This window comes from Delphinapterus leucas, chromosome 19, assembly GCF_059928025.1.
Source record: "Delphinapterus leucas isolate spDelLeu-1000000601 "Yukka" chromosome 19, BTC_Dleu_Yukka2, whole genome shotgun sequence".
Lineage (NCBI taxonomy): Eukaryota > Metazoa > Chordata > Mammalia > Artiodactyla > Monodontidae > Delphinapterus > Delphinapterus leucas.
In genome coordinates this window covers 52,131,300-52,269,852 of record NC_143147.1, presented here as the reverse complement: position 1 = coordinate 52,269,852, position 138,553 = coordinate 52,131,300, and the positions used below count along the sequence as shown (strand labels likewise).

At 50.9% G+C, this 138,553-nt stretch overlaps 7 protein-coding genes across 15 annotated transcripts in view; 5 read left to right on the top strand and 2 right to left on the bottom strand.

The window, feature by feature from the left end:
- Positions 1-1,501, top strand: part of PYY (peptide YY) — a 1,593-nt gene extending 92 nt beyond the window's left edge. The window contains exons 1-3 of the mRNA XM_022565215.2: positions 1-111; positions 201-281; positions 432-1,501. The exon at positions 1-111 is cut by the window's left edge and continues 92 nt beyond it. Of these exons, the coding sequence (XP_022420923.1) occupies positions 1-111; positions 201-281; positions 432-456 (217 nt within the window). The 3' untranslated portion in view covers positions 457-1,501. The remainder of the gene's footprint in view (positions 112-200; positions 282-431) is intronic.
- Positions 1,502-8,384: 6,883 nt separating this feature from the next.
- On the top strand, positions 8,385-9,476 carry PPY (pancreatic polypeptide). Its single transcript, XM_022565211.2, has 3 exons — positions 8,385-8,575; positions 8,762-8,833; positions 8,993-9,476. The coding sequence occupies exons 1-3, from the start codon at positions 8,385-8,387 to the stop codon at positions 9,015-9,017; spliced, it is 288 nt and encodes a 95-aa protein (XP_022420919.1). The 3' UTR covers positions 9,018-9,476.
- A 16,818-nt stretch (positions 9,477-26,294) lies between these two features.
- On the top strand, positions 26,295-64,423 carry MPP2 (MAGUK p55 scaffold protein 2). Of its 7 annotated transcripts, none has more exons than XM_022565188.3 (13): positions 26,295-27,062; positions 29,327-29,390; positions 34,154-34,272; positions 44,530-44,682; positions 44,799-44,948; positions 45,298-45,525; positions 46,308-46,439; positions 46,534-46,639; positions 46,721-46,789; positions 47,011-47,172; positions 47,792-47,994; positions 48,323-48,451; positions 49,716-52,238. In XM_022565188.3, the coding sequence occupies exons 2-13, from the start codon at positions 29,360-29,362 to the stop codon at positions 49,890-49,892; spliced, it is 1,659 nt and encodes a 552-aa protein (XP_022420896.1). In that variant the 5' UTR covers positions 26,295-27,062; positions 29,327-29,359; the 3' UTR covers positions 49,893-52,238. The 7 variants fall into 7 exon arrangements, with proteins under 7 accessions (XP_022420896.1, XP_089756127.1, XP_089756128.1 ...); XM_089900003.1 differs by lacking the exons at positions 26,295-27,062; positions 29,327-29,390 and adding exons at positions 32,503-32,606; positions 43,909-43,956; XM_089900001.1 differs by lacking the exons at positions 26,295-27,062; positions 49,716-52,238 and adding an exon at positions 56,015-64,423 and having other exon boundaries at positions 28,997-29,390.
- Positions 62,067-72,967, bottom strand: CD300LG (CD300 molecule like family member g). Of its 2 annotated transcripts, none has more exons than XM_089900019.1 (7): positions 72,925-72,967; positions 71,643-71,969; positions 71,047-71,320; positions 70,257-70,369; positions 67,698-67,750; positions 64,753-64,854; positions 62,067-64,263 (listed from the first exon to the last, which is right to left on the bottom strand). In XM_089900019.1, exons 1-7 carry the CDS (start codon positions 72,965-72,967, stop codon positions 64,150-64,152), a joined length of 1,026 nt encoding a protein of 341 aa, XP_089756145.1. In that variant the 3' UTR covers positions 62,067-64,149. The 2 variants fall into 2 exon arrangements, with proteins under 2 accessions (XP_089756145.1, XP_089756146.1); XM_089900020.1 differs by having other exon boundaries at positions 71,047-71,296.
- A 14,409-nt stretch (positions 72,968-87,376) lies between these two features.
- Positions 87,377-113,040, top strand: MPP3 (MAGUK p55 scaffold protein 3). 2 transcript variants are annotated; one of them, XM_022565193.2, is made up of 18 exons: positions 87,377-87,401; positions 87,645-87,763; positions 87,901-87,978; positions 89,245-89,325; positions 89,564-89,701; positions 92,776-92,857; positions 94,183-94,268; positions 95,626-95,700; positions 98,955-99,151; positions 100,962-101,026; positions 102,448-102,468; positions 103,029-103,070; positions 104,219-104,383; positions 104,478-104,558; positions 107,911-108,004; positions 108,221-108,329; positions 109,698-109,820; positions 112,070-113,040. In XM_022565193.2, exons 1-18 carry the CDS (start codon positions 87,377-87,379, stop codon positions 112,244-112,246), a joined length of 1,758 nt encoding a protein of 585 aa, XP_022420901.1. In that variant the 3' UTR covers positions 112,247-113,040. The 2 variants fall into 2 exon arrangements, with proteins under 2 accessions (XP_022420901.1, XP_089756134.1); XM_089900008.1 differs by having other exon boundaries at positions 89,212-89,325.
- A 6,944-nt stretch (positions 113,041-119,984) lies between these two features.
- Positions 119,985-124,744, bottom strand: CFAP97D1 (CFAP97 domain containing 1). The gene is given in 6 exon segments (XM_089900041.1): positions 119,985-121,491; positions 121,493-121,510; positions 122,017-122,073; positions 123,643-123,761; positions 124,033-124,103; positions 124,602-124,744. Coding segments are annotated over 6 exon segments (492 nt in total). The 5' UTR covers positions 124,726-124,744; the 3' UTR covers positions 119,985-121,388.
- A 1,483-nt stretch (positions 124,745-126,227) lies between these two features.
- The window catches only part of DUSP3 (dual specificity phosphatase 3), a 13,064-nt gene continuing 738 nt past the window's right edge, over positions 126,228-138,553 (top strand). The window contains exons 1-3 of the mRNA XM_022565192.2: positions 126,228-126,424; positions 129,353-129,579; positions 135,341-138,553. The exon at positions 135,341-138,553 is cut by the window's right edge and continues 738 nt beyond it. Coding sequence (XP_022420900.1) covers positions 126,300-126,424; positions 129,353-129,579; positions 135,341-135,546 — 558 coding nt within the window. The 5' untranslated portion in view covers positions 126,228-126,299 and the 3' untranslated portion in view covers positions 135,547-138,553. The remainder of the gene's footprint in view (positions 126,425-129,352; positions 129,580-135,340) is intronic.

The following is a 138,553-nucleotide window of genomic DNA, read 5'->3' as shown; positions in this document are numbered from 1 at the left end:
CGACGCCTACCCCGCCAAACCCGAGGCTCCCGGCGCACTCGCCTCGCCGGAGGAGCTGAAGCGCTACTACCTCTCTCTGCGCCACTTCCTCAACCTGGTCACTCGGCAGCGGTGAGCTCGTGCGCGGGGTGGGCGGGGCGGGGTCGCCACTAGGGGCGCGGCCGGGCCTGACCCCGCCCACCTCTGGCCCCGCCCCGCAGGTACGGGAAACGTGACATCTCGGAAGCTCTCTTCTCCAAACTGCTCTTCCCCGATCCCGAGGACCGGCCCGTCAAGTCGCGGTAAAAGCGCCCCACCACACGCCCTGTCTCCTGGAGCGTGGCCTGGTCCTACTGCCACCCTGGCACCGCCACCTAGTACTTTCCCCAAGTCTCGCCTCCCCAGATCCGACGCCGGGCTCCGTGTGATTCTTTTTCCTTTCCCTCCTACAGGCCAGAAGGCGCCTACCTGTGGTGAAGACCCCCAAGGCCTCCTGAGAGACACGCTGATTCACCAACCTCATTTGCATGTTTGCTCCTGACCCCGGAACCTGGATTCCTCTCCCGCTTGCTGCGTCTGGGGAGGGTTCGGGGTGGGGTCCTCATTCCACTTCTCGGTACCCCCGCCCCTGGGCTGGAGGGCTGTGTGTGGTCCTTCCTTGGTCCCTAAATAAAGAGCAAATTTCACTGACGTGCAAAGCGTGCGTTTCTATTTCCTTTCCCTTCTCCTTCGTGGAGGTGGCATCCAGGTGGGAGTGGAGGGTGGAGACGAGAGAACTGCGAGGATAGAAGACGGCACGTGAGACAAAAGGCGCCCCAGGCCAGGGCTGGGGTGGAGTGGTGGGGGGGCTCTCTCTGATCCGAGCTTAGAGAAAACGCTGCCACTCGGCGAGGGGCGTGGATAGCATCCAGACTAGGGTCCTCTGGAACTCTCTAGTCCGGTGGGGTGGAGATAGGTTGGAAGTTCTTCAAAAGGGGTAGAGAGGAGCAGCGAGAATTGTTGCTGAAGGGTGAAAAGTGTGGAAAGGAGCATGCTAGGCAGCCCAGCAGAGCAGGTGGAGACAGGGTTGCCCCCATCCCCCAAAGATGAAGGTGGTTGGGAGCGTGGGCTTGACACCAACACCCCGGTTACCCTGAGGAGGTGTATTACTAACCCCCCCGGCTGTAGTGGCTGGGAGTGGAGATGGGACCCACGATGGGGCTGTGGAGGGAGAGTTATTTGGGGGGTGAGGTGGGTGTGTGTGCTGGGGAAGGGGTCATTTCTAACACCTCTGTTCCCTGGGCAGGAGGAGCGATGGGAGTGTGGAGGCTGCCCTTTCTCTCAGCAGCCGCCCTGCCCTTTCTGAATTTACACCCAGTAGATAAGTCACTAACCATGCCCTCCTTGTGACAAGGCCATGGCAAGGATACCCTCATTAGGTGGCTCTGGGAGGGGACCCTCAAGCTGGCTCTGCCATAGTTGCAGAAGAGGCCCCTGCTCAGACACAACCTGCCTTGGAGTCCCTGGGGCTTTAACACCTACCCTCCCCTGAGCTGCCCTCCGGCCTCCCTGAAGGTAGGGCAGAAGGGGGAGATGAAAGCAGGTCCAGGGCCTGGTCAGGTCACAGGCTGTGTGGACTCTAATGCTCTAAGCCCTTGCCCAGGCCACTCCCCCTGCCTGTAGATCCCTTTCCCTCTCTTCAGTCTGGAGATCAGCTTCAGGGTAGTGGCTACCTCATCCCAGAAGCCTTTCTTGATTGCTTGGGGGGTTGAGTTAGTTCATTTCTCTGGTTTCCTCTCCCTACAGTATTGCCATTATCTGAGACCCACTTCCCATCACAATTCCCCCTGTCTTCTCTCCTCTACTCTATCCCGTTCCCCTCCCACCCCGCGCCCCAGGAGAGGTGGGATGGGAGCACGCAACGGCTGCCACAAGCTTTGGTTCATTTTGTGGCTGGAGAAGTGGGAGGATGTGAATCTGTGTTGGTGTCCATGGTCCCCTGTGTGTTGGTCTGCTTGGGAGAGCCGTGGTCAGTTTGAGGCTAATAGAAGAGAACCCTGGTATAAATTATATGACCACGGACAATTTTTGCCCAGTTTGACGTGTCTGGTTCAACATCAGTGACGTGGTTTGCCTCACGTCCACTGGGGGGAGTGTTGAGAGGTGGTTAATCCACTGTTGATCAAACCCAACCAGTGTCGGAGCTGGAGGGAACCTTAGATGTAACATTAATGACGACAATATAAATAGCTACTTTTTTTTTTTTTAAGTGCTTACTGGGAATTCCCTGGTGGTCCAGTGGTTAGGACTCGGTGCTTTCACTGCAGGGGCCCAGGTTCGATCCCTAGTCATGGAACTAAGATCCCGCAAGCTGCGCAGGTGGACAAAAAAAAAGCACCTACTTATGTGCTAGACACTGAGCTATTTGTTTTACATACATTATATTGCCAGGGTATTGATGTGGCTTTTAAAATAGAGACAGAATTAAAAATGGCTTAAACAAGAAAGAAGTTTAGTTTTCTCCTACATAAAATAAGAGTGGCATCTGGGGAGTTGGCATCTCTGCTCCACGGGGGCATCCAACATCCCAGGTTTCTATTCTGAGGCTTCCCCACGCCCTCATCTACACGACTGAAGATGGCCCACCACCACCGCATCCGTGTTCTAGCCACTGGGAAGGGAGGGAAGGAGAAAGAGGAGGTGCGCTCGTTACTACGCTGTATAACAAGTTATCCTATAACTTAGTGGCTTAAATAACCGCTGTCTTTCACTCATGATTTTGTGTGTCAGGACTGGGAAGGGCTTGACTAGGCAGTTGTCCCTTGGAGCCTCTCATACAGTGGCTGTCAGAGGTTGGCTGGGTCCGGCAGGTGCTGCTGGCTGTCGTCTGGGATCCCAGCCCGGCACCTACATGTGGCCTCTCCAGCATCATGCCTTGGGGTAGTTGGACTTACACAGTAGCTGGTTTCCCCCAGAATGAATGCTCCAAGAGAACCAGAAGGCGGCTACATTGCTGTATTAGTTTGCTAAGGCTGCTGTAACAAAGTACCACAAGCTGGGTGGTTTAACAACAGTTCTGGAGGCCAGATCAAGGTGTTTGGCAGGGTTGGTTCCTTCTGAGGGCTGTGAGGGAAGGATCTGTTCCAGGCCTCTCTCTTTGGTTTCTAGATGGGTGTCTTCTCTCTGTGCCTCTTCACATCATTTTCCCTCTATGCGTGTCCGCTTCTGTGTCCAAATTTCCCTTTTTTTTTTTTTTTTTTTTTTTTTTTGCTGTACGCGGGCCTCTCACTGCCGTGGCCTCTCCCGTTGCGGAGCACAGGCTCCGGACGCGCAGGCTCAGTGGCCATGGCTCACGGGCCCAGCCGCTCCGCGGCATGTGGGATCCTCCCGGACCGGGGCACGAACCCATGTCCCCTTTCCCTTTTTATAATAACAATAGTCATGTTGGATTAGGGGCCTGCCCTACTCCAGTATGACCTCATCTTAATTAATTACATCTGCAATGACGCTATTTCCAAATAAGCTCACATTCTGAGGTAGTGGGAGTTATGATTTCAACATATGCATTGGAAGGGGGGTAGCAGAACACAATTTAACTCGTAACAATTGCCTTTTATGACCTGGCCTCAGAAGTCACATAGCATTTTCCACTATACTCTACTGGTCCAAGCGGTCACAGGTTCACCTGCATTCAAAAAGAGGGGACTTAGACCTCATCGTAGAACTACTTGTGGGATAGGAAGTATTTTTGTGGTCACTGTTGGTGCCATTTGTCACAGGGGGGTACATCCACTTGTAAAAACAGAACGGCACAAATCACGCAAATTCTCATCTCATTGCTTAAAACTTAGTCATATGGCCCTACCTCGCTGCAAGAACAGCCCAGGAGATGTCTTCAGCTGAATGGCCATGTACTCGCTTTACACTTTTTTATGATGGAGGGAGGAGAGAGTGGATATTGGGGCAGCTAGCCTAATCCGCGACAAACACCATCTCCTTTGAACATCATCTAGAAATCACTTGGTCTTACCTCTTTATTGAGCAGATGGAAATTTCAAGGCCCAGAGAAGGGGAAAGACTTACAGGAGGCCATAGAGTTAGGGACAGAGGTAAGAGAACCCACCCTGTGCCTGTTCTGATTCCATTAACTGTTAAATCTAAATGCTTCTGCCAGAAATGCAAGACTCCCGATACACACCCTTTCTCCTCTGGTGGCATCTCCCACGATTCCTTGATGTGCACCCCTGAGCCGCTCAGTCCTGCTGCCACCTCCCTGCTTCTGTGAAATAGCATCCCCTCACCCCTCACCATTCCTCACATCCACCTCAAGCCTCATTTCCTTCAGAACCTTCCTGGTCTGCCCTGAGTATATCTGTAGCCCGAATCTGAGCTCTCACACCAGGAGTTCTTCAAGGGCAGGGACCCTACGGTTGGTGCAATAGCCTCAGGGACAAAAGATCTGGATGTGAAAAAAAAAAAAAAAGATCTGGATTTGAGTCCCATCTCTGCCATTCATTGGCTGTGTGACTGCCTAGTCACTTAATTTCACTGCATTTATTCCTTCACTGGTTAAACAGGGATCCTTAAATTATAATACACCTTACGCCTTAAATAATAATAATAGTTCGCTGCTTTAAGGCTCAGAGAGATGATGTAAGTTGCTAAAGGTCACACAGCTAATGAATGGCAGAACTGGTGAGTAGGAGAGCTGAATCTACAGGTCAGCTTGGCATAGCCTGGCACATGCTTATGAGTATCCCCCTTCTTTTCCTTTCTTCTCCTACTCATTCCTAACCCATCTCAAAACTGCTCTGGCATCGCTCCCTTCCACCCCAAAGGAAAAACTCCCCTCCTTCCACAGCCAGCCCCTACGTTTTTCTTTCCTCCCCATTCATCCATCCCTCTCCCCCAAAACTTTATTATATGGATTGGTTTAGCCTTTCTCTTAGCCAGAAAGAAGCCTTCCTCTTCAGGAAAAATTCGAGCTGACAATGATAGGATTTGCTTTTGCAGGCACTCGGGGCAGGGAGAGCTATTGAGCACTCCTGAGCCTGCAGGGGACCCTGGAGGCAGATGGAGTCCCCAGGGCGGAGGGAAGTGGGGACAGAGCCCGGGTTCCAAATCAGTGACCTGAGCCCTTAGTTGGGCCTGAGTTGGTCCTAAGGGGGTGGGATAGGGGCCCAAGGTGTGTGTGAGAATCCTCAGCCCAAGGGGTTTCCCCAGGGAATGGGGGACCCCCTGGGTTCCTGGTATCTGGGGGTGGCCACAGCTTAGCTTTCCCCACCTCTCCTGCTGCCATCCAGTGTGGGAATAAGACATTGGCCTAAGAGTTGGCCCAGGCTGCTTTGGAGGAGCTCTTGTTGTAGGGGGTGGGTATGGAGGGTGCAATGCTGGTCCAGTTCCTGCTCTTGCAGTCTCATATGTGGGGACCCCCGTGCCCCTTGCTACTGTCCACTCATCTTCACCTAGTGACCCCAGGTGTTTCTGGGGTCTTCCTTTCCTCGTCTCATTGAGCCCTTACTCCATCCCCAACGCTGCCCAATGGCCATCGTCCCCGTCCCAGAGGCATGAGGTTTGGCAGGGGGAGAGAGATCACTTCCGCCTTCACTTACTCTGTCTGCAGGTAAGTCCTTGGTGCTTCTCTAAGCAGGGCTCCATGGCAAGCCCTGGGAATATACGAAGGTGAGTGTGAAGCATCGCCAGTCTGGACACGGCCATACGGCTTACAAAGCACATCCACTACCCCTTCCTCCTCAGTTGTCACAACATCCCTGAGAGGACCCAGAAGAGGAATCACTTGTTTGCAAAGGCGAAAAACGAAAGCTGTAGGTTCAGCTGACATTGTAGAGTAACTGTCATTTCTTAGGCACTGACAAAGCTATGACAAAGCTATGTCCCCTCTGTGACAGGCCAAAACTATAGATGGCCCCAGCACTTGAGTCAATCCCCAGGTCTACCATCTGTCTGCAGGGGTTGGGAGCTGACCGGGGTGGTGGCCAGAACCGTCCCACAGCACTACAGTCCTGTGGGAGACCAGACCTGTTGAACTAGGGGTGGAGCCTGGCGCCCCCTGGTGGCAGCCTGCAGCCTCTGCTGGCTTCACCAGAGGCCCTCCTGGGACCAGCCACTAATTCACCCTTGTTTTACCAAGTGGGATCCCGAGGCCAGAGAAGGGCCAGGGCTAGCGGAGACCGAACGACCTCCATATTTGCTTTGCAGAATGTAAGTTGTTGTTGGGTGAAGCATTATTGTTCTTCTTGTTGCCAGAAGTCAGAGCTGAGAGGAACAAGACAGAACACTGGTGTTTCCTGAGGCTTCTTTAATCCTCATTATCTTGAGGAAAAGCAAAGCTCAGATCCCTGCAGCATCACCTCCAGTCCTTACCTACCCCCTGCCCCCCCGCCCCACAACCAAATCCTCTCCTGACACACTCTTTTGGTGTCCTGATCTGGGACAGCAGAACCTCAGGGGTGAGAAGTCCTTTGCTCCCTACTCAGGCTTCATTGAGTTATTCAGTCACTTGTGCTCCTTGGCCTGAGCTGGGGAGGGGGCAGGGGGCTGGGGAAGGGATGCTGAGTAGGGGAGACTCAGAGGTTCCTGGGGGCGGGGTGGGGGTGGGGCTGCTGGTACTGGTGGGGTTGGGAATCTAAGCCAGAACTTGAGTCCTGGACAACTGTGTGATCTTGGGCTAGTGTCTTCGCCTCTGTGAGCCTCATGTTTCTCAGCCAAAAATCAGGAAATTATAGCAATATTTTAACAGCCCTACTTAGAAGAGTCCAGATTTTGGAGTTAGACTTTGTTTCAAACCCTGTATCTCCCACTGACTAGTTATGTGGCCTGAGGCTAGTTACTTAATGTCTCTGAGACTTAGTTTCTGAATCTGTAAAATGGGTTGTTGAAGGAACTCACTGAGGTGACTGAGCTGGGAACACTTTGGAAAATTCAAGGCTTTCCAAATGATGCTGGTTTTTATCACTTCCCTGGAATGGGGGTGCTGGGAAACGGCTACTAGATATTGGCACCCCGCTCTCCCCGGGGCACATCAGTTCTCATTCTGCATCCTATACACCAGCCAGGGAGAGGGTTTCTCCCTGCCTGGGTCCCCACTCCTTTCCACACTCCCTGGTTACCTGAAGCATCTCCCCCGTTCCCATCTTGTTCTAATCACAAACTGGAAAGGAAGTCCTGAGTCTCCAGTCTTCATCCCTGGAGTCTCTGAGCCACAGCCTCAATCTTCTGCCCTGAGGGAATCTGTTTGAGGATTTGGGTTAATCCTTGGGAGGCAGGTGGAGCTGTTCCCAGGCCTGTAATCAGAACCTTCCAGTTATCCTGATGTTCCAGAACCCTGTCCTTCTTGAACTAAGCCTGCTCTGGTGCCCAAAGGCAGAGGGGGGCCTACAGGAGACTGATTGTGGTCCATAACTTTTACCCGTTATGCGCTAGTGTGGCACCCATAACACTTCCCTGTTCCCCTCCTGTACCTGGCCCTAGCGCGCTGGCGTTGTGGGCACCCGGGAGACGGTGGGAGGAGGGGCTGAGGGCTGGGGAGTGAGAGAGGCTGACAGGAGGCGGGGACTCTGGGGGGCTGAGGACTATAAAAGGGCTATGGCCAAGGGCAGGGGGATCCATCCGGCCTGAGGCAGGCACCCGCTTGGTCCAGCACCCGCTCCCTCAGGATTCAGGGTAAGTGGGCTCAGCCTGTCCTGAGCTCGGGGTCGGGGTCTCCGAGGGGCTCGGGCTGGGATGTGGGGAAGGAGCCGGTGCCTTGCAGGGCTGGGGGCCTCCGGAGGCCTGAGGTCCTACGTGGGTCCGGCTCTACATCTGGACAAATCCAGCACCCTGGAAGAGCAGCCTGCCGCTGACTAGAAGACTGCAAATGTGCACGGGGCAGGGGATGGTGGCTGTGAACACAAATCCATGCGTGTGGTCGGCCTCTTGCTCACAGCGACAGGGGCTGTGGTGTCCTCTCCAGGGCCCGCATCAGCATGTCTACCCCTGGCGGGGAGGCTGGGGAGGGTGGGAGGGCAGCCCACCAACAGGCAATGGATTCCTGCCCTTTGGTTCACAAGTTCATTCTGTGTGCCCCCAACCTGCAGGGGAGCGGGCGTGCCCCTACTTCCCAGCAGCCCCTCTGCTCCAACTCCCACCCTGCACCTGCCTCTTCAGAGCCATCAGGCCCTGGATGTCATGAGTCCTGTGTCTCTTGCCCCACGGCCCCACCTTCTCTGCTACACTTTTCTGCTCTGCCCGGGCCCTGGCTCAGCTCCGCCTGCTGCGCTGCTCCTGAGAGGGGCCGTCGTGCTCTCCAGGGCAGGCTCTAGGAGGAGGGGTGGTCAGGTCTGAGTAGCCCTTTGCTCTTCGTCCCAGGCTTGGGGACGGGTGACGGGCTCCGTGCTGCCTCTGTCTCCCTGCTCCTTGCCCCTCAGATGGCCGCCTCTCGCCGCTGCCTCTTCCTGCTGCTTCTGTCCACGGGCGTGGCTCTGTTGCTGCAGCCGCCACTGGGTGCCCGGGGGACCCCGCTGGAGCCAGTATACCCGGGGGACAATGCCACGCTGGAGCAGATGGCCCAGTACGCAGCGGAGCTCCGCAGATACATCAACATGCTGACCAGGCCCAGGTGTGTGCGAGAGAGGGCGAGAGACCCCAGCCCTAGACCCTTTCACGCTCTTGGGAAAGCAGAGCATCTCTACTGATCTGGCCTGGGCCCCTGTGCCCCGGGCGGGATGGTGCCGAGGGGTAGGCACAGGGCAGGTGAGCTGGCACCTCGGCACAGCGTTGGCCCCAGCTACCTCTCCCCTCCCAGGTATGGGAAAAGAGACAAAGAAGGAGTGCTGGACTTCTCGGAATGTGGCTCCCCCCACGCAGCTGCCCCCAGGTGGGCTTGGTTCCCTGCCCTGTGTGTCCAGATGCCTGGGGCAGAAATGGGTGTGTGTGTCGGGGGTGGGGGAGAACAGGGGCCTAGGGCTGGCCTGAGGTCTTCCGAGGGCACGAGGACTACCCACTCATGCTGCCACGCTCTGCCCTCTCCGCACAGGCAGCTCAGCCCGAGGGACTCGTAAAGTCACCTCCTGCCTCTCTGACTCCAGGGCAGTGCCGGCCCAGCTCGCCCTTCCGCACCCTTTGCTCTGGCCGCAGCTTGCTCCCTGCTCCCACGCAGGCTAAATAAAGCACATCAAAGTCATAGCCTCATTCTCTCTGTGTCTCTGGGGACCCCAGGTCGGGGCAGGAGCAGGCCAAATGCACAGGAAGAAAGGGGGAGGCAAGGGGGAGAAGAAGGGAAACAAGGGTGTTATGAATGATCCAGAACGTCTGTAGGGTCATCAGAGCCATCCAGCTCAACCTCTCCACTTCACAGAGGGGCAAATTGCAGCCCAAGAGGAGGCAGGGACTCCCCCAAATTCATTCAGCAAGTCAGTGAAGCTTGAATCATCCCATTTCAGCAACCCTAGACCCTCCTGATCATAGGCTTGATGGCAGCCCTGCCCCCAAATGCACACCCTTGAATGCTTTGCTATAGCCTAGGCAGTAGGTGAAGTGCTCATTTATACTAAAGTGTCCTTGGCATGGGGGTGGGCGCGACAGCCCAGCCCAGAGGAATGACTGGGGTTAAGACAGTCACCGGCTAAACCTGTGGCATTGGAGCTGCCCTCCTCTGGGCAGTCAGAGGTGTGTCACTGTGCGTGCTCGGTCGAAGGGCGCCTCCTCACGGCACGGTGCCCAGCAGAAGCACGGCCGGAGGAGGGGGACATGGTGGGGAGGGGTCTGGAGATGGTGTCACGTGAGGTTGTTGGGAAAAGGAGCCTCTGTGTGCCAGGGACATTTAACCCTCTCTGTGAGGGGGGAGAAACTGTTATCCTCGCTCTACAGAGGAGGAAACCGAGGCTCAGAGAGGTCCAGCAGCTTGTCCAAGGTCCGGCAGCAGATGGCAATCTAATACAGGGATACAGCATTGGCTTTAGAGTCAGATGAACCTGGGTTAGAATCCAGGATGTGCCATGTTCCCTGTGTGCTTTTGGGCCAGGACATAACCTGAATGATAGGGTTGTAGTGAGCAGGACATGAAATAATGCATGTAAAACATTTAGCATGGCCCTTAACCCAGAAAAGTGCTAGCAGACGGGAGCTTCTGCAGGGCAGACTTGCAGCCAACCAGATGCTTCCATAAAGCATGGTGGACAGACGAGCAGAGGGATGGGCTCCGGAAGGCAGGCTTTCCTTGACTATAAGTTTCATCTTTGAAGAACCAGAAAACTGGAAAGGACTTGCCCTGAGAGGTAGTGAACTCCTGGATGTAAGAGCTATTCAAGCAGTCGCAGGAGGGGAGGCCGCGGGAGGAATTCGGCCTTCCAGGGAGGAGGCTGCATTGGCTGAGCTCTCTGGCCACCTCCAGGAGTCCAATCAGTGGATTGCACACTCCAGCTCTGGGAGGGTGAGGACCCTGATTCTGCCCGGGGAGGCCTGCACTGACGAGGGGTCCCAGTGGCCCTTGCCAACCCTCGCCCTTCTCAGGCATCATGAATAGGTGGGGATGGGCTGATGTGTCTGCGACTGGGAGGGAGTGACCTTGTCTCCTCTTTTCCTGGCCTGGGAGCACCTGTGGATAGGGGTCATGGCAGGGGTGGGGGGAGAAGTGGGAGAATTCAAACCTTCTTGGTTCCTGGAATGGCTCCTTCTGCCTCCCCTACATGTCCTGCCTGACGAGATGGGGCTTGTGGGTTCGGTGGATGAGGGGGTCCACTTTTCTGGGCTCAGCACCTCACACTGACCCCATGGCAACGACACCACACTGTGGTTCCCCTCAAGTCTTGGCTGTCTGGTGTGTGCAAACGACTTGAAAGTGGAACTAGGCCCTGAAAGGCAAAGGGCTGGAGAGGATGCCGCCACTGGGCAAGCGCATGGCTCAGGCTGATTCTTACATCCAAGGGGGTGTCCGGGAGGGGGGCTGGTTTCAGCAGGAGAATAGAGCTTGAGTTTGGATGATGGAGCCTTAAGTCTCAGAATTTTCCCTGGCAGCTAAGGGGATGGGTTCTAGGTTGGGAGAGGTGTAGTTACTTCCCAGGAGCAGGAATTGGGACTCTGCTCAGGACATACCTGAATGTGACACTTGGATCAGGAAGGGGCCTCTGCCCCTGCCCCCAGGGGAGACAGCTTCTCGGGGACAGGCCTGGCTGAGCTCCTGCCCTCTCCCTGCTCTGCTCACAGCCAGAGGGGCTGAGAGGGTCCCCGGGGGTGGGGCAAAGCCAGGACCTTAACGCTCTGCACACTGGGGGGCTGCTTGTTCCTGTGCCAACCCTGACCTCCCAGGCTGGCATCAAAGCTGCCCTGCTCAGGGCAGAAACTTGGGGGGTGGGGTCTGGCTGAAGCTCCTCCCCCGAGGTTGCTGGGACCCACTTCTCTCACCTCTGCTCTCCCTCTTGTTTAGGGCCCCCCGCCCCTCCCCCGTAGTGATGTAAGTGTCTGAGGTGGGGGAAGGTGGCTGGGTCGCAGGGAGGAAGCAGGGAAGACCCCACAGCTGAGGTCTTTTTCCTTCTACTGTAGCAGCTCCAGGAACCCCTCTCCCCCCTCCAAGGACCGGTCCCTTCTTGCCCAGGGCCCACAGAAGTCAAGGAAGCAACAGAGACTCCGTTTCTCTTTATTGTTCTCACCGGGGCCGGGCTGGGCAGGAGTTGGGCCCCTCTCAGAATATAAAGAGGGTCGGTGGGCAGGGAGACTTGAGTTGGGCTTCTGGAAGTCAAAGCCCAGCCTGGAGAAGGAAGTCCCCGGAGCCCTGGATTCCCCCCAGCCCTCAGGGCTTCCTTTCGCTCCCGCCCAGCCTGCCCCCAGTTCCGAGGCCCCTGACTGGTGCCAGCCGAGCCCAGGCTCTCCTACCTGGGGCCCCGGGAGGAGGCTGCTGGTCGGGGTTTCGCGGCGCTCCGCGGTGGCGGGTTCGTGGTGCTCTGTCGGGGGAGTTTCGTGGCGTTCGCTGATAGGGGTTTCATAGCGTTTGCCGGTGGAGTATTCTTAGGGTTGTTCGCGTCATTAGAGTTCCTAGCGTTCTTGGACTTCATGCTGGGGAACACGTCTTTGCAGAGGCCATGCGGCTGCTCTCCGAGCCCGGTTCCGGGCTGCGATGCGCAGGGAGTGGGGTGGGGTAGGGTTGGGTAGCGGGGGCAGGTGGTGTCTGTTTCCTCCCCTCCCCCTCCCTTCCTCCCTGCCCACCTGCTGTTGAAGAGCTTCTCTATGTACTGGTTGAACTGGCCGAAGTTGGGCAGCCAACGGGCAGCCCTGGGCCTGAGACGCTGCGGCACTTGCACTTCCCCACGGCCCCGTCAGGTCTCAGCAGCAGCAGCGCAGGCACAGCAGGGCGAATGCGCAGGCGCAGCGCACAGCCGATGTCTGGAGCGGGCGGGGCAGAAAGAGGCGGGGCGGTCACGTGACGCCCAGCCCTCCGACGCGTGGCGGGGTGGGCAAGCTGGGGTGCCCGGGCGCTCAGACCCAGGGACCCTCAGACTCTGGGACGTAGACAGGTACACTACTGCCACAAAGGACTTCCAGGTGCCCAGGCCGAATGGTGCACACCTGGCCGTGCACAGTGATGAGCACAAAGCACCAGGTAAACGGGGACCGTGGCGATGGACTGGGAGGCACACCCTGAGATGAACACACCAGGACGCCATAGAGCCATTGGTCAGCTCCCTAATCTCACTGACTTCCGTGACTCCTTCCTCACCCCACTCTGGCCTCTCCTGCCTCTTTGCTGTTCCTCAACAATGCCAGACATGCCGTTCACTCTGCCTGGAAGCCTCCTTCCAGATATCCGTATGACCAGCTTCCTCGCCTCGCCTTCAGGAGTCAGCTCAAAATTCACCTTCTAAATGGACCCTACTCTGACGCCCTTATTTAACACTGCAACTCATCCCTTCATCTTGTTCTACTCCCCCCGCCCCCTCACCGCACCTTCTAACTTACTATATTCTATGCTTATTTTTTCTTGTCTTCATCCCCAGCAGTAACCCCTCCACCGCTCCACCAATGCAAGCACCATGACAGCTGGGCTCTTTGCCTGTTTTGTTCACTGAGGTATCACAAGCACCTAGAACAGTGCCTGACATTTAGTAGGTGCTCAATACTGCGTGTTAAATGAAAGACTAACACAGTTGCGTACAGGAATGCTAGCCCAAGGATCCCCACGCACACCCAGCCGTGCACAGAGAATTTCGTGCTGGCAACACACAGGCACGCCCAGTGATTCACATACTTTGATGCCCATACACATGCTACATACCACCGGAGCCCCTGAGACCCTCAACCCTCTCTTGACCAGGAACGCCTCTCCTCCCCACCACCCAAAGCAGGGACAGGAAGCGCTGGCAGCTGTCCTGGCCATCAGACAGGCAGAGGGGGTCTTCCCTGGCCTCATTCATGACCTTAATGGCCTGAGGAGGGGCGCTTGGTGCCAGCCTCCATCCCAAGCTCCTGGAGAGCACAGTTGACAGGGACCACCAGACATTACCATGGTGCTGGGCAGGTGCAGAGCGGCACGGCAAAAGCGTCTCTGGTCAGGACCTCCCAGCCCCTTTATATTCCTCGGCATCCATGTCCCCTTTCCCTCTAAGTCTCCACCTCCTCCTTCTCCTGCCCCTGTGTCATAACCTGGGAGTTGGTAACAGGGAGAGGGTGGGGGTGGAAGCACATGGGCTGCCAGCTGTCCTGACCAGGGCACAGTCCCTGCCAGAGGCCCAGAGGTGTGGGTGGCAGAGGCAGAGGCACTGAGGAGTCGGGTAACTTTTCGCTCCAAGCCTACAAATCCTAGAGAGGAACTGTCTCGGGGGTTGAGAGGGAGCTGTGCTTTTCCCAGAGGCTATTTTCAGGGTTGGGAGGGGAGCTATGTTGAGAGACCAGGTGTTCCTTCCCATCCAGCTGGCTCCAGGGGGCCTCCTTTCCCTTCAGGGCTGCTGTGAGGCCTCAGAGCCCCTGCTCCTGGCTTCTAGGCCTGTGGCGTGGGGAGGGTGGGGGGGTGGTGAAGGTGAGATTTCTGTCTTCAGGACTGCAGACCTCACTGCTCGTCCTGGGTATTTTCCCGGCCTGCCCTGCCACTCTGGAGCCCCTGATGGATGACCTGCAGAGCCTTCTGAAGGGTGGTGGGTGTTGGCTGCCTGCTTGAGGGATGAACTCAGGCCTTGGGCTGCCTCAGGTCAGAGAGTTTTGGCTGTGTGGACTGTCAGGGCCCCTGTAACTGCACAACATTACTGCTTTTCTGGGGTAAGGTTGAGAAATGTAGGCTGATGCTTTTTCATGCCCATCCCACTCCCAGAAGGGGCACAGTAGGAAGAGCAGGGGCTTCTGGGTAGGAATCCTGACTTCACTACTTCCTGGCTGTGTGACCTTGATTAAGGGACATTATCTCCCCTGAGTCTCCGCAGCCTTGTCTGTGCAATGGAGCTGGTTACACCTAGAGCACAGAGCTGTTGTGAGGATTGAGTCAGATGTTGTAGCTGAAGCCCTTGGACAGCTCCTGGCACTAAATAAGTGATTAGCGTGTGTGAGCCCCTCTACTCCCCGATGTGCTCTTTCCCCCCACCCCCATTCACACTTCTCCCTCAGGGGAAGGGGTGAGAAACTCAATGTCAATGTCACAGAAGTTTATAGGATGGCTCAGTAGCCAAGTGAGACCAGGACTACATTTCCATGGAGCCGAGAATCTCCAGAAAAACAATGAGATTCCTATGATAAAATTCCATAGTACAAGGCGGGAGGAGAGATCTAGGGGCCAGTTTACCTCAAATCCCAACAAATAGGCTATTATTTATCCTACTTAGGCACAAGCCCAGCGCTGATGCCCCCATCCCCGAAAGAGCTCGAATATGTGTCCTCTTGCAGCTTTGGCTGTGAGAACCCAGGCTGCCCTTACAAACCCCTGGGCTCCTCCTCCGGCGCCAAGGGCCCTCAGTCCCTCACTCTTCCGGGCTCAGTTCATTCCAGGAACCATCAAGTTCTGAGGGATGGTGCTCGGCTCCCCTCCTTCCTGGCCTAGAATAAGAGAAAATGCTCGATAGGGTGAGCAGGTTGCAGGAGGAGGCATAAAGGACTCAATATTATTATCAATAACAGTAGCTCTATGAATATAGAGTTATATATTGTTGATAACTGATAATCATCGCAGTTGCTCAGTGCTGGGTACCAGGAGAAGCTTTCTGTTGCAGCATCTGTAATATTGATGACCCATGCAGGCATTGTTAACTCCTCATTTGAGGAAACAGGCTCAGAGAAGTTCTGAGACCTACCCTCTTGGATCTGGAGAAACAGGCCCATCCTCTTGGAAAGCTACCCCCAGCCAGTTACATACCTCTCTGTCCTTCAGGCCTCGGGCCATCTGCAGTCCTGAGTCCCCCTCCATCACCTCCCAGTCCTTTGGTCCATCAACTGCTCCTAACTCAAGCAAGACTGCTGGCCGTGCTCTGCGCCCCTCCCCCACTCCCAGTCTCCTTCCATCTGCTTGGCTCTGTTTCTCCCAGGGACCTTTTCGAGTGAACTCTTCTCTGCTGCTCCAGTCAAGACACAGGCATCAGCATCAGACTGACCTGGGCTCCAAGCTCACCATGCTGCCTGCTGGCTGTGCATCCCTGGATAAGCCACTTTGCTTCTCTGAGCACGGTGTCCTCAGCTATGGCAGCCACAGGGTTATTGGGAGGCAAAGCTGAGAGAAGGCTCCTTAGGCTTTCAGCCCCAAATCTGCCTTGAATTCTGTGAGTTGCCCCTGGACCCTTCAGAGAAATTCCCTCTTTTGCTTAAGCTGTCTTGAGTTGGACTTTTACTTGCTACCAAACCAAAGCAAACTGAAAAACCTTTGATTAATAAGCCTCCCATTACTTCCTGGATAAAGCCCAATCTTCTTAGCATGACATCTAAAGTCCTTCGCAATTTGACCTCAGCCTACTTAAAAAAAATAACTTTAAAAACAACTTTATAGAAATGTTTAAACACAAAACTCCGCCCATTTTAAGTGTACAATTGGATGCTTTTTGACAAATAAGTAATCAACCCCACAGTCGAGATACAGAACATTTTCATCACCCCAGCAAGTTCCCTCCTGCTGCTTTCCAGCTCATCTGGCCAGAACCAGGCATCCCCTCAGGCTGAGAATGTGGCCCAGGATGGAAGGTTCTGGAGGAAACAGTTGTCTGTGGTGACTTAGGAGAAAATGTAGCTATTGTGTTAAGAAATTAAGTAGGTTATACATTGAGCCCTCATTAGTAGAATAAATATTAAAATGACAAGAATGCAAATAATATCATCTTAAATTGAGGTTGGTAAAAGAAATGCTGGTCTGGAAATTACTGGTATTTTGCCTTACAGGAAAAATGACAGTCAGCTTACTAATTCCCACTCTGGTCTGGCCCAGGGGAGGCCTCCCTCAATAAGAGTGCATAGAACAGATGGTGCAGCCCCTGTGGGAAACAGTCTGGCTGTTCCTCAAAACGCTAAACATAGAATTACCATATGAACCAGCAATTCCATTCCTAGGTGTGGACTCAAAAGAAATGAAAAACTATGTCCACACATAGCAGTATTATCCATTATAACCAAAGAGTGGAAACAACCCAAGTATATATCAACTGATGGATGGATAAACAAAATGTGGTACAGCCATGAAATGGAATGTTATTCAGCTATGACGGAATTATGTAGTAGAGAACTGAACCTTGCAAAGTCGATTGCTGGTTGTCTAGGGCCGGGCGGTGTCGGGGATGGAAGGTGAGTGCTAAAGGGCATGAAGTTTCTTTTGGGGGGGTGATAAAAAATACTCTAAAATTGATCATGGTTGTCAATTGCACAGCTCTGTGAATGTACCAGAAACTACTGAATTGTACAGAGTAAATGGGTGAATTTTATGGTATATGAATTATATCTCAATAAAAATTTTACCCCCCAAAAAAGAGTGTGAGTGGAATTGAAGCTCCTAGAAAAGGGAATTTGCTGTGTTCACTGGTGTGTCCCAGTGGCTGCAACCCCTCCAGGAGGACAGGTGCTCAATAAATATTGTGCAATAAATATGCCAAGTGACCCCTGGCACTGAAGCAGGGCCCTGAGGACTCCCAGTCTGGAATTTTCCAGACCACTCCCCTTTGCAAAAACAAGAGCTGTTCTTAGAGCATCTGTACCTCCACTCTGCTTTGGGACCCAGCCAAAAGGCTTAGCCAGATTGCGTTGAGGCCTGTGGCCTAAGAGTGAAGGCAAGACAAAGAGGATGGGAGGGACATCAAGAAGATTGACATACTGTGTCCCAGGCATGGGATCAGCCCCTCCAGCCTCCCATGGGTTAACCCAAATACCCACATCATCGAAGAGATTCCTTGGGACGAAAGATTTGAGTCTGAGGCTCTCAGATCCATGGGCTGTGAGGAGAGAGCCAGGCCTGTCTCCTTTGGAAGGAGTCTCAGGCTTGGAGGAAAGGGTATTGAAGGCTCCAACCAAGCTCAGACAGGAAGAGCCAGGTTCAAGAATTGACTCCCACCATTTCTCTCTGAGACTCTCTGATCCCTCCCCAGATGCTTTGGCCCCATCTGGGGGGTGGCCTGGCCTGCCCTCCCTCGTCCCCCTGGGAATGTGTAAGGAAGTGAAATTCACATCCTGATTCTTCATATTCTGTTACTCAGGCAAGACAGTTATCAAGTGTTCACTCAACTAACGTCAGGCATCTGTTCTCCTCCACGCATTGGGCAGTGTCCATGGGACAGGGAGTGAGTAAGGCACTGTTCCCTCTGCTGGATTTCAGTCTAGCATAAGAGCCAGACGTGGGCATCACCTGCCAGAAGACCCCTAAACGCCATCACAGCCGCTTGAGCAGAACAAGAGCCCCAGGAGTCCAGGGCAGGGCAGGGATGGGACCAGAGAGGCCTCACAGAAGAGGAATTGCCAGAATTGGACCCCAGGGGGGATTTTGCTGGGCAGAGGAGCAGAAAACAGCTCATTCCAGACAGAAGGAACAGCACAAGCAAAGGCAAGGTGTGTGTGTGGTGGGGGGGGATGTGAGGGTGCAAGACTATCCAGGAGGCCACTGGAGTCAAACAGGTAGAGGGTTGGACAGGTACAATGAGGCAGGAACAGCAGGAAATGTGGCTGAAAAAAGTGGATTGAAATGCAAATGGCCAGAACAGGGGAAAGATAAACAAACTGTGATACATCTCACAAAGGAAGAGTACCACTCAGCAAGAAAAGAGAACAAACGGCTGAGATGCTTAACAATATGGAGAAATGTCAAAAACGTGATGCTGAGTGAAAGAAGTCAGACACAGAAAGAACACACTGTTTGATGCCATTTATATGAATGGCAAAACTAAAATAAAATAGGCAAAACTAATCAGTGGAGATCAGATCAGAGAGTAGCATCAAACTGCCACTGGCATTTTTCACAGAATTAGAACAAAAAATTTCACAATTTGTATGGAAACACAGGGTACCCCAAATGGCCAGAGCAATCTCGAGAAAGAGAAATGGAGCTGGAGGAGTCGGACTCCTGGACTTCAGACTATACTGCAAAGCTACAGTGGTCAAGACAGTATGGTAATGGCACAGAAACAGAGGTATGGATCAATGGAACAGGATGGAGAGCCCAGAGATAAACCCACACACATATGGTCACCTTATCTTTTTTTTTTTTTTTTTTTGGTACGCGGGCCTCGCACTGTTGTGGCCTCTCCCGTTGAGGATCACAGGCTCCAGACGCGCAGGCTCAGCAGCCATGGCTCACGGGCCCTGCCGCTCTGCGGCATGTGGGATCTTCCCGGACCGGGGCACGAACCCGTGTCCCCTGCATCGGCAGGCGTGGACTCTCAACCACTGCACCACCAGGGAAGCCCTGGCCACCTTATCTTTGATAAAGGAGGCAAGAATGTACAATGGAGAAAAGACGGCCTCTTCAATGGGTGGTGCTGGGAAAACAGGACAGCTACATGTAGAAGAATGAAATTGGATCACTCCCTAACACCATACACAAAGGTGAACTCAGAATGGATTAAAGACCTAAATGTAAGGCCAGACACTGTCAAACTCTTGGAGGAAAACACAGGCAGAACACTCTATGACATAAATCACAGCAAGATCCTTTTTGACCCACCTCCTGGAGAAATGGAAATAAAAACAAAAATAAACAAATGGGACCTAATGAAACTTAGAAGATTTTGCACAGCAAAGGAAACCATGGACAAGATGAAAAGACAACCCTCAGAGTGGGAGAAAATATTTGCAGATGAAGCAAGTGACAAGGGGTTGATCTCCAGAATTTACAGGCAGCTCATGCAGCTCAATGTCAAGGAAACAAACAACCCAATCCAGGAATGGGCAGAGGACCTAGAGAGACATTTCTCCAAGGAGGATATGCAGATTGCCAACAAGCATATGGGGGAATGCTCAACATCATTAATCGTTAGAGAGGTGCGAATCAAAACTACAGTGCGATGTCATCTCGCACCGGTTGGAATGGCCATCGTCGAGGAAGCTGCAGGTGGTGAGTGCTGGAGAGGGTGTGGAGAAAAGGGAATCCTCATACACTGTTGGTGGGAATTTAAAAAATAATAATAAATTGTTTTTTTAAGTTTATTTTTTCACGTTTAATGTGAAAATGAAGATCTCATGAAGTTTACATATCACAGTATTAGGCGTTACTTAATATCAATTTTGATAGCTATAGTTACATCATCTAAAAATTACATGACGATTGGTGGCACGTTATATGCTTTTCAAAACTGCAGTAAAACAGAAATAACGTGAATGCAAATACATATTACCAAGGACCTAGGGATCACACTTAAATGACTGGATGGCAAACTTTACATGTTAGCAAGGTAAAAAGAAATTGCTAAATCTTTTTTTCCCCCTGTATTGAAATAATGAGTCTTAGATGACCAAATAACAAGATCCAAGATACCTTAAATCAAAATATTTACCAAAAGTTCAATAATGTTTTAGAGCAAACAAAAAACAAAAAGGTGAAATTAAGGAGATCATTCGTATTCTAAATTTAATTTTTTCTGTTGGTTCTTAGTTACAAGCATTTCAAAGACTCTTTAAATAATACTTTTAAACTCCTAGTTAAAATAAAATGAGGTGAGGTAATATTTAATGAAAGCACCAAGTTATACCAGTTACGTAAAAATATCTTCTGTTAATTTCAGAGATATTTTGTACCATTCAACAAGGAAGAATCTTGAACAATTATCTCAAGATAATGCTGTGTCATCAGCGGAGCAGTGGCGAGATGCGGTCGTGGGAGACTCCTGAGGCCCGTGCAGGGAGAGGGGAACGAGAAGGAGGTGGTTTTTTTTTTTTTTTTTTGCAGTACACGGGCCTCTCACTGTTGTGGCCTCTCCCATTGTGGAGCACAGGCTCCGGATGCGCAGGCTCAGCGGCCATGGCTCACGGGCCCAGCCGCTCCGCGGCATGTGGGATCCTCCCGGACCGGGGCACGAACCCGTGTCCCCTGCATCGGCAGGCGGACTTTCAACCACTGCGCCACCAGGGAAGCCCGAAGGAGGTGTTTTGATTGAAGTTTTGCTGGCAGGGAACTCGCTCCTGTCCTGTGATCCCCAGACCCATGAGGAGAAGGAGGACAGCTCCCTTATCGTGGTATCACAAACTAACAAATGCCTAATGTGTCCCTTTCCCAGCTACCCCCTCCAAATGGGGGTGCCTCTAAGAGGGATGTTAGCCTCACATCAGACCCAGGAGAAGCAGGAAGGAATTTGGCGTTGACTTAATAAAAGTGTCTGATGAATAGATAAATGACAAGGACCGACTCTATAGGGAACTATGTTCAATATCTTGTAATAACCTATAATGGAAAAGAATATGTATATAGGGCTTCCCTGGTGGCACAATGGTTGAGAGTCCGCCTGCCGATGCAGGGGACACGGGTTCGTGCCCCGGTCCGGGAAGATCCCACATGCCGCGGAGCAGCTGGGCCCGTGAGCCATGGCCGCTGAGCCTGCGCGTCCGGAGCCTGTGCTCCGCAACGGGAGAGGCCACAACAGTGAGAGGCCCGCGTACCGCCAAAAAAAAAAAAGAATATATATATAACTGAATCACTTTGCTGTACACCAGAAACTAACAGAACATTGTACATCAACTGTACCTCGATTAAAGAAAAGAAAGAAAAAAAATGTCTGATGAAACATTATATATCTAACTTAAAATTCATAAAAAGAAACATCTTTCATCATGCGGATCAGCTGTTTTTCCATGTCCCTGTGTAAGGAGAGGACCGTCTCTCCCCTGAGTGAGGGGACGGAGCTGACTCCTCTTGAGGGCATCAGCTCTGCCCCTGCTCTCAGAGGCTGTGCCAGGGACAGCGAGGACCAGAGACCCTGTAGCCCCCAGCTGGGTGTGGCCAGGGGCCAGTCATGGACCTCTCTGGGCCTCCTCGTCCTGAGACACCAAAAGGAAGCCCCCTTTGCAGGGTGGGCACTAGAGAGCTCAGATGGGGCCATCAGTTCTTGGCGGCCTCTTCTCTTCCCTTCGGTCTGGGGGCACATTTATCTGCTCTCCTCTGGGTTCCTTCAGCTCTTCCTGCTGCCCTGAGTCCATAGCTACCTTCTCAGGCAAGAGGCCTTGGGGGTCGTCTCTGCATCCAGCTGCCCGGCAGTCCTCACCTGTCCACGCCCCAGCCCCAGTCTAATGACCAAGGGCCTCAGGCCACATCTCCTGCTGACGATCCCTTACATGCACCTATTGCCAGCCTTGGCTGTACGTTGGAATCCCCTGGGGAGCTTTTCAAACTTCTTTTGTGTGGCCCCCGCACCCAGAGCCTGCACCCGTGTTAACCAGTACCCACTTGATGGCAAGCGCTGCGCTAGGTGCTGGAGTTACAGCGGTTAATAAGATACATTCACCATCTTCAAAGAACTTCACAGGTGTGGAAATAGGTATTTATTTAGTGGAATAATGAACATTTCAAGAAATATCTATCAAAAGGTTACCTCTTGGATATCCCTGTTGGCAAGAAGGTTTTTATCTCCTTTATGAGCAGAGCGGAAAGTGGTCTCCTGAGATACACAGGTTGATGGAGTTGGAAGGGAATTTAGTTAACTAGTCCCTGTGCCCCAACCTCCCATTTTACAGATGAGGAAACCAAGGCCAAGAGGCTGAGTTTTCTGTGTGGGAGGAGGAAAGCAGTCTCCGAAAGCCAGAAGGCTCTTGCATTGTGGCATCCCCCGCCAGGTGCTCTTGAGAGCTGCTAAGCTGTTCTCAATCCAGTATCTGATGCCAAGTGAATAAAAGATTTAGGGTGCATTAGTAAAAGTATTTTAATCAAGTCTAGATAAATTCAAGATTAGATTAAGCTGTGATGGATAACAGCTAAAGATTAGCAAGAAAGGTTACAAATTGTTTCTAGGTATTTATTTCTTTTAAGGCTGAGGATTATAGGCATAAACTTAATCTAAGTCAAATTTACATGTTATTTAAGTTCAGCTGTTTTTGTGAGTTATCATATTTTTGTAAGTTGAAGAATAATTGATGGAAAACTAAGCAAATCTCTTTACTAACCAAACCTACTAAGCCTGGCTCTGCCACTAGCTTGCTGGGTGATCCTGGGCAAGTCATTGAACTTCTCTGGCTTTCAGTTTCTTCATTTATAAAATGAAGCTAATAATAGTAGCTATGAAGTGAGGTGCAGCATGTGTAGCAGAGCCCGAGGCCAGATGACCTTGGGTCAAATCCCAACTCTACCACTTAGTGTAATGCCTTTGGGTAAATTGCTTAACCTCTCTGCACTCAGTTTCTTTACCTGTAAAATGAGGTGATAGTATTCCCCGCCTCAACATGCAATTATGAGGCTCAAAGAAATTAATACATGTGAAGAGACTGGAACTGTGCCTGGCAGTGTGCTTACAAATGGTGGCTCTGGTGGGGATGATGTTTAGAGCTCAGAGCATCAGCCCACAATTGTAGGATAAAAATTTAAACTATGAGCAAGGTCTCTGAAAATCGAAGAATGCAAATCTAACCAGTGGGGTGAACTGTGACTAAGCAGATGCTCTAGACTCAGGGGAAAGAAAAGATGTCCTGCATTTATCCTAACCCCAGCCTCCTTTCACTCCTTCATCTTTGACCCTCCCCCATTCCTGCCCTGTCCAGGGTCTATAGGGGCACTCAAAGGCACTGTTGGCTTGTGGGAGTCTCCAGCAATGGATACTGGGTTTTTGGGTTCGCTAGCAGGACTTCCTCCCACTCCCAGGGTCTGCACTGCCTTTTGCGAGCTCGTTCCCACTCTAGTGATAAGCTACTTATTCCTGGGCCCCTTACATGGTCCCCACAGCAAAGCCCTTGGCACCTTGGTTGGGCACTGGAGGAAGAGGATAAGAGAGGTGGGTGGCACAGATAGGGCTCGGCAAGATGCCACTAATGGGTGTGTGGGCAGCAGGAAGAGGACATGCTTTCTGTACCAGATACCTGGGGCTTCAGAAGCCCTGGGGTGGACCACCGCCTTCCCCAGGAGGACCTGAGGCCAGTTATGGGTACATCAGACAGCCAGAGACAAACCACCCACTGCCCAGCTGGCACCTAGTGAGAGCCTACTCAGACCTACTCCCAGCAAGGAACCACATTTATGGGGCACTTTCTGTGTGCTCGGCGCTGTGGCAGCCACTCTGTGTCCTCTCCCAAGGCGGAGGCTGTTATCTCTATTGTGCAGATGAGGAAATTGAGGCTCAGAGATGTTATGTAACTGGCCTAGGACACGTACACCACGTGGCAGAGCCAGGATGTCAGCACAGAACTGTCTAGTTCCAGAACATCCCACCCCATGGGGTTGTGGCAGAGTAAAGCAAGGAGGCAGAGCAAAGTGTGAGTGTTGGGCCAGGGGTGGGGAGTGGAGAGGAGGGCCAGGAGGCTGCTTTCGGGAGAGGTTTTGCACCTCCAGGCCAGCAGTCTAACGTGGGTGCAGGGCAGGTTGGTGTGTGTCTGGTGGTGGTGGTGGTGATGGTGGAGGACGTTTCAGGCTGTCTTGAGGTTGCGACGGGAGCAAGTGGTCAGGACACTTGGTCCTCCAGGGAGGGTTTGGTTTGGTCCTGGAGAGGAGGCAAAGCTACCTGTCTAGATGCCCTGTTGAGACTGGGATTGAAGAGAGGGTAGGGGCGCAGCTTTTTCTGTAGAAATTTGGTTTCCAAAGTGGGGAATGCACCTAGGGGTGAATCAGATGATCCTTTAGGGTGTGGTAAGAAAATATTGGAACTTCTATTCATAGTTTAAAAAATAATCATGAAAAATTTTTGGTGCGTGAATGATTTTTAATATACATATTAGTTCAATAGCATAAATATAATACATAAACATAAATATACATACAGTGACGGTTCCAAACTTTATTTATTTATTTTTTTACTGAGAGCTACAGCCAATAGAAAAGGCTTCCAGAACAAGACTGGCGATTTGCAGGGGTCGGGGAAAGAGATCGGAGTGGGTGGGAGTAGAAACAGAGACTGGGGATAGCTGTTGGCGGCCCCTGCTGGTCATCACCGGAAGTGCAACATCACTCAATACAGTACCCTTCAGAACACCCACTCCGAGTTTTCTTTCTTTCTGTGCCTTGAATCCCAAAGCCTTGGAATGAATATCCACCAGAGGAAAACCTTGATTTCAGGGGAAGCAGAGACACTGCCTGCACCATTGTGACCTCTGGGGCGGGGGCAGGGAGGAAGACAGAGCTAAATACAGACCCCAGAGGGAGAGGACTCTTTCCCCTCACTCCCCCCATGCCCCCCACCCACCTCCCCCACTCCCCCTTACTCCCCCCACTCCCCCATCCCTCGGCCAGAGGGATGCATTGTGGACCCCTCAAACCTGCTTCCCGCCCCAGCAATTCTGTTTCCCACTAGTAGCCCCTCATTCCTTTGGGGCCCTGCTTAGAAAGCTTATGGCACCCCTGTTATGACACTCAGTTATACAGCCAGAAAGTGGTTTTTGTGTCTGACACCACCCCTCCCCGATCTCCACCTTCAGGAATCACTGATGCTGGCGCTGAAGCTGGTATCTGACTCACTATCACTGAAGCTGGCACCCTATCTAGAACAGAATAAGAGCGTCCTACTCTGTATCAGGAAGTGTTTCTCCCTTCTCTGTAACCTCATGGGGCTGTTGTGAGAATCGAACAATATATCAATTGTAAGATTCTGAACAGATGTGAGGAGCTGGCATTCTATAAGGCCCTTATAAGAGAGATGCTTGTTGACTGACTAATGGGGGGAGGCAGCTTGTAAGGGTAACGAACTGGGCTCCACCTTCCTAGAGGGCCAAAATCTGGGATCCCACCTTGTCCTGGTGACCTTGAGTGAAACTGAAAGTTTGCTGTGTGTTGCTATGGGGTAATAGTCACGTGACTGAGAAGAAGTAATTAATATTTTGGAGAGATTCAAGATCCTTCCACTTCCCAACCAAACGCAAATAGCCAAGTGATTCACTGCCCAGAGGTGGACAGGTGAGAGTGGACAGTAGCCTTCATAATGGGAAAGGGACTTCTTCCTGAATTGAATTAGGAGGATCTCCTGGCTTGAAGGCAGAAGAGAGGGCTGGAAGCATCGTGCTCCAGCAAGCTCTTTGGTTGGAGACAGAAGCCTGCAATTCCAGTCCCCGCCATCTGGGGTCGCTAACCAACGTTCTTCTCCTTCCTCAGTAACAAGGGCAGAGAGCACCAAAAAACATCAGGGTTTTCAGTCGAGTTTGGCCTGGTTCTGTGCCTCTTCCTTTTACCGATACTCAAACCTATGCTCTCCGGAGCTCAGGGGCGAGTTGAGTCTCCTGGACCCGGGGATCAGTCCCATTCTTCCAGGATGGATTTCCAAGTCAAACCCACTTCTGAGATTTCCAAGCAAGTTTCCAGGATGAAGTTCATTTCTGATCTTAGGAGCCCTGCATGTTCTAGAGGGCAGCTGGAGGGGTTGGGGGATACTACGGCCAGAGTAGTACCGCGGCTGGCCCCGAATGCTCCGCGCACTTAGCGAAGGGTGGTCTTGGGGCTGAGCCTCCTGTATTCCAAGGCCAGAACTAAGTGCAGGTCTAGGGTGGAGCCAGAAGCCGGGCGAAGGCGAGCAACTGGATTTAAGTCTTTCTTTATTTCTTGAGATGGCACTCTGAGCAAGGGTTACCTCGTTCTGTACTCCGTAGACAGAGGTGTGGACCAGCTCTCCGGTCCAGGCTTGAAATAGGGTCTCGTCGTTTTCCCCTTTTTTTTGCAAATTCGCCGAGAGGATCTGGGATCCAGGTAGCCACCACTGAATCCTTAAAAGTTGCCCCTGAGCCCGAGGCCCTACGGGGGTGCGTCTCTTGCTCTTTGGGGGTTTCCCTAAACTCCTCCTGCTCCCTTATCCAGTTGGGAAGCAGGATAATGAGGAAAGGTGAGGCACGCTTGGAACTGGAACGCGGGTCTAAGCTGAGAGAAGGGGGCGGGTAATCTTTCACCATCGCCCTTTTAAGGGATCGCTGGGCGCCGAGAGTAGGTACAGGTCCCAGTCCTTGCTTCCCCGAGTAGAAGGCAAGTTGGGGAGGAGGGTGGATCCTGGACTGTGCAGTGTCTCCCAGGCCACCACCTCCCGGCCTACCCACTAGCTGCTCGGAAAGGCTACTTTCCTCGGAGTAGTCCCGCGGCATCCATATCCCCCTCCCCTCCTCTCTCGGTCTCCGCCCCTTCGCGCAGAGAAGGCCTCGCCGCTTTAAGACCGGGGGTTGCGATTGACAGGCAATAAACGCGGAGCGCCGGGCTGCGCTGGAGCAACCCCGAGCTAGGGGCCTCTCGGGGCGCAGGTAGGCGCCCCCCAGCCCCCGAGCCAGCACCCACCCGAGGGCCCTCTTCGTCCTGGCACGGCACTTGGGACCCTTTCTCTGCGTCCCACCTCCCCTGGCCTCTTCCCTCAGGCCAGTCCCCTCCCTCTCACCCTCCCGCCCCCACCCCCCTTTCTCGGGTGCTCCTAGAGAGAGACCAAACCCCGCTGCCCATTTTCGCTGGCCCCCGCCCCCGCGGCGAGGGCTCCTAAGTGACGTCAGGCACAGAGCTGGTGAGCTGTGAGGGGCCCGGGCGTCTGGGCGGCTTCTCTGGAGGCCGTGCGGATTCTGGGGACTTCGGAGCCAGGCATTACGTAAGAACCGCGCTGTTAGCTCTTCCGGGGTTGGGGGCGCAAGACAGAGGTTGCGTTGGTTCCCTTGGCTCCCCCGCCACCTTGGGAGGCCAACACCTTAATCTTTCCTGGGAGGGGGTCCTGGGAAGGGGGTGTGATGCTTCTTCGCTTCCCAGGTTGTAGAGGGGGCGGGTCTGGGTCGGGGGCCAAGGCTAGGATCTGGAGACCTGGGAAGGGATCGGTGCCAGGAGCGAGGAGCCAGGGCCAGAAAGTTAGGTCAACTAAGGTCGGGGGGCGGGGGGAGAGTGAGGACGGGGTGGGGGTGGGGGCGCAGCCATTCAGTGACCTCATCCCCTAGTCTCCGGCGGGCGTGCAAGCAAAGAGCCTACTTTGATGGCTCGCAACACACCCCCCTCCTCCCAGGTCCTAGCGCCCAGCGTTTTCGGGCTGGGCTCTTGGAGCGGGGTGGGGCGGGGGGCGGGGGGCGGGGGCGCTCTGATAGTCGGTGCTTGCAGACCCGCCCGGCCACCGAGACCCAGTCTGTCTACCCCTCCCCACGACCTGTCGGTCTTAAAAGTGCCTTTGTCAGACCTTTCTCCTCTCCATCTCTTTGTACGGGAGCTTGGAGGAAACCTCCCCCTTTCTCGGTGGGCCCACCTCATCTACCGACCCTGGGTAGTGTGGATAGCCTGGACGTAGGGGTGAGAGGGCTCCTGGGCCCAAGGTTTTGGAAGCTGAGGTGCGGGTTCCCAGATGCCTGGGCTCCGGACCTTGGCTCAGAGCCAGGCTGGCTTGCCTGGCACTGCTGTTCTCCTGTAGGCACAGCCGGGCCCCGCCCGCTCGGAGGCTTGGGTGGGGGGAGGGCAGAGCTAGCCGATGCCGTGGGAACCGACTCCCCAGAGGGAAAACCCAGGCAGGCTAGGCAAGACTTCTGGGGACAGGATCCTCCCTGCCTCTTCCCACCTTCCACCCTCGGGGGAAGGAGGACATCGGGAGTTCTCTTTGCCAGCAACCGTCAGGGAGATTAGCTCCAGCCAGGAGAGGGCTGCAGGTTCCAGGTCCTTGGGACCTGGGAGGGGGCAGGAAGGGAGCCCTCCTCGATACTGTGTAGGAATAGGACAGCAGGGTTTGGCGCCCGGCGCACTAGCTGGTACAGTGGATCCTGGGCATTGCTCCCAGCCTGGGTGCTAGCCTGACAGGGGGTGCCCTTCCTCTCCCCGAAAGCTCCTTTCTTCCTTGTTCTCAGGGGCAGATGCAGGAGGAAGGGGAGCCATCCTTCCACTTTTGTAATTTCTGCTACTTGAGCTCAGATGACCAGCTCAGGCCTGGGAAGGTGATAGGAGGAGAGAAGATTTTATTAAAATCAGGTAGTGGTCCCTCTAGGGACCTTTTGGTGGGGGAGGTGAAGTTGTGGCTCCCCCACCCCCAGGGCCCAGTAGCATTCAGTCCTAAAGTGGGCACTGCCAGCTGCTTCCCTGCACTCCCCCACCCCTGCTGTGAGCCACCGCCTCCTGTTGTCAAGGCAACCAGGAATTAGGGTTTTCTCCAGCAGCACAGGCCCAGGAAGGCAAAGTGAGGAAGAATGGTGGGTTACCCACCTGCACCCTCCCCTGGAGAATGAGGGATCCAACCCCAGCTTGGGGAGGACCTGGGATGGGAACTGGGTCTGTAAACTCCATGGCTGGTTCTGCCCAGAGCCCCTGCTCTCCTTGTCCCAGCTCCAGCTAAGAAGGGGCAGGGGGAGAAAGAGGAAGCAAGAGAGGCCTTGGGGATGAATGACATCATTTCTGTCAGACAGATGGACAAACGTTTGTGGAGCATTTACACCGCCCTAGGTCTGGGATCCAGAGGCAAAATAAAACTGATGCGGTTCTTGACCCATGGAGCTTCAAGTCAGGGAACACCCATCTTTCCTGCTTTTGACTCAAACTGGACTTTTTCCCACCCTTTCTCTCTCTCAAAAAAAAAAAAAAAAAAACCAGACAGATGGTAGGCAGAAAAAAATTTTTTGAGTCATAAAACCTGGGTTTTCATTGTAGCTCTCTTTATTAGCTTTGTGACCTTGGGCAAATCAACTAACCTCTCTGATCCTCTGTCTCCTCCTCCTTGGAGAAATGGGCATGTAATATCTGCTCTTCCTGCCTCCCAGGACTGTGGGATCATTTAGTGTCAGGGCAATGCCCTCTCCCCTACCTCGCTGGGTGATCCTGAGGGCGAGGCCCTTCCTAATAACTTCCCTTGCTTTGCCCTCATGCCTTCTCAACCTCCTGTCTCCCCTCCTCCAGGAGAGCCATTTCAGAGCCCTTGCTGATTTCACCATGCCAGTTGCCGCCACCAACTCTGAGTCTGGTAAGAAGGGAGTGGGGATGTCAGTTCATATCAGTGGTTCAGAGGGTGGGGAGCAGCAATCAGGCACTCCCACAGCTCCCCTGGAAGAACAAACTACCCCTGCCGCAGCGCTTGGCCATTTCTTTGGCAACTTCTATCACCCTGCTGCACCCGCCCCAGGGTGGGGCTGGAGACACAGCACAACTCACCTCCAGGGAGGCCAGGGGAATGCATGCTCTGGAGAAGTCCACGGTTCTGTGCCCACCAGATGGGTAGAGTGGACTGTCACGTGCTAAGATGGGAGTGTGTGTGTGCTGGGGCACAGGAAGCTGTGCGTGGAGAATGCCAGGTCAGGAAGCCTTGACTTAGTTCTATAGGAGGTTTTAGGGCAAGGGTGTGGGTCACCCAGAGACAAGCTAGGAAGCCTCAGGAACAAGCTGCTTAAATTCTTGGAGCCTGCGTCTCTTCTTCTGTAAAGAGGTGTAAAGGCTATGACAGAGAAAGCACATTAAGAATATTCACAGTTATTATGCTGTGCTGCTGAGTTGTTAACCTGTGGCCCTGAGCCAGTCACCTCCCTTTTAGGACCTAGGTTTCCCCATCTGGAAGATGAAGTGATGGGACAAGATCAGTGTTTTTAACTTGTATGGGTCCTGAATCCCATTGAGAATCTGATGAAAGCCGAGGGTCCTCATCACAGACAAAGTCTTCTATGCACAAAATCTGTGTTCTACTCCAGGGCTTCAGGGATGCCCCCTTAAGTGCATTCAGAGACCCACCAGGTGAAGTGCCCTGTGCTAGAGGCTTTCTAAGGGCCCTAACAATTGTAAACTGCTCTTGTATTGCTCTGATTTCTCTGAATTTTCCCCTGCCTGCATGCCTCCTACCCATGTAGCCCCTTCCCTCTCTCTAGGCTCTGCTGCTGCCTCTGCAAGATGTTTCAGCCCCCCCAGTTTGGTTAGATTGAGTCGCCTGTTCCTCTCCTCTGACAAACTGAACTAGGAAAGTGAAGGGTGCTGTGAGTGGGCCAGAGCCTAATCTGTGACACCCTTGTCCCCCAGGAAGGGCCTGTTCTCCATGCAGTGGCGGGACTGTACCAATGTCCCCCAGCTTCTGCAGTCTTGGAGGGCTCAGTGCCTCCCCCTGCTGCTCCAGCCTCCCTGGGCCCCTGTGTAAGCTGCTTAGGGGTTAATTAAGCCCATCCCTGAGCCTGTGATTAAAGGCCTCTCAATCTGGGACTGTCCAGTAAACCCATTAATAGTGCCTGGGGGGGGTGTAGAGGGAGGGGAAGGCCCAGCAATTTAGTTTCCCTGCTGCAGGCCTCTTGATAAGCCCTGGTGGGGTGGGGGACAGGGCAGGGAGTTGAGCCCGGTGGAGGGGGTGAGGGCCTGCTTCCTCTGAGGACTCCTGGGGCACCTGCTGCCTTGGGTGTTGTGCCATGGGCTGCTTTGCCTTTCCATATTCAAAGGAAGAAGGATAGGAGCAAGCTGCTTAACCTCTTGGAGCCTGTGTCTGTAAAGAGGTGATGGGAGACTCAAAGCATAGGAGTCTTGTCTTTCCCTCAGGTGGCCCTCTGTGCCTGTCCTGGGGCTGGACTTGGCTCCTGGCCTCGAAAATCTAATGGTGGGTTCTGCCCCTCCTCATTTGGTGGTCATTACACTTCCCATGGGCCTGACAGACAGCTGCGCCCATGCCTCTAAGGTCAGGTTCACCCTCCCCGTCCCCTCTGCCTTCCCCCAGAGGTCCTTGCCTTGGGCTCTGCAGACAGTGAAGCTAGCAGGGTCTTTCTACCCTTACCTACGTGTCAATATGGCCACTATCATTGTGGAGAGAGGGAGATGGTGTGGGTGTATTCCTCCAGCAGAGAGACCCCAACTCTATTTCTAGTAAGGTGGAGGAGTCCTTTTCCTGAGGGTTGGAGATACACGGGTGTTGGCATGGGCTAAGAGTTTAGACAGCTTACCGCTGGGCTCCAGTCCATCAGCTCTGCCCTCTCTTCCCCCTTCAGCTGGTTCCCTCCTTTCTTTGAATCAAGGCTAGGATGTGGGGCTTTCAGTTGGAGCTGTCCCTTTAAATCTCTGGGTTAGTGTCCTAGTGTGTAATCCTGCTTGCTGCCATGGCAACCATGGGTGCGCTGTGACCTGGTGTCACTCCTCAGGGAATGGCAGTCTGGTGGCAGCGGCAGCGCCTAGTGGTGGCCTCATGGGTACAGGGTCTCAGAGGAATGAATGGTGGCTCTGGGCTGGGGTAACCTTCAAATCCCCATCCACCCCCTCCCCCCCGGACCCCCTGGTCTCTGCAGCGTGAATGCTCCCTCACCTTTTCCCTTCCCCAACCCCAAGATGCCTGACTTGCCCACGGGCATCACCCCCTTAAGCAAGGGGGAGCGCAACTGGGAGATGGGGAGGGAGAAGCTGCTGCTGAGATGTGGGGTCTGAGGGCTTGGGGCGCCCTTCCCTGCCCACAGTGGTGTCACCCCTTTCCCTCCTTCTTCTCCCCCTCACCGCTTCATGGCTAGCAGCTGGGGGAGGCATTTGGGGCTTGAGGTATTTGTCCCATGCCAGAGTGGTGCCACAGCCTCCTGGCGGAGGACCGAGAGTCGTTCTTGGTGGCTTCCTTAGATCCGGAGGGGGTCATTGTAAAGGAAACTGGGCTTGGAGAGGGGACTGAGAGGAGAGGTCGGAAGGCTCAAGAGGAGGTGGCATGGGGTGTAATAGAGGAGGGACTTGCAGGAGGCGGGGCGGGAACAAGATGGGGCCAAGTCCCCACCCACCTTGGGTTTCTCACGGCTGGGCTGGGAGGGGAGGGTCTCTGAGCACCGCTCCCGTCCTGAAGGGGCTGCATGCTTAACCCCTTCCCCCTGCAAACCTTCTCTCAGCCGCCTCCTTCCCTTTTAGTGGTAGGTACTAAAACTGGGGGATCCTGCCACCCGTGGGACAAGGACCCTCCCACCGCCCCTTCCCCGCCTCTCTGCTACAGTCGGGGCTTTGGCCAATCAGCAAGGCGGTCAGACAGCTGAGCCTTGCTATTGGCTGACCCTGCAGCGGGCGCTCTCTGAGTCCCGCCTCCTCCAGCGCTGCCAGCCTCTGACTGGGAAGGCGGCGGCGGCGGCGTGGAGGCTACTCCGGGAACCCTGGGCCGGGTCGGGGGCAGCCATGGCCGGCAGCCCGGGCTGCGGGGCCTCTTTGGAGGGTATATTCCTGGGCTCCTCTGAGGAGGCCGAGCTCCGGAGGGGAGGTAGGGAAAGGCGGGGTGGCGAGGCTGGGGGCTGGTCCTGCGGGCTTTGGGGCATCTGGAGAGAGTCCCTAGGAGCGGGCTCTCTGGGAGCCTAAGGGTCTGGGGGCGCGGCCCTCCGGGAGCGCTGGCCTGGGCTGAGGGCACCAACTACCCTGGCTCAGACCTCCCGATGGCTGGCAGGCTGGGGAATCTCTGTGTGAGGATGACTGGAGAGGGAGGGTCCCAGGATATCCTGGCAGAGCGGGAAGGGTCCCTGCCCTGGCCTCTTTCTGAGCCCACTAAGGGCCTTGCAGGTGTCTGACCAATGCCAAGCCCAGGCCTGAGCAGAAGGGGTCTGGAGGGCAGGTGTGGGTGTCTTTTCTGGAGAAGGTGGGAAGGATGAGGGGGAAGAGGTTAGGAGGCCAAGAGTCCCTGGACAGTAGCTGCCAGCCCCAGTCTCAAAGCCTCCTGCGCCCCACCCCCATTCCGTCCTGGAGGAGGGGGGCACTGCCGAGAGCCGTGAGAGTTGCCAGGGACTGTACCCACCACCCCTCCTCCCCCCCGGTTTGGGTGCTGTTATGCAGACGTAGGCGTGGGTAGCAGGGTGGCAGAGTAATGATACCCCCTGCCCATCTCTGCCCCCAGCTGGGCACACTCTGCCTCTCCCTTCCTTCCCCCAGAACCTGCCACAGCCAGGAGCTCCCACCTCTGCTGGTGAGGGAAGACAGCCCCCACTTCAGACCTCAGCAGTGGCCCAGCTTCAGGTGTTCTCACGCCCTTGCTTATGTCCCATCCCAGGCTGAGGGTTTGCTGATCCCTGGGATGACTTGGTCTGCCCTCTGCCCTTGGGTGTCCACAACCATCCCAAGCCCCAGGGTGCCTGTTTCCCCAGCTCCTACCAGTGTTCCGGGCCTCAGCCCTGGCTTCCTATGACCTGTATTAAGTTCTGGGTCATTGTCTTTCAGAGCTGAAGGGCCTGTAGATACCAACCAGTTTAATCCACCCATTTTACAGGAAGGAAAGACTGAGGCCTGTGAGGGACAGTGACTAGTGCAAAATCACTCTGAATTAGTGGCGCAGCTGGTACTGGATACTGGGTAGGCCCTGACCTCCTGCACGGCTGCCTGCTTGACTTGCACTCAGGGGCGTGCTCCAAGCGCTGTTTCTCATCCCTGAGCCCACCACGTGCAGGTGGCTGAGTCCTGTGGCTTCAGCCCATCCAGAGGTTGAATGGTGTGGTTCTCTGGTTTAGGGCAGAACCTGGAACCTGACACCTGCTTTCTTTTCTCCCCTCCCCCCACCTCGGAGTCCACTTCCTGGGGCCTGGAGCCTTCCACCTGCCCAGGCTAACATTACCTAGGGCCAAGGAAATTGCCCCTCCCTTCTTAGGGCCCCTGCCCCAGGCATTCAAGGAGTCCCAGGAGTGCCGGGCAGGGAAGTGTGTGCTCCCGGGGAGGCGCTGTCTTCTGTGGGATGTGGGGTGAGAAGGGCAGGGTTTCCATGGTGTGTTTGGGTCCCCTGTGCTCAGCTGGTACTTGTGTGTCTCACTGCCTGCTCCTTCCCTCCAGCCATGCAGCAAGTCCTGGACAACCTGGGATCCCTCCCCAATGCCACAGGGGCAGCCGAACTGGACCTGATCTTCCTTCGAGGCATTATGGAAAGTCCTATAGTGAGATCCCTGGCCAAGGTAGAGTGCTCCAGGGAGGCTGGCACAAGGGCACTGTGCCTGGGGAGGCATAGTGTGTGGGGGGATGTTAGCCACAGGGGTGCTGGGAATGGGGCACGTGGCACCGGAGACCCCCAGAGGGGGGTAGGCATGGACATCCATGCCCAGGTGATGAATCTGAGACACTGCAGGTAGGGAGGCTGCCCCCACGCCTAACTGGTGAGTGTGTAGATGTGCCCACATGGATGGGTGTTTGGTGACTGCCAACTTGTAGAGGGTATGATTGGTTAGGGGTGAGCATGCCTGTGCTTTGGAATCTCCAGAGTTCATCCTGCTTAGCTTTCTGCCTTTGGGCATTTTGTGCGGACATCTATCTAAGGTCACCTGCCACATATCAGGTGGGGGAGAGACTCACTAAAACAAAGTTATAAAACACTTTGGTAACAGCAGTGATAGAGGCAGATGCGCTAGGCGTTTGGGGAGTGTAAGGGACAGATGCCTGACCCAGCCCGGGGCGGGTAGGGAAGACTTCCTGGAGGAAGGGCCATTTGTGCTGAGTCTTGAAGTATGAGAAGGAGGGGCAGGGCATTCCATGCCATGGAATGTTGCTTGAGCAGAAACAGGGTGAGAAAGAGCCAGAAGTGTACAGGAGCTGCAAGTGTCAGCGTGAGGCCGGAGCTTTAGGTGTGAGACAGGGAGTGTGAGCTGTGGAGATGTTGGCAGCTGTTGGCAGCTGGTGAAGGGCCCTGGGGGCTATGCCTGGGGCTTGGGCATCGTCCTGTGATGTCCTGTGAGCAACTTGGAGCCTTTTGTGGGTTTTAAGCATGGGTGTGATGACGGCACACAGGTGTTTTAGGAGCATCACTCTGGCAGCCACAGGAAGGATGGTTGGAGGGTCATGGCTGGAGTTGGAGAGGCCAGTGTCAGGGATGGCCCTGAACTAGACCTGTGGTAACAGGGCTTGAGGGAGGGGAGGATGAAAGAAATATTTAGGAAGTAAATTGTCAGTACTTGATATTTGGGTGTGGAAGGTGAGGGGTGCGGGTAGCCACGCACCTGGGATTCTGCACAGGGCAAGTGTAAGGCTGGTGCTGCCTTCACGTGAGATAAGAAGGAAGGCGATCCTTCACTGCGGAGGCTGAGGAGGACTCCCAAGGCTGGGAGTCGCAGGGAGTCATGCTAATGGCTCAGATTTCTCAGGGGAGGCGGGCAGTCTTCAGCTGGCCATCAGGGGTCAGGGGTTGAGTGGAGCGGGGCGGAGGGGGGGATTTGGAAGTGAAGGTTCAACTAATTAATAACTGAAGGGGAGAGAGGGAACCCACCAAAGCCGGGGAGCGGGATCGACAGGGCTCCAGACTGTCAATCCCAGGGTGGGGGTGACTCAGGCCAGAGACACAGAGGGTGGCTTTGGTCCAGGGCTTGTGCTGGATGGGGGCTGTGGGAGGCTGAGATGCAGGGAGAGGTGAGAATGGTCCAGAGCATCACCTCTGGGGCCGAGGTTGGGAGGGGAGGGGAGAGTGGCCAGGAGCAGACAGAGGGGCAGGGAGAAAACGGAGGTGAAGGCCTGGGGGCTCTCCGGATTTGGGGATAGAGTGTATAGCTGGAAGAAATGAAGGCCGAGGTCAGAGAGAGGGTTGGGAAGTGAAAGATTTCCAAGGAGGACAGTTCTGGGGGTGACATGACAATCTAGGATGTGGCTGCAGTGGACGGGAAGGTCATCGATGTTAAAGAAGTCTAAGAATTGGGATTTCCCTGGTGGTCCAGTGGCTAAGACTCTGTGCTCCCAGTGCAGGGGGCCTGGGTTTGATCCCTAGTCAGGGGACTAGATCCTGCATGCCGCAACTAAGAGCCTCCAGGCCGTAACTAAAGATCCAGCATGCCGCAACTAAGACCCGGAACAGCCAAATAAATATTTTTTTAAAAAAGAGACATCTAGGAATGGAGGGCTCGTGGGATGGGGTGTCTACACAGGTGTTGTCGGGGAGGGGGAGACTAGAGGCAGTTCCAGGGTCTCCAGTGAATGGTGGTGAGCGTAACCAGGAAGTTGGCAATGACAGTGATGGCGGGGAGGGGGAGGGTGGTACAATCAGGTGATGGGTCTTCCACAGGGTGAGGGCGGGGACTCTGTCACAGGACAGCTGTGGTCGGCCCTGACACGGGGTGTGGAAGGGGACTAGGCCCCCTTGCTACGGGGGATGCTGTGTCCCGGGGACACAGCCTGGTATGTTATCATCTGTGGAATGGCTGAAGACCAAGGGCAGTCGTTAACGATGGAAGATGAGAGGTGTGAGAGGGTCGCTAGTGGGAGGTTCTGGGGAAGAGAAAACTGAGCAGATTGTAGGGGACTGGAGAAAGGCAAGCTGCTGCTCATTCGGTGGTCAAGGATTGGATTCATGTGTTAAAAATCAAAACAAGGAATTATGCATGTTTCATACAGAGAGATTACGAGCTCCTTGAGGACAGGGATGTCTGCTTGATTTGCTACTGTATCCCCAGAGCCTGGAACAGTGCCTGGCACATAGTAGGTGCTCACTGAATATTTATTGAATGAGTGAATACAAGAGAGTGTGTAGAAAAAGCTCATAACAGACCTCTGAGTACCCACCTCCAGGATGTGAATGCCGGCCATGTTTGCTTTAGTTCCTGCTCTTTCTTTTTAAGAAATAAAAGCGTGATCCAGTGAATGCCTCTCCCCTTTTCCTCATTTCCACTGCTTCCCCTGCCCACAGGTGACCCCTGGCTTGAGTCGATGATGCTGTTCCCCTGAATGTGTGCCTGTCTTGCCTACACATGTATTTAGATGTAAACAACGCGCCCCTGTTATATGTGGTTTTAAGCTTTGCGTGATGGAATGATAGCGTAAGCAGCTATGGTTTTTGAGATTTCTAGTTCATATAAGTAATATAGTTATTGACATGCGTAGAGATATAGATTCATTTGAACTGTTGTGTGGTATTCCAATAGGTGAAGAGAGCCCAGTGCATTCATTTACTGGTTCCCCTGCTGAGAGACAGGCACACTGTCGCTGACTTGCCTCTGTAAAGCACAGAGCTGCCGTGAACATCCTCGCATCCATCTGCTTCTGCACATGCGTGAGAGTTTCTCTAGGGTGGACACTTGGCAGCGGAGCTGCTGAGCATGCACATTTGAACCTCAACATCTGTAACCTTCCAAAGCTGACTTCACGGTTGGATTTATTAAACCACATCATCTCTGAGTCACTCTAGCTATTGCTTCTATAGCGGGACAGCCAGTGAAATAAGGAGGGGCTCTCGGGATGCAGAACCTCTGGGTTAGAAGATCCTGTAGCCAGCACCCTGCAAGGTGTGACCCTCCCACCCCCACCCCCATAGCATTCCTCTCTGATGGCCTTGTGGAACCCATTTGACAGCTCTCCAAAGATGGGATTGCTGGCTGGATGGCTCTGTCCTTCACTTAGTCATTGTCATCCATCCTCTATTCAACAAATATCTATGGCACAATATCTATGACACAAATATCCAAGTCCCAGGCACAGAGCTAGGGCTATGGCAATGAACTGTCAGAAAGTTATTCTTCTCCCGAGGGAGCCCGAGTCTGTCATTTTCTTACTGAGCCATGCAATGTCCCAGTCCTGGGACCCCTGCCTGATAGAGAAATTACCAATGTGCTGTGTCAGACCGTAAGTAAACTCCCTTCTCCAGAAGTGTTCTTGGGGTAAGCCGGCCAGAATTTCCTCCCAAGAAATTCCTAGAATGGTTCCAGTTGTGCATTAACACAACAGAAGGTAGTGTGGACATGTCTTCAATGCTGAGACCCCCGTAAGAGGCTCAGGGGCTAAGGGAACCCAGTGACTTCTCTCCATCTAGCTGTGAAACAAACAGGAAGTGAATCTCCATAAAGGCCCATCTGAGCTCAGTAGAAATCTTTCCGATCCCTTTATGCGTGACCCTTTACAATGCAACTTTGCCAGTCCTCTCATCAAAAGGGAGAGTTTCTACTCTTCAGTCTGGGCTTGACTGAGTGACTCGCTTTGGACAACAGGACCTACTTCTTACTCTTTCTCACCTATTTTAATGATTATGTACACACAGATCAATTTCAAACCTATTAGACAAAGTACTTTGATCAAAGGTCCAGCTGCAAAAGCTTGGTGGCCCAGAAACCCACAGGAGCGGAGTCCAGTTGGAGCCCCACGCGGTAGCTATTCACCTCCTTCCCTTACCCTGATGACTCTCCTCTCCAGGGATGTGGTAGATGATGTGGGAGGGGCTACACTGGGTAGATCTGGGACGGGGGGGGGGGAGCAGGTCCCTGAGGGGACAAGCCCAGAGAGTTACAGGTTCTGAAGGAAGTCAAATTTGGCAGGCAGATCACAAATCCAGAGGGTTGGCTACAGACAGCAGGTGGCAGCCCTGGCAGGTGGGTGACATCTGGGAGCTCTGACATGGACCCAGTAACAGGTGTTCCAACAACGGACAAGGCCACGGCGAGAAATCAAAGGCAGATGACAGTCAGAAATTTAGGTAAACTGTTACCAGTGGGGACATCTGCCAGCTGGGGGGCCTGTGAACTAATCCACGTGAGATGAAGAAGAAAAAGCACAGGGTTTGGAGTCAGAAGATGCACTGGCCAGCTGTGTGGCTTTAGTAGGTCTGAGAACCTCTCTGAGCTTCAGTCATTTCTTCTGAGAAACGGGGATAACGATGCTTACCTCTCAGAGTTGTGGTTGGGATGGGAGAGGTCATGGATGTGGAAGCATTTTTAAACCATAAAGAGTTGTTATAATGCAGTCTTGGCCACTGGACTAGAGTTCATAGGGAAGACTCCAATCCTGTGGCAAGGGGGAGGTGAGAGCGCTGGCAAAGCAAGGCAGGACCTTACAAGAATGAGGGGCCAGGAGGGTCACTAAGATGGAGACTCTGACCAGGGGACATGACAAACAGAGGCTACAGTGGTGGGGAGCCCAGCGCATCAGTTAGCTTTCGCTGCGTAACAAACCACCCCACAGCACAGTGGCTTAAAACAACTTTGATTTATGTCTCATGACTTTGTGGATTGGTTGGGTGGTTTTTCTGGACTGAGCTTGCTCAGCTGGGATGGGGTAGTCTAGGATAGCCTCAGTCACATGTCTGGTGTCTCAGCTGGGAAGACTGCAATGTTTAGCATGGTGTGGTCTCTCGTCCTCTAGGAGGGTGGCCCAGGCTGCCTCACATGGCGGTCTCAGCAGGAGTGGAAGACCAGCCCCCAATCCCCAGCACTTTCCAAGCCTCTGTTTTGCATCACATTTGCTATTGTCCCATTGTCCAAAGCAGGTCACATGGCCAAATCCAGGTTGAAGAGTCCCTTTACTTTCTGGCTTACCACACTCTGGACTTTCAGATTTTGAACTACTTAATTCTGAGCCTGGGCTTCAAATGAGAATTCTGTCTCCTGATCAGAGAGGTTGGAGTGGGAAGGCAGAGGGAAAAAGATTTTCAAAGAAAGGCTGTGTGGCGTTTCTGCATCTGCAGTTTACATCCGGCTCTGGATCAGGAGCTGAAAGATCTGGGTTTAAGGGCCGGCTCTACCATTAGCCAAGTGTGAACCTGGCCCAAGTTTCTGGTCTATAAGGAGCTTAAGCCCCTGCTGTGCTGAGGGTGATTTTTCAGAGCCGAATTAAGCAAATGGTTACGAAAGAAATTCAAAACCACTCTCCTGGCTGTGGGGCCTTGTGCCTCTAATACTGTATTGTGTGTTGTACAAGAGCACGCTTTCTAAAAACAGGTGCCCAGATAGTGATATCACAGCTGTGGGGACGCTCAGGAAACTTTGACAGGAGTCCCTGCTGTACACCCATGAGCTGTGAAAAGGAATTCATTTTACCCATTAGAGCCTCGGATACTTTATTGGGAAAATGGCCTTGATACTATTAATCTCACAGGGTCATTGTGACGTTTAAGTGGAATGTCTGTCAAGTGTGTTATTTTACCATCAAACATGTATATACCCCCAGGCCCAGCAATTCTGCTCCCGGGAGAAACTCACATGTGCACCAGGAGACATAGACTGGAATGTTCATAGTAGTACTGTTTGGAATGGCAAAAACCTGAAATGACCCAGATGCCTTTCAAGGAGAGAGGAGATGAATCAGATATGGCATATCACACGATGGACTACAATACAGCCATTAAAATGAATGAACTAGGACTTCCCTGGCTGTCCAGTGGTTAAGACTGCACGCTTCCACTGCAGGGGGCGCAGGTTCAATCCCTGGTCAGGGAACTAAGATCCCGCATACTGTGTGGCATGGTCAAAAAAAAAAAAAAAAAGAATGAACTAATGTGATATGGGAAAAAAGAATGAATCTTAGCAAAATAACATTAAATGAAAATTAATATTAAGTGAATATGTGTTCACCTAATATGAAAAATAAGAGTAAATCTTTGCAAAAAAAATAGTAAGTGAAACAATTTTTCACTTAATACTAAGTGAAAAAAAAAATCAGGCCTCCAGGAATCATATATAGCACAAGTCCCTTTTTTTAAAGGTTGAAATAACTAAAAACAGTATTTATTTTAGGAATATACTGAATACATATAGATACAATAAAACTATGTAAAATGAGAAGCCAGGGCATGATGAACACAGGGAATCAAGATGGTGGTTTCTGAGCGGGAGAGGTGGGTGGATGGGTGCGCGGGGCATGTGATTAGATGTAGGATATGGTCAAGATCCTCCTTTATGATTTAAGTGGTGGCTACTTAGATCCTTGCTGTATTATTACAAAAGTACCTAATTTAATACCAACCAACTAAAAGGAGGCCGTGCAGAAACCAATGATGAGAATACATCATGAGCCAAAGATATGATTAATCCAATTCTGAGTTCCCAAAGTCCCTGAAGAGTATGCCGCAAATCGTGACACATGTTGGGTGTTCTCAGTATTGATCAGTCAGCTGTCTGGGTCAGCCTGCTGGTAGTGCTTCTTTTGTATTTGAATGATTAAATGTTTAAAGTTTCCTCTGGCCCATGAAGGTTGAGCTTGGAGAGCTGTGATCTTCCATCTGTGGGTAAGACATCCGGGGGGGCCACAGGCGGAGGAATGGATCGGCCTAGGGGGAGGGGTCATTAAGTCAAAGGTGGGAGGTAAAAGGCGTGGGAGACACACTGGCTTCCTGCTTGGTTAAGTGAGGGCTTCTGGGGAAACTTGTCCTCTTCATCCATGGAGCAGAAGATGCTAAAGCTAAAATGGGCAACCTCTATGCTTCTCACGTAACCTGGGCCACAGCTAGCTCCCGTTAACCTGAAGGAGCCTGGCCAGGGTCACCATGGTGAGACGGTTGCAAGCCTGAGTGCCTTTCTTTATTCTTGAAACATTTCCTGGGGCCTTGGGCTCTCAGTATTGTCTAGACACTGGTAACGGAGTCAAGCTCTGTGGGCTGTGCTGAGCTTAATGAGTGAAGATCACATAGGGTTTGGTGGAACCTTCTGGGGCATGTCTCTGCCCTCTGGCTTCTGAGGATCATCAAGGCATAACGGGGCTCCGAGTACTACTCCTTTGCCCCTTCAATTGTCTTTGTCCCCGGCAGGGAACCCTCTGCCCAGCCAGACTGTAGGAGTCAGGCTGAAATGCTGCTCCCCCAGCAGAGGATGATTTAGTGACCGTGGGGCCAATATGCGTCCCTGTGTGGGATGCTGTTTCCCTGGCCCGTTTGGGGAAGAGAAGACAGGAAAGGAGCGAGCCTTTATTGAGCACCTGCTGTGTGCCAGGCACTGTGTCCATCTCACCAAATCCTCAGAGTATCCTTATGAGATGTTATTAAAATCTCCCCATCTCATGGGCTTGAACAACTTTCTATTATGGAAATTTTCAAAAATGTTTCTTGAACCCCCATCATCCATTATCCTACTTCAACATTTAACAACTCATGAACAATCTTGTTTTATGCATACCTCCACCTCCTCCTCCTCTCTCTCCTGAATTATTTTGAAGGAAATCTCAGACATAATTTTATCTGTATTTCAATTTGTATAGATAAAAGATAGATTCTTTTTTTTTTTTTTTGCGGTACGCGGGCCTCTCACTGTTGTGGCCTCTCCCGTTGCGGAGCACAGGCTCCAGACGCGCAGGCTCAGCGGCCATGGGTCACGGGCCCAGCTGCTCCGCGGCATGTGGGATCTTCCCGGACCGGGGCACGAACCCGTGTCCCCTGCATCGGCAGGCGGACTCTCAACCACTGCGCCACCAGGGAAGCCCAAAGATAAAGATTCTTAAAAAAAAATCACACTATCATTATCACACATAGAAAATTAAGGAATAATTTTCTTATGGATTTTTATTAAATGGTATTGGGATACCTGGATAGTCATTTGGAAAGATATCAGAGTAGGTCCATACCTCATACTGTACATGAAAATAAACTTCCAAGAAGATCAGAGATTGAGAAAAGAAGCCATACTCATTCTAGAAGGAAACATGGATCTGTCTGTAAGGAATGCCTTTTTAAAAAACTATGCCTCAAAATTCAGATGCATAAAATGTTAATAAATTTAACTACATTAAATATATATTTTTTGCATTGACAAAAAAACATAAGCTGAGTCAAACGACAAATGACAAACTGGGGGTAAATATTTGCAAGACGTATTACAGATAAAGGGCTTATTTTCCTAATATAGAGAATGTTTAAAAAAGTGAGAAAAAGAAAGAAGCAAGATCTGATGGAAAAATTGGCAGAAGACATGAACAGACAGTTCACAGAAAAAGATATACAGATGGCCTTTAAACATACGAAGAGCTGCTCAGTTTCACTCATAATAAGCAAAATGCAAATCAAACCCCACTGAGAGATGGTTTCTTATCCATGTGATTGGCAGACATTCAAAGGTTTGATCACACACTCTGGTGGCAAGGCTTCAGGAAAGTTTCTCAGCTAATGCTGGTGGGATGGCAAAGTGGCACAAGCCCCATAGAGAGGAGTTTGTCAATATCTAACAAAACCACATGTGTATTTCCTGCTTGACCTGAAAAAAAAAAAAAAAAAAGCCCTGAAAGACTAAGAGTCATTGGAGTCTGTTCTAGATTAAAGGAGAATAAAAAGATGTGACAACCAAATTTAACATGTGATCTTGGTTACACTGTAGATCAGAAAAATAAAGCTATAAAGAATATTTTTGAGACAATAGTGAACATGGACATGGACTGTCTACTAGATAATACTATATCAGTGTGTCAGTGCTGAATTTCTTGCACGTGATAATGGCACTGTAGTTTATATAGCAGATCTCCTGTTCTTAGGAGATTCATGCTGAAGTACTTTGAGGCGAAGTACTTTTTTTTGGGGGGGTACGTGGGCCTCTCACTGTTGTGGCCTCTCCCGTTGCGGAGCACAGGCTCCAGACGCGCAGGCCCAGCGGCCATGGCTTACGGGCCCAGCCGCTCCACGGCATGTGGGATCTTCCCGGACCGAGGCACGAACCCGTGTCCCCTGCATCGGCAGGTGGACTCTCAACCACTGCGCCACCAGGGAAGCCTGGTGAAGTACTTTTTGTCTGCAACTATCTTTCAGATGATTCAGAGGGAAAAAGAAGTCTGCATGTATATCCCTGAAATGGGACTCCTTTCTTCCCACTTAACATAACATAACTCTCCCCGCTGGGCTCGTCACTGGCAAAGGCTTCCTTTTCCCTTTTCAGAGCACCTTGTCATGGAGCCCATGCTCATTGTCATGGAGCCCAGAGTCAGTAGAGCAACAAGGAGGTGCAGGACCTTCTCCTGGTACCATGTACTGATATCTTGTCCCCTTCTTCACTGGGAGCACTGGGCTCAAGGCTTGGAGACCCAAGTTAGAGTCCCTGTGACCTTGGGCAAGCTACTCCACTTCCCTGGCTTCCTTAATCTGGGCTACGGGGTGTCCAAGGCCCCACCCAGCCGTGATGTCGGTTGGAAGAAGCTGTCCTTGAACTCAGATGCTTATAGGGTTCTGGAGGCTGGGGGGTTTGATGATGTTAATGGTCGTCTGTGGCAAGAGATGGAAATGAAATTTTATCCTTTGGATTCTCTCTTCCCTAAACTGAGTCCCAGTCACTGTTTTGGGGGAGAAAGGAGAAAGCAAGGCACCTGTGCACACGTGTGAGTGTGCTTGTGTCTGAGTGAGTGAGGCTCTGAGACTGATACCAGGAGCAGTGCTGTGGATGGGGTCTAAAGTCAGCATTTGGGGGTGGGAAGATGCCTGGGAGCTGGTGGGGGGGCACTGTTTGGTACCCCAGGGCTCTTGGGGAAGCGTCAAGTTTCACCTGTCCCGCCCCCACCCCCAGGCCCATGAGCGGCTGGAGGAGACGAAGCTGGAGGCCGTGCGGGACAACAACCTGGAGCTGGTGCGGGAGATCCTGCGGGACCTGGCGCGGCTCGCCGAGCAGAGCAGCGCGGCGGCTGAGCTGGCCCGCATCCTCCAGGAGCCCCACTTCCAGGTTTGGTCCTCTCCTGGGCTGCTGGGGGGGTGGCGCCGGCAGGAAGTTAGAACTGGGGTGGGACGGGACCTCGGGACACTGCCCCATGGTCCCTCCTCTTCCCCCCACCTCCCCAGTCCCTCCTGGAGACGCACGACTCTGTGGCCTCAAAGACCTATGAGACACCGCCCCCCAGCCCTGGCCTGGACCCCACGTTCAGCAACCAGCCCGTGCCTCCTGATGCAGTGCGCATGGTGGGCGTCCGCAAGACGGCTGGAGAGCATCTGGTGAGAGCGCTGGGCAGCACCAGCGGTGGAATCTCGGGAGGGGGGGTTGAGAGTAACCGGCGGGGATCAAGTCTGATCAGGAGAGGGCTGAAGATGAAGACGGGATCAGCCCTGCCCAGGGTCGGGCGCCAGCACACCCAGGAGACCGCAGACATTGTGACTCTCCCCATTCTGCCCACTTTCAGTCCACTGGTGCCCCTGTAAGTAAAGAATTTGGGCAGAAGATGGCAGAGAAGGTCGCTGTGAGGGCGGGGGTGGAAGGGTAGAATGGAGGGGCTCTTAAGAGACCCATTTGAAGATTCTGACTTGAGCAGTTGGCGCCTCATCATACCCGCCCTCCGTCCCCCAGGGCGTGACATTCCGCGTGGAGGGTGGCGAGTTGGTGATCGCACGCATTCTGCACGGGGGCATGGTGGCTCAGCAAGGCCTACTACACGTGGGCGACATCATCAAGGAGGTGAACGGGCAGCCGGTGGGCAGCGACCCCCGCGCGCTGCAGGAGCTCCTGCGCAACGCCAGCGGCAGCGTTATCCTCAAAATCCTGCCCAGCTACCAAGAGCCCCATCTGCCCCGCCAGGTGGGCCCCTCCACCAAGCCCCTCGCCCAGCACAAGGCCCAAGGGGTGGCTGAGCTTCCCGGCGGCCAGGGTCACAGGCCTCCTGATGGGAGCCCCTCCTCGCCAGCCAGTGTAGTCAAAGCAAGAGGCATCTGGCGAATGCGGCCACGCGTTTGCCAGTCTTGGGCACTCACACGCACGTGTAAGGGATGTGTGCGCATCTAAAGCCTGGAGTACCTGAGTGTACAAATGAATTCCTGCATCGTGCGCAGCCCTCCGTGTGCCTGCGTGTAGGCACGGGTGCCCAGAATTGGGTTATCATGTGTTCTATACAGATGCCTTCAGGTTGGTGGATTGTGGAGGTCTCGCTGCTCTGCTCACCTCTCCTATTGGCTGTCTAGCCTTTTGCCAGAGCCCTCTCCTCCGAGGGAGGGTGTAGGGGGATGGAGGGATCTTGCATTAGGTGCCAGGATCGTGTTCCTTACCAGATGATCCCACCTTCCTGGTGGGTAGGGCCAGGGCCCCAGGCCTGAGCAGACCCCCCATCCTTCTGAGTCCTTTTGTTCTGGATGCAAAGGGAGGCTGGTACCAGGGAGGTGGACCAGGCAGGCCTGCGGCATCATGCCTTTAAGTGGGCAGTGCCAGGGTCTCTTTCATCTTTGTGAGGGGAGAGGGCAGAAGGTGAACTGTGTGACACTCCCATCCCCCCACCCTCGGGGTAGGGGTGGCAACAGGAATGGGCATCGCCCCCTCCAGCCTTCCCCTGCTTCTTCCCTTGACCCTTTGCCAAATCCCTGGCCCAGGTATTTGTGAAATGCCACTTTGACTATGACCCAGCCAGAGACAGCCTTATCCCCTGCAAGGAAGCTGGCCTACGCTTCAATGCTGGGGACCTGCTTCAGATTGTAAACCAGGACGACGCCAACTGGTGGCAGGTAAGCCCTGGGCACCCATGCTGTCTCTCCAGGTATGGTGTCGGCAGGCAGTGAGGGCTTACTCAGGCACATCTTTGTCCCACGGTCATTTCAGGCGTGCCACGTAGAAGGGGGCAGCGCTGGGCTCATCCCCAGTCAGCTCCTGGAGGAGAAGAGGAAAGCCTTTGTCAAGCGGGACCTGGAGCTGACACCCACCTCAGGTACAGTCCTGCCCCCAGACCTCTAATCTGGGACCTGATGTGGCCCTGCCTGGCCTCACTTGCTCATCTCCTTATGGCCAGGGACCCTGTGCGGCAGCATTTCAGGAAAGAAAAAGAAGCGAATGATGTATTTGACCACCAAGAATGCAGGTGGGTGTTGGGGGCCCCCTTCCCCCATCCTCCTTCAGTGCTCCCTCTGTCCCCCACCAATGACTTGTGCATCTCCTGGTTCTGATGCTGCCAGTCCTGTCCCTAAGCCCTGCCCTGTTTTTCCCTCCTGCCCTCGGCCCCAGCCCTCTTATCCTTGGCCTCCCTGAGAGCCCAGCCCCACCCCCTTCACCTGATGAGCAGTGACATCTCCCTGTGTCCAGAGTTTGACCGCCATGAGTTGCTCATTTATGAGGAGGTGGCCCGCATGCCCCCCTTCCGCCGGAAAACCCTGGTGCTGATCGGGGCTCAGGGTGTGGGCCGGCGCAGCCTGAAGAACAAACTCATCATGTGGGATCCGGATCGCTATGGCACCACAGTGCCCTGTGAGTGGGGGCTGGGTCCTGCCGGGTGGGAGGCAGGGAGCAGGGGCTGCCCTGGGGGCCAAGGCTGGGTCCACTGAATGGGCATCTGCGTAGGCCCCAGGTTAAGTAATACCTTTGGGTGTGAGGTGTGTGGTGCGCGCCCCCTGTGGGTAGATTTGGGAACTGCAGGCTGGGGAGGGCGAGGAACCATTGGCCACGTGGGTGGTGCTAGCCTTACCTTTCCTTCTCTCATGTTTCACTTGCTAAAAGCCCAGCTGGGAACCCATGTGAAACAGGGCTATGAGCTGTGTGTGGCCTTGTGGAAAAGAGGGCTTCTGGTGACAGAACCAGAGGCAGGAACCTGAGTGCTGACCCCAGGTCTGCTTGGCCTTGCTGTGTGGCTTTGGGCTGCATATTGCCCTCTCTGGGCTTCAGCCTCCATCTGTAAGCACTGGGTTACAACAGTGATTTCTGAAGGTCCCCTCAGTATGGACGTCTCGAGTCTGTGGGTGCCAATGGTGAGGGCGAGGGCAAGGTGTGCGGGAAGGCAGCAGGGCTGCTTGGTGCAAGTAGAGCACGAGCACGTGTGTCTGAGGTGGTGTGGCCTGCCTGTGCCCATTCGGCCCCTCCTTCCCCCTAGACACGTCCCGGAGGCCCAAGGACTCAGAACGGGAAGGCCAGGGTTACAGCTTTGTGTCCCGTGCGGAGATGGAGGCTGACATCCGTGCTGGGCGATACCTGGAACATGGTGAATACGAGGGCAACCTGTATGGCACACGTATCGACTCCATCCGGGGCGTGGTCGCTGCCGGCCGGGTGTGTGTGCTGGATGTCAACCCCCAGGTACTGCCTGGCCTGCTCCTTCCCAGCCTGCTCAATACCTCTCTGGGTACTCTGCTTGCCCCCCAGTATTACCCCATATATTTCCAAGTACCCCCCTATAACCCCTCAACTACTGCTAGGGACCCAGCCCACCTAGAACCTCTTTCTCAGCCTCCTGGACCCCCAGTCACCCCATCCCTAGCCACCTGCCAGCTATTTTGCCATTCATCCCCAGGACTCATGTCCCAGAGCCCCAGGTCCACATTCTCATCTATTCCCAGGTACCTGTTCTCAGCCCCATCACCCCAGATGTACATGGGGATAAACTCCTGACCCTCCTCTTCTGCAGGCAGTGAAGGTCCTGAGAACAGCTGAGTTTGTCCCTTATGTGGTATTCATTGAGGCCCCTGACTTTGAGACCCTGCGAGCCATGAACCGGACGGCGCTGGAGAGTGGGTTGTCCACCAAGCAGCTCACGGTGAGGGCCTCTAAGGTGTGGTGGGGGGGGTCTAATGGCTGATTGGGGTGGTGTGGGGGGCCAGCCAGAGCCGAGGAAGAGAAGAAGGTGGTGTCGGGAAGGGGAGAGGCGCCCACCTGAGGTACCACTGAGGTTAGACTTGCGAATGCCACTTTATAGGTGTGGGAATGGAGGTCTGAGCGAGGAAGTGAAGTGTAGAGTCAGGGACACAGCTGGCCCGGGGCACGGGAGCTTCTGCCAGGCCCCCTGCTCAGTCCATTCTGTGGGAACAGGGCTCCAGGGGAGCCCAGAGGGCCGGTGGGCGATTTGTGGGCAGAGGTGGGCTGTTTACAGCTGGGGGTAAGGCTGAAGGGAGGGAGGAGGCCGGAGGCTGGAAGGCTGCCTGGAGGGACCAGTTAGCATCAGGGAGGAGGCAGTGCAGGGAGGAGAGGCTTCAAGGCAGGTGTTGCAGGACTCCAGGGCACCCTTCTCCCGCCAGGGACCCCTTGGAACAGCCTTCCCCAGCAGGTGTACGGTTTGCAGAGCTCTGAACTCAGGGGTCCCTCTGCTGGCCACTTTTGGTACTGCAGCTCTCAGGCCCCGGTCAGGGGCTCAGACCCAGGAGAAAGGTCCGGGCTGGGCTCCCCACTGCTGCAGCCTGCTCTGGCCACAAACAGAGCCTACTGGAGCCCCCGGGACACAGCTGGGTCAGTCCTAGAGCTCCTGCCTCGGCTTCTGTAAGTCAGTATTCCCTTCCCACCCTTGCCGGTCCAGCTTGGGCTGTGTCTGGAGAGGGGGTTGCCTCGGGCCCTTGTGGGTGGCCCTAGGACCAGGCGTGGCAATTGCTTTCAGGCTGTCTAGGTACGGGGGCCTAGTTAGACTGAAGGGGGCGCTGGCTTTGGAGTCAGGCAGACCCCGTTCAGCCATTGGCTGGCTGTGTGGCCTCTTTGTACGTCTGTTTTCTCTGTTGTAAATGAGAATAATTAGTCCTGCTTGCAGAGCTGTAGTGAAGATTACGCTGGTTGTTTAGTGCAGTGCTTGGCACTTCCTAAAGGTTATTTCCTTCCTCCCTTCCCACCACCCATCTGTCTGTCCACGGTTACAGGAGAGCTGCCTTGGGGCATGCAGGGAGGGGCTGCTGCCTCCCCAGCCAGGGGGTCTGTGCCTGCCATGGTTGGTACTTTGGGCTTTGGGGAGGGGGTTAGACGGGGCAGGCTGTGGGTCCCCCTGACGCTGGGGGTGCCAGGCGGATACTGATGGACGGGAGGTCCCCTTGTGCTGGCAGGAGGCGGACCTGAGACGGACAGTGGAGGAGAGCAGCCGTATCCAGAGGGGCTACGGGCATTACTTCGACCTCAGTCTGGTCAATAGGAACCTGGAGAGGACCTTCCGTGAACTCCAGGCCGCCCTGGAGAAGCTGCGCACAGAGCCCCAGTGGGTGCCCGTCAGCTGGGTGTACTGAGCCTGTTCTCCTGGACCTCGGCCCTCTGGAGTGGGACCCAGAACCCTGAATCCGTCCCTTTCCCAACCGTGAGCCCCAGCCATGATCTTCAGCTCCCGTTCCCGGCGCTCTGGCTCTCCCTGGGTCATGGCCCTAAGTCTGGCTTCAGCGCAGGAGGCGTGCACTGCCAGGGAGGTGGGTGTTCGTGGGGCACGTCTGTGCCCAGGTGCTACCCACTCCCGACGTTCATTGGCCACCAGATGTCCCTCGCTGAGGGCCGAGCCGTGCCCCGGAGTGTCGGAGTCGCCTCCATAATGCTCAGTCCAGAGAAGAGAAAAGCTGCTTTGGGACCACGTGGTCAGTAGGTACACTGCCCCCATCCCTCTCGCCAGTCAGTTTTTCTCCTCTGGACTGGCCACCCTGACCCCACTCCTGGGCTGCTCCTACTTCTCGGCCCTGCAGCCTAGGAGCAGGCCTTAGGCTGGTTCCCTGTGGCCAGAGGGCTACGTGGCCCCCTGGCAGCTAGGCAAGCCCAGGTGCGGTGCCAGCCTGGTGCCATCCCGAAGGCTGGAGGAGCCGAAACACTAGCCAGTTGCCGCAGCCAGGGAGCAGCGCAGTTCTCTGCCCCCTCAGAACGGGGCTGGCTCACGTCCTTCCCTCACGCACAGCTTTTCACTGCCGAAGTCTCTCCACAGACTTCTCCGATGTGCCCCTGACAGGCCAGCTCTGCTCCCCGCAGGTCAAGGGCGGCAGGGGCTGCGGGCTCAGCCCAGGCAGGGGTGGGCTGGAGGCCGAGCCCTGTGACGAGGAGCCTGACAGGAAGCTCCCAGCCCTCCGTGGCCTGTGGTGGGGACGTGTCTGGGCTCCCTGTCCGTGGTCAGTGTCCATTTTGGTCTCTGTGGCCGGGTCCAGGTGCCCACTCACATGAAGGCGGCCTGGGGGCTGGGGAAAGGGGAGGGCTGGGCCACGGGGCATGGCCTTGGAGGATGTTTGCACCCCAGCAGACTCCCCGCACACCTCCATGGGGCGCCATCCACACTGGGGTCCCCACAGCTTATGGTTCAGCAGGCTGCAGTGCCTGGTCTGTGTTTCTGCCACTGGCGTGTGTGTCAGGCTTAGTTTTTGGGGAGGGGAAGCAAAGGGTTGTTGAGCTTTGGAGGTCACTCTTTGGGGCCCCGTTTTCGGGCTCCCCATCAGCCCCCCATTTCTTATGAGACCCTTATCCCAGATTCCAGAGGCTCGGCCTTCCCCAGATGTCTCCCTCCACTCTCCTGTTGTCCCCCGACCCTAAATGCCACCCTCCAGTCCTTGAGGAGGGCAGCTGTGTAAAATAGGAGAATCCCTTTTTTAAAAAGTCTGCTGTCCTTGACTTCCCCAGACATCCCTGTGACCCTTCCTGGGGTGAACCTGTCCTTGTAGGGGACCCCCCCCATGACCCCACCCCCAGCCTGTGTGCTCCCCAGTTCTTCTGTCTAATCAGTCCTTGCTGCAATGTCAGCCACGCTGGCCCCTGAACCACTGTGTGCCCATTTCCTAGGGAAGGGGAGGGAGAGGAGACAGAATATTTATTACAAAGTCAGAAATATATTTATTATATTAGGGATCTCATTTGCATTTGCCTAGGATATGCAAATGAGATGTAAAGGTCAAGTCTACTTCCATCTCATTTGCATAGCTCTGCATCCACTATGCAGTCAGCTTTATGTTCCTCTTTTCCCTTTAGTCAGTGGTCTTTTAATTTATCCTCAATTCAGCTCTCTCTTGCTTCACCCTCACCCTCAACCCAAGGGGACTGGGAGTGGGAGGAGAACGGGGTGTTCTCGCGCTGGCCCAGGGCCATGGGGTTCTTTGTTCATACCCACGTCACCCAGGAGACTTGGGGATAGAGGCAGCTACCCCCTCCCCCTTGGTTAACCTCCAAAGCACTCTGATTAGAAGACCATTCTCTTTGATGGGAGGTGGGGCTGGGCACCTTGCTGAAGGGTTGGCACATGGCCCTTGAGGGTGAAGCTCCAGTTACTGTCTGGCACCTTCACTTCTGGTGATGCCTGTGGGTTGGGCCCCTCCCTCCCCGTCTCTATTCCTCTCTGAACAGCATTCTACCTCCCCTGCCTTAGCCGTACTCCAGGGACCCGTACTGGGTTGGAATGGGTGTGTGTGCCCACCGCGTTAGCCCTCAGGCTCCAGCCTCCCTCTTCCCACTGTGGACACTTGTATTGAGGAACCTCAGGATTATAGGACCCTGCCGCCCTGTCCACACTCAGTCCCAGCCCAGATGTGCTTCTCCCGTCCCCTCTCTCAGCCATCCAGTTCTTGAGCTTTCTCTCTGATTGGCTTTCTTTTCCTTTGATTAAATGTGAAAGCAAAGCTTCTGGGCTCTGTTTGTCTTTCACTGGGGTCGGGTGGATGGCTTTGGGAAAGGTTGAGAGAGGGGAGCACAGCATAGATGATTCTGGAATGGAAGCTGGAGTGACATGTCTTGCATTCTGTGATGTCTTCTGAAATTTCCCGTCTCGCCACTCCGCACTCCCCACCCCCAGAAGATGCTCTTGCTAAATGCTTGTATCGAGGAGTCTGTGAGCATCCACGGGGACCAGGGGACTCAGGGACCCCATGGCTAATCCACTCAGCTTCACCTGGAACTTGCTGTGTGGCCTTAGGCAGGTTGCTCTGCTTCTCTGGCCCTCAAATTCATCCTCTGTAAAGTGTCATGGCCTCTCCCAGGACTAATGCTAGGATTGATTCTAGGTGCTTAACAACAAGGGCCATAGAGAGCTGGTTGAAATGTCACCCCGATGTCACTATGGGTGTGTGGTTGAGGGGTCAGCCTTCCTTCCCACCTGAGTTCCTCAGGGGAGCCCAGAATGCTCACTGAGGATTCTCAAGAGGGGGCTTTGGCTGTTCCCTTCTCCCTGTGATGACCAGGTGTGGAACTGGCCCCCTTTCCTTTGACTTCCCCGCAAGCATCCGTTCACACAGGGACGAGTGTGGAGCTAATTTGACTGGTGATTTGGAGGCAGCCATAGGGGCCTATATCACCCACCTGACAGCCCTGATGAGAATTTAGACCTGAATATTAAACACCCGATTCTGAAATGTCCCTTGACCATTCCCAGCACGTAGAATGTTTTCCTGGCCAACTTTTTCTTCTTGGGTCCCCCTGCTTCCCTCCGTGTTTCTGGGCCCTCTCCTGCTTTTTTCTCTCATTTCTGGACAACTTTCTCCCCATCTCCTGGGGCACCCCAGGAAACTCAATATTTCTTTACTATACCTAGCAACTCCACACTTGTAATTCTGTCCTAATCCAGTGGTTCTCAACCCTGGTCTCACATTAAAATTGCCTGTGGGGTTAAAAAATACAATTGCCTGGACCCCAATCCAGAACAATTAAATCCAAAGTTCAGGAAAGGCTAAGAGCTTAGCAACTGAACAACTGAATAACATCTTAGCAACTGAACAACTTTATTATTCATTTCTTTCTCACAACACAACTGATGGAGATTGGGTGGCACTCCTTGCAGTGATTCAGGGATCCTGTCTCCCTAGTCACGGGGCCCTGGATTACTGCAAATGAAGCTGGGAAATGTAGTCTTTCTTGGTGCTCCAGAAGAGGAAACAGCATCTAACCAGGACATGGGTTTGAGCCCTGGTCCGGGAAGATCCCACATGCCGTGGAGCAACTAAGCCTGTGCACCACAACTACTGAGCCAACGCTCTGGAGCCCGCGAGCCACAACTTCTGAGCCCATGTGCCACAACTACTGAAGCCCATGCCTGTGCTCTGCAACAAGAGAAGCCACCGCAAAGAGAAACCCACGTGCTGGAACCAAGAGCAGCCCAGTTCACTGCAACAAGAGGAAGCCCGTGCGCAGCAACGGAGACCCAACACAGCCAAAAAAATTGAAAAAAAAAATTTGAAAAAAACCACATTAAATAAATAAATAAATAAATAATAAATAAAAGCTCCCCAGATGATTCTAATGTGTAGCCAAGTTTGCCAACCACTGCCCATCTATTTTGGACGTAACTTTGTGGTGTGGGGAATTTCCTTTTAGTCCCAAACTGGCATCAGTTTTTCCTAATAAAGGCAGTTAAATTTCTAAAAGGAATTCTGCCAGTTTTTTTTAAAATCCTTTTTCCCTCTTGGCACAGTAGCATGTGGTTAGTAGGGCAGAAAGGATTCTTATCACACTATAGTTGGGAAGACTGGCCTAGAGGGGCAAGGGCTTTGTCTAATGTCACACAGAAAATTGTTCGCAGAGCTGGAACCAGGCTCTTGGACTCTTGGCTCCCAGCCAGGCTTCCCTGCCATGCTGCCTTCCAGAGATGGAGGGGGATTGATTAGAAATGGGGGTAGGGTTGTGCTTGGGGAAGGAGGCACTGTTGGAGGAGAAACATGGGCTAAGAAAGGGAACCACGAGGGATTGCGTGGGCTCCCTTGCCATCCCCAGATTCAGCTCCTCAAGAGACCCAGGGGGTTGAGAGCATCACCTTTAGACAAGCTCACTGGCCCGGCTTCCTCCGGGCTGGGTTTGGTGGGGACCACAGAGTTCTGGGAGAGACAAGTGCAGGCCATGCCAGCTGGTAAGGAGGGCCGTCTAGCTTGTTCCATTGATCTGTTTATCTAGCCTAATTGCCACGATCAGAGTTTTAATTCTTTAGAGACTTCTGTTTTACTATCTAGTAAGGAAAGTTTCCAATTACTCTCTTTTTTTAATTTATTATTTTTAAAATAAATTTATTTATATTTTTGGCTGCGTTGGGTCTTCGTTGCTGCTCACGGGCTTTCTCTAGTTGTGGTGAGCGGGGGTTACTGTTCATTGCGGCGCGCGGGCTTCTCACTGCAGTGGCTTCTCTTGTTGCGGAGCACCAGCTCCAGGAGCGAGGGCCTCAGTAGTTGTGGCATGCGGGCTCAGTAGTTGTGGCTCTCAGGCTCTAGAGAACAGGCTCAGTAGTCGTGGCGCACTGGCTTAGTTGCTCCGCGGCATGTGGGATCAGACCAGAGCTCGAACCCGTGTCCCCTGCGTTGGCAGGCGGATTCTCAACCACTGCACCACCAGGGAAGTCCCTGTGGCTGTAACTTTTGCAGTTTGAGGTGTGACAGCAAAGCTGGCACAAATGTTTTTCCTTCTTCACAGTCTCCTGGATAGATTTGTTCTTAGACCGTTTGATGTTTTTTGTTTGTTTGTTTGTTTTTTGGCTGTGTGGCTTGTGGGATCTTAGTTCCCTGACCAGGGATGGAACGGGGCCCTCCGCAGCAAAAGCTCGGAGTTCTAACCATTGGACCACCAGGGAATTCCCTTTCTTTCCTTTTGAAGTTGAGCACTTTCACCTTTTCCCTTAAAGGAAGCACGTTACGGCTTCTCTGTGGCAGATCCGAATTGCCAACATCACTTCTCTGGTACTTTGGGGGCGATTTTGAGTAAAATAAAAGTTACTTGAACGCAAAGCGCTGTGGTAGCAAGACAGTCGATCTAACTTAGAGGGCTACTAAGTGCCTATCAGGTGAAATACGCTGGACAAAGGAATGATGTGTGTCCCGGGCAGGACAGAGTGGGACAGTGAGAGGTTTCATCACTCTGCTCAAAATGGCACACAACCTGGGGGCTTCCCTGGTGGCGCAGCGGTTGAGAGTCCGCCTGCCGATGCAGGGGACACGGGTTCGAGCCCTGGTCCGGGAAGATCCCACATGCCGCGGAGCAACTAAGCCCGTGCGCCACAACTACTGAAGCCCGTGTGGCTAGAGCCCGTGCACCGCCACAAAGAGTAGCCCCCGTGCGCCGCAACTAAAGAAAGCACGGGCACAGCAATGAAGACCCAATTCAGCCAAAATTAAATAAATTTATTTTTTTAAAAAAAATGGCACGGGGGCTTCCCTGGTGGCTCAGTGGTTAAGAGTCCGCCTGCCAATGCCGGGGACACAGGTTCGTGCCCCGGTCTGGGAAGATACCACATGCCGCGGAGCGGCTGGGCCCGTGAGCCATGGCCGCTGAGCCTGCGCGTCCGGAGCCTGTGCTCCACAACGGGAGAGGCCACAACAGTGAGAGGCCCGCGTACCGCAAAAAAAAAAAAAAAAAATGGCACGCAATTTGAAACTTATAAGTTGTTTATTTCTGAAGTTTTCCATTTAATATTTTTGGACAGCGGTTGCCCATGGGTAACTGAAAACGCCGATAAGTGGGGACTACTGTATTCATTCAACAATTATCTACTGAGCACCTTTGAACAAGGCGGGGTCCCTACATCCAGAGGCCCAGAGTTTACGGGAGCAGATAGGAAGAGGGTCCTGATCCGGACTCTGTAATGAGAAGCTGTTACGGCAGCACCAAGAAATGGCTCCTCAGTCAGTCCGTGGGAGCATCAAAAAGCATTTCCAAGAGGTGCTGATGCCGGAACGAATTCTCAAACATATGGGGATGTTTGCTAAGTGGATGAATAAAGGCTTGTTGCACACTGAAAAGGAATTGGTATTTTGGTAATATTTTTGATCTTGAATTTCTTTTTCTACTCTAGAATCCTGCCTATGAGTGTGTGTGCACATGTGTGAGGGGAGGTGGTCGTCGTGGGGTTTTTGCTTAAGGCACAGATCACCTAATTCCCCACTACCTTCCGTTTACAAATTTCCAAGTTAGGAAGGGAGCATCCCTCCCCTTAGTCTGTCGTGCTACCTTGGCTTAGGGCCAGACTTAAGATACTCAGACTTGCCAGATTAGAATATTGCCCCTTTTTTTGCCTACTGGGGGGCTAAGGTGTGTCCTCATATACTGTACTTAATGCAGAAAATAAAGCTGTGTTCTCTAAACAGGGACACAAGACTGGGAGGAAACGAGAATATAATAAGCCAACCTCTGAAATGTTATGCTGTCTTTAGCTCTTGTTTCTTCTCTGCTACACGGACTCCCGGGCCAGTGGGTCCACAGCGTCTGTTACCTTGTACACATTAAGACTCCCAAACCCTATTTTCAACTGCTCATGAGACATATCTCCACCTGGATGGACTTCTTAGAGATTTTCCAAGACCCAAAGCCACAGTCGCACGTGCCTGCTGTTCACTTTCCATGTGACTCTCCAAGAACCCCATGGACCCCCTTGGGACACTGTGGTCGTTGTTTATGTGGCTCCCCGCCCTCCATAACCAGGAGTTCCTAGAGGGCAGAGGCCAAGCTTTCTTGTCCTTTGGCACAAGGCTTAGTACAATTTTATCAACCAAAAACCATTTCTTTGAACAAATGAATACTGTCAGCTGACATGTTGACATTTTCTTCCCTTAAAAAGTTATGAGTTGGGCAACGGCCTCTGAATTTCTGAACAGGAAAGAGCTTTATAAGATGCAGTGTCGGGGCTTCCCTGGTGGCGCAGTGGTTGAGAGTCCGCCTGCCGATGCAGGGGATACGGGTTCGTGCCCCGGTCCGGGAGGATCCCACATGCCGCGGAGCGGCTGGGCCCATGGCCGCTGAGCCTGCGCAAACAGAGCCTGTGCTCCGCAACGGGAGAGGCCACAACAGTGAGAGGCCCACGTACCAGAAAAAAAGAAAAGAAAAAAAAAAAAAAAGATGCAGTGTCATGTCATTTTACATGGAGGAAGTGGACCCTGTGTGTGTAAGTTTTGAACCCAGAAACCGGTTAGGAGCTTCATTCTCTTTATCACCACTAGCTTAGTCAAACGTCAGCATAAATTCATGATGAAGGATCTAGAAACAACTTAAAGTATGAGCTTTCTGGGACAACACAAAAGGATAAAGGTAAATTTGGCCCCAATGAGACAAACTTTAAACACACACACAAACACTCCCAGCTACAGCCCCACACCTGGGAGGGGTCCCGTCAACCAGAGGGATGTTTCGATCTACTTGTTAATTTCAATAATGACTGTAATTGTTCTGGATAACAGATTGATAGACATTTTCAGGACTCCTGGCATGAGTGAGTTAGGAAATTATTTTAGGCTAAGGAATCAAGGAGAAAAGCTATTGGGAAGTGAGACTGGGCCTGAGCATGAGTGTATGCAGAGTTGCCAGAAGATCGAGCTGACGGTTAAGAGAATTCATTGAACCCACTTAACCAAGGACATCTTTCAGTTGGTGGGAGTCCAGCTCATGGGAGCAGCCAAATATCCTCGAAAAAGGCCATGCTGGAGCCACAGTGCACTGTGGGAACCAGATGTGCCAGGTGTGAGGCATGAGTGCGCACCTCTGACCACCATCCCCACCTAAGGAGGAGAAAGTGCAGCATCCGGATGTTTATATTTGTATCCTCTCTTATTTCATGTTTGCAAGTCTTGGCACAGTGCCTGACAATTTCAGAAATTATCTAAGTGTTTAAGGCTGTTTCCACCCATTTTTTTCAGGGCTTGGTTTTCCTTCCAGAAACAGATCTTCCTCTCTCTGCAGTTTCTCATAAACCTGCCTTCATACTGTGTAGTGCTGGTACCCAAGTGTTGGTCTGTGGACCATTTCATCTGTATCAAGTGAGAAAATTAAGTACAAGAAGATAGTTTATAATTAAGCTGAATATATCTAATTTTAAGGATTACCCTTTATTCTGATGTGGTGACTGTGAATTTTATTTCGTCACATGCCGGTATAAGAAACACCCCATTATTTTTCTAACTTGAATAAAATCTTTCCCTGAGTGCCTGCTCACCAGAGTGGAAATAAATGATATCTCAATCCTGTTTTGGAAGACTTCTTCCCTTCCCTAGAGTTACATAAAAATCTAAGGGCCTTACATGGTGCCTGGAAAATGGGAGTCAGGGTTTTAGTGCAGACAGAGTGAACAAGGTACCTTGTGCTCTTAAACGATGAGATCCTATGTGAAACATTTTTTTTTATTGCATTGCTGGGCTTGTGGGAAGGGAAATCTCAAAGAGCTCACAAAACAAAAGAAAACAGCCCTCTTAGGCATGGTGAGTGGACAGGAAAGGTGGAGTTGTCCTAAAGGAAAATGCCAATATTAGCATCTTAGTTGGTAAGTTAAACGTAAAGCCAGGGTCAAGGTAAGGTAACCTGAGATTCTGGTAAGTTAGGGACCTGGTTCCAAGTTGGTCTCTTTATCCTGGACCCATCCTGACAGAAGCAAATGCAAATCGTTTCTGGAGGAAGGTATCCTCAATTTAAGCCCCCAGATTTTCCATAGATTCATCCAAACATGAGCTCACAACAAGAGATCACAAAATTCAGAGAAACAGACCACCATGAGCAATAGTCAACATAAACAACAACATATTTATATGTCCAAGGACTTCTGATATTAGGCACAAAATGTAAACTAACCATGTGCGTGTAAATGTTTAATGACATAAAAGATGGCATTACAAAAATTAACCAGCAAGAAGACACTAGAATGGACAGTTAGTTTTGAAGGAGAACCATCCAGAACTTATAGAAATAAAAATACAATGATTAAAACAAAAACTGATTGGAGGGGGTTAACAGCAAATCAAACACAACTGAAAAGAGATGAGTGAACCAGAAAGGTGCTCCCCTGAGTATGGTCCTCGGATTGGCCTCATCATCAGGCTGGGAGCTTGTTAGAAATGCAGCTCTCAGGCCCCATCCAGAACTACTGCATCAGACTTGCAGTTTAACAAGATTCCTTGGTAATTAATAGGCATTTTCAAGTTTAAGAAGTACTAAACTAGAAGATAGAGCTGAAGAAATTATATAGAAGGAAGAACAGAGATAAGGAGAAGGGAAATATGAAAGAGAGGGTAAGAGATATGGCAGTTATAAAGATAAGGTCTAAAAAAACTTTATCCTGGTCAATGGAGACATTAAAAAGAATGGAGTATAGATAAATATTTGAAGAGAATGTTCCAGAACTGATGAAAGGCATGAATCCACAGATGTAAGGATTTACACCAAACAAGAAAAATTTACTCATGGTCAGGAGTAAAACTGCAGAACACCAGTACAAGTAGAAAGCAGTCTGAGAAAAACGATCACATCACTCAGTCTGACAGCAGACTTCCCAACAGCAACACTTATAGCTAAAAGACGAAACAATAGTATTTCCAAAATGCTGAGAGAGAATGGCTGTAAACCTAGAATTGTATACCCAGCAAAACTCTTTCAGGAATTTTTATGAAGTAGAGCTTTTCAGATAAAAACTGACAGACTTTACCACTAACATGACTTTTTAAACAGAAAATCTGAAATGTAAGAATCTAAGTAAACATTGTTTGTGTAAAATAGCAATTAACAATAATGTCTAGTTTGTACCTTCCTACACAGAAAATTCTAGGCCCAGATGCCTTCACTGACGAAGTCTACCAAACATATGAAAAAGAAATATTACCAATTCTACACAAACTCTTCCAGAAAATTGAAGAGGAGGGATCACTTCTCAGCTTACCCTGATACCAAAACCAGGCAGAGAACTTAACAAGAAAAGAAAACTACATACCGGTACTGACCAAGTCAAGTTAATCCCAGGTTGGCTTAATGTTAGAAAATCAAAGAATAGAGTCATATTTGCAGACTAAAAAAGAAAAAACATATAATCATCTCAATAGTTGTTGAAAAATCATTGATAAAATCAACATCAATTTCTGATTTAAAAAAGCTCAGTAAACTAGGACTAGAAGGGAAATTTCTCAACCTGGTAAAGGGTCTCTATGAAACACACACACACACACACACACATATATATATTCTTTTTCAGTTTTTTTTCCATTCTAGGTTATTACAAGATACTGAATCTAGTTCCTTGTGCTATATGGTAGGTCCTTGTTGTTTATCTCTTTTCTATGTAGTAGTGCATATCTGTTAATCCCAAACTCCTAGTTTATCCCTTCCCCACTCTTCCCCTTTTGTAACCAAAAGATTGTAGAAAATCTCTCTTCAATAGGCCTCAGTGGATTAGGATCATAACATCCAATTCTTTGTCTAGGGGTCGATTAGGGAAGGACTATCTTAAAACATTCATTTTCCCATCGACACTCTCTTTGGTGTTAAAATATTTCTTTAAAAGAAACTAATGGGAGGATACAGGGTAGTTTATTATTATAGCTAATATCCCAATTTGGCAAAACGGAACTTTAGCAATGCTGATGTTCCCCTAGCTTTTACCTCTCAGCAAGTTCCCAGGCTGGAAACCCTTGCTCTTGGGATGGGTGAGCAGCGACTTATTGCAATTCTTTTGTTCAAGGGCCTCTCATAGGTACACGAGATCACAGAGCTGAAGATGTGGGTGTACAAATATAAAACCAAGGTGTATCAAGATGGGGGACTGCAGAGTGGCAGCTGGCGAGGGAGTAGACTTCTTCCCCTGCCCAGGAGGGTGGCACTGGGCCAGCACTGTGGCAGCACTGGGAGCTAGGACAGTGTGCCAGGGTCTATGAAGGATGCTTGAGTATCTAATAAATCCACGGAAACTTGGAATCCAGTGGATGCCAATCCTAGGCTGCCTTGGAGAGAGCTCTGCTTCACAAAAGACATAGATCTCTTTAGCAGGCACATGGTCTGAAATCAGGCAAGGGGTGGGACTGGGATGACCCAGCTGAGCATTCCTGGTCCCCCAAAAGCTGCTATAGGTGACAGGCTGCGAGGACAGGAAGTTTCTTTCCCTTCTGAGAAGCCCCTGTTCTCACCAGCCTCCAGCTGCGGGATTTCTCATGGGGGAAGCCTGCTTTGGAGGAACTCCTGGGGTCTCTGAGACCACCTGAAACTTGCTAATTCCTACTTCCCCCAACATCTGGGCACACACTGTGCCCAGATCCTGGGCAGAGTCCCTAGAGCTCAGACTCGGGTCTCCCTTTCCATTCAGAGAAGGTAAAAAGTGCTCACTACTTCACCTCCCGGGGAACTGGCTGCCACCTTCTGGTGAGTTTCCCTTGCATCTTCAGACCGGCTCCACCTTGCCCAGCCCCCTAGGCTCATTCCATAGGCCTTACGGGTGGTTTCTCCTCCCACACCCACTGGGATGGGTGCAGAGGCTGGTGAGGACTTTGAGAAATGCTGACTGCTAGGCCCTGGTGGGGGTGAAACTGGTACTGCCATTTCTCAAAGCTGTTTAGCAATGGGTATCAGTAACTTCAGAACTGTTCACACCCTCTGACCTGGCACTTCCACATATGCACATCCTTCTGAAAGAAATCTCCAGATGCAGGCAAAGCTATGTGCCTAGATTCACCATGCTGTTATTTATAGCAAAAATAGAAACAAATTAAATATCTAGTGAGAGAGAACTGAAATAAACTGAAGCATACCAATCTGAAATATTATGCTGCTGGTCAACATTTAATTTATAAAAGGTTTGTAAAAACATTATGCAAAAACATGCTTATGATATAATAACTAAGTGGGAAAAGCAGGATATAAAGTTATATGTACAAAATAATTTGTAGAAGCACATCAGCAAGTGATGTGGAGAAAAAAGACTGGAAAGAAATACAACAATTTGTAGTCATTCTGTCTCCGGGTAGCGGGGAGACGATGGGTGACATGTGTTCTTCCTTTTATCCCCCCATCTTTCTAGGTTTTGTATATTGAGCAGCCCCCGGTTCATTTTTCAAAAACCCAGTCGTTCTGTTATTCTACCTTCCCTCTGCCCACTCCAGGGGACCAAACTCCAGGTCACCGTCAGGTTCCCCTTAGGGTCCTGCCCTGTCCCCTCCCTCCTCCCTTTTAGATACCTACCTCCACCTGCACCCTGTGTTTTCCTACCCCCTCCCCAGCTCTCAGAACCCACAGGTAGTCAACGCTTTCTTTTTCTTTCTTTTTTTTTTTTTCGGTACGCGGGCTGTTGTGGCCTCTCCCGTTGCGGAGCACAGGCTCCGGATGCGCAGGCTCAGCGGCCATGGCTCACGGGCGCAGCCGCTCCGCGGCATGTGGGATCTTCCCGGACCGGGGCACGAACCCGTGTCTCCTGCATCGGCAGGCGGACTCTCAACCACTGCGCCACCAGGGAAGCCCGAAGGAGGTGTTTTGACTGAAGTTTTGCTGGCAGGGAACTCCCTCCTGTCCTGTGATCCCCAGACCCATGAGGAGAAGGAGGACAGCTCCCTTATCGTGGTATCACAAACTAACAAATGCCTAATGTGTCCCTTCACCCCTTTCTTGACAAGGAAGGAGCCGTGCTTTTTTCCATCCTCCTTCCAAAGCCTGGAATGCATGGCTAGGTAGGGAGATCAGAAAGACAACCGCTCCCCGCCAGTCCTGGGCTCACCCCTTCCAATGTGCACTTGACCTGGAACTGGACTCGGGCAGGTCCAAGAAAGCCCCCAGCTGGGTCATGGTGTCATGGGCAGAGCAGGCCCTATAGGGGGCAGGGGGGAGACTCCACACACCAAATGTAGACTCTCTAAACTGGAGGGGCCTGAGAGCTCAACCAGCCCACTGGTGCTCAAACTCAAGAGTTAGAATCACCAGTGCACTTTTTAGAAATGCAGAGTCCCGGGCCCAGCCTCAGAGATGGTTTTCGTAGTTCTTTTTTTTTTTTTTTTTTAATTATTTTTGGCTTCGTTGCTGCGCGCGGGCTTTCTCTAGTTGCGGCGAGTGGGGGCTACTCTTCGGTGCGGTGCATGGGCTTCTCATCGCAGTGGCTTCTCTTGTTGCGGAGCACGGGCTCTAGGCGCATGGGCTTCAGTAGTTGTGGCGTACGGGCTTAGTTGCTCCACGGCATGCGGGATCTTCCCGGACCAGGGATCTAACCTGTGTCCCCTGTGTTGGCAGGCAGATTCTTAACCACTGCACCACCAGGGAAGTTCCGTTTTGGTAGTTCTTGATGGGGCCCAGGAATTATCTTTTTAACCAGCTTCCTGAAGGACTGGAATGCAGGAGGTTCACAGCCCGGCTTTGAGAAATCAGAATCCGGTCTAACCCAGCAGTCTCCCTCCTCCTCACCAGCTTATGTAGGAGAACTTGACCTTGCGTCTGAGGATGGAAGGAAGGGAAGAGAAGGTGGGATCTGGAGGGGGAGTTAGGAGCGGCCTGTGACTGGGCACCCAGGCCCAGGGGAGTTCCCATAGCAGATACAAACTTGGACCAGACCCCCTGAGCCCTGCCTGGCCCCTTGAGGGTCCAGCGGCTGCACGCTTTGCCCAGGAATGTGACCATCTTGGGGAGGTCCCCGTCTCCAGCTGGAACCGTGAAGCCACCACTCCAGGCTCCAGTGCGGACGAAGCCTTCTGGGTCAGCTGGGGCATGCAAGAGGAAAGCTTGGGGAGGGTGGAGGAGAGCCCTGGACTCTGGCAGGAGGACTCTGAAGCCGTAGCAGAAAACTTATCCAAGTCAGTGCAAATTCAGCCCTTCCAGAGATTCACGGAGGGCGTTAGGCGGCTAGACTGAGATGAACTTAGAAAAGTCTGGCTCGTCCCCAGACACGGGGAGGGGAGGGCCTGGGGTCATGTCTCCCTCAGGGGTCTGCCACGAGGCTTCGTCTTCCTTTGAAGTCTGTAAAGACAACAGTAGGGGTTGAAAAGCAGAGCCCGGCTTGGGGGGTCTCCAGGTAGCTGCTGGGTCCAGCCCAGCCTTTTCTGCACATTCTGGGCCTGTCCGTCTGGGGGTCACAGGACTAACCACTCCTTTTTCCCAGAACCCCCAGGCTTTGATTCATCCCCCCCCCCCGCACACACCAGGCGCCACTCCCTGGGAGATCAACCTCATGGCCTCGGGCCCAGTTGTGGCTGCAGACGTGGGGATCCTGCCAGCTCAGAACTCTTTAAGCTGTCACTCTCACCATGCTATTCAAGAATTTTCTGGATCAGAAGAAATGAGGACGTGAGGTCAGGAGGCCTGGCTTCCTGGGTGAAATGGTCTAAGCTCTGGTTGTGATGCGGAAGGTAGGTGGATGCTCAGGGCAGAGACCTCCCCCACTTCCTTGCATTGTCTGAGTGGAGCCAGGCTAGGTGGCTCCAGACCCCCAGAGCCCTCTGTCCACACCTGGCTCAGGCACCGGATCTCCACGTTGGGGCTGGCAGGAGGCCCAGTGGGCCCTGCAAGGTCGATCACAGCATACTCTGGGACCCCGCTGTTCCCCAGTGGCTGAAACACAGGCTCAGTCAGAACGGCCTGTTCTTGGCAGCAGGGATGGTCCGCAAGCCAGAGCAGGAGGAGGGAAAGGCAGGGGGTGGATTTTGCAGAGTCAGAGTCCTTGCAGCCCGTTCACTATGTCTCAGTGTGACCTCAGGTGAGCCACCTAACTTCTCTGAGGCCCAGCTTCCCAAGCTATAAAATGGGGATAGAAAGTTTTCCCTTAGGGTTATAATAAATATTTCTGATAATGCTTTTATCACTCAACAACTGGGAACTCCTGGAATGATTAATTTGTTTCCATGATTATTATTTCTATCCTTGAAGCAGGAAGAACGTGCAGGCTGCAGGATCTTTGTAATAGGCCTGGAGAGAGCAAAGTTGGACACCTCAAAGATTCACCAAATAACAAACAGCACAGGAAGAATTCTTTAGGGATCATGGGTCTGAGCAATCCCTCCCTGATCAGATGAGAAAACCGAGGCCCAGGGAAGAGAGGTGGGTAGTCCAGAGCGAGCGCGGGAGCCCGTCTCCTGGCCTGGGCTCAGCTGCCCCCGTGGTCCTCAGGTCAGAATGCCGGGCCCCTCCGTCACCTGCTCCCTTGCCCAGCAGCTGAGCAGAGCAGAGGCTGGAGCTGGCCAAGGCCCCCAGCCATGTCTCCTAACAGCACAGCTGCCCGGAGGTGGCCTGGCCAGCAAACCCCTGGCCTGATAGGCACCGAAGCCAAGGAAAGAAGCTCCCATTTTCTAGATAACTACGAGGTGTCTCATCTCACTCGTTCCTAAACACAGTCTCGTGAGATGGGGAAGCCGAGGCTCAGAGCGGTGATGTAACTTGCCAGATGTCACACAGCTGGTGAGTGGCTGAGCTGGGCCTTGTCTTCGTGATTCTTTGGTCTCAGACTCTTTCCTACACCTACACTCTTTCCTGGTAGGGCGTCCTGCACACTTCTCTTTGTGGCAGTGTCCCTTGTCTACTAACTGGGCCCCTGCTTCTATCAATACCCTAGGTGGGGGACATGGGGGCAGAGGTAGATGTTTGAGCCACCTCTGGTGACACCTTCAGTTTTACGGGGACAAGGTAAGAGTCAGAACAGGATCCGTCAGGTGAGATGTGACTGGGGGGATGAGGGCCTGAAGGAATAGGGGAGGGGGAGGGAGAATTCACAAATGCTGTCACTCACGACCCTCGTGCGTCCCAGCCCTGCCTGTGGGGAGGACATGGCAGAGCTGGGGTTGGGCCAGAGAGCTCCTGACATCAGGTCCATTTCCCATGAACCCCATACTGACAGCTTTCTGATTTGGTCGAAACCCAGCCACTGCTGACCGCGGACCACCAACAGCTGCAGAAGCGTCACCTTCTCAAGGGTGACAGAATTTGAGGAAAGAACCTCAGGGGACAGAGAGCAAACCGCACATGTAGGCTGTGGCCAGGACCGCTACCCTCTGTCCAGGGGGGCGTCTGCATCTCTCAATGGTCCCTCTGCCCACGCAGTGGACCCTGGGCTGTTCCAGCGAGCGTGGAGGCATTTTCTGGGTTGTTGACTATACGAGATCTATACGAGAGCCTCTACTTCTAGGCACTAGAAAAAACGGTAGCAAGGCATGGAGGTTCTCCCTCCGAGCCCAGCCCCTCTTCTGGAGTTGGGGGAGGGGTGAGCCTCAGGACACCGAGCCAGGAGGAGGGCCCTGGCAGTGGCCGTGGCAGCCCCTCCATCTGTTTCCATGACCTTTCCCTCACTCCTGTCCACCCCTTTGGTCTTGCTGAGCTTCCTGAGATAAAACAGCTGCTTCCCAAGTGAAGGAAGGCCCAGTACCCCATCCCACCGCAGCCCCTCCCTAGAGGGATCGGGCCTGAGTGTTTTGTCCCTGCTGGCGCCAGGAAAGAAGGCAATGGCAGCCTCCCTTTCCTGCTCCAGTGTTTAAGGGAATCAGGGTGGAGGCATCTCAGTAAACAGCTGAGGAAGGAGAGGCTGGGGGCGGGGGTGTTGGTGAGGCAGATGAGGCAGTGACTCTCTCCGTAGGAGTGCTGGTGTGGGAAGAGGGTCTCTCTTTGCAGGGGTCAGGGAGGGGCCCAGCAGCAGGTAGACTCAGGGCAGCTTCCTCTCTCCAGGATCATGGGCACAGGGACCCCCATTCTGTCTGTCCCCCGGTCTCCAAAGCACCACCCGCAACCCGAGTGTCAAGGTAGCTACACCACCTTGGTCTCAGAGCCAACGAAAGCTCAGAGAAGGGTGTTATGGAAAGAGGAGAGATGGCAGTCGAGAGCTCTGGATCCTGCTCTGTATCTGGGCCACAGCCTGCTGTGTGACCTCGGGCAAGACTTTTTACCTTTCTGGGCCTCAGTTCTCCCTTCTGCAAAAGCAGACTAGAGTCTATTGGTAGTCACATTCTGGTGTGCTATCAGAATCCCCCAGGGCAACGTTTAAATTTCAGGTTCCTGGCCCCCACCCCAAGAGGTTCTGGCTGGGACCGATGTCGGGGAGAGTGTATTTCTAATAGCCGCCCACACACACCCCAAGGTGTTCCGTAGGGGATTTTGCACCAAATTTAGAGAAAGGCTGGACTAGCTGATATCAAAGCCCCCCCGTGGAGCCAGCTCCAATGTTCTCTGATTCTAAAAGGGGAGATGGGAAGAGGGCCTTGGGCCTGGAGCAGAGCCCCGCTGGCACCCGGTGGGAAGTCTGGGTGAGGAGGGCATGAAGGGCTGATCTCGGGGCTCACACAGATTCCCTGGATGTGGGAAGCAAGTCCTGCCTTGAGGTCAGCCGTGGAGGACCAGGCAGGGAGCCAGAGAGGCAGGGCCTGGGAGTCGGACGCAGAGGGATCTGAGCTTGGGCTTGCCTCCTTCCTTACCAAGTGGGAGAGATGGACCTTCTCCTTCCTCTGTGTCTCCGTGGCCAGTTGAGCTGAAAGAGACCAGAAGTGTTAAGGGAACCATTGGCTGAAACCGCCCACCCTGGCCAGGCCTGTTAGTAACCACTTGCATGAGTTATCTTAAACAGGAGGTCCTGGTAAGGAATGCAGAACTAACAAGCTACCACCAACTAGAAGAATTCAGGAAAGGTCAGAAGGAGAGAGGAGACTCCAGTCCGTATGTCCTACCAACCTCCCAGAATCCTTCTCGCTGGAATCCATCTTGAGTGAGTGATGCGTGGGCCACCAGAAAGGACCCTGAGTCAGAATGATTGGCCAGAGACAACCCGGAAACTAACCCCATTCCCATAAAACCCGAGACTGCGAGCCACGTGGCAGAGCAGTTCTCCCGGGTTCCCTTACCCTCCTGCCCTCCGCCCGGGTGCCCCTTCCCAATAAAGCCTCTTGCTGTGTCAGCATGTGTGTCTCCTCAGACAATTCATTTCTGAGTGTTAGACAAGAGCCCACTCTCGGGCCCCGGATGGGGTCCCCCTTCCTGCAACAGAAGGAGCACCTTGAAGCCAGGAGTAGCTGGGAGTAGTCTGCAGCTGCTCCCACATAGGTGGACTGGGTTCCTTGCACCTGGGGCTTCCCAGAGGGAGCTGGCAAGCAGATTGGGCCGAGAACCCCAGCACCCCGGCAATGACCTGGACTTTTGAGATTGGTACATGGAAATCCCCTCGCGTGGGCCGGAAACTGGCTAGGGAAGTGATCCTGTATGCCAAGGTCATTGCTTCTTAAATCTCAGTGTGTGTATAGGACCTTGGGAAATTTTACTCAAATGCAGATTCTAATTCAGTAGGCTGAGGTTGGGGCCTGAGAGTCTGAGTTGCTAACAGGCTACCAGGGGATGTTGCTGCTGCCAGCTGGGGACCACGATTGGAGAGGCAAAGTGCTAAGAGGCTCTGAGGTTGTGACGGGAACGTTCTCACCCTGTGTGCTCCTCCCGACTCCTCTGAGGGGGCCTAGGGATGTGGGCAAAGCTGACATTTCTTCCTGGGGGCCACACAGAGGGGAGTCACGTAGCAAGCCCAGCGTTCCCCACCATGGCCACCAGTGCTGGGACAACACTGCCAGTTTGCAAAGTTGGCTTCCTGGTTCTACCACTTTCCAGCTATACAAACACAGGGCATGTTGCTTAACCACTCCGTGCCTCAGTTTCCTGCCCTGTAAATTGGGGGTATTTGTAGGTGTTGAATAAGTAGTTCCTAACTCGACAGTATTGAGGAGATTAAAGGAGATAAAAAGAACATAAGCCACACCACTGCGCTGGGCACAAGGCAGCTCCCGTTACTGTTGCTTCGGTTAAACCCTCTTAATCTGTGCCATCCACCACGGGAGCTACACACGGCCACTGAGCACCAGAAATGTGACTACTCTGAATTACACTGGGGTTGAAAGACTCAATTGGAAAAAATGAACGTAGAATGTGTGTCATTAGTATCTTTTTTTTTTAAAATACATTTATTCATTTATTTATTTATTTTTGGCTGCATTGGATCTTCGTTGCTGCACGCGGGCTTTCTCTAGCTGCGGTGAGCGGGGGCTACTCTTGGTTGCGGTGCGCAGGCTTCTCATTGCGGTGGCTTCTCTTGTTGCGGAGCGTGGGCTCTAGGCACGTGGGCTTCAGTAGTTGTGGCAGGTGGGCTCAGTAGTTGTGGCTTGCAGGCTCTAGAGTGCAGGCTCAGTAGTTGTGGCACACGGGCTTAGTTGCTCCGCGGCATGTGGGATCTTCCTGGACCAGGGCTCGAACCCGTGTCCCCTGCATTGGCAGGCGGATTCTTAACCACTGCACCACCAGGGAAGTCCTCATTAGTATCTTTATATTGATTCCATGTTGAAATGATAATGTTTTGGATATATCATGTTAAATAAAGTGTATCGTTAGAATTAACTTCACTAGTTTCTTCTTTTTCTCATGTGACTATTGGGGAATTTTAAATCACACGTGTGGCTTCTATTCTATTTCTGTTGGGCATATATCTGAGGAAGCTGAGGCTCACGGAAGTTAGATGACTTACCCAAGGTCACACAGCTAAAAAGTGGCAGAGCTGGAATTTGAAGCCAAGCCTTGAAAGGAGCTGAGCACCTCTAGAGACCCAGCGGCAGGTGTGGGGCCATAACACACATCCTGCTCAAGTTCAAGTGCTCAGGCCTGCACTTCCCCCTGTAGTCAGTCCTCGTACAAGAAGCAGAACCTACAGGACTGGACATGGATTCACTGGGATCGACTGGGAGAGAAGTGGCTGATGAGGTTGGTCGGACAGACCAGAGCAAGATGAGAGCCCCCCAGCCTCTTGCTCCCCCATTTGAATTGCTTGTGCCTGGTGTGGACGGCCCTGCGGGTCCCTCGGAAAAGAGGAGCAGGGCTCCTGATGCCCACGTCTCGGACGCATATGCCGAGGCCCGCGAGGTCTCTCTGGGGCGGTAGTGGGGACTGTGGGTCTCAGCGAGGCCCCTGGCTGACAGCCTCTCACCCCTCCTGTCTACACTGCTCACCTTTCTTCCTCCATTGGAGCATGTAGCTGCCGAGGGCGGCCAGGCCTGTGGCCAGCAGAAGGGCCAGCAGCACCAGGACCGGGGCCAACATGCGGGTCATCGGGATGGACACCCTGCGGACGAGATGGAAGGAGACTGGTGGCTGTCATCAGATGTCGGCGGCACACTGGGCATTCTTATTCTGAGTCCCAGTCATATCCCTCGTCTCTCCCAAGGAGGTCAGAGGGTGCCAGGGGTTAGTCCCAATGGAGGGGCCTCAGCCCCCATCGCCAGCCCTAGGGGGCGCTTCCAGCTGGGTCTGAACCTGTGGGTAGTTACCTGGCCACCAGCAATGGAGGGCGGTTATATATAAAGACCCAAGAGCCAGTCCTTCAGGCTGGGATTCCAGTCGGGTAAGAAAACATCACATTGTTTGGTTCTACAGTTTCCTGCTTAGCACAGGGCCCAGTGTAAAGTGCACAAACAAGAACGACTGAACTGGGGTGGCTGTCCCTGAAGCCGGGCAGGGAGCGAGGTGGGGACTGGGGCCATGGCGGACCCTTCACCTTGGGCGGGCCTGCGTGTCCAAGGCAAAAGGGCTGCCGGCCCCCGTAATGTAGGTCGTTCACTGCTCCAGGGCCCTGCTGGGTAGGGGGTGGGATGGGGGCTGAGTCTGCCCTCTCTGCATGTCTGTGGCCACGACAAGAAGCTGTGTTCTCCCAGAGGAAGGAGTATTGTGTTCTTATTTGCTCAGGGGCACCTTATGGTTCAGTGATGACCTGAAAAGGTGGCCTTGGTTGGAGCTGCTCACCTGGTCTTGGAGCTGCTTCTGATGGGGACAAAACCGGTGTCCTCTGTTGAGGTAGAGTCTAGCCGTGTGGCTTGGCGGGAGATCCCTGCAGGAGGAGAGGTTGCTGGGTGAGGAGAGGTCCTTGCAAATGGAGAGGTTGCCGGGTGAGGAGAGGTCCCTGCATACGGAGAGGTTGCTGCATGCTCGGATGGGGAGGTCCCTGTGAATGGAGAGGCCTCTGCCCCTGTCTTCCCCAGCTTGGCTGTGGTGACTGTCGGGTGGAGACCAGCAGAAGTTACAAGTCCAAAAGCAATGCCTCAGCACCTTCTCTGATCCTTGATTCCCAGCATTCCCAGACCCCTGACCCTTGACCCCTGAACCCTAATCTCCCCAGGACCAGTTTCTCAGAACTTCCCCAGCTACACCTCAAACAGAGGCCTTGAGGAAGCCATTTTGAGCAAGCAGGTCATATCTCAGGAACACCCCAAACCTGTGCGTGGCTCTCAGCTCCCCCCCATTTGAGCTGCAGCCTGTCCTTTATTGTGGGGAGGTGCCATCCTCCAGCCCCCACCTCCATGACCCTGAACCCCTCCCAGGGAAAGAGGGACATTTGTTACCTGGAAAGACGAGCAAAGAAACCGAGAAAGTCTTATCGAAGCCCACTCTTTTGACTCCACACCAGTACTGCCCCACGTCCTTCAGGGTGAGGTTCCTCAGGGTGACCTCAAACCTGAGCTGCCGGGGGTTGTCGTGGACGGACACCCTGCCTTCCTGGCCATATTCTCCAGAGTAGACAGTCCCAGAGCAGCGGGAGATCAAGAGCCCGCTCTCCCTGCACCAGTATTTCCTGTACTTCTTCAGCTCTTCCCCGTAGGTGCACTGCAGGGACACAGTGTCACCTTCAAAGCCACTGATCTCCTTCGGGCCCTCCAGGGCTCCATAACCTGAAACCACAGCAGGGATGAAGGTTGGAATTCCCTGATTCAAGTACCAGGATCAGGACCAGAAGGCTTTCCTCAGTCACTCCCTTCTTGGGGCAGCCCTGGTAGGAGCTGGTACTCCACTCTGCCACCGAGGGATCTTGGGACAGGACTGTTACTGTTTCCCTACACCTGGCATATTGAAGGCTGGTGATGGGGAAGATCTAGATTCATACAGCCCAGAGTTTGAATCCCAGCACTGCCACTTAGTAGCTGTGTGACCCTGGGGAAATTGCTTGAGCCCTCTGAGTTTTCTCACCTATAGATGATGACAATGTCCTATTTCATTGAATTAAGATGCTATCATATGTAAGAGCCACCGTAATTTTATAAAACATTAAGAAAAAAACACTGTCATTTGAACAACTGACATCAGTTATAAGATGCATCCTAATTTTTTATGTTAAAAGGTTAAAAAACGAAAGAAAGAAAAAAAAGAAAAGCAGGCTTGTGAATTGATGAAACAGGATAATTTATCTCTCGGGGCTGTTGTGAGTGGTACAGCAGAGGTTCAAGAAATATTTGCTGAGTTTAATGTGGCAACATTAAATAAGGGGTGTCTTGTCTGTCTCCAGGCTGGCACAGAGTCAGGAAATGAAGACAAAAGAGGTAAAGGTACTCTCACAGCCACTTGGACATGAAGGGTCTGGAGCCCACAGGTCTGGGGGAAGACCTGGCTCTGGGTTCCAGAAACAGCAAGAGCCCGCACCCTCTGAGGGCTGAGGACGAATGGGGAGGGGTGACACCTGGGAGGATCAGGCAGCTGGGCTGGGTCACCCCCACAAGGAAATGTAGGTTCAGTAGGTCCCTCTCTTGCAGACCCAACGGGCAATAAGAACAAGCAATAAGGATGTTGGGGATAAGCCCCACATCCCTCCATCCCCGTCCCGCATCTCACCATCCCCGCCCCCCATCTCACCTGGGAGCACGAGGCAGCCCCACAGCAGGACGAGGGGCCGCATGGTGAGCGCTGGCCAAGCGGGAGTGCACGCCGGGAGCTGGGAGTTCCTCTCCGGGCCGCGCGGGGCTTTAACTTCCTCCAGAGGCAAAATCGAGAGAAGGAAGGGAGGGGAGGGGCCGTGTGGCTCCCCCAACCGGGGGAGGCGCCTCTGCTGATCCCTTCAGTACTTACCCTTGGTTCACAGCGACCCGCACCCGAAAACCCACCGAGCGCTTCTCCCAAACCCATGCCCTTTCAGGGGGTCTTAACCATGCCCCCGGCCGCGCACCCCAGAGGGCCTCTGTGTAGAATTCAAGGAGTCCATGAATCTGGGCGGGGAAATAGTGCATCTTGCCTTTTCACTAAACTTTACGTAATATTTATTTTTCCTTGTATGACGAGTAGTGTTCGCAGTGCCGTGACTGTCACCAATTAAAAATCACAGACACTAGGGGCTTCCCGGGTGGCGCAGTGGTTGAGAGTCCACCTGCCGATGCAGGGGACACGGGTTCGTGCCCTGGTCCGGGAAGATCCCACATGCCGCGGAGCGGCTGGGCCCGTGAGTCATGGCCGCTGAGCCTGCGCGTCCGGAGCCTGTGCTCCGCAACTGGAGAGGCCACAACAGTGAGAGGCCCGCGTACCGCAAAAAAAAAAAAAAAAAAAAATCACAGACACTAGGAGTTCAAATTGTCACCGATAGCTTGAAATACTGTGTACGCACCTCACTACTTGGAAAATCATTAGTTATTAAATCTGCCACTGGAGTTGTTATTTAAAGTGCTAATTTTAAAAAGCACATTTGGGCTTCCCTGGTGGCGTGGTGGTTGAGAGTCCGCCTGCCGATGCAGGGGACACAAGTTCGTGTCCCGGTCTGGGAGGATCCCGCATGCCGCGGTAGCGGCTGGGCCTGTGAGCCGTGGCCGCTGGTTCTGCGCGTCCGGGGCCTGTGCTCCGCGGCGGGAGGGGCCGCAACAGTGAGGGGCCCGCGTACCGCAAAAAAAAAAAAAAAAAAAAAAAAGCACATTTATTACAATATTACACAATTATATTTTGATAACCATTTATTATTGGCTTTCTTTCAAGCATGTGTATAGTATTTTATATGTTTAAAAAGACCATTATTCTGAGGCGTGGCGCATAAGCTTCACCAGACTGCCACGTGGTCTATGGTACAGAAGTTAGGGGGTCCACAGGCAGCCGCCACTGCTTCTCCTCTCCATCGCCTCCCGGAGGGCGCAGTACCGCCCTGGGCCACAGGGCGGCGGTGCAGGCGGAGGGTGAGGGAAGCTGTCCGGCTGGGCTGAGCCGGGTACCTGGAGCCACCAGCAGGCCGAGCACAAAGGCTAGGGAGCCGCGCTGAGGTGTCTTGCCTTTTAAAAAGTTAATTAGCGGCTTCCCACCGCGGAACTGAATCCTTCCGGAAAGGAATAGAACAAACACTCACACTAGAGGGAGCCCTGACATACCGTTTTTCCAAAATAGTTCTGTTTGTTTTTTCTGATTGCAAAGGTCACACCGGTTGCAAGCAAAATTTTACACGGTGCAGATATGTTAAAAAAAAAATGGTAACGTTTCCTGTTATTCTCCTCCTCTCTTAGAAAACCACTGTTAATATTTTGGCATATATACTTCCATATGTACAGGTGGAATTTTTACCCACTTGCTGGGCTAATATTTGAAGCATTAACTCAGTGGTTCTGGGAGGGGAGATTGTGTGTGTGTGCGTGTGCGTGTGCGTGTGTGTGTGTGTGTGTGTGAATGATGTGGGAGATATGTTTGAATTTCACAATGTTGGTGGCTTGGGGGGCGCTGCTGGCATTCAATTGGCAGGGACAGGGGTTCACATGGGTGAAAACTCTGTTATCACCTCAGACTACAAAAGGTAATCACAGTTTTTTAAAAAAAATTAATTTAGGCTGCATTTGGTCTTCGTTGCTGCGCGCGGGCTTTCTCTAGTTGTGGCGAGCGGGGGCTACTCTTCGTTGTGGCCCACGGGCTTCTCCTTGCAGTGGCTTCTCTTGTTGCGGAGCACAGACTCCAGGCACGCGGGCTTCAGTAGTTGTGGCACATGGGCTCAGTAGTTGTGGCTCTTTGGCTCTAGAGCGCAGGCTCAGTAGTTGTGGCGCATGGGCTTAGTTGCTCCACGGCATGTGGGATCTTCCCGGACGAGGGCTCGAACCTGTGTTCCCTGCATTGGCAGGCGGATTCTTAACCACTGCACCACCAGGGAAGTCCCGGTAATCACAGTTTTAAAAACACAGATTAAAATAATGTTTATTCTAGTGTTTAATAGTATATCTCTGCTCTTTTATTTTTTGGTTCTTATACAGAATAATTTCTGATCTTCTTGCTTTCGTAAATCCTAACTTATTTGTTATAAGCAGGGGCAAGCATCTGACACTTTATTGTGTTTTCTAGTGTCATGAGGCCTCAGCATCGACACTTTGAGTATGTGTTATTTGGTTACAAATCGTTTTCCTTCGATTTTTTCCCCCTCTATTACAGCTCAGGCACTATATTGTGATTTTTAAAAATTGAGTATGTGAGAAGGCATATTATTGATGATTGCCATTTCTGGAGAGTAAAGGAAGCGTTACCCCAGTTTCTATTTTTAGGAAGAGGGTGTGGGGTGCCTTCATGTGTATTGTAAGGTCCTTTTCCTCCACCCCCGCCAGCCCCACACCTAGCCAGGAGTGAGGTTTGAAGACTCCGTAAGAAATAGATCCTCCAGGGACTTCCCTGGTGGTGCAGTGGTTGGGAGTCCGCCTGCCGATGCAGGGGACACGGGTTCGTGCCCCGGTCCGGGAAGATCCCACATGCCGCGGAGCAGCTGGGCCCGTGAGCCATGGCCGCTGAGCCTGCGCGTCCGGAGCCTGTGCTCCGCAACGGGAGACGCCACAACAGTGAGAGGCCCGCGTACCGCAAAAAAAAAAAAAAAAAAAAGTCTCTCTAGATGTTGTCAAATATTTCCCTGGGAGGCAAAATTACTCTGGGTTGAGAACCACTGCTTTAGATGATGCATGAAACTTTGGGGAAAAAAACAGTGTCAGTTGTGTTTACATAGGTACAGTAACCAGGTTTTGGATGTAGGAGAGTGAGCTTTCTACTCCTGAACCTCAGAGCTGGGCGCACTATGCACTCACAGGCAGTGCAGAGCACAGCCTCTGCAGGCGAGCCAGCTCCCAGGAGGAGGGAAAGGAAAAAGGGCTGGGCGACACATGCCTTGCCCTCCTTGCAATTCATCTATCAAATAAGTAAAGGTGTGGGGAGAGGGCAAGAGTGTTACGCCCAGCAAAGATGGGTGAGCCAAAAGCTGGAAAGAACCTGGATCCTTGAGTCACCACTTGGAAGAGAGCTGACTCTCTTCCATGCCGGCGGCAGACTTGCTTTTATGAGCAAGAGAGGCTTTTATGTGTTTAGCCACTGAGATTTTTTTAAAAGATTTATTTATTTATTTATAATTTTGGCTGCTTCGGGTCTTAGTTGTGGCACACGGGCCCTTCATTGCGGAGCGCGAGCTTCTCTCTAGCTGTGGTGTGCAGGTTTTCTCTTCTCTAGTTGTGGCACGCAGGCTCCAGGGCATGCGAGCTCGATAGTTGTGACGTGTGGGCTTAGTTGCCCCGCAGCATGTGAAATCTTAGTTCCCTGACCAGGGATCAAACCTGCGTCCCCTGCATTGTAAAGCGGATTCTTTACCACTGGACCAACTGGGAAGTCCCTAGCCACTGAGATTTTGCAGTTTGTTTGTTTCTGGGGCATAGCCTGAGCCAACACAAAGTTTTTTGTTTTCTCACATACATTTCATCCTCTATTCCACTTACAGCTCCCCCATCCCCAGCCAGTGGCAAACTCAATTGTTCAACTTCCTCCACTATACAAGTCTAAAAACTGCTTTCGAGATTTTTATGTTGACTGTTTAAAGGATTTTTTTTTTTAATTTCTAGGAATGCCAGTGAAACAATGGGGGAGGGCAGCAATGTAAGATGAAGTAAATAGGACCATCCTCCCTCAGAAGCTGGATGAAATAGACATATATTTTAAAATATTCTCAAAAACATTTAAGGCTAACTGCAATGTGGTGTCTTGGATTGGATCCCAGAACAGAAAAAAGATATTAGAAAAACTAGCGAAATACTAAGAAAGTCTGGATTTTAGTTAATAGTAATATACCAATGTTAATTTCTTAGACGTGACCAATGTACATGGTTATGTAAGATGTTAACATTGGGGAAACAGACAGAGTGAAGGGTATTCAGAGACTTTCTGTACTAATTTTGCAACTTTTCTGTAAATCTAAAATTATTCCCTAACATAAAGTTTATTTTTAAAAAAAGCAGTGAAGAGCTAACAAGAGTGGGAAGGATTACCCGGCTGAGGTCTGCAAGTAAAACCCCAGAAAGATGAACTGAGTAGGCAAGGTCCCTTTGTCCTTGGGAGCATTTACTGATTCAGAGGAAGCAACTAAGGGGATGAGCTAGGAGTGCGGGGCCCTCCAAGGGTGAGAAATCTGGTATATATGTAATTTTTTATCACCTTAGGCTAGGACCCCAAAGAGCTGCACTTTGGGAGAAGACTGAATTGCAAATAAACCAAGCCACATGGACTTCACTCAGCTTCCTGTCTTTTGGGTGTCCCAGGTAACCTCAAACTTTGAACTTGAATTTTAAATGGTCTTGGTCCGACAAGAGCTTAATCTCCAAAATATACAAACAGCTCATACAACTCAACAACCAAAAAAAAAAGAACCTGATCAAAAAATGGGCAGAAGCCCTTAATAGACATTTCTCCAAAGAAGACCTACAGATGGCCAGTAGGCATGTGAAAAAATGCTCAGCATCACTAATTATTAGAGAAATGCAAATCAAAACTACAATGAGCCATGGCCACTGAGCCTGCGCTCCGCAACGGGAGAGGCCACAACAGTGAGAGGCCCGCGTACCGCAAAAAAAATAAAAAAAAGATGCCTTGAAGAGCGAAGAGACACACCCACAGAGAGGGAGAAAAGGTCAGCAACGCACATGACAGGCAACATGGATAAATCATAAAAAAAGATAACGTTGAGTGAAAGAAGCCAGGCATATAAAAGACTGATTTCATTTAGATGAAATTTAAAAACAGACCCAACGATATTGTGATATATATATACTTAGAGGGTAAAACCAGAAAGCAGAAGTGATTCCTATAAAAGTCAGGGTAGCGGAGGTCTTTGTGGGAAGATGTTGTGCTCTCAGGGGTCACATGGGGGCTTCTGGGGCTGGAAGGGTTTATTTCTTCATTGGGGTGGTGGCTACCCAGGTGTTCGAGTCTTTTACTGTTTTAGGTTTGTTCTTATGTTTTGTTTGTTAGATTCCATATTCGAGTGAAATAATATAGTATTTGTTTCTGTCTGACTTATTTAACTTAGCATAATACCCTCTAGGTCCATCCACATTGTTGTAAATGGCAAGATTTCATTCTTCTTTATGGCTGAGTAGTATTCCATTGTATATATATATATACCACATCTTCTTATATCCTTTCATCTATTGATGGACACTTAGATTGCTTCTATATCTTGACTGTTGTAAATAATGTTGCATTGAATATAGGGGTGCATATATCTTTTTGAATTCGTGTTTTTTTTCTTCTTCAGAAAAATACCCAGGAGTAGAGCTGCTGGATTGTACGGTAGTTCTATTTTTGCTTTTTTGAGGAACCTCCATACTGCTCTCCACGGCAGCTGCACCAATTCTCATTCTCACTAACAGTGCATGGAGTTTCCCTTTTCTCTCCACCCTTGCCAGCACTTGTTATTTGTTGTCTTTTTGATAGAAGCCATTCTCACAGATGTGAGGTGATATCTCATTGTAGTTTTCTGTTTGTTTGTTTTGTTTTGTTTTGTTTTTTGCGGTACGCGGGCCTCTCACTACTGTGGCCTCTCCCGTTGCGGGGCACAGGCTCCGGACGCGCAGGCTCAGCCGCCATGGCTCACGGGCCCAGCCGCTCCGTGGCATGTGGGATCTTCCCGGGCCGGGACACGAACCCGTGTCCTCTGCATCGGCAGGCGGACTGTCAACCACTGCGCCACCAGGGAAGCCCCCCTCATTGTAGTTTTGATTTTCATTTCCCTGATGATTGGTGATGCTGAGCCTGTTTTCCTGCACCCATCGGTTATCTATATGTCTTCTTTGGAAAAATGTCTATATCAGTTCTCTGCCCATTTTTCAATTGGGTTGTTTGTTTTTTTGATGTTGAGTTGTATGTGTTTTTTGGTATATTTTGGATAGTAACCCCTTATCAGATGTATCATTTGCAAATATCATCTCCCATTCAGTAGGCGGCCTTTTGTTTTATTGATAGTTTCTTCTGCTGTGCAAAATCTTTTTAGTTTTTTTTTTTTTTAAGATTAAAAACAATTTTATTTATTTGGTTGCACCGGGTCTTAGTTGCGGCAGGCAGCCTCCTTAGTTGTGGCAGGCGGGCTCCTCAGTTGTGGCACGCGAACTCTTAGTTGCGGCATGTGAACTCTTAGTCACGGCATGCATGTGGGATCTACTTCCCTGACCAGGGATCGAACCCGGGACCCCTGCATTGGGAGTGTGGAGTCTTATCCAGTGTGCCACCAGGGAAGTCCCAAAAGCTTTTTAGTTTGATGTAGTCCCATTTGTTTATTTTTGCTTTTGTTTCCCTTGTCTGAGGAGACATACCTAAAAAATATTGCTAAGACCAATGTCAAAGAGTATGCTGCTTTTGTTTTCTCCTGGGAGTTTTATGGATTCAGGTCTAACATTTAAGTCTTTAATCCATTTTGAGTTAATTTTTGTATATGGTGTGAAAAAGTAGTCCAGTTTGATTCTTTTGCATGTAGCTACACTATTTTTTTTAGTAATTTCTCCCCCCCAACTGATTTATAATGTCATCTTTCTTAAAAGTTAAATTAGCATATACATGAGGAATATTTCTGTACTTTCTATTCTGTTCTATTTGTCTAGTTGTTGATGGTTTCTTCTGTACAAAACTTTAAAAAAATTGTTTTCATATCAGAAATATTTCGTATCTGATAGGTCTAATGCCTCCCCACCCCCCAATCTAGTCCCATAACTTTTCTTTTTCAGAATTTTCCTGCTATTCACCAATGCTTATTTTTCATGAAGAACTTCTGTATCATTTAATAAGCTCCCTCTGCAAATCCTCTTTATATTTTAATTGAGATTGCATTGGGTTTGGAGATTATTTTAGAATGAATTGACATATTTACAGTATTCAATTGTCCTTTTCCCTGAGTTATAGTTTGTTGTATATGTCCTTTACTAGTATTTTAAAGGTCCCCCCTCCCATATCAATAGGTCCTTTACTTTTCCTATTCAGTTTATAACTTGGTATTTAATCTTTTGATTGGTATTTTAGTTTGGAATTTTTTTCTTACATTATGCTTTTTTTTCGTTTTTTTTTTTTGCGGTACGCGGGCCTCTCACTGTTGTGGCCTCTCCCGTTGCGGAGCACAGGCTCCGGACGCGCAGGCTCAGTGGCCATGGCTCACGGGCCCAGCCGCTCCGCGGCATGTGGGATCTTCCCAGACCAGGGCACGAACCCACATCCCGTGCATCGGCAGGCGGACTCTCAACCACTGCGCCACCAGGGAAGCCCGATATGTTTTCTTCATTAACTGATTCCCTCATCATTATGAAATATTCATCTTTATGCCTGGCAACAGTCCTCGTCTTGAGGTCTACTCTGCCTTGTATTAATGTAGTCGCTTCAGCTTTCTCAATTAGTATTTCCATGGTAAGTCTTTTTTCACTCATTTTCTTTTAACATGTGTGTCTTTGTGTTTAAAGTGAGTTTCTTCTAGCTAGCACATAGTTAAGTCTTTCTTTTTAAATCTATCCTGACAATCTCGGTCTTTTATTTGGAGGATTTAGACCATTTACTTTTTACAAAAACAACTTTGAGATATAATTTACGTACCATAAATTTCATCCATTTAAAGTGTACAAGACAATAGTTTTTAGGATATTCACAGAGTTGTAAAACCATCACTATAATCTAATTTTAGAACATTTTCATCATCTTAGTAAGGAACCTCACGCCCACTTGCAATCGCTCCCAACGTCCATCTCTCCCAGCCTAGGCAACCACTAATGTACTTTCTGCTGCTATAGATTTGCCCATTCTGGATTTTTCACATTAATGAAATCATACAATGTGTGGCCTTTTGTGACTGGCTTCTTTCACTTTGCATTATGTTTTGAGGTTTATCCACGTTGTGGCACAGGTCAGTATCGCATTTCTTTTTATTGTTAAATAATATTCCATTGTATGGTTATACCCCATTTTATTGATCCCTTTATCAATTGACGGACCTTTGGATTTTTTTACACATTTGGCTGTTATGAGTAATATTGCTTCAATATTCTTGTGTAAGCTTTTGTGTTTTCATTTTCATTTCTCTTGGGTATATATCTAGGAGAGGATATATATGAAAACTCTATGTTTTACCTTTTGTTCACCTTCACTTTTGAAAGACATTTTTGAAAAACCAGCATCTGTGGACATAATAATATGAAAATTTCACTTTTTATTCTATTAATAAATTATTTTATATGGAGTTATAGTAACAGATTTCCAGAGAGTAAACCATTTAATTTCCAAATATTAAACCATTTTTAGAATACACTCTACTTGATCATTTGTATTATTTTTCTGGTATTCTGGTGACACTGTCAGCTAATATAGCTTTTAGAATTTTTTAATAAGTGAGACTGGTTTGTAGGGTTGGAGTGTGTGTGTGTGTGTGTGTGTGTGTGTGTGTGTGTGTTGCTTTCTTTGACAGGTTTTGGTGTCAATGTTATGTTCACTTCATAAAAAGAATTTTGAAGATTTCCTTTTATTTCTGTGTTCTAGAAGAGTTCAAGGTAACTGTTCCTTAAATGTTTGGTAGAATTCTTCTGCAGAACTATGTGGTGCTTCTTGAAGGAGAAATTCTTTGACATCTCTACTCTATTAAAATCAGCCTGTTAGTATTTCTCTTCTGGGGTAATTTGGTAATTTGTATAATAATAATAAACTGGGTTTCTGGACCAGCCAGGTCAAGGCCTCTGAGTGCAGTGACAGCGTCAAGATCACAACCCTCCAAGAATCATACAGTGTGTATTTTTCGTGTCTTCCTTCTTTCATTCAGTCTAACGTTTTGACATCTACCCGTGTTGTTGCACGGTGGGGATAATCTTTGAATATTAGTTTTTTTTCACTTGTGAGTCAATATACCACTGTATGGACGTACCACAATTTATTTATCCATTCACTTGTCGATGGAATCTGGATTGTTTCCCTTTTTTGGCAATTATGAATAATACTCACATGGCAGTCTGACAGTTTCAGATGCTCCCCGTCCTTATGTGTTATTCAGTCTAACACTCTAGTGTATGCAGAGTGGTACCTGCTTGTGGATTTACTTTGCAATTCCCTAACAAATAATGTTGGATGAGCACTTTCCCATATGCTGCTTATTGGCTATTTATGTATCATCTTTTGTGAAGCGTGTGTTTACACGTTTTGCCTGATTTTTGGTTGGGTTGTTTTTCTTTTTATTACTTCTTTTATTATTGGGTGGCAGGAGTTCCTTATTGTGGATACAAATCCTTTGTCATATATATATATATACATATATGTATATATATATGTTGTGAGTATTTCCTCTCAGTCTGCTGCTTCCTATTTATTTTCTTGACGGTGTTTTTTGATGAACAGAAATTTAAAATTTTGATGAAGTCAGTTTTGTTTTGTTTTTTGGAGTCCATGCTTTTTATGTCCTTTCTAGAAATCGTTGGCTTCCAAAAGATTGAGAAGATCGTCTTCTATGTTTTTCTTCTAGAAGCTTTCTCAATTTAATTTATGTTTATGGTCCCTTTTATTTTTTTAATTTTTAAAGTTTAGTAAAATATTTTAGTCAGCCCACTATGTCCAAAATATTATCATTTCAACATGTAATTATCATACAAATTGTTAATGAAGTATTTTACATTCTTTTTTCTGTATCAATTCTTTAAAGCTGGTGTGTATTTTATAGTTACTCACACCTCAGTACAGAGTAGCTGCATTTAAATGCTCAACATGCTAGTGGCTGTAGTATTGCACAGTGTGTATTATACTTACATGTCTCCCCACCTCATGGATACTCTTGTGTATGACCTACTTGATCATCAAACCAAATACAGTCTTTTCCCCATACACCTGCTCCTCAAACCTCTCCATCTGGACCTATGGTCCCATTTATTTATTTTTGAGAGATGGAAAAAAATTCTCATATATTTCTTTGTTCTTTTTTTAATTTTTGAATTTTATTTAATTTATTTTTTTATACAGCAGGTTCTTATTAGTTATCCATTTTATACATATTAGTGTATATATGTCAATCTCAATCTACCAATTCATCACCCCCCCGCATTTCTTTGTTCTTAACGACATGAGTGTACTTCATTCATCCTCCACACGGTCAGTATAGTGTTACAATATCAAATTAAGATGAGGACACAGAAGCTCTTGACCAGAAGTTAAAGGTGAAGGGGCAAGTCTGCATATTACCCAGGGTCCCTACAGGAGACACATAGGACCGTTGTCAGGATTAAGGGAATGAGGTGAGTCACCCAGGGGTCTGTGACAGTGGGAAATTCTTGCCTTTTACCTTGGCCAAAAAGGGCTGATGGGAGGGAACTGTGTGGGCGAGCCTGGACAGCTGGAGGTGTGGCAAAGGAGGGGAATAGTCCCTGACCTCTCTCTCCTCCCTCCTGCCAGTTTCCTGCTGTGGCTCCCACTGGCCAAATCCAACTGGAAGTCCAAAGTAAAGGGAGCCCAGGTAACACAATCCATCAGTGTCAGTCTCCAAGGACACAGAGCAAAACAGAGTAGGACAGAGAAAGAATTGGGGGCAGGGTGTGGAGCGAGGTACATGGAAAATACCCAGCACGGTCTGATGCCCATAATCCTAAGATGTGGCTGATGTCCTCAGCACAGTCTCTGCATTTCTGTATGATTTTCTAAAACCAGAGAACAGCAGCCCAAGAGCTGTGCTTGGGTGGCCAATCGAACACCTGAAAAGAATCTGTTTTTCAATTTTCCAAAGAAATTTCCATCATCTTCCCCAAGGCTGTGATGTCAGACTGTTTTAGCCTCAGCTCAGCTACTTCAAACACTGTCACGTATTTCTATAAACTTGAACCATGGGAGTTCCGCTTTCACGGTTTTAATATACAATCTAGAGGCAAAGACTGCGTCGATATGTCACAGATGTCCTGGTTACAGGATGCACCGCTACCCGGCCCGGACGAGGAGCCAGTGGGCCCTGCCAGACCCAGCTGACCTCATTTGGCATAGCTGGCTTTGGGGGATTTTATTTTAAAACCTGAATATTTATACAGTTTGCATTCTTAGGGAGGTGAGAAATTCTGTGAAACTTCAAGAGCTCTCATTTGCTTTATCTTTTTGCTAAGAGAAGCCAGGCCGTCTGGCTGAGGGGACCTAGCTGACTTGGCTTAGCTGAAACATACCTGTTGTTATTAACCACAGAGCAGAATTATTTGAAGTTCAATTTCTACGTTAAACATAATAATTTTGCTCTGTTTGGATTCCTGAGGGCTCTTTGGATTCTGTAATTTATTTCGTTGTTCTGATGCTGCGCCTCCCCCCACCCCCTTGTATTCCAGACTCTTCGGCCCCTATGGTCCCTTTTAAACTGAACTTTGTATGTGGTGTAGGGTAGGGATTGACCCCCCTCCCGCCCCCACCCCAGAATATCTACTTTTTCCAGCACATTGGTTGGTGCCCTCGTCAAAAATCGTCTGATCCTATATCAGATGACTCTTGATATCTCTCAGACTCTAAGCACCCCTGGTAAAAATGTGTCTCATTTAGGCTTTCCCTACTCAAAGTGAGGTCCTAAGACAAGAGGCATCACATCACCTGGGAGCTGAAATGCAGAATCTGGCACCACTCCAGCCCTACACAACCCCCAGATGATTCATAATCACATTACATTTTCAGAAGCACTGGTGTAGATAATTTTTGAGGAAGGAGGGGAAATGTGATCACGACATATTCTGCCACTGACAGCCTCCCCGTGCACCGCAGGCTGTGGGGGCCTATGGATCCATTTGTTCTCCTTGTATCACTGGACTTACTCCCATACTTCATCCCTGGGTCCACGCTCCCGCTGCGTGCTGCGTGCTGGGGGCGAGGGGAGGGGACTCACCGGCCCAGTCCTCACCCTCGAATACCCACAACCACCTGCTCACTCATCCAGCAGCTCCTGCCCTCTCCTCCGTACACATCCTTCCCTCTGAGCCTCAGTTTCCTCAGTCACAGAGCAGAGATAATAATGGTCTCCATCTCAGGAGTTAATGCGATGCGAAGTGATCTGAAGAGTGCCTCGGGCATAGAGACCGCACAATAAAAGTCAGTGATCGTCACGGCTGTTTCCGAGCCGGTCCCCCAGGAGAAGCCCCTGCCCACAAGCCGCCGTTTCCCTGGCAGATCCACCCCCGCCTACTACAGCGGGGCAGAATTGAGCCTTGCAGTCTGGCCGACTCGACTTCTCCTCTCTCCCTTCCCCGCTCCCCCAGGACCCGGTGCACCGATAAATCTTTCCCAGCACCGTTGCATTGTTACGAGTTGCCCTCGCATCTGACTGGTCCCCCGCCCCGGCCTGGGGACTCCCCAAATCCAGGATCTCTGCCTTGGTAGTCTCGGAACCCCCAGCCCCTGGCACAGTGCCTGGCACTTGGAGGGCGCGCAATAAATGTTTGCAAAACCTAATTCGGCGTTAAGCAAGCGTCCACCTTTCAGCACGTGGGGGTGGGGTGGGGGTGGTAAGTGCGGGCTATGGTGGGGGAGGGAAGGCTGGCTGTGTGCCCGGGTGGGGGACACGAGGCAGGGAGCTCCTCGTGGCTCGGGTGGGAGGACACTGAGGAGGGGGTACGACGCAGGAGAGCGGAGCCAGGGCCGGCAGAGGGCTGGCGGCGCCAGACGCCGCGGGGACCCTCCGCTCCTCCCCCTCCTCCCGGCGCGCCCCCTTCCCCCTCCTCCTCCCGGTGCCTTGCCTCCTCCGGCTCCTCCGCCCCCGCCAGCGCGGCCGTGGCAGGGAGGGGCCGGGGAGGCGGAGCCAGCGGCGGCCGAGGCTCCCGGCACCCGCGCGGCTCCCGGTCTGGAGCTGAGATCCCGGCGCGTCGAGGTAGGAACCCGCGCGGAGGACGGACCAGGGGCTCGGAGCCGCAGGGGCCGGGCGGGACTGGAGGATGGGCTGAGACCCGCCTCTCATGCCCAGGCAGCCACGCGGCTCACGGGGCCCCCAGCTTGGTGATGGTCTGGCGGGGGGGCTCAGTCCCCGCCCCTCGGCCCCCGGTCTTCTCTCCGCACCCACCCCCTCCTCCGTGCGCCCCTCTCTTTTCCTGCCGCTCCGCATCCTCCGAGACCGCCCCGAGCGCCCCCCAGGTCTCGCCTCGCCTTCACCTTCGCCCAGCCGCGCTCCTTGTTGGTCCCACAGGTTCCTTCCCAAAGCGAGCTGGAGTCTCTGCTTGGCTGCCTGTGGGAGTGGGGGGCACAGCTAGAAGGAGCCAGAGGATGAGTCTGGCGTAGGGGGGCGGGGCGTTGGCTGGAGGGCCGGGGACCATTCTTATGCATCTCGGTGTCAGCGGGGCTCGGGCGGGCGCTGTGGGGCTGGCTCCATGTTTGCGGAATGAATGAATCATTACTCTCCTTATCTCCTTCTGAAGGAGGACTTTTTGAGGTCCACGTGCTGCAGAACACGTCGGGGGGCCTGCCGAAACAGGGCTCCCCCCGCCGGCATAGTAGACACTGACTCTCATCTCTCCACCTCCTCTCTATACGCTCTGTTTTGGCGGCAGGCTCCCTTTAGGTTGGGGCTTGGGGATGGCGGGGGAGGAAGGGTTGTAGGCCCAGCCAGGTACTTGTTGACAGTCAAGGGACTTGAGTGAGGCCCCTTAGAAGGTAACAGGGGAGGGGTGCGCTGTGGAGGAGAGCACCCACTGTCAGCCAGGGGCCACTTCTCACCTCTGAGACCTGCCTGGAAGGGCCAGTCGAGTATGGATTCTGACCTACAATTTACTGAATCCTCCAAGCTTCTGTTTCTTCATCAGTAAAATAGGAATATTAGTGTCAATTCCTCAGGGCTTTGAACAGATTAAGAAAAATGTCATATGAAATCACCCGGGACAATGCTTGACACACTGGGAGCACTCAGCAAGGCTTTGTTTTCTTTCCTTCGTCTCTGAAAAAACTGAGCAGAGAATTATTTATTCCCAACCCTTCTGTCCCGAAATTGACCCCGGACAGACACAGTGCATGTGTAATCACTGTTTGTTGAATGAATATGCTTGATGGAGTTTCACCCCTCTTTTTTCTCCCAGAATCCACAGGCAGAGATCTGACCGGCACAGACATGCCGGTGCTGTCCGAGGACTCTGGTGAGTGTCTCCCGGGGCTGGACCTGCCACAGTCTTGAAGACAAGACCCTGCCTAGCAACCTGGGGCAGCAAAGAAAGCAGCTGCTATCCAGTGTCAGCTCCAAGCCCCGGGAATGAGAGCTGGGGGAGAAAATGTGCACATAGCAGGGCTGAAGTGTTGTTGGAAGGTCCGCTAGGGGGTCCCACGGGGCAGGAAGTACCCACTGCATTGGTTATACAGTGTTTTTCTTACTCTCTCCTCAGGTTTGCATGAAACCCTGGCACTACTGACCTCTCAGCTCAGACCTGACTCCAACCAGAAGGAAGAGATGGGCTTCCTGAGGGATGTTTTCAGTGAAAAAAGCCTCAATTATTTAATGAAGGTAAATATGCTGCCCCGTGGATGACCCGGTCTGCAGCCCCAGGCATCCCCACAGCCGCGGGTGGGGTGTGTGATGTCCAGGGTAAACCTGGGGAGCTGGCTTGGGAGGCCGCAGCCTGAGATCAGCTGTCTTTGCAGATTCACGAGAAGCTTCGCTATTACGAGAGGCAAAGTCCAACCCCCGTTCTGCACAGCGCTGTGGCCCTTGCCGAGGATGTAAGCCCCAGGTTTCTCCTTACGGCCTCAGCCCCCCTCCCACCTGTAGCTCCTTCATCTGGCCTGCATGCCATTGCTTAGTGAGGGGACGTCGGGACTCGGGAGCCCCAAGGTGAAGAGTGTCTTCTCCCCTTCCCCTCCTCCCTGGGCTTCCTAATAGGCAGGGAGGAACTCGTGAGTCTTGGACAGGGCCAGGGGACATGGTGACATGGTGACGCCCACTTACTTTGTGTTCCTGAGAAAGTCTGTTTCCCCAGCTGTGAGATGAGGACAGTTCCCAAACGGTTGAGAACTGGCGACAAGAACAGTTCAAACACGCACATTGTGTATCTGCTTTGGGGAGGCCCAATGTGAAGTCCTGCGTCCAGGGACTTGCAGCTTCTTGGACTTTTGTTGTTGTTTGTTTGTTTGCTGTACGCATATGGCTTGCAGGATCGACTAGGGATTGAACCCTGGCCCAGATAGAACCCGGGCCTCCAGCAGTGAAAGTGCTGAGTCCTAATCACTGGGCCGCCAGGGAATTTCCAGGCTTTGTTTTTTAAAGGAATCCTTCCTCATTTCTTGTGGACCTGTCTGCTGTGTTGCATGGTTGGAAAAACTGTCCCGGTTGATTACTAAGGCTGGCTTCTGAATAAACTCACGTAACCCCAGGAGATGGCCTAGTGAGGGGTCGGGGCAGATCCCCTGCCTTTCTTGGCTGTGGAATGCCATTAGGAGCAGGTTAGGTTGCCAGGCTCCCAGGCTCAGCTCTGCCTCTGCTACTAACTCTGTGACCGTAAGCAAGTGACTCAACCTCTCTGAGCCCCGATTTCCCCATCTGGAAAATGTGGTGAAGGGCACAGACAACAGAGCCAAATAAGCCCAGGTTCAAGTCCTGCCTGTGCCACTTACCAGCTTTGCGACCTTGGGCAAGATATGTAACCTGTCTCGTTTACTTCTTACTTCTGAAATGGCAATATAATAGTACCTGCTCCATCTAGTTCCTTGTGAGAGGTAATCCACATAAGGCGGACAGCACCCAGGAAGAGCTTAATAAGTTAACTCCCATTAGGATTAGAGGCTGCTCAGGGTCTCTGAGCTCTGGTGCGATTACCCTGGGAGTGTCAGTCCTGGGGTGGCTGAGGGTCCAGTGCTCCCTGGTGCTGTAGTAGTGGCTGGGAGGGCCCTTGGGTCTGAGGCCCAGGGAGCAGGGTTTCCCCTGGGTGACTCCCAGCAGGCTCGCAGCGCCCACAGCCATCTGTGGCCTTCTCTCTCCTTTCCCCCCAGGTGATGGAGGAGCTGCAGGCCGCCTCCATGCACAGTGACGAGAGGGAACTGCTCCAGCTGCTGTCCACCCCTCACCTCAGGGTAGTCACGCCGCAGTCCCTGGCCACCCACACATCTGTGTCTCCTGGGATGAGGGCAGGAGGGAGCGCTTGGCCGTGAGACTGAGGACATTTCTGAGCAAGCGCTCCTCAGCGCCAGCGTCCAGGGTGGTCGTCTCTCTGGCATGAGATTTGAGACCCCCAAACCACTGCCCGGCCAGGTCCCCCAGACCCGTGTAAGCTCTAGGGCCAGCCCTTCTTTTCTCTTGCTTTCCTGACAGGCCATGCTCATGGTACATGACACGGTTGCCCAGAAGAATTTTGACCCCGTTCTCCCCCCTCTGCCCGATAATATTGACGAGGATTTTGATGAAGAATCAGTGAAGATTGTCCGCCTGGTGAAAAACAAGGAACCCCTGGTATGTGGCCCTCACCTCTCTGCCCCACCCTCTCCCTGTTTCCCACCTCCACCCACCCAGAAACCCTGGAAAGGACCCTCCTGAAGTCTTCGGAGTGAGTGATGGCAGCTTTGTCAGGGCTGCCACTAGTCCCTGTGACATCTTTGTGTGCAGAGTATCCCTTTCTCTGGGTGATTACAGCTTCCCTCCACTGTGGTCAAGCTCCTTTGTGCAGTCAAGAACCTGCACAGCTGTGCAGGGCAGCCCTGATCGTCAGCTCTGAACCAGAGGTTGGCAGACTACGGTCCAAGGGCCAAACCCCGCCCACTGTCAGTGTTTGTAAATAAAGTTTTATTGGTGCCCAGCCATCCCGTTCATGTACATATTGTCTGGGGCCCCGCCTTTACATGGCAACGGCAGACTCAATGGAAACTGTGTTGCCCACAAAGTATAAAATATTTACATTTGGCCCTTTCCAGAAAAAGTTGGCCAACCTTGTTCTGAATTCCAAGGAAGCTCAGGGCAGCAGCCATTCTTCTCCCCAGCTGACAGATTGTTATCATTTTGGTCCTGGTTCAGCACTGATGTACTGAGCAAAGGGACAGAGTTGTTTATGAGATGGAGGGAAGTAATGGCAGTCCAGAGAATTGAGGGCTTGCCCTAGAGAATACCACATCTGGCCCTCTTTATTGTCAACTTTCACCAAGTGACCTCAGATGAGCCGCTTCTGCAAACAGACCACGGTTCTCCTCTGCCTCTGTTTCCTTACCTTCAAAATGGGCCAGTCATCCACCCACTCAGCAAACGTATCGTGACCCCCACCCCCCGTGTGCCAGGCGCTGTGTTGGGTGCGGGCAGGTTTAAGACTTAGTCCTCGCCCTCTGGGAGTTCACAGGAGGTAGTGACTGGGAGGTTTCCTGGAAGAGGTGATGCGCACGCTGAATTCTAAAAAAAAAAAAAAAAAGGAACAGGAGTTTTCCAGAAGGAAGAGGAAGAAGAAAGGCATTCCACCATAGAACTGCATGAGCAAAGCCATGGGAAGGTAAACGGGCTGCTATATTCAGGGAACTTGCCGAGTTGAAGGTAAAGTGTGACAGAGGCGAGGCCAGATCAGCGGGAGAGCGGAGAGATCCAGGTTACAACACGCAGTTGATTGGCTGGATCCTGAAGGCAGTGGGGAGCCATTGAAGGGTTGTAAGTGAGGAACCAAATGGCCAGATTTGCAGTTAGAAGTATCACCCTGGCTCCGAAGTAGAAAGTGGCCTGGAGGGTGAGACCAGAAGCGGTGGACCAATTTGAGGGTAGCAGCCAATACGTGAGGTTCAGAAACAGGGCTTGACCTTGGTTTGTGGGAAGAGGAAAGAGAAATCCAAGAAATATTTTGGAAATAAAATTAATGTCACTTTGTGCCTGCCCCAGTTTGGGCAGGAGTCTGGGGAGGCATCTTGGGTAAGGCCCAGGGGTCCAGCTAGGATGATGGGTGGGCACTGGGACCATTATAAGGAGGAACTTAGGGTCCGTTGAATTCAAGAGGCCTGTGTGCCCACAAGTGGAAATATCCAGGAGGTGAAGGCTTACGTGTGCAGAGATACAGACTTGGCAGCTGCCATCTTCCAGGAGGGGTTACCACCCCGCCCGAGAGGTTGAGACCACCGGGGTAAAGCGTATACCCTGGCCCTTTAATCAACATTTAAAAGTCGTATAGAGGAAGACTCAGCAAAGGAGAGGAATTGTCAGTGAGAAGCACCGGGAGAGAAGTGTCACCAGGGCCCAGGCTAAGAGAGCATTCCAGCGGGAGGGTGAATCAGACAGGAGATGAGAGAGAGAAGACTGAGGGTGGCGAGCTGGCAGCTGGCGGGTCGTCGGTGCCTTTGCTGGTGCATTGGAGGCAGGCGGGGAGTGAGTCAGAGGGCAGGAAGCAGAGAGAGCAGATGCGTGCTGCCTCTTTGAGAAGCTTGCTCCAAAGGAATGGAGACCGGTGGCTGCTGGATGGGGTTGCCAGCTTTTTAATGATGGGAGAGACTTGATAATATTTTTAGGACCAGGGGAAGGAGCCAGTGAGGAGGGGGCATTGAGAATGCAGGAGAGGGAGGGAGGGGGTAGAGGGCAGCCTAGCCAGGAGGAGCCCCTCCCCTGAGATGGGGAAAAGAGGAAAGGATGGATAGAGATGCTGGCAAGTTTGAAAGCCTAGGTGGCAAGAAGCCGTAGGGTTTTTAGCTGCTGGTTTCTCTTTCCAGCAATATTTATCTTACAGACTTTGAATGAAGTTAATAATGAGTGTGCCAGTGGGTTTGCATGTATAGCCAGTAACAAGTGGTTAGCATTTATTGAGCACTTACCGTGTGCTAAGTGCCTTGCATGCGTTACCTGATGTCAACCTCGCAACAACCCTGTGAGTTAAACGCTTTCCCACACCCCAGACGAAACAGTCGCAGAGAAGATAAGGATCCCTCACTAAGGGCACATGGTCTTAGTAGACGGCAGGGCCATCCAGCTCCTGACCGCTGCCCTGCCCCGCCACCGTCCAGTCTGTGTGGTGCACGAAACTGAGGGCTTGCTAGTGCTTTTTTCATCCTAGATATCATCTCTGCCATGCTTCGTGGGCCCCATCCTGGTCCCGAAGCTCCGGCTGGGGCATAATTGGTTCCCCTTGGCAACAACAGAAGGCCTGGTAACCCCGTGCTTGGTTAGGGGCAGGTTGGGAATTGGCTGGCACATATTCTCCTCATTATTAAATGTCTTTGCAAGAGGCAAGGGCTGCGGTACAATAGAGAAAGCAGTGGGTGTGGCATCACAGAAAGCTGGGTGACCTTGAAGTTGCTTTCCTTCTCTGTGCCCCAGTCCCTCATCTCTCAGATGAGATTGTGACAGCATTCTCCTGCCTTCTTTAACCTGTAAAGTGCTGTGCTATACTAATTTGAGATGTGGGTTTTATTTCATCCTCAGCCCTGGAAAGGTGTCCGCCGATCTGCCCCCTGGGGTGGCAGGGGGAGGAATGGGGCGGTGGCCGGGGGAGGCTTTGCTGGGTCCAGAGAGTCGGGGTCTGAGGTTCAGGGCTGCTTCTCAGGAGCCTGCCTGCTCTGTCTCTGATGCAGGGGGCCACCATCCGGCGGGATGAGCACTCAGGGGCTGTCGTGGTGGCCAGGATCATGCGAGGGGGCGCAGCAGACCGGAGTGGTGAGTGGCATCAGTGCCGGCCTAGCTGAGGTGATGGCCGTGGTCCCCCAGCCTGCCCCCTTTGGCCACAGCTCTCCTTTTCCTCTCCTGTCCACTCACCTGTTTGGGATGTGCTTTGCTTTCTGGAAGTGGGGCTGGAATTCTCTTCTCCTTCCTGAGCTCTGTAGAAAATTTAGTTGTTTGGAAATATCTCAGGCATGGAGTACTTTGAGGTTGATCAGAAAGGTTTGAGCATTGGCTTAACCTGAGGACTGTGGTAGTTAAGCTTGGTGTAAATCCTAACTGGGGTGGCAGGGACACCCTTCTCCGACACCCCAGTTGCCTTAACAAGCCACAGTTACTGAGGGGAGGGTGTTCATGTCCCAGATGTGTTTAGGTGGAGCACAGGTTAAGAATCACTGGTGTGGGGCTTCCCTGGTGGCGCAGTGGTTGAGAGTCCGCCTGCCGATGCAGGGGACACGGGTTCGTGCCCCGGTCTGGGAAGATCCCACATGCCGCGGAGCGGCTGGGCCCGTGAAAAAAAAAAAAAAAGAAAGAATCACTGGTATAGGGAGGAAGTAAATTGGGGGGCAAATCTCCTGGCATAGGGGAGTGTTGCCCCAGAAGTCTGGGGCTCATTGTGGTGGGACCCCTAGACCCGTGCTTCCCAAACATTAACAAGCATGGAAATGGCCTGAGTGTCTTTTTAAAACGCAGATTCGGATTCAGCAAGTCTCAGGTGGGCCCAAGACTCTGTACCTTTTACTGCCTTCTGCTGCTTCTGGGCCAGTGTCCACACTGAATGGCAAATAGGGCCCGATATGCAGAGATGCTAGTCATTAAAGCAGAGGCCAACAGACAGGTGTGTCTAACACTCTTGACACCATCTTCCCTGGTGCCCTTAAGTTTTCGTGTAAAATTTGAGAAAGACATTCTTGGAGTCAGGTCTGTACATCCAGGAAGGTGAAGAGTTAATGATATTTTTAAAGAAGCAGAGGCTATAGCAGAAAGAACACAGGGTTTCTACAGCAAAGTAACTGCGTCTGCGCACTGGCTCCGTTTTTTCTTAGCAGTGTGGCCTTGGGCAAGCTGCATCTTTTTTTCTGGATCTCAGCTGCCAGTTTGTAAACCGGGGGTTTCACCACGTGGTTGTGAGACTGGGATGCCAGGTGAGGCACCTGGCACCCTGTGACAACTCAGTTCATCCCAGTCCCGTCCACTGTCTTTAAACATTGCGTCTCCCCTGCAGTGGGCTCCGCAGGCAGGTGCCAGTGGTGCCCAGAACTCCCTGCTTTGGGGACCTCAGCCCCCTTCCCGTGCTGACCGTCAGCCCCTGTGTCTCCTAGGCCTGGTCCACGTTGGAGACGAGCTCCGGGAAGTGAACGGGATCACGGTCCTGCACAAGCGGCCTGACGAGATTAGCCAGATTCTGGTCTGTGCTGTGCGCATGTTGGGGACGCGGTGGCTCTTCAGAAACCCAGAGCAGGGCGCTTCCTGGAGCCAGGGCTGATCTGGCCCAGCGTCCCTGTTTGCACGGGGAGGCCGCAGGCCAAGTGGCCTCACAGAGTGCCCTGTATGGAGGGTGGGGGACAGGAGGAAAGGAGCGCCCAGACCACCCACTTCATTCAGACCCCCTCTTCAGCACAGCCATCCTCCCTACCCCCAGCCTTCTTTCCTGAGGACCCGTCTGGAAGACCCTCTCAAAAGGGTCCCCTCTTCCAAAGGGCTGAGGAATATGGAGTAAAAGGCTGTAGCCCAGCAGAGCAAGGGCTTTGGGGTCACTTGGTCCTGGGTTCGAATCTTGCCTGCATCACTTTCCAGTTGTGTAACCTTGAACAAGTCATCAAATCAGTCTGAGTTTCCATTTCCCTTCCTGTCCAGCAGGGATAGGGATGGTTTCTCAACCAATGCATAGTTATCGTTAGGATGTAAATATCCGGAAGAGGATATAGCACTTTACAACTAGGGGATCACGTGCTGGGATGGAAACAGCCTTCTCAGTCCATTCTGCGGGTTCAAGTCAAAACTGAAATTACAGAAAGCCCCCATCGTAGTTCTGTCCTCTTTATCCTCAGGCATCCTCTCCCAACACAACAGTCTTTGCTAACTTCTGATGGTTTGGGGGGCAGATACGGGATGAGATCTGAAGCTCCGAGGCCCGCTTTTTAAGGCCCCTGCTGTAGGGGGTCCTGGTTACAGGCAGACACTTCAGTCTTCCTGTCCCCACTCCCCTTTCCCTGGTTCTGGGCACCGACTTCCTCGTGTTCCAGAGTGATGCGGAGCCAGGGATGGCATTGGGTGAGATGTGCTCTCATGGGCTGACAGTGTGCTTCCCGTGGGCCCCCCATGTGGGGTGCAGGGCCTCTCTCCAGTAGAGGGGAGGGGAACCCCTGGGAAGGTAGCAGTGGCCTGAGATTGGGGAAGATGCAAGCAAAGAGGGGAGTACTGTTTGGGAACCAGCCCCAAATGAGGCAGGAAGGAGGAAAATGAAACTGGACTAGGTTATTAAAATAACCCGAGAGAAAAGAAAGAATGGCAGCCCTTTGGATGGAGAGCTGTACTTGGTGCATGCATTGTCCTCGGGTTCTCATTTTAAGTCTTCTGTCCCTTTGTCGCATGAAAATGCTTTAGTTAAGTCAGCCGGCTCCCACCATAGAAGGGTGGGTCATAGGGGAGGCAGCACGTCCCCTTTGTTTCTGAACGTGAGTTTCCAGATCTGGGAAGTAAGACGTGACGTCCTGGAGGGTCAGATCTGGTAGATGATACGGCTGTGTGCTCTTTCCTTTCAGGCGCAGTCTCAGGGGTCCATCACCCTGAAAATCATCCCAGCCACCCAGGAGGAGGACCGCTTGAAGGACAGCAAGGTATGGGGGAGCTGGAGGCGGCGGCGCGGGGGTCAAGCGGGGGCGGCGGACTCCAGCCCAGCCTTTGAAACAGTCATCCGGGAAGAGATCATCCATCTGGTCCTCGGAACAAGCTCCCAGTAGAGACCTGTAATTCAGTCACGGAGTGATTTATTTGTTTGTACCCGGCCTCTTGTAAACAGGATTTGATGTAGCTTACTAATAAAAGACAAGGTTCTTCTAATTGAAGTCGAAAAGCAGGGCCGTGAAGAGGAGGAGAAGGTACCCAATGTTCTGGCTTCGGGACCAATTAAGTAACTGCCTTTTGTTTAATTCCTTGTGGAGCCTACCTTTGGTAGGCACCTCCTCTGTGCCCAGGCGCTCAGCCAGATGCTGGAGACCGGGATGATTAGTAACTTCAAGGATTCCTGGGTCAGAAGGGGAGGCTGGGGAGCCATTCTCTCCTTGCTATGTGATTAAGCGCTTTGGAAGGATTCTGTACAGAGTGAGAGGCACTTTGGAAGGTGTCATGCAGTAGGGGTGTTGGAAGTGAGGCTTGAGGAAGATGGAGATGAGAGGGACTTCTCTGGTTAAGAGGAGGTGGAGGGAAGGGTGGGCAGAGGGGTCTGCATATGCGGGGGCTCAGAGATATGACAGAGAGGAGTAGGGGGGGCTCAGTGAGAAAGTGCACGGTGGTGGGGCTCCAGGGGGAGGATGGGGGCGTGTGCTGGGGAGGTGGGTCAAGGCTACCTTCTGAATGGCTTTGAATGCTTTGTTGAGGGTTTTGGCATAATCCCTGCTTAGTTTAGGATCTCAGAAGCCGACTCTTGATACAGGGATTCACTACAAATAGTTTATTTGGAGGTGACCCCAGGAAACACCAGTACAGGAGTGGGGAAAGGAAGGCAGCCAGTGCAACAAAGGGTGTGTTCTCAGCAAGTTACCACAGGGGCAACCAGAGCTTAATCCTGCTCCAGAGCTTGGTATCCCTTGTAGACCGTGCCTCTGTCATCCCTGCCAAGAGCTGGGAGATCTGGGGGTTCTGTACACCAACTCCCACCAGGCTGCATCCCGGGGGTTAATTCCCAGCAGTTCCTGCCGGCCAGGTTAGGGGAGAGCAGATCCCAGTGGCCGGAGAAAGCCATTAGGCAGTCAGCCTGGGATGCCCTGAAAAAGTAAGGCCCCGGGGGATATGGGGGGCCCCCACAGCCCAAGTTACAACCCCATAGGCGGTGAGAAGCTCTTAAAGGTTTTTCGTTTTTTTTTTTTTTAAGAGGGAAGTGATACAACCACATTTGTGTTTTAGAAAGTTCCCTGGGGCAGTGAGTAGAGGAGGGTGGAGACCGGGGCTAGGGCACCTGGTAGGAGTCTGTTGTGAAAGCCCAGGTGAGACATTGTCAAGCCCTGAGCTGAAGTGGGGGTAGGGACGATGGAAGAGGGCATTACTTTTATTTCCCAATGAACTTGGACCTGCCCTTTCTGGCAGCCAAGGCAAAAAGGAGAACGTAATGAATTACAATAATGAACGGAATTCATCAGAGTATGGAAGGCAGCATGCCAATTTTTCAAGAAAGCTAATTCCCAGCCCGCATGAAAGATGGGACATTACAGCGCTTGGCACAGAGTAGATGTCAATAATTTTTTTTTTTTTTTTGCGGTACACGGGCCTCTCACTGTTGTGGCCTTTCCTGTTGTGGAGCACAGGCTCCGGACGCGCAGGCTCAGCGGCCATGGCTCACGGGCCCAGCCGCTCCGCGGCATGTGGGATCTTCCCGGACCGGGGCACGAACCCGTGTCCCCTGCATCGGCAGGCGGACTCTCAACCACTGCGCCACCAGGGAAGCCCCGTCAATAAATATTTTGATGAATGGCGATTAACAGTGGACAATGTATTTGACAGTTTTTTATGGCAAATGAAGAAATCATCTTTATATGACTGTTTCTTATTTGCACCTTCAGTTGAATCCCAGGGCACACGTAATACCTGATGGAAGTGGTTCTTCCTGGGACAAGCTAATATGGTCTCCATAGGCAGCTTTTGCAGGTTCTAACTTGATACAGGGAGAGGACTTGGTTTTCCTATAGGACAAAATGGGTAGCCTGTCTCTGAGACCATCCTTTCTAAATATTTTTCTTTGAGCTAGATGCTTGATCACGGCTGACCATTTAAGATTATGCTTTCTTCAGAGTGCCTGGGACCCTGGTAACATCTGTGGCTAAATGAGGGTATCTGTCCTCATAATATATGCCAGAAATTTCTTACTATTGTCAAACTGCGTCTTTTCTGCTTGGCGCATAAAGGAATATGATTTGGATTTGTCTAAGGAAACCCTCTGGCCTTTTTTTTTTTTTTTTTCCCCTATTTGCTGTTAAAGTTATTGGGCTGTAATGATCTAGAAATAGAAATAAATAAATCCATGCCTCTGAATTATAGAAGAGAACGAAGAAGTGTGACACAACGCTATGTCTTCCCATCCTCTTCTCTAGAGGGATGACTTCAGGGTAAAGGGGAGAGTTGGGGGTTGGCTAAGTGCGTGACAGATGAGGCAGGATTGAGCTGTCAAAGATGTAGCTGTCAGTTACCCACTGAAAAGTGATGATGAGGAGTTGGTAACAGTAGTTTCACTGATGTTTGTGTTCTTATCAAAACATCTAGATTACCTATGTACAGATGGCTGCTGACATCGTTAGGGGCAGTTAGCGTATCAGAAATAACATTTGAGTTAGAAATTGTGCTTGACTTTACTTTTTGCTCCCGGGACTAATGGTTGCTTTGTGTAGGCTGAGAGGCTGTTGTGAGGATAGCAGATCAGGCCAATAAGGAGATGTTTAGGTTGGAAAGGGAAATTCATGGGGCCCAGCTATTCATTTTCTGATTTCTTGATGGATTTCCCAACTGGGACATTGAAAATGGTTGAAGAACACTAAGAAAATCGGTGCGGTGGGTTTCTGATTAACTTTCTATTCTTTTTTTTTTTAACATAAATAAGTAAATAAATAAATAGTTATTTGCGCCGCGTCTTAATTGCCATGCGCGGGATCTCTGTTGCGGCAGGCGGGATCTAGTTCCCCAGCCAGGGATTGGACCTGGGCCCCCTGCATTGGGAGCACAGAGTCTTAACCACTGGACCACCAGGGAAGTCCCAGCTTTCTATTCTTGAGGCTGCTTGTTCTTCCTAATTGTGAATGGTGGTTGTCCTTTGGTTTTCCGTGTGGCGTAGACACATCTGTGCTTACACGGCAAAGGGCTGTCTCACTGAGCCCCTCCACCGCAGGTGTTCATGCGGGCCCTCTTCCACTACAACCCTCGGGAGGACCGGGCCATCCCCTGCCAGGAGGCAGGCCTGCCCTTCCAGCGCAGGCAGGTCCTGGAAGTGGTGAGCCAGGACGACCCCACGTGGTGGCAGGCCAAGCGAATGGGGGACACCAACCTTCGAGCTGGCCTCATCCCCTCCAAGCAGTTCCAGGAAAGGTGGGTCTGGGGTGTGTTGTAAGGGGGTGTGGTTCTGGAGTGGCCGAGGCATAAGTACATGACAAAGCCCCAAATCTCTGCCAGCACAGCCAGAGGGGCCCACTGGGTGTCCTCTGGGCTAAGTACCAATTGTGCTTGTGTTGGCTCTTTTTCTCCCATCATCAGTGGTGATGGCTGTATTGAAAGATGGAAATCTATGTTATTAAATTAATGTATATTTTATAATGCATACTTAGGGCAAGTTGAGAAATAAAATATAAAAATACAGAAGAGGAGGACGAGGAAAAGAAAATTACCCAAAGCCTCACTGCTATCTAAACAACATGATTTATTTCCTTCCTGTGCCTGTTATGTGAGTGGTGCACATAGAATTCGAGGTCTTGCTTTTTTTTTTTTTTTGGTAGCTTAGCATTTTGACATGAGCATTTCCTATATTACTCTAGAATAATATTATTCTGTACTATTAATTAATGGTAATATAATATTTCATCAGGAGATGTACTCTTCATTCACAGGCAGCAGCTATGGTTTCTTCCCTGGAGGAGCTTAACAGTTTAGCTGAAAAGTCACCCATGGTTCAGATGAACACTTTATATATAAATGTGATGGGTGTGTGGGAGGAGGACACCGGGCCCCGCCAGGTCCTAGCAGGAGGGTTGGCCCTCGTCCGGGCAAGCATGGAAGGCTTCATTGAGGAAGGGTCCTACCTAAGTGACTTTGCTTCCTCCGTGTGGCTGTACTTTGACGCTGTCTCTAATGTTTCACTGCTACAGTCTATGTGCAAATAATTATGGTGCACATAGACTGTTCCTTATATTTCAACTTGTTTCCTTAGGATAGCTTGCCCAAAGTGTAAATCCTGGCTCAGAGGGTGTGGCACTTACACCTGCAAGCCTCCCCTGGGGTTTGTAGCCCTCTTCCATTTTTGGGGTGTGGAATGATGCTGTAGCAACAGACCTCAGGGTTCATCTGTTTCAGTGGCCCTCCTGGTGTGGTCCTCAGACCAGGTGCATCAGTATCCCCTGGGAACTTGTTAGAATGCCAATCCCTGCCTGGGCCCTGCCCCAGGCCTGCTGAATCAGAGACTCCAGGGGCAGACCCTGAGCTCTGTGTTCTAACAGATATTCCAGATGAATCTGAGGAGCTGAAGTTTGAGAACTGCTGCTTTATTTCCTCAGGGGAGCCTCAGACCCATCTGCATCTTTGGCTTCACAGGTCTTGGGGGAAGGCTCTTTAGCTGCATTTAAATGTGGAAATCTAGAGACCTCTAGGAGCCCTGGGTGTTTTCTCAGCTCAAAGAGGCCTTGGAGGTGGCTTCTCCACCCAGGGACGCATTGAATAATGTGCCAGGCTGAGCTCTCTGTTGGGCTAGGGTGGGTGGGGAAGGGCATTAAATTAGGGTCACTTTCACCCTCGGCTTCTCCTGGGAGTCGCTCTGCTGTTTTCCAACTTCCTCAGAGATGGGGAGGCCGGGTGAGTTTGGAGAAGGTGCCTCCTTTCCTTGAGAATCAGCCATGGGAAAGTAACGACCAACTGCTGACCATGGGCTGTACCCCTGTGTGTGACCATCTTGGGCTGGAAAAGCTTCTCCCAGAGCAAGAAACTCAGTTTCTTCCTCATGAACCAGTGAGAACCTGTGAAAATGTCCCTCTTCACTGGAACTCAGTGTGAAGCAGGAGGCCCTTGGAGTGCCAGGCTATCCCCACCTGTGGGTTCCAGGCCTCGGTTTCCCTGAGTTTTCCAGAAGGTTCCCTATGACTGGTTCTCTGGTCCAGCTCATGGGCCTGCCCATCCCCTTGTGTCCGCACAGGCGACTAAGCTACCGGAGAGCCACGGGCACCCTGCCGAGCCCCCAGAGCCTCAAGAAGCCCCCGTGTGAGTAGACTGGCAGGATGGCACTTCAGGGAAGCAGTTCAGGGAGGGGCTGGGGTTAGGGCTCTGGGGCTTCGTGTGGGGAAGAAGCAAGCACTGGGCTGGAGGGGGCACCGAGGGTCCTGTCTGAGCTCTCAGGCCTCCTGAGGGAGGAGGGGCTGGGGAGAGGGATGAAGAAGGGAAATGGGGGTAGGTTGCGGAGAGCTATTCCCTGGAGAGGAGCCACTATATTTGGGGCCCATAGATGACACTGCGGGGGCATGGTAACACTGCTCCCAAAATTTTGTGCAAACTGTGTGTGTGTGTGTGTGTGTTGTGTATCTGTGTGTCTGTGTCTGGGAGAGGCTCCACAGCTTTCATTAGATCCCCAAGGGGCTCTCTGACCCTGACAGTTTAAGAACCACTGATGTCGGAAGGGAATGGAGATGGCTGTGAGCAATCCCGTGCCTCTGAGTCAGCAGTCAAATCTGGCAAATAAAAATAAAGGCTGCCCAGTTAAATTCGAATTTCAGATGAACAATGAATGGGTTTTTAGTATAAGTATATCCCATGCAATATTTGAGACATACTTATACTAATGAATTATTTGTTGTTTATCTGATATTCACATTTAACAGAGCGTCTTGTATTTTGTCTAGTAACCCTACTCTGTGCATCACTTACCTTTTAGAAAACACATTCACCTACCTTCTTGCCTTTTAATCATCACAACAGCCCTGGGTATTAGTGGAGTCAGGGCATCCCTTTTGCCAAGACGATTAAACAGAGGCTCATGAAGTCAAGGGAGTGGGGCTGGGGTCAGGTTTCCAGAGGGCCTGTGATCAGAGCCCCCAGGTTAGAGCCCCGTATGGAGAGGAAGCTTCCCCAGGGTATGGCCTCCCTAGCTGGGGGTCAGGGGTTAGGGGGGAAGGGGGGGGCTTGGAACCAAGTGGGGCGCCAGAACAATGCCAGATGAATGGAGCACAGCTGGCCCGCAGCCCTGCGCTGTGCCACTCTGTCGTCTGGCACCTGCATTTGCCCAGGAGAGTCTCAAACCCAAGAGAAGAGAGAGCAGGTCCTGGTCCCGCTGCAGGCATCCTAGGGCGAGCTGCTCCCTTGGCTGGGTGGCCACTGCCAACAGCCGCCTTTCCAGGCTTGCTCTCAGGTCGGAGGGGCTGCAGAGTAAATTGGCCCTGAGGCTGCTTATGCCAGTGAAGATCTGGCTTTCTTTGGGCCGCTAATGAGACACACACAGGAGGACTAATTAGAGCAAGTATTGGTTTAATAATGCACCGCAGCTCAGATCTCGGGTTTGTTGGAGGAAAGAAAGAGGGGACAGATGGAGGGCTCCTGAGGCACCCGAGGCTGCGGCTGCCTCTGGGCCACAGGGCCTCGCGGTTCCCCTCCGCTAACGCTGCTCCATCTGTCTTTTGTGCAAACCGCAGGTGATCAGCCTTGTGACGAAGGTAGGCCCAGTATTTGTCCCCTGTGTGCATGGACAGGCCCCTTTTCTGTAGAGTGTCTGGGGCTGGAGGGGCTTGTTCTCCCTTCTGCCACCCCACTCTGGGGCTGCTGTGCCCCTCTGGCTCCTGGCACCCCTCTCCCTGCTCTGCCAGCTGGACCGACCTGCTCCTTGAGGCCTGCAGAGCTGGTGGGCACGTGGGGCCCGGCCCTCCCTGGACTTTGGCTGGGATGACCACGTGACCCGGCTGGGTAGCGGTAGGGCAGGGCGAGTGAATCTCCCCTCCTTATTCTCACTGATCCTAACTCTGAGGGGCTGGAACGAGGTCTGCTGGCCCAGAACCCCAGCCAGGCCTGGAAAGGCTGTTTGTGGCCTAAGCATGGAGAACTGGGTGAAACAGAGGAACTTGTTTACCTGGGGTGGCCGGGACATGGCATTTGTCCTGGGCCCCCCGAGACTCCATCCCAGAGGGCTCTGCCTGGCCATCTGGGGCCTGGGTACCTCCGGGCTGGGGCATGTGTCCAGCATGGCTCACTGGCCTCCCTCTCTCTGTTTGGTCCCCAGAGACCCGTGACTGTGAGGGATATTTCAAAGGACACTATGTGGGTAAGTAATGGGGGCTCTCCCCCCGAGATCCCCCCCCGCCCATGCACAGACCACCGTGGGCTCCTGGGTCAGGGAGAGGTGATCCAAGCCCAGGAACCCCTCAAGAGCAGCTGAGTCTGTGGGACCCACATTTTCCTTCAGTCTGTGTCTGCCAGAGGCTGGGCTGAGCCTGCCCAGGCCTGGGGTCCCCCACCCCAACTTTCACCCAGCCACTGGGAGCAGTGGCCTGGCAGGACCCCTACATTACTACTGATTTTATTATTACCATAATCTCAATCGTAGTTGATTCAGTGTTTCTGCCACCCCCATACAACAATGGAGCCTTTTATCGATCTCCAAAGTACCTTCACTTCTTTTATTTTGGTAAATCTTTTCAAAGGCCTTAGAGACAGGCGAAGGGTTTTTAAACTTTTCGTTCAGAAGCAATTTCAAACTTACTGAAAAGTTGTGAGAATTGTACAAAGAACTCCCATATACGCTACACGCAGATTCCCCGGATGTTAACGCTTTGCCATATTAGCTTTATCATTCCCTTTTTCTGCACGTACACATTTAACCCTCTTCCCCCCGAGTCACTAAGAGTTGTGGACGTCATGTCCCTTCACTCCTAAATAGCTCAGCGTGTGTCCCCTAAGGACAAGGACATCTTCTTATATAACCCAGGGCTATTATCAAATTCTGGGAATTTATTTCTTATTTTATTTATCTTTAAAAAAAATTCCTGTAATTTAACAGGCATACAATTCTATTATTTAATATGGTGTTCATATCAAAATTTTGCCAGTAGTCCCAATAATGTCCTTTAGAGCATTTCCCCCGATCCAGGATCCAATCTAGGAGCACCCGTTGCCTTTGTAGATTTGGATTCCCTTTCATGGATAAGGGACTGAGGCGCAGAGGGGTGATGACTTGCCTGAGGTCAGTCACATACCAAGTAAAGCAGTAGCCTTGAACCCTAAATTTTGGACGCCAGGTAATCGCCCTTTCGTCGTATTACCGTACGTCCCGATCAACCCCTTCCTGTAGCAGAAGGTGGTTGGGAGAGGCCCGTGGGTCTCAGTCCCACCTCCAGGTCTGACCAGGTAGAGAAAGTCTATGGGGAGATACTGGGACAAATGCCGCAGTGTCCCCCTGCCCTTCTCCCCAAGCTGGTCTTCGGAGGAGCTTCCGGCTGGGCCGCAGGGAGAGACTGGGAAGCCCGCAGGAAGGAAAGACATCTGCAGTGGCCGGGTCTCCGAAGCTGCCGACCTACGAGGAGGTGACCAGGTACCAGCACCAGCCCGGCGAGCAGCCCCGCCTGGTGGTTCTGATCGGTAGGTGACGTCTCCAGAGAATGGGCTGGTTTCTCCCTGGAGGGGTGGGGAGGGAGCTCAGCAGGGACCTTGCAGCCTTTCCTTTGTTTCCCAGGGTCTCTGGGAGCCCGACTGCACGAGCTGAAGCAGAAGGTCGTGGCAGAGAACCCACAGCACTTTGGTGTTGCTGTTCCACGTAAGAGGGCTCGTGTGTGTGTGTGTGTGTGTGTGTGTGTGTGTATGTGTGTGTGCAAGCATGTCTGCACATGAATATTTCTTGGGGACTTGACTCCATGTATCCATCTTCATCCTTACTTTGGGTCTGAAGGACTGCCAGGCACTGCCTGCTATAGGCACATCAGGGGACCTAGGCATGATGGGAAGAGACCCACTCTCAGTGGTCCACTAGGACCCTCTGAGGCAGTAACTGGAGGACCACTTGCCTGGCTCTTGCCTGGGATGGGAGGTGAGTCTAGAGCTCATTGCAGGTAAAGTGGCAACTTCAGCCCAACACCAAGGGGCCCCCAGCAGTGGGTGTATTTCAGCCTCCTCTTCCCAATGACTCTGACTCCTATGGCCCCTGCTCTCTGCTTGGGCAAGAGAGTAGGTTGGGGAAGCCAGAGAGCCCTTGAGCAGTGTTGCTCGGGCACTCCGCCTGCAGCTGGATCCAGTCCAGCAGGGTGGCTGTGTACACTCCTGAGTCCAGAGGCAGCTGGAGATGCTGAAATCCAGTAGGCAGAAGTCCTGGTTCTGAATGTGATGTGCAGTAGCTAGGAGCTCTACCAAGAGCTTTTATGTGCAGTAGCTTGGCCAGCCTTCCCAGTATCCCTGAGAAGAGGATCATCATCATCCCATACAGAGGAAGACACTGAGGCTCAGAGAGGTTAGGTAACTTGTCCAGTGTCACACAGTTGGTAAGTGGTGGAGCCAAGATTCAAACCCAGGCAACCTGCCCCAGTCTCATTCTTCTTTTTTTTTTTTTTAAATTTAATTTATTTTTTGGCTGCGTTGGGTCTTCGTTGCTATGCGCCGGCTTACTCTAGCTGCGGTGAGTGGGGGCTACTCTTTGTTGCGGTGTGCAGGCTTCTCATTGCGGTGGCTTCTCTTGTTGCGGAGCACGGGCTCTAGGTGCATGGGCTTCAGTAGTTGTGGCGCACGGGCTTAGTTGCTTCTCAACGTGTGGGATCTTCCAGAACCAGTGCTCGAACTCGTGTCCTCTGCGTTGGCAGGCGGATTCTCAACCACTGCGCCACCAGGGAAGTCCCCACAGTCACATTCTTTTTTTTTTTTTTAAATAAACCATCGTAGTTTATTTATTTATTTATTTACTTTTGGCTGTGTTGGGTCTTCGTTTCTGTGCGAGGGCTTTCTCTAGCTGCGGCGAGCGGGGGCCACTCTTCATCGCGGTGCGCGGGCCTCTGACTATCGCGGCCTCTCTTGTTGCAGAGCACAGGCTCCAGACGCGCAGGCTCAGTAGTTGTGGCTCACGGGCCCAGTTGCTCCGCGGCATGTGGGATCTTCCCAGACCAGGGCTCGAACCCACGTCCCCCACACCGGCAGGCAGATTCTCAAGCACTGTGCCACCAGGGAATCCCCCCACAGTCACATTCTTACTGAGGCCACACATCAGCCTCTCACCTGCTGCTTGCCACTTCCTGTCCTTGGCTGTTCCTTTCTGAGACTCTCAGTCCTCTTCCTCAGAGGGATACAATGTGGGCACCTGATGGCCACTGAGAAGGGATGCTGTGGTGGCAGTAATGGGACCTTTCTGGAGTATTCCGAGGAAGCGCACCTACGTATTCTTTCTTTTGCCGTATCACTCCCCTGGGCCTCAGGGCTCATAGCTCAGTCTATGGGTTATGAGAATTGTCTTCCAGAATCCTACCTGAAGTGGTAGGGATGTGGTGGCGGGGTCATGGGGGGTTGGGGAGGCCATTCTGGAAGCACCTGTGATGGACCTGGGAGAACTTTAGGGAGCCCACAGCCTTCCAGGCTGAAAGGATGGACTGAAACAGGGCGTGTGGAAGTTGTTCACACATGGATCCTTCAGAAACTTCCAGACCCATCCTCTGGGGGTGGGGTACCTGGATGGCTAGACCTACCTGCTTCTAGACATCCCACAGATAGGTGACTTTCTCCCTGCTATTAGGAACCAGGCGAGTCAGGGAAGGCTTCCCAGCAGCAGTGACTTTTATCTGGGTTTTGAAGAGTAAGTAGGAGTTTTTCAGGCAGAGAAGGAAGAGTTCTCTATACCAAGGGAACAACATGTGCAAAGGGACAAAATATGACCCAGTACAGCAATGGGAGGGACTGGGGAAGTTAGTGTGGGTGATGTGGGGGGAGATGAGCTGAGTGGGAGGCTGGGTTGATTAAGAGGGTCTCATATACTCATCTAAGGTGTTTAGAATGTAATCAGTGGGTGAATAAAAGTTTTAAAGCAAGGACACGGTCAGGAAAGGTGACCCTAGCAGCTCTGCTAGAGGTTGGACACAGATGTCACACGGCGCACAGAGCATCCCCTGGGTGGCCCACAAGGGAGAAAACACTGTCCTCTGAGACCCCCTCTTTTCTTTTGGAATGCTCTGGAAAAAGCTCTGCGTTGCTTCACGTGTGCTCTTGTTCTGTGGAGGATCTGATTTTCCCCAGAGGTGCGTGCCTTGATTCTATTATGGAAATCAGAGGGAAAACACTATGTGTTTAAAAATTGTGTGAGGGGGTCTTCCCTGGTGGCGCAGCGGTTAAGAATCTGCCTGCCAATGCAGGGTACGCGGGTTTGAGCCCTGGTCCAGGAAGATCCCACATGCCGCGGAGCGACTAAGCCCGTGAACCACAACTACTGAAGCCCGCGCGCCTAGAGCCCGTGCTATGCAACAAGAGAAGCCACCGCAGTGAGAAGCCCGCGCACCACAATGAAGAGTAGCCTCCACTCGCCGTAACTAGAGAAAGCCCACGCAGCAACGAAGACCCAACACAGCCATAAATAAATTAATTAATTAAAAAAAAATTATGTGAGAGCCAGCCTTGCGGAAACATCTAGTCCACGAGGGGACTGTCTGTCTTCATGCCTTTTCTCCCCAGATGAGAAATAATTGAATAAAAAATTTAAAACATACAGCAGGGTCAACTGAGTTTTTGCCCCCTTGGCTCTCAAAAAGAAAAACAATTAGGAAATAAAACCTAGAGGACTAGGAATTCCTTAGGCGATTCTTTAAAAGCCACAGCATCAGTGAGGCAGTTTGGCAGAGTGGTTAAGGGCATACGCTTGGCCTGAGACAGAGAGCGTTCCGACCCAGCTCTGCTCCCAGCCGTGGGACATCCACACGGTGCTTAACCTCTGCACCTCTGTTTCCTCACCTGCAAAACCGGAGGCCTCCTTTTGCCTACATCACAGAGCTGTGCAAGTCAGTGACGTGCCTGCACACAGGGACCCTCGATGGAGGGAAGTGGGTGGTTTGTACACAAATCCGTGACCAGCTCCGGACAGGAATGAGGGCACAGGCTCGCTGTGCTGTGACATCTCTGCCCAGCTACCCTCTTCTCTTTCACAGATACCACCAGGCCCAGGAAGAGCCATGAGGAGGATGGGGTGGAATATCACTTCGTCTCTAAGCAAGCGTTTGAGGCCGACTTGCATCACAAAAAGTACGTTTCCTTGATGGACCAGTGGGGCCTCCGTGCAGCTGTGTGTCTTTGCATCTGTCCAGTCTTCCACTTGACCTCCTGGGAGGGCTTCTGGAAAAGTCAGGGGAAGCAGAGGATGGGAGGAGGAGTGGGGAGTCATGGTGGGCCATTCACCTTCTGTGTTAATTCAGGCAAACTCAGCAGCTGAAGGCCTTTTCCCCTGTGGTGCTGTTCTAGGTTCCTGGAGCATGGTGAATATAAGGAAAACCTCTATGGAACCAGCCTGGAAGCCATTCAGGTTGTGATGGCCAAAAACAAAGTGTGTTTGGTGGACGTGGAGCCAGATGTGAGTTCCTGGGCCAGTTTGGCATTTCCTGTTAATGGAATTTTTATAAACTAGGGGGTTGTACATTTCACAGAACATTTGACCTTAGTCCAGGGACTTTTTATTCCAGAGCACTAGAGGTTAATATTTCCTTGGATCTCCCTTTGAGAATCTAATGAAAGCTTTTGTATCCCAAAATGTGCACCTCTATACACAAAAATGACATGAATTGGAGGGACCCTCTTGGTGGCCCACAGGCCCAAGATAGTAACCTCTGCATGGAGTAAATCATGCAGGAGATGGTGGCACCGACTGGTCCACTATGACCTGACAGTCAGGGACTTAGATGTAAATGCACCAGTGGAAGCTGGGCCACCCCTTCCCCGACGAGGACAAGTGAAATCAGAGAACCACTTAGAGAACCACTGAGGGAGGTGGTCAGGAGAGCAGTTTGAAAGGGAAAAAGGGCAGACTTGACCCTGTGTAGTGCTTCAGAGACATTTCCAGTCCTGCACACCCCACAGGGGCTTAATCGTCTTTTTAACCTTGTCTTTGAGAAAAATTTGTAAGCCTTGAACTCAATAGGGGCTGAGCTCTGATTTTATGACATACACTGTAGGCTTTATTTTACGGAAGTTGGCTTGAAACGGATTCCAAAAAGCACCTTATGTCCAGAAAGGAAAACCCTCACTAATTTGGACTTACTGGGAGTTGGTAGTGGAAATTAAAAGTCTGAATTTCAAAAATTTTTTTGAAAAGTGATTTTATTGGTTTAGAGGGGATGCAAGCTGTACGTATAGCAGTTTAATACCAGTGTTTCCAAATACAGGCCCTTACATCATAAATAAAATGCACTAATTAACAGGACGATTTGCATATTGAAAACCTTCTAAAGTCTTTACAATTTGCTTCAAGGAATCTCTTAGTCTCTTCATTTGCTTGGCAAACCTTTTCTTCTTTGAATATCATGAGGAGGCCTGTGTGATAGCACAAATTTTGCATTAGTCCAAACTGATGACGTTTGACTAAACAGGTACACACATTAAATCCTGCTGGTTCTTCCATCAGGACTAGGCAGGCAGAGAAGGGTGTACGAAGGCTAATTAGAGCTTGGCGGAGGGTAGTCAGAGCTGAGAAAGATGGCAACTCTCGGAGCTGAGGCTTTGGAACCTCCGTTCTCGGCAAATGAGCCTTCAGGGTCCAGCTGAGGCCAGCGGGAAAATGAGCAGGTGGTCTGCACGGATGAAGGCCATTGTCATATGACCATATAATCAGGACCTTTGCCATTGGGGTTATGTGATGAAGCACACCATTACTGAGTATTCAAGAAGTGCGTTTCACAATAAAATATTTTCCAAGTATATAATATTCCTGAACTTTCTTTCTCAGGCACTGCAACAACTGAGGACCTCAGAGTTTAAACCCTACGTTATATTTGTAAAGCCTGCAATTCAGGAAAAGAGGAAGACGCCACCCATGTCCCCAGCTTGTGAGGATGCAGCAGCCCCACTTGTAAGTTTAAAGTTGATCATTTCTCTTCCGAAGGCCTAAAAGGGCCGTTAGCTGCATGTGGGTGCCCATACCTTCTACACAAGACCATCTTTCCATTTTGCCTGTTGGCCAGACTCAGATGGTCATGTGATCTGAAGACTCAGGGTGGGGCAGCCAGAAGTGCCCCCCAATTCACACAGGAGTGGCTTTGCCTGGGTTCCCCACCGTCCACTCCCTCACATAAGCACCCCGTTGGAAAGTTAAGGGACTGACATCTATCAGGCACCTGATCTGAGTGTGACATACCACAAAAATTTGTTGAACTCCTAAGCCGAACCCAAATAATTTTTAACTGAAACACCAACTTCAGATCCAGCAAGCTAATCCAAGATGGAGGCAAGGGGCATCATGGGGGAATCTTTCCTATGTGCAGCTCAGGACTGTGACTCTCTTGCTGAAGCTGCAGGTGGTTGAGTTCCACTTTTACAGGGCAGGGAAAGGGTTCAGGGGACTGACAGCTTCAAAACAAATGTCACACATTTTACTCCATTAGAGATTACTTGAGTTCTTTCAAGAGGCAGGTATTTATTAGGAAGATTGAGTGATTTAGGGGCAAAAGAATGTTCCTTCTATAATTTCTTAAATAGATAAATGCTTCCAGGATGAACAATGAAGGTACCTGGAGGAGGGGAAACTCTAGTAGCGGCAGACAGTCTATAGGATATATGTGTGTAAGGGGGTGGGGGAAGTGGGATGAAAGATCCAGGGGCAGCAGTGGGACACTGCAGGGTGGTTTTGAGTAGGAGAGGAGCCCTGCAAGATGCCATATAGAATTGGGAAGCTCTGCCCAATTTAATCTAGGTTTTTCCCTCCTGGGGGAAAGAAGTAAGTTATCTAAGCCTTCCCGTAGGTCTCTTCTGTCCTTGCGGTAGCATGCATAAACTGTTTCCTAGACCTTCAGAACATACTTTCTGAAAGTATGGATGCTCTCACTAAAGTAGGAGTCTGGTTTTGATTGGTGACAGAGAGGGGGAGGGAAAATTTTGGAATATGGGTCATTTTAGGGGAAGACAGCTCACCCCCTCCATGGCAGCATAAAAACAGAGCCCCTAGAAGCAGAGGCGAGAAAGCAGCAGAGGACTGGAAGGAGATAGAAGGGGAGGTGGGTGAATGCCAGCCACAAATTTCACTTTGCAGTTTTACTCAGTGTGGATCCTGCCCCTTTCCTTTCTTCCAAAACCCAAGCTAATAGTCAGTGAACTACCTGCTTGAAATTCTACTTACTAGAGGTATATTTGAATGAAGAAGCAAACAAAACACTGGGTAGGTTGGGTAAAGGAGGGATCATTGGCTGTCTAGACCTTAGGGTTAGATGTCAGGAAAGCAATCTGATTAGAGAAGCCAGGTATCCTAAGGAAATGAGGGATTGGGTCAGGGTTGTCCCAGCACTTTCTTAAATATCTCTGCTTTGTCAGCTGTGCTAACGCTGGGCTCTGGTTTGAGGAAACGGAAAGAAGAACTGAGTTCTACATGACGAATTTAGGAGTCTTCAGAAGGCATTTGAGTTACTTATTCTCCTTCTTTTTCCCCTAGTTGATTCCAGAAATGCTTGCTTTGCTTTTATATAGTGACTACTATTTTTAGTTCTTTCCTGTAATTATTTAACCAAATTGCCATGCAACACAATAGTACTGCTAGTTTGGACGTACCTTCGGACAGGAAGTGTGGTATTGACATATACAGACACACAGATATAGAATCGGCATCTGCCCGAAGCGGCTCGCAGTTAACAGGTCCTCAGCAGATGTCTTGTGAATGACTGAACAATGCTTATGGCTGCCGCCCATGAACTTACTTGGAAGTTTGATAGGCTAGCATCACTATGCTCTGTTCTTGTGTACCCAGTTGGTTATTCAAGGGCCATAGTCATCCACTCATCACCTAAAAATGAGAGGTTGGACACTGCCCAAGACAAAGGCTGTAGGTTTCTTTTTTTTTTTTTTTTTTTTGCGGTACGCGGGCCTCTCACTGTTGTGGCCTCTCCCGTCGCGGAGCACAGGCTCCGGATGCGCAGGCTCAGCGGCCATGGCTCACAGGCCCAGCCGCTGCGCGGCATGTGGGGTCCTCCCGGACCAGGGCGTGAACCCGTGTCCCCCGCATCGGCGGGCGGACTCTCAACCACTGTGCCACCAGGGAAGCCCAAGGCTGTAGGTTTCTTATCTGGGGGGAGAACAACCCAGTTGTTCCCTAACTGCCCCTTTTCCTTGCAGGATGAGGAGCAGCGAGAGATGGCCGCCTCTGCTGCCTTCATAGACCAGCATTACGGGCACCTGGTAGATGCTGTGCTGGTGAAGGAGGACCTCCAGAGTGCGTACAGCCAGCTCAGAGTACTCTTAGAGAGGCTGAGCAAGGAAACTCACTGGGTACCTATTAGTTGGGTCAGGTAACTGTATCCTAGAACATCCAGGTTGGAAGGGACCCGGAAGACCACCTGGTCCAGGCTCCCCCATGTTACCATCAAGGAATCTTGAGCAAGAAGGGCAGAATTTTCCATAAACTCCATTATCAAGAAGAGTCTATGTGGGGAGTCTTGTTTTTTGCCAGTTTTTGTCTGCGGCTTTTCACTGCACCCCTTTGGAGCCGAACATACAAGTCGAAAGGGAGCATATCACAAAATAACACATGTTATTCATTAAAGTATCACAGGCAAGTTGACCCTGATTCTCCGTACCAAAGTTGAGTAGCCACTGTCTTTTGGGGGGTGGTGGTGGTGAATGTATACAGTACCAATTTGCAGAGGTGTTTAAGCTTTATAAACAGAGTGACACTTCATTTATCCGGCTTCGTTGGAAGTTGAGTTGTTTTACCCAAGAGGATTTTTCATGCAATTGACGTTCCCCTGTCTTCAGGCACTAAAATGTTGATTTTAACCTTTTCGGTAGTGTGCGTTTCCCTGGTAATGGAAAATGTGGTTCTCTGCCTTCCTAAATAGTGAGCGTTCATCAACTTTTTTGGCAGACTAAGGCACCATCCCCTGTCACCGTGATTTACTGTCCTCTTCCATGATACAGTGGTGTTTTCAGGGACTCTTGCGGAATGTCAGGCTGCTTGTGCCTTTTCTAAATATTCTCAGACTCTGAAACTTGATGCTTGCTTGCTTTGATTTATTTTATTCCATCACTTGTCTTTCTTGTTACTGACAGCTCTCTTGGTTCTCACCTGTCCCTACCTTCAGATTATAGGGGCTCCTATCCTGCTACATCATGGGAAACCAGATGATTCCCCCCTGTCATAACTATGCCTAATTCGCAATAAATCAGTCCTGACCATCAAAATCAAAGTACATAGACTCTGAGTGTGGGCCTGATGGGTTGTCTCTGAGCAAAAGTACTTAATGTCACACAGGATTTGTGATATATCTTAGCTTCAGAGAATTCTATTTCTTATTAATAGCCAATGTATATAAAGCTTTATTCTGTGCCAGGAGCTATGCTAAGGCCTTTATGTACATGATTTTGACAGATGCACCAAGCCTATGATGTAGGATTCTTTTTTTTTTTTTTTTTTGGCCACACCACATGGCTTGTGAGATCTTAGTTTCCTCACCAGGATTGAACCCTCGCCACCGCAGTGAAAGCGCCGAGTCCTAACCGCTGGACCACCAGGGAATTCCCTGATGTAGGATTCTTATCATCCCTATTATACAAACGAGAAGAACAAGGCTAAAAAGTTTAAATAATGTGTTCAAGCTCACACAGCTTTAAAAAAATGGCAGAGCCATTGTATTTGAGCCCAGGTCTTCCTAATACCAGAGATGGTCATTAATCACTATACTGCCTGTTTCTTTTGTGGTCCCATAATTGAGGCTACCTGTTAAATTATGGACTTAGAAGTGAGGAATGTGTTCTCAGCTAGAATTTACAATAATATGCAGTGTGGTTGCAGCTTCTAAGACTGAAAATAGGCTGCTTACATGTGTAAATTTTCAAGCTCTTTTCCTCATGAGAAAAAAAAGGAGGCCAGGTGAAGGGTGAAGCACCAGGGAGAAGATCTGTTGCCCATTTAGAAATTTCCATTTTTGCCTTCTTACACAAGGATACCTATGCCACATTCTAGCTCATGAACCTGGTAGGTCCACCTAACAGGATCACATTCTTCAGACCTTTCTGGCAAAAGGATGAGGACCTCTTTGCCCTTACAAAGTACTGGATTCTTATCAAGTGAAATTAGTCTTGAGCTGTTCCACAAAGAACCAGCACAGGGAGGGCAGCTGCCCTTTGAAGTGGAATGGCATATGCCAAGTTGTGTGTATTATTCAGGAGAGCCAGGATCTAAACTCAGCTCTCAGGCAAAAAACACATAAGTTAAAATTACTCCAGAAAAATCACCTACGGAGGCCCCTTGGTGGAGATCCTCACCAACTCTGAAGTCCCATCTGGGTGGTTTTTCTCCCATTGTAGGAGCACAGTGGTTGAATAACAGCTGATTTTTTTTTATATTTCATACTACAACAGACATTTTCCGCTTCTTAATATTTTCGCACAATTGTCAGATGAAATAGTAATCATTCCCTTCATGTGTATTGTAAAGCAAGGTATTAAAATGTGATGCCTGCTTTATTTCCTGTCAAAGTAGCCTTCTCACCCTCTAAGGCAAGCTGTGTTGACAGCTGTTTGGCTGCTACGAAATCTGTGAGTAGAATGGACAGGGCCCCAGAGACAGGTCATTTGTAAAGTGTTTTTGCTGTTCGTAAAAAGAAAAGTCTTATTTAAAAAAAAAAAAAAAGTACCTGTTTACAGATGTATATTGGTGGAATGTGTGTAAATTCAATTCCCAGTCCCATTCCAGCCAGTAGCACATATGTTCTGACCCCCTGGGCAAAATTTTTGCAAAAGTCCATCAGTCTGGGCCTCACACCAAGAAATCTGCTTATTTCATCCCTCTCAAAATGTACCTTTTTTTTCCCCCTTGGGCCCTCAAATGCCGGTAAGCTCTCTGCCTGTGTCTACAACCAGAGAGAATGTGAGCTCTGGAGGGCTCTTCTAGGTCAAGGATGTTAGACGGGTGGGGCATATGTGCTGCCGCCAACCATTCTTATATCTGTGGCAGACAGCACTAACTGATCACAGTACTGTCTTGCTGAATGTAGGCACTGCTTTGGATCTTTCAGGATATAGTATCCAGTCTCAACTGAGCAGAACTGGCAAGTGAGTTATCCTGTTTGCCATCCTTGATCCATAAATTTGTAATCTTCTCTACCATCCACTCCACTCCCTGAAGGAAATGGGTTTAAGAAAATTATAACCATCTGTCCTTCACAGGCAATGCTTAGCTATGTTAAACATTAGCCAATTGTGCTTTTACCATTGTATGTTTGAAAACATACGTGCTTTAAGACATGTGACCCATCGGAGTTTTACATCCACTTACCCAGGGTTACATCATTTATGCCACCAATCACAGGATCATGTGTCCAAAAATATGAAAGCATTTGGTGACTTATTTAATAACTACAGGCCAACATATGCACAAAACCCGTTCTTGAATCATATAGTTTAGAACTAATAAGCAGCATTTCTCTAACTGGTGGAGTCGATATGGATTTTTTTTTTCCTGCCCTTTGAATACAGTCTCAAACTGCTTCCTTTAAAAGTCAGGCTTGTGGTTTCAGAACAAGATGACGTAGAATCATTTTTCCCTCCTCCTCAACTCTAAATACAACTTAAAACCTTGGAAATTTATTAAAAAGACAATGATAAAAGGACTCTGAAAGCTGGAGAGAAGATGGTGGATTGATTAGGAAACCTCAGGACTTGAGGAACAACAGTGTGGTGACTTCCCTGGGTTTTCTTTTCATCTCCTACACCCGACTGGGCTCTGGAGAGGCCTGCAACCCAGAACCACCAATAGACAGAGACAGGGAAGAAAAAAGGAAGGAAGGAAAAAAGGGAGGGAGGGAGGAAGGGAGAGAGGAAGGGAGAAAAGCTTGTTTTCTCTGCCAAAGGACAGGGAAGGGGAAGCCTAGTAGAGACCTACTGGGGAGCTCCAGCCCTAACTCCACACCTGGGTACCAGCAGCTGGCGCAGTTCATTCAGAGCAGGTTTGAAGCCCTATGTCTCCCTGTCCTCCACCCAGTGATATTAGGAGACCCAGGCCCAGCAGTGTCTGCCTGCCCCTCTGCAGAAGGTGGTCCAGCAACACTGTGCAGCCCAGGGAAGCACCTTCCTACACTGCAGAAGACACCAGCAGGGATTGAGTGGGAGTCCTGGAAGCATCCAAAGAACAAGCAGACCAGAATAGTATTGTGAAGGCTCAGAAAACTATAATGTCATTGGAAATAAAACCCATAAAAGAAGCAGAAACTTATACACTACACCTAAACAGGACTCCTACCTGCTATAATGGAAGATGTAAATAGCATTAAGAGATTCCTAACATAATTACCCAAATATCTAGGATACAATAGAAAATCACTCATCATATCCCAAACCAGGAAAACCCCAATCTAAATAAGAAAAAAAAAAAAATCAACCGATACCAATATGATATGATTCAGATGTTGGAATTTATCTAACAAGGATTTTAAAGCAATTGTAGTAAAAATGCTTCAACAATCAATAAGAAATTCTCTTGAAAAAAAATTGTTTAAACAGAAAATCTTAGCAAAGAAATAGAAGCTATGAAAAATAACCAAGTGGAAATTATAGAAATGAAAAGTTATTGTAAAATTAAAAACTCAGATGAACTCAATAGTAGAGTAGAAATGACAGAAGATCAAATCAGGGTACTTGAGGAAAGATCAATAAAAATTACTCAATCTGAACAACAGACTGGGAAAAAAAAAAAAGAGAGCCTCAAGTACCCATGAGACAATAACAAAAGAGCTAACACTTGTATCGTCAGAGTCCCAGAAGGAGAGGAGAAAGTGTGGGACCAAAAAGTACTCAACGAAATAATAGCTGAAAATTCCCCAAATTTGATGAAAGATATAAATCTACATATTCAAGAAGGTGATAAACTCAAAATAAGATAAGCCCAAAGAAATCCATATCAAGATACAGCATAATTAATCTTCTGAAAACTAAAGACCAAGGAAAAAAAAAATCTTAAGAACAGGGAGAAACAATGGGAAGGAACACTAACGCAAGTGTTACTATTTTACTAATACTATTACTATTACTAATACTATTTTAGTATTACTATCAAGGAGACTGTGGAGGCCAGAAAAAGTGACACAACATTTATCAAGTGCTGACAGCAAAGACTGTCAACTTTGAATCCTATATGTGAGGAAACTATCCTTCAGGAACAAAGGGGAAATAAAGACATTCTTAGATGAAGGGAAACTAACAGAATTTGTTGAGACTGACCCTTAAAGAATGGCTAAAGAAAGCTTTCCAAACAAAATGGCAGAAGGCTGGGACTTTCAGAAAGGAAAAGAACAACTGAAAAGGTAAAAATAGAAGTAAACATAATAGATAGTTCTTCACCTCTTGAGTTTCTTTATCCATATTTTCTGGTTGAAACAAAAGTTATAACCCCATCTGATGTGATGCTCCGTGTATGCAGAGGAAATACATAAGATAATTATATTCTAAAAGTGAGGAGGATAAAGGGACCAATTAAAAGACAGATATTGGTAGAGTGGATTAAAAAAACTTGACCCAACTATACGTCATATACAAGTGTACATAGGTAGACAGAAAGTAATGATGGAAACTTAAATATTATGCAAACAATTTTTTTAAAAACATCATTTTAAAAGGCTATATTATTATCAGATAAAGTAGACTTCAGAGAAAGAAAATTACTAGGGACAAAGAGGGACATTATAAAATGGTAAAAAGGATCACTCCCCCAAGTAGGTATAGCAATCCTAAATGTGTATGCAACAAACACCAGAGCTTTAAAATACATGAAGCAGGGACTTCCCTAGTGATGCAGTGATTAAGGATCCGCCTGCCATTTCAGGGGACACGGGTTCGATCCCTGGTCCGGGAAGATCCCATATGCCGCGGAGCAACTAAGCCCATGTGCCACAACTACTAAGCCTGCGCTCTAGAGCACGCAAGCCACAACTACTGAAGGCTGCGCGCCTAGAGCCCATGCTCTGCAACAAGAGAAGCCACCACAATGAGAAGCCCGCACACCACAATGAAGAGTAGCGCCTGCTCGCCACAACTAGAGAAAGCCCACGCTCAGCAATGAAGACCCAACAGTCAAAAATAAATAAATAAAAAATAAATTCATTTAAAAAAACAGCTTGAGCACCAGTTGCTTTAAAAATAAATAAATAAGATACGTGAAGCAAAAACTGATAGAGCTAAAAGTTGAAATAGACAAATCTACAGTTATAATTGGGGAATTCAACACCCTACTCTCAGCAATTGATAGAACTAGAACAGAAAGTTATCCAGCGTATAAAAGAACTGAACACCATCAACCAACAGGATCTAATTGACATTTTAAAACACTCCCCCCAACAGCAGCACAATATACATTCTTTTCAAATGTCCATGAAATATTCACCTAGATAGGCCATATTAATAAATTTTAAAAGAATTGGAAATATAGAGTATGTTCTCTGATCATAATGGACTCAAACTAGAAATCAATAACAGAAGGACAACAGGAAAATCTGCAAACATTTAAAAGAATACCTAATATAACCTGAGCAGTTCATGGAAACTTCCTAGAGAATGGACTCGCTTGTATAAATAATGTATAGGTGTTTTCCAGGTAAAGACATAGAACTATGGATTTTCCAGCTACAGGGGACAACAGATGAATGGGATGAGAAGAAAACATGTCTTCTGTTAGTTGAAAAAGGCAAGGAATGATGAGCTATAATAAGTTTGCAGACGTTTGTCATTTCTGTGAAATTCTAGTATCTGAGCCTCATTCTAACTGGGGGGAAATTTCCTGTTCTGGTGAGAATGAGAAGCAGAACTCATGTCCAGCATGGGAAAAAGGCAGATACTCATTCTCCCGACCCTTGCAGATAAGGAATGGGCATATATGATCTAAGTTACACCAATCAGATAGACCTTCACTGACTTGGAATTGGGAGGTAGTGACACAAAATGGCGGGGACAGTGAAGACTTTTCAGAGGCGGCACTAGCAGGTCAGCAAGATCCAGTTCTAGATAGAGCGAGGGCAGCTGTGCTAGCCACAGCGCTACAGACCAGTTCTACAGCAAGACTTGGAGCGTTGTCCCTTGATGTGCCGCTTGAAGCTGGGTTCCGCAGTTTTCTAGCAAATACTGTTAACGATTTCATATTCTTTCAGTAAATTATTTCACTACTTGAAGTCAATTTCTGTTGCTTGAACTAAGAATTCTTGTTGATAGAGGCTTCCAAGACAGGAGGAACAGGATTGAGGGGGGCCGTATTAAGAAGTGTGGCTCATTCTGGAAGGAATGGCAAATCATTGAAGGTGTATTAAGCTAGAAAGTGATATGGGCATATTTTTGCATTAATAATACCGGTTGTAAATCACAAGCGCCTGAAATGGGCAGTAGCACATACAAAGACTGAGAAGCAGGACTGGTAGATTAAAAATATGCAGGAAGGGGCTTCCCTGGTGGCGCAGTTGTTGAGAGTCCGCCTGCCGATGCAGGGGACACGGGTTCGTGCCCCGGTCCGGGAAGATCCCACATGCCGCGGAGCGGCTGGGCCCGTGAGCCATGGCCGCTGAGCCTGCGCGTCTGGAGCCTGTGCTCCGCAACGGGAGAAGCCACAACAGTGAGAGGCCCGCGTACTGAAAAAAAAAAAAAAAAATGCAGGAAGGAGGAAGGGATGAAAGAGAGGGAGTAAAGGATGACTGCTAGACTTCTCACCTGGATGTCTAGAAGAGTAGTTCCTCAAACCGAGATGCACTGGAACCAGTTTAAAAATGAATTTACATTTGGACATATTGATTTTTTCTTTAAACTTTTTATTTTGAGATAATTGTAGATTGACATGTGTGAAAGAAATAATACAGAGAGATCCTGTGTCCCCTTTACCCAGTTTCCCCAGGTGGTAGCACCTTACAAAACTATACACAGTATCGCAGCCAGGATATTGATATGAGAGAGCCAGGATACAGAACAGTTTCACCATTGATAAATTGAATGTCATCAAAATTAAAATGCTTTACTCTGTGAAAGATGAAAAGATAAATTACAGAAAAAATATTTTGCAGATCACATATCCAGCAAAGGGCCTGGATCTAGAATATGTAAAAAACTCTCAAAATTCAATTTTAAAAAAATCCAATTAGAAAATGGGCAAATGCACCAATATTTTACCAAAGAGGATATACAGATAGCAAGTAAGCATATGACAGATGTTCAACTTCATTAATTAGAGAAATGCAAGTTTCTCTACTGCGCACATGTTATAATGCCTAAAATTAAAAATGGTGGTAACATCAAATTGCTGCTGACGATGTGGAAAAACTGGCTCACTCATCCATTGCTGGTGGGAATGTAAATGGTACAGCCACTCTGGAAATAGCTTTACAGTTTCTTTTAAAATGGACTTATCATACAACCCCACCAATACACTCTTGGGCATTTATCCAAGAGAAATCAAACTTACTTTCATGCAGAAACTTGTGCACAAAAGTTCACAGCAGCTTTATTCAAAACGGTCAAAAAACTAGAAACTACCCAAATGTCCTGCAGTAGGTGAATGGTACATTCATAAACTGTGGTACATTCCTACCATGGAATACTAGTCAGCAATAAAAAGGAATGAATTATTGGTATACACAACCTGGATGAGCCTCAAGGAAATTATATGGAGTGAAAAAAGCCAATCTGAAAAGAATGGATACATACTGCATGACCCCATTTATGTAACACTCATGAAACAGCATAATTACAGAGATGGAAAACAGATTAGTGATTGCCAGGGGTTAGGGCTGGAGGAAGAGGGAGGCTGTGGCCAAAAGGGGTAGTACAGTAGAGTATTTCCATAATGGTACAGTTAACTGTCTCGAATGTGGTTGTACTTATACAAAACTAGACATGCTAGTTACATAAAACTAGCTATACACCTACATACAAATGAGTGCATGTATAATTGTGAATTTATATATGCTCTATAGATTGTAGCAATGTCAACTTCCTAGATTGATACTGTACTGTATTTACACAAGATGTTAACATTGGGGGAAGCTGGGTGAAGGGTGCAGGAGGCCCCACTGTACATTTATGTGCACCTTCCTGTAAATCTAATTATTTTAAAATAAAACATTTATTTATTTGTGATAAGAACATGTAAGATCTACTCTCTTTCAAAATAATTAGACCAATTACAGAAGACATGCAGCACTGTCTTGTCATGTGTTCATATGCTTTTGCTTTCCATTTTGACAGAGCTGAACTTGTGGCTGGATCATCACACCCCACCAATTCTTTCCCCCGGGGTGGTGGTGATGGTGTATGGTTTAAAAAGTTGTCTCTTTCTCTCTCTCATTAACACTTGTCATAGCCCCCCATAAAAATGCTTGTTGCATCTTTCCTTCTGCCTGCCCCATTCTGTCTCCATTTGGGGATGGGACTTAAAGCCTTTGGGTACTTTAAATGTAACTTACTCATTTTATGTTCCAAGCTTTATTGTAGCATCTTAAGACCGAGCATTCAGCCACTTAGGAGTGTCTTGAAATCCTAAGCAGCTAAGAAATCCTAGGGCCTTCTCTTGTCTTTTCCATGGTGAGTAACCTTGTATTCAGGGAGAGGACAAGGAGAGAAATGGAGAGCCATCAATTATACAGAACTGTTCTTTGGAAAGCTTGAGTGTCCATTTACCCTTCTCCCCAGGGGCAGCGGCAGAGCGGGGAAACTTAGTCACTACTAATAATATGAAATAATACAAAATGCCAACACAATATTACTTTTGAACAGTGACAGAGATCTGTAATATAAGTTTAGCATAATATTAAAGTCACAAGACCTCCTGTTTACGTCTTATTGAAACAAATCACTTCCCCTTAGACTCACGTAAGGCCTCAAAGCTGATGACAAAAGGCAGTCATTTCCTACTTGTATGCAGAGAGGAAACAAAGACAGAGCTCTAGTCCCTGACTGGATGGCCAATGAATATTACAGAAGAGCAAAATCCACCCCTTAGTTGGGCCCCTCGTTCTCCATCTACACGGTTTTCAGGACTTTGGCATCAACTGTGATCACCGTGTTCTCTAATAAAGAGCAGCCGTGTGAAGACATACCTATTCATCTCAGGAGAGAAGATATTTGGTTGTATTTCTGATATAGCGCCTTGAATTCTTGAAGGAAAAGAATCAGAAAGATTTATGTCAATGCCAGGGTGCTGATGAGAAAGCTGAAGTTCTAAATCCTACGGGTGGCTTAGAAAAGGCTTTCAGACCAAAGACAGGGAGTGGAAGTTTATAAAAGCACTGCGGATGGCTTTTTTTTTTCCTTCTTGAAGAGCCATTCCTAAATGAAGCAAGTCAACCACATACTGAATTGTGTACCCTCATCCCCTTTGCTTGTCCATTCAGCCTGAATGAATTAAGGGATGAGGGAAGATGCTACCAGATATTCTCTGAAGCTGACACATAATGGCTTTGCTACCAAGCTGGTGGATGGTTTGCTCCTGTTGTTAGCTTTGTAGGCTCTGGGTAGTTTTTCTTTCAATGATTGTTGCATTTCTCATGATTTCACCCTCAGCCGCTTAGGGGTCTCTCCTGAGATTGGCTCTACTCTGAACGCAAACTCTGTGCGTGCATAGGAATATCAGAGTACCCACTTGCCTGCCAGTCTAACTCCAACGACCTGCGGTCATAGTGGGGTTTGCGATCACCAAGCCTCTTCAGAATGCCCTGGTTTTCCATGGTGATTCTCACTAGCTCCCGGTTCCTTGTTTCTCTGTTTAAGCTGAAAAATACAAAATCCCAAGATGCGTGAAGAATAAAGTTCTCCTCCTGGATGGGAGTGGGGGAGATGAAGTCGTGATGTCATAAATCCAGGCTGCCAAAGTGCAGGGAACCAGCTGTCCCGCAGAGCCCTGAGGCCCTGTACGCCTGTTGAACCAGGCCACACTCTGGGAAACGTGCAAAGCCTTTTCAGATTAAGATCAGTGGTTCTCAGCCCCGCTGCCTACTAGAAAATTCTACTTTATTGGTCTGGGATGGAGCTTGGGCATTGGCATTTTGCAAAAGCTTCCCAGGCATTATTATGTGAAACCAGGATTGAGAATCTCTGGTTTAGAGGATGAAGTTCTTGCCTACAGATAAATCACAAATGGCTGATGACAAGTTTTGGTTCACCTCACTCCCCTCAGCTGTCAACTCAATTTCAAAATACAAGGATTAGGAAAGACTTCTTGACACTCCCCACCCCCCCTACACACACACACACACACACACACACACCCCACTCTTCTTTCCCTGCATACACTCCTTTGGAGCCCTGATCACACTGCATAACTATTTACATAAATGTCCCCCTTACCTGACATTGGGTTCTTTGGAGTTAGGAAATATACTTCTCATTTCACCTCTATAGTCCTGGTGCTTAGCACATGGTAGTTCAGGAAATATTTGCGGAAACAATTTTAAGAGTGCTGTAGTCCCAGCTATGGTCACCATTTTACAAAAGTGCTTTCTTGTGTCAAACTCTAAATAGGACTCTGAAGAGTCTCTTAGAGGGAAAAAAAGCTCTTTAACGCTAGAGAAAGGTCCCTGTTTGGGGTGGTTTTCTTTCTCCTTAACTTGGTCTCTTTGATTATCCCTCAAGATAACTTCCCTTAAGTATTCCTCTGGCACTAAAACCCAAAAAGGGTGAAGTCAATTTTGACTTTTGGAAAATGAAATGAAGAGAAAGAACACTACCTCTTAGAGAAATATTCGTTCCAGCAATCCACCTTGGCGGGGCTGCGGTGGGCGTTGGCAATTTTCTGACACAGTTGCTTGTTTTCATATTCGATTTTGTCGAATTTCTTTTGTTCACCCTGGTGAGAAACCCCACCCAATCATGGTGACGTCATTGCTACATGGCGCTCCATCCCACAATCGCTGAGCATCCCCCTCCTCTGGGATTGTGCGAAAGGGGCATATTGGGGGCCACAGTGCAGACTGGGAGAGAAGCTGAGGAATCCAGGGGTGGTGTGTATGGGGAGGAGAAGGGTGAACGAATCTTTGGTGAGGTGGGTATTTAGAAGGCTCTGGGAAACTGGCCCTCTTTAGCACATAGATAAAATCAATAATGGCAGGAACAAGTACCTGTAGTTTGCTCAGTTTTAAAATGTGATGTGTGTGCACCACTGGAGGCTTGGTATCAACAGTAGGCTTCACTAGAGAGGGGGGAAAGAGAGCAATGTTACATCACAGGTGTCCTCTTAGTAGCCTTAGAAAATCTGCTCACATTCTAGACAACGGCCCTGACTAAAACATTACAAGTTTGAATTCTGAACTAATCCAGTTCAGGAATTTTGGTTTAGTTCAGTTTCCCAAACTGACATCTTTTGGAGAGTTTTGAGCAGACGTGAGAGAATGGTGAGGGCTGTGAAAAGTAAAATTTACAGACATAAATATCCTTTGAATCTAATGAAAGAAACCTCTCTCCCACCCTTTCCCAGTACGACTAGCCTGGCTACTGGATGCTGAAGCCCTATCCTCTGTCTACCTTACTTTGGCTTTAAAGAGTTTAAATGAGCATATCCATCAAATGAACTCCCTGGTGGAAGATAAATTTGCAAAGCCATGTACTGGTCTGGTTTACTGTCAATATCTCTAAGGTGGGCCCTTCCAGAACCCTAGTCGCAGTGTCCTGTTCAAATTGCCCCACGTACCTATTTGTATTCTATTCTTATGAAATACGTAGTGGCCAAAGTCCAGTTTCCTCCTGAATGATGTGCTCTGTCTATGATTAGAGACGATCACAGGGTAGGCTAGATAATCCAGGGAATTGTTCATCTTCTCTTCCTAGTCTCACTTCAGAAATGAGGCACCCAGGCTCCTCTGTGAGGTACTTAGCTGTCCCCATGACGGGTTGTCAGTTACCCAGTTATGACATCAGGGACAGGTCCCCCGGAAGAAGGAGGAGCCCCAGAGCATGCCTGGCCGTCCCTGGGCTTCTCTTCTGAGAGCTAACCCAGTCAAGATGAGGGCAGAGGCTCAGAAGCTTTCCCAGCTGTCTGGAATGCAGGTGCCACCAACAGCAGCAGGAAAAGGTGTGGTGTCTGGGAGGGGTGGGAAGGCACGGGGTGGGATGGGGAGACATCCAGCCTTGGTTACACACCTTGGGCTCTAAGTTTAGTCTCCACTGCAATGGTTTCCCTGAAGGTGTGAGACTACAGCTGTTTGCAGAAGTAAAAGACCTTAATGATAATTCGATCCGATTTCTTCATTTTGCAGATGAGGAAACTGAAGTCCAGAGCAACAGCCAAACTTCTGTAGAACAAGTTAGTGGCAGAACTGGGCTCAGGATGTGGGTTTCCTGAATTCCCAGGACCACAGGTGCTTTTTGGAGAGGTGGCAGCTGCCATTTTCATGGCAGTGGAGGAGAACAGAGACGGTCTTTTGCTGGCAGCTGGACCTCAGTAAATGATGAGTTGCTGACATCGTGTGGCTCATAGTGGGCTGGCAGCTGCTCCAGGAAGGGCTGCAAAGGAGCGGGATTCACGTCCACACTAGCACAGGGTGTAGCACCTAGTGGGTGCGCTACACGTTTGCTGATCAAGAGAGGGAGAACGCCTATCCAGTGCTCACTATGTAGAGCTGGGCGCTTTCCTGGCATGTTAATCTTTCAAACAACCCTAGGAGTTAGGTGCTGTTATTACCCTCATTTTTTTCAGTAAACGGGCTCAGAGAGGTTAAGTCATTGCCCAGGGCCAGAATGCCATGCTTGCTTGCATAGAGCCCAAGCTTTAAGCACGATGCCAACTCTCACTGAAGGCTGGAAGAAATGTGCCTCCGAGTTGGGCTTCTCAAACTTTAAACCTTCGTAGGGATTCCCCAGCAGGGCGTATAAAAGGCACATTCTCACTCAGCGGGTCTGAGCTGAGGCGGAGATTCTGCATTCCTGACCAGCTCCCGGGTGATGCCAACGTTGCTGGTCCGCAGCAGGCAGAGCTCACAAACGGAACCCGGGTGTCCCTGTAATCCTGAGAAAATTCAGCGACACTAGGCTGTACCCCGGTCAAGAGAAACTTTTATTGCGCCCTGCATTTAGTCCAGTGAAGTTACTGCACTTCCATGCCTTAACGGGGGGTGGGAAGAGGACCCCCCAAAACTCCGGAGTAGCGGCATCTCAGCCCCCTAACTCAGGCCCAGAGGTCTGCCCCCGCGTCCGCCTAGCGCCTGCCGGCGCGCATGCTTCCCGGGAGCGGAGCGCGCCTGGCCGCCGGCGCTCCGCCGCTTCCCGTGCCCGGCGGGCCCGCCTCCGGGGCGGGACGGGGCGGGTCCCGGCTCCGGAGCGCCCGCCCAGCTGACCCGGCCGCTCTCCCTTAGCTTGCTGCTGCCGGGGCGTGCAGGGCCCGGCCGCCGCCATGTCGGGCCCGTTTGAGCTCTCGGTGCAGGATCTCAACGACCTGCTGTCGGACGGCAGCGGCTGCTACAGCCTCCCGAGCCAGCCCTGCAACGAGGTCACCCCCAGGATCTACGTGGGCAACGCGTGAGTCGCCGCTCCCGGGCCCCGAGACACCCCAACGGCCCCTCCCCGGGATGCCCCGCCCACCCGAGGGCTGGGGGTGGGGGCGTCGGCGGGCGCGGGTGGGGGGAGCCAGGGCGGGGTCGTTCCTCCGGAAGCCGAGGCGGGGGCTGGGCGGGGGCTGGAGTCACCGCCCACCCTCGCGCTTAGGGCGGAGGGGCTGAACCCCGCCCCGCCCCGCCCCAGCTCTGTTCTTCCCTTCGCTGGGTGGCGGAGACCCGGGCGCAGCTCGGGCAGCCCGGCGTCAGGCCCGAAGCCACAACCCTCTAGGGGCTCGGCCTTGGGCCGTGTCGGGGCTACCAGGTTCACTTAACAGGTGGCCCTCTGTCCCCCGGCCGGTCTCTGGCCCGCTCGTCATGTGACAGCTGCCTGGTTCTGCAGTGAGGTCACCGCGGAATGTCTGCCTTCGCTGCCATGGCAACGGGATGACGTCACAATTCGGGCGTGGAACTTTCCCGGCCGGGCAGGCCCAGATGTGGGAATTGAAATATCGCAAACTAGGGGTCCAGAGACATGGGCCCGGGCTTCCTCGCTCCTCCCCCTGCCTTCCAGTTAGGGTTTGATTTATCTAGAATTCTAGAACGATCCAATGATAACGCCCCCCTAAGGACCTGAGCCATCACTTAGAAAAGGCTGCCGACCTTCTCACCACCAGGAAATGCATTTATTATTTATCACTGAGGAGTTCTTACCAAATTGATTTTCTCATAGTCAAACTACCAGTAAGAATTTCTCAGCAGCAGGAGAAAACCAGTGTTAACCATTCAGAGAGTTGCTGAAATACCAGCCAAAAGCAAAAAAAAAATAGATTCCCATGCCTGTACAGCCTTGGGAGGGTGTAGGCTGGATTTTCTGAGACCCAGTTACCAAGGCCCTAAGCTCCATGGGCCCAGGGACTGCATGTCTAATCCGGTTCTCTCCTTTTACACAGGAAGAAATGATGGCCCAGAGCACTTTAGGGATTGTGAAGATAGGGTCAATGTCTTGTCCATGTCTGTATCCCAGGTCCTGGCCTAGGACCTGATGCTTAGTCTGCCAAGGACTGCCACAGAAGTGGGGGCCATCACGTAGCTAGGGGTTCTGGAAGGCAGGCTGGGCCTCGTGGGGGCTTGTCTCATCCATCCATCACTCATTCACCACTTGGAGCATCACTATGTCACAGATGTTGAACAAGTATTCACAGTATTGATGAAAATGATAATGGTAAAGTTGAATGTTGACTTAGAGAAGGAAGATGAATGGTAGTGACTCTTCAAAGTTAGTTATTTTAGTGCCTTTTTAATGAGCCACTGCTTTACAATTGTGTACAGTGTCGTGATAGCTAAAACAGGGTCTTAGAATCTCAGCCAAAGGCCTCGGTAATTGCCAAGTTCTGAGGATAAGCCCCTCTCCAGCCACCCAAGCAGCAAGTGGCCTTGGCCTTCTCGGAAACCTGCTCTCTTGGGCGGCTTGGCACATTGGGCTGTCACCACTTCCCAAGTGAAAACTAAGGTTGTGAACAAGTAAATCTGCCCTCAAGTAAATCTGCCCTTGACATAGCCAGGGGTGTGGGGGGCGCTCAGCAGGGAGGATGGACTGAGTACCGATCCCCCCCGCCCCCACGCAGTTGGGAGCGCCTTAAGAAAAGCAGGGCTCCTGATCAGGGCTCACAGGGCAGAGAGGAGCCTGGATGAGCCAACATTTTCTGCCTCTTGAGATTTGCAGTTGATATGGGCACGAGAGGCAGGGTGAGGAGGAAGACAGCAGGGCTGGCGTGAGGAGAAAGGAGGCCTTCTCCCAGCCCTGCTGCGCAGCAGCCCATGTGAGCATATGCACATCCTTCCGCTGTCATGTCGGGCCAGAGCTTAAGCCCTGTCCTTCCTCCCCGGGCTGCTGTGACAGGCAAACAAGATCACGCAGGAGAAGGCGTTCTGTAAAGTATAAACTGCTGTTTGAATTGGGACGTTGTTGTGAGATGAAATAAAGGAGCCCTTTGACTATTCAGATCGAATGTTTTGTAACCCCCAGAGTTCTGTTGAGGCCACTTGCTCCCCAAGTGCTTACTCACCCAAGAGAGCTTCAGAGACGTGGCTAGTGGACTATGGCAGAAAGGATCCCCCTGGGGGATGGGAGGGGGCTGCTGCACTTTAGAATCCAAGGAAGAAGGCTGCCTGGGATGTGCTGATTTCATTCTTCACTGATTCACCACATATTCAGCACCTACTGTGTGCCAGGTTCCATAGCACGTGCTGGGCATACAGACATGAAGTAGGCATGGTTCCTCCCTCAAGCAGCTCACAGCCTGGACATCTAAACAAATAAGCACAATCAACCATTAGGATAGTAGCAGTGACCACGGTGTCAGGTTCTGTCTATAGAACAGCTCATTTGACACTCAAAACAACTCCAGGGGTAGGTACTGTTATCACCCCCATTTTACAGATGGGGAAACTGAGGCACAGAAAGGTTTAGTGGCTTCTTCAAGGTTGTCTGGCTGGTAAGTGGCAGGGCTGGAATCAGACCCGGGCAGTCTGGCTCCAGAGCCCATTTTAGCCCCGTGGTGATACCACCACCACAGTATAGGGAGCACAATGCTGAATGGAGGGGAGATCAGGAAATACTGCCAAGGGTGGTGAGAAATGAGAGGGTACATTTCCATGAAGATGGTGGAGAAGGGCATTCCAGGCAGAGGGAACAGCATGGGCATGAAAGTGCCCAGGCTATTTGGGGCAGGTAATTAGATCTGGCTGGAGTGAGGGCAGAGGGTCATAAGCTGGGGCTGGAGAAGTAGTCAGGGGCCAGAGCATGGAGGGTCCTTGCTGGGCCAAGAGGCTTGGGATCTTCTCCATCTTTCTCCCCCAAGGGCTGCCAGGTGGTCAGTTGATCACCCCCCTGCTGCTGTCTCCTGTCCAGGTCTGTGGCTCAAGACATCCCCAAGCTGCAGAAACTGGGCATCACCCATGTCCTGAATGCGGCCGAGGGCAGGTCCTTCATGCACGTCAATACCAGTGCCAACTTCTACAAGGACTCTGGCATCACCTACTTGGGCATCAAGGCCAACGACACACAGGAGTTCAACCTCAGCGCTTACTTTGAAAAGGCGGCAGACTTCATCGACCAGGCCCTGGCTCAGAAGAACGGTAAGGGACCTGCCACCCAGGAAACTATGGGAGGCACCTTTGACTGGACTTTCTCTAGAAAACAGGCCCACGACAGGCCTCTTCTTGGAAAACCTGTTGTTTCCTGTGTCTTGTGCTGAATGACTGAGAGCTTCGGGTCTCTCTCTGCTCAGCTGGCTGCCCGTCAAGTGGCTTCACATGACACAAGATGTACGAACCCGTCACACAGTGGCAGCCCCGGGCTCCTTGTGTTGGATCTGACTTTGGCTGAGAGTCAGTTGCCAGCCCCTCCCCCCATTCAGATAGCTGCAATAATGAAGATCTATTGTTTTCCTTGATAAGAAATCCTGAGGAGAAGGGGCTCCAGGGCTTGCTGATTCAGCAGCTCTGTGGTGGCTTCAGGACTCTTCTGCCACCCTTAGTGTTGGGGACTCTCCTGATGGTCCCAAGATGGCTGCGGCCGATCTGGTTACCACCTCCCGACAGGACAAAGTGCAGCAAAAATGAGGCAGCCATCTCTTCCTCATGTTTCTCTCTTTTCTTAAGAGCAAGTGAAACATTCCCTAGAAACCCCCCAGTGGAGCCATCCCTCACATCTCACTGGCTACAGTTGGGTCACATGAATACCTGGCAAGGGGAGGGGGGCCAGTCATGATCGGCTTAGGCCCAAAGTCAGCAAACTTTGGCCCAGTTTTTAAATGCTTCCTGCAACTCCCAAATATAAGGTAAGACTGAAGCAGAACTGCTGAGGTGCTGGCAGTCGGGCGAGGCGTGCCAGAGAGAAATCCTAGAAGGCCAGAGGGTGGACAGCCACTGAGCAGGCTGGGCCGCTTGCCCTTTCTGCTTTTAGCTTGTTTCTCTCAGCAACTGCCTTTACCTTCCTGCCGCTTCCTCCAGCCTCTTCCTTCCTCCCCACCCCAAACCTTCCCAGGCGGAGTGACCCCCACTGAGGCGTCACCAGCCCTGTTCTCCTGATTCTAGCCTGTCTCTGCTACCCTGATGCTTCTTGTCCTAGCAGCCTCCCCACTGGAATGATTTCCAGGGAACAGAGTTTACTAGCCGCTGGTTAGCACATGTTTGGGGCCCAGAAGGGAAGATTTATTGCCTGGGGAATCTGCAGACTTTATCATCAGGCCCTTCGTGGTCCTCCAGTGCCTTGTACACCTTACCCACCTCCTCTGCGTCTGTTCTGAGCTCCTGTATAGACGAGAACGAGGGGCCCAGTTAAGGGGATGGATTTCGCTCTTCTTGTGTGTTGACTGGTCATCCATTCAGGGAACTTAGAGCCCTCTGATGGTTTCCTCTTTCCAGACAACTAGGAACATACCCTGACTTTGTGTGACCTCCTGCCTTAGCCCGCGTGGGTTGGGTCATTAGTCTGGAAGGCTCTCTCTGCCTCTCCCTGCCCTGTCCTCTGGCAGACTCCACCTCGTGCTTGAGTACTGGGCATAGTGTCCTCTCTTCCATGAAGCCTGCCCTCAGGCTGGGTCTGCTGTGTCCTTTGTCTGGTCTCCCTAGCACCTGATGTAGATCAGGCACATAGCAGGTACACTGGATTACTGAACCAGTGACAAAAAGGAATTCCAAGGGTTCTAATGCCCAGTGTAAATGCTTCCAGAATTGACTGGCCAAGTGAGTCAACAGAAATGTGCTGGCCCCCAACACTGTGCTGGGCTCGGGGGAGCTGGGGTCCCATCACTTTGGAGAGGGGAGAGGAGGGGAGCGGCCAGGGGCACTCAGAGAAGGAAGCAGTCACTTCCATCTGGGAAGATCAAGGGAGGCTTCGTGGAGGAGGTGGCATCTGGGCGGGGCCTGGAAGGATGGGCTTTGAACCCTCCCCTTCCGCACTGGCTCTATGAGCCCTGGGCATGCTGAGTCTGTTCCTGGTTCCAGGTGGTGAGGCAGCTGCTCTGCAGAGGGTCCCGTTGCCAGGGCGGGGGCAGGGAAAGCCCCACTCTGAATACTTTGGGTCCACTGGCCAGAGAGTGGAGGACTCCCCATTCCTGCTCATCAGGGTTGTGTTTTGGGGATAGGGTAATGGGAACGGAAGACACTCTGTTTGATTCTGGGCCAGCAGATTTCCTTCAGAATAATGCCCGTGTAGAGGTGTTGGTGGGTATTCATTCACTCAGCTGGTCAGCAAATATTTATTGAGCACCTACTATATGCTGGAGATTGTAGGGCATCTAAAATCAGTACCCCACTGTCCTAACCCTTAAGGAACTCACACTCTGGCAGAGGAGGGTCAGTCTTTGTGTGGCCGACGCTAACACAGAGCCAGGCTGCTGTAGAAGAGGATGTACCAGGTGCCAGCAGAGGACTCGTAGTGTTGGCTAATATTTATTTATTGAATGTTCCCATCTGCCAGGCACTAGCCTAAGTCTTTCTTTTTTAAATTAATTTATTTGGCTGCGTTGGGTCTTCATTGCTGCACACGGGCTTTCTCTAGTTGTGGCGAGGGGGGCTACTCTTCGTTGCGGTGCGCAAGCTTCTCATTGCGGCTTCTCGTTGTGGAGCATGGGCTCTAGGTACGCAGGCTTCAGTAGCTGTGGCACGCGGGCTCAGTAGTTGTGGCTCGTGGGCTCTAGAGCACAGGCTCAGTAGTTGTGGTGCACGGGCTTAGTTGCTCCGCAGCATGTGGGATCTTCCCGGACCAGGGATCGAACCTGTGTCCCCTGCATTGGCAGGCGGATTCTTAACCACTGCGCTCCCAGGTAAGTCCCTAGCCTAAGGGTTTTATGTGTCACTTCCTTTAATCTTCCAACCACCTTGTGCCATGAGTACTATTAGCACAGACAAGGAAACTGAGGCACAGTGGGCTTAGGTGGGTCATAGAGTAATAACCAGTGTATTGGCCAGGGTTCTCCAGAAAAACAGAACCAGTAGAATATAGCTATTATTTATTTCAGAGAATTGGCTCACGTAATCATAGGGGCTGGCAAATCTGAAATCTGTCAGGCAGACTGGCAGCTGGAAACTCGGGCAGGACTTCTGGAGGTAGAATTCCTTCTCCAGGAAGCCTCAGTTTTTTGCTCTTAAGATCTTTAACTGATTGGATGAGGCCCACCTACCTTATCAAGGGTGATCTCCTTTATTTAAAGTCAACTGATGGGAGATATTCATTACATCTACAAAATCTCTTCGAGACTAGTGTTTCACCAAGCAACTGGGCATCATAGACAAGCCAGGTTGACAAGTTTAACCATCACAACCAGCAAGTTAAAATTTAAACCCAGATTCACATGACTTCAAAGATTTGGGTTCTAAGTCCCGATGCTGACAAAGGAAATACTTGAGCTGGGGTCTTAAGGTATGAGCAGGAGTTTGCCAAGTAGCCAAGAGGGAGAGGATGTTGCAGGTAGACAGAAAAACATGTGCAAAGGCACAGAGGTGAGAAAAAGCCTGGAAAGGTGTCGGGGCCATGGGCGGTTGGCCTGGTAAGTCACACCTTGGGGACTAGACTACCCGGCTAATGGTGGCAGGTCACGTTTATTTTAGAAAGCTCCCTCCAGCTGGAGTGTGGGTTGGTGGTGGTGAAGATAGACCGAGAACTCAGTTTGGAGGTGAGGGGGCAGAGGTGGGAGGCGACAGGGACCTGAACTGAGCACTCTGTGTGAGGAGGGGGTGGGGATAAGAGAAGCCAAGGCTTGTAGCTCAGGCTACAAGAACCTTGTTGACAATGCCTCTGACCTCTCCTGACCATCCCTTCCTTCCTTCACCCAACACTGGGGATGCAGCAGGGAGCAAAACAGATGGACATCCCTGCCCTCGTGGAGCTTATGTTTTGGGGGAAGATGACAGCAAACAAGTGAAAAAGATATGTGGCCCGTCAGGGGGTGGGGGGACCAAAGCAGGGAGAAGGGGATGAAGGAGTATGGGTAGCGGGCTTGTGTTGCCAGCCGGCTGGAGGGAGGGAGGAGAGGGAGGAGGGGATTACGTCAGTGGCAGGGGGAGGGGCAGATTTAGTAGAGCTTGGTGGGACATTTGGGGGACCACGAGAGGGTGTTTTTGTTTGTGTGGTTTTTTTAGTTTGTTTGTTTTGCGGTACATGGGCCTTTCCCGTTGCGGAGCACAGGCTCCGGATGCGCAGGCTCAGCAGCCATGGCTCACGGGCCCAGCCGCTCCGCAGCATGTGGGATCCTCCCGGACCGGGGCACGAACCCGCGTCCCCTGCATCGGCAGGCAGACTCTCAACCACTGCGCCACCAGGGAAGCCCTGTTTATGTGTTTGTTTTGATTTCTCGTGTTTTTATTTGACACGCACGTACCTTTTATTTTTAAAATGGCTTTGTTGCAGCATAACTGACGTTCAGTAAACTACACATAGTTGAGTTTGGTAAGTTTTGACATATGTATACATCTGTGAAGCCATGACCACAACCAAGATCATGAGCTTATCCGTCACCCCGCAGATTTCCCTCATGTCCCTTTGTGACCTCTCCCTTCCGCTCCTCTCTTCCCTCTGTTCCTAAGCAACCACCGATCTGCTTTCTATCACTAGACATTAGTGTACATCTTGTAGACTTTCATATAAATGAAGTTGCATGGTATGTCCTCATTTTTGGTCTGGCCTCTTTCACTCAGCATCATTACTTTGAGTTTCTTCCGCGCTGTTGCACGTATCAGGAATGCCCTTTTAACGCTGAGTAGCCTTCTGTTGGATGGACATACCACAGTTTGTTTATCCATTTACCTGTTGCTGGACATTTGGGTGGTTGTCATCTTTTGCTTTTGCTTGAAATAGAAGATTCACATAGAGAAGTACCCATATCACAGTGTATCAGTGCGCTGCACACACCCATGTACCAGCCCCCAGATCAAGAAACAAAGCATGACCAGCACCCCAGAAACCCCCAACGTATTCCCTTCCAGTGTCACATCTCCCGCCTCGCATACCAGTATCCAGACTTCTAACAGCATAGTTCAGTGTTGCTGACTCTTTTTTGTTGTTGTTAAAGTTTTGTTTTTGTTCTTGGCCACACTTTGTGGCACGCGGGATCTTAGTTCCCCTGCACTGGCAGTGCGGAGTCCTAACCACTGGACCACCGGGGGAGTCCCCTGGCTCTTCTACCCTATGGGATCGTACACATCCTGTTTGTGTGTTTCTTCCATGCTGTACCTGGGAAGTTGGAGATTGCTTATCCTTAGTGTTTATCTACTCTGCCATTGATGGGCCTTTGGGAGTTTCCAGCTTGGGGCTACCATGAACAGTGCTGCCTACAGTCTTTTAGCAGACGTGTGCGTGCATTCCTGCCGGCCATGGGTCTGGGATGGAACTGCCAGGCCCTGGGGAACGCGTGTGTTCAGCTTGAGTAGATCCTGCCACACGGCTTTCCGAAGCTGTGTGCCAGTTTACACCCCGTCCCCGAGCCACAGATCAAAGTCCTAGCTGCTTCACATTCTCACTAATGCTGTGTGTTTTGTACTTATCTTTTTCATCTTAGCCATTCTGGTGGGCACACAATGGCCTCGCATTATAATTTTCATTTATATTTCCTGGAAGGGTTTTTTTTTTTTTGCGGTACACGGGCCTCTCACCGCTGTGGCCTCTCCTGTTGCAGAGCACAGGCTCCGGACGCGCAGGCTCAGCGGCCACGGCTCACGGGCCCAGCCGCTCCGCGGCATGTGGGATCTTCCCGGACCGGGGCATGAACCCGTGTCCCCTGCATCGGCAGGCGGACTCTCAACCACTGCGCCACCAGGGAAGCCCCCTGGAAGGGTTTTGACTGGAGTCGAGGTGTGACGGGACGGCCCCAGCTCACTGTGTCCCCATCTTTCACAGGCCGAGTGCTCGTCCACTGCCGTGAGGGTTACAGCCGCTCCCCGACTCTCGTCATCGCGTATCTCATGATGCGTCAGAAGATGGATGTCAAGTCTGCCCTGAGCATCGTCAGGCAGAACCGTGAGATCGGCCCCAACGATGGTTTCCTGGCCCAGCTCTGCCAGCTCAATGATAGACTAGTCAAGGAGGGGAAATTGAAGCTCTAGGGCGCCCTCACTGCCTCTTCTCTAGAGGTCGGATGGAGGGAGGCACCCTGGTTGTGGTGTCCCAAGCTGCCATGTTTAGGAAACACAGTGTACCCTGCTCCCAGCATCACCAGGCACTTGCCCACAAGTCTGTCCCAACACAGCCCTGGGCCACTTTCCCCCTGGGGAGCATATAAAGAAGCTTGCTGAGGAGGGCATTCCTGCTCCCTGGTGCCTACAATTTATGATGTCCTCACCCTGAGGAGGGGGCACAGAGGGGGCGCAGGCCTGTGACGGGCGTGCTTCTCCTGGATGGCCCAGGGCAAGGGGTGTGTGGAGGTGTAAGGCCTGAGATGCTCACAGGGACCCCTCCCCGCCTCCCCACCCTTCACCCCTGGGCCCTCTCCTGAGTGGGGACCCCAGCCCTATAAAGGAACTATGCAAACGCGGGCCCCTCTCCCCCCACCGTGTCTGTCTCCCCTGTCCCCTCACAGCTGTCCACACCCTGCTCGTAGGCAGAGGCACGTCGTGAGGTCTGAAGTTGGCTCAGGGTCAGTTGTCCGTGGGTGGAAATTCCCATGAAGAGACTGCATTTTAATGATTTCCTTAGGATTAAAGATACCGAAACAAAGAAGCCTTTGAGTGGGCAAATACATGTCCCTGGAGGGCTCTCCTAAATTAATTGTTTAAAAAATGTGACTCCTTGGAAGGCTTGAGTTCAGAATCCACCTCTTCGGGGTACCCAGCTCTCAGAGGTCACTTGGTCGGTTAGAAGAGCGATGCCTTGGGCAGGGTTTTATTTTTCTTTTTTAGAAAACAGGGTGTTGAAGTCCAGCCTATTTAAAAACCCCACCATTTGGAGAATTACAAGGGTTTTGTCCTGAATTATAGTGTTGGCGAGCCCAAGCCACTCGTGCTCACTGCTTTTTGTCTCGGTTACTATTCCAAGAACAGGAGGAGGAAGTTGGCCAATTATAGCACGTGCGTGCACGTGCGCGCGTGTGCGTATCTGTGTGTGTGTGTGTGTGTGAGAGAGAGAGAGAGAGAGAGAGAGAGAGAGAGAGAGCAACACAGCCAGTGGCTGGATAAGCAAGGGGATGAACAGACCCAGGCTCACATCCTGCCCGCTCACAGGTAGTTCTCCCAGCTCTCTCTGCCGCCAGAAAAGGTCCAGGAGCCTTGGCAGCAAAAAATGACTCAACCGGGCAGAAAGGAAACATGGCGGAACGTCCAAATGCAGCCTTTACTGGTGGTAGAGAAAACAAAAAGAAACAGCCTCTGTAAGGACTTTTTTAGGATGATGTCGGAACGCACAAGCACTCACACACGTGTGCGTGTGCGCACATTTGTCAGAATATAGGAGTTTTGTTTTGAACACAGTCTTCTTAGCACTTGACATGATTGCCATCAGGGCAAGCGATGCAGTGCTGTCATCTTCAGGTTCCCTAACGGCAGAGAGGTGGTCCTCAGCTCTGCCCCCAGCGCTTAGCACATAGATGTCTGATAAAAGTTTGTGGAATTAAACTTTTTTTTTTTTTTTGCGGTACGCGGGCCTCTCACTGTTGTGGCCTCTCCCGTTGCGGAGCACAGGCTCCGACATGCAGGCTCAGCGGCCATGGCTCACGGGCCCAGCCGCTCCGCGGCATGTGGGATCTTCCCGGACCGGGGCATGAACCCGTGTCCCCTACATCGGAAGGTGGACTCTCAACCACTGCGCCTCCAGGGAAGCCCTAAACTTTTTTTTTTTTGAGCACCAAATATATGCAGGGTGTTGTTCTGGGGGGTGTATCAAACTCCCAGAAGCCTGACTTGGTGGTAGGATCACTTGCAAGGACCTGCAAAGGAGTCTTACCTGAAAGGAAATATCAGGGACTTTTGTTGAATATTTAAAATTCAGTTTTAAGTTTCAATTCAGGCAGCGTCATTACTGTATGGAGGTGGGGAATGTGCCTTTTCCAGAGTTGACCAGAAGCTTCCAGCTAGGTTGAGGAGAAGCAGGTGTGCCTTGGGCCTCACACCCAGGTGTAATGGTCTCTGTCTTGGCAGAAGCAGCACCTCCGCAGCCTGGATGTCCCCTTTGCTTTGTGACCTCAGCAGCCCCGAACAAACTAGAATCTGTCTTCTTTTTCAGCTACGAGGCTGCCCCAATAGACCCACCTAAGTGAAACGACCACGCTCTCCACCACGTCCCTCACAGTGCCCAGATAACTCTCGCACTTAATCTATCTTGATCCTCACAATAACCTATTAACTTGGTAGGACTTCTTCATGTATTGTTACCTTTCAGGAAAGGAACTGGGGTTCAGAGTGAGTAGGGGTGTAGTGCTCAGGGCTGCCCAGCTCCAAGGCAGAGCTGAGGCGAGATTTCAGGTTGGCTGCTCTCTGAAGCTGAATTCTTTCTCTCATACTACACTCCTCCTCAAGAAATGAGCCCCTGGGCATGTCCGTGACTCAGCTCGTGTGCACAAGAGCCAGTTAGCTTTGTGGCCAGAGGACAGCTGTTCAAGCTGTGGTGTTGGGGGCGGCGGGACTCTGCTCCAGGACAAGGAAGTAAAAAGCGTGGGTCCCCAACCGGCTTAGAATGTGTGGCTCTTCTTCTAGGAAACATGTAGCATCCCTAAGTCAGAGCTTTCTGCTCCACTTCCGGAAGAGGCCCAGGAGCTGGGGCGGGGGTCCGCCTCCCACACCCAGGCAGTGGTCCCTGCACAGGACAGCCACAGCTGCTTAGGCCGGCTGACCAGGATCTCTTGAAGGACTCTTTGTTAGGGGTATGTTGGAGAAAAGGCCATGGGGAGAATTAATGCCTTCACTTTGGGGCTACTTTTTTGCTGATAACTTGGGTTTTCTTAGTTTTTAGTCCCAGAAACGCCGTATTTACTTCACGAGATGTAGCTCCTCAAAATCAAATTCTATTGTTTGAGCCAACACATGCCCGGCTGTGAGTGGAAAGCTGTTTCTGGATAGCTTTCTACCCCTGGGAAGTGATGGGATAGGAACTCAGGACGCCTCTACCCCCTCCTCTGACCTA

What these genes read in the sequence shown, in the direction of transcription:
- PPY (XM_022565211.2), top strand. Translation starts at nt 8,385, where the DNA reads ATGGCCGCCTCTCGCCGCTGCCTCTTCCTGCTGCTTCTGTCCACGGGC. An exon ending in AACATGCTGACCAGGCCCAG is followed by an intron (nt 8,576 to 8,761) that starts GTGTGTGCGAGA and finishes CTCCCCTCCCAG; the next exon opens with GTATGGGAAAAGAGACAAAG. An exon ending in CCCCACGCAGCTGCCCCCAG is followed by an intron (nt 8,834 to 8,992) that starts GTGGGCTTGGTT and finishes CTCTCCGCACAG; the next exon opens with GCAGCTCAGCCCGAGGGACT.
- MPP2 (XM_022565186.3), top strand. Translation starts at nt 29,219, where the DNA reads ATGCCCTCTCCCCTACCTCGCTGGGTGATCCTGAGGGCGAGGCCCTTC. An exon ending in AGACGGCTGGAGAGCATCTG is followed by an intron (nt 44,949 to 45,297) that starts GTGAGAGCGCTG and finishes TCCGTCCCCCAG; the next exon opens with GGCGTGACATTCCGCGTGGA. An exon ending in TTTGACCACCAAGAATGCAG is followed by an intron (nt 46,790 to 47,010) that starts GTGGGTGTTGGG and finishes CCCTGTGTCCAG; the next exon opens with AGTTTGACCGCCATGAGTTG.
- CD300LG (XM_089900019.1), bottom strand. Translation starts at nt 72,967, where the DNA reads ATGCGGCCCCTCGTCCTGCTGTGGGGCTGCCTCGTGCTCCCAG. An exon ending in AGGTCCATCTCTCCCACTTG is followed by an intron (nt 64,855 to 67,697) that starts GTAAGGAAGGAG and finishes CCTGTGTTTCAG; the next exon opens with CCACTGGGGAACAGCGGGGT. An exon ending in AGATCCGGTGCCTGAGCCAG is followed by an intron (nt 64,264 to 64,752) that starts GTGTGGACAGAG and finishes TTGTCTTTACAG; the next exon opens with ACTTCAAAGGAAGACGAAGC.
- MPP3 (XM_089900008.1), top strand. Translation starts at nt 87,377, where the DNA reads ATGCCGGTGCTGTCCGAGGACTCTG. An exon ending in GGTGCTGTCCGAGGACTCTG is followed by an intron (nt 87,402 to 87,644) that starts GTGAGTGTCTCC and finishes CTCTCTCCTCAG; the next exon opens with GTTTGCATGAAACCCTGGCA. An exon ending in TCCAAGCAGTTCCAGGAAAG is followed by an intron (nt 99,152 to 100,961) that starts GTGGGTCTGGGG and finishes GTGTCCGCACAG; the next exon opens with GCGACTAAGCTACCGGAGAG.